The sequence below is a fragment of the Brachyhypopomus gauderio genome, chromosome 2 (genome assembly GCF_052324685.1).
Source record: "Brachyhypopomus gauderio isolate BG-103 chromosome 2, BGAUD_0.2, whole genome shotgun sequence".
In the NCBI taxonomy this organism is placed as follows: Eukaryota; Metazoa; Chordata; class Actinopteri; order Gymnotiformes; family Hypopomidae; genus Brachyhypopomus; species Brachyhypopomus gauderio.
This window is the reverse complement of record NC_135212.1, coordinates 16,034,388-16,158,167: the sequence shown is the minus strand read 5'-3', so window position 1 is coordinate 16,158,167 and position 123,780 is coordinate 16,034,388. Positions and strand designations below refer to the sequence as shown.

General features: G+C 42.9%; 2 protein-coding genes across 3 annotated transcripts; both read left to right on the top strand.

Annotated features, from left to right (window-relative positions):
- The first annotated feature begins 2,365 nt into the window (after positions 1-2,365).
- On the top strand, positions 2,366-13,878 carry zbtb38 (zinc finger and BTB domain containing 38). Its single transcript, XM_076988794.1, is given in 3 exon segments — positions 2,366-2,864; positions 9,016-12,638; positions 12,640-13,878. Coding segments are annotated over 2 exon segments (3,876 nt in total). The 5' UTR covers positions 2,366-2,864; the 3' UTR covers positions 12,893-13,878.
- A 12,256-nt stretch (positions 13,879-26,134) lies between these two features.
- LOC143489841 (sodium- and chloride-dependent GABA transporter 2-like) lies at positions 26,135-104,714 on the top strand. 2 transcript variants are annotated; one of them, XM_076988784.1, is made up of 15 exons: positions 26,135-26,374; positions 26,597-26,731; positions 32,599-32,754; positions 34,502-34,642; positions 67,757-67,841; positions 68,358-68,490; positions 69,766-69,900; positions 71,004-71,107; positions 75,675-75,799; positions 76,008-76,120; positions 76,217-76,354; positions 76,766-76,868; positions 78,301-78,401; positions 103,569-103,739; positions 104,431-104,714. In XM_076988784.1, exons 1-15 carry the CDS (start codon positions 26,236-26,238, stop codon positions 104,578-104,580), a joined length of 1,929 nt encoding a protein of 642 aa, XP_076844899.1. In that variant the 5' UTR covers positions 26,135-26,235; the 3' UTR covers positions 104,581-104,714. The 2 variants fall into 2 exon arrangements, with proteins under 2 accessions (XP_076844899.1, XP_076844900.1); XM_076988785.1 differs by lacking the exon at positions 32,599-32,754 and having other exon boundaries at positions 26,136-26,374.
- The last annotated feature ends 19,066 nt before the right edge of the window (positions 104,715-123,780 follow it).

Sequence of the window (123,780 nt, the reverse complement as noted above, 5' to 3'; positions counted from 1 at the left end):
TAGGAACAATTTATCAAAGGCATACACAAACACAGCACAATGAATTTGAATGAATACACACAGAATATACTTTCATGATATATTTTATTTTCATGGGTTTTATGTAATCTCTGTAATGTGTTGTAGTAGTAAGTTTGTAAGTAAGTTTTGTTTGGGCATAAAACAGTTAATGTTATGCAATGGTAAAATAATTCACTCATTCAGGACTTAATTTGTGTGAGATCAAGGCAGAATATACAGTGAGGGAAAAAGTATTTAGTCAATCACCAATTGTGCAAGTTCTCCCAAATAAAAAGAAGACAGACACCTGTAATTGACATCATAGGTAGACCTCAACTGTGAGAGACAAAAAAAATCAGAAAAATAAAACATCCACTGATTTTAAAATAATTTATTTGCAAATTATGGTGGAAAATAAGTATTTAGTCACCTACAAACAAGCACGATTTCTGGCTATCACAGACCTGTAACTGAAGGACACCAGAAGCAAAATTGTAGACCTGCACCAGGCTGGGAAGACTGAATCTAATATAGGCAAGCAGCTTAGTGTGAAGAAATCAACTGTGGGAGCAATAATTAGAAAATGGAAGACCTACAAAACCACTAATAATTTCCCTCGATCAGGGGCTCCATGCAAGACTCAGATCCTGTAGTGCCAGATGTGTCCCCCTGCTTAAGCCAGTGCATATCTGGGCCCGTCTGAAGTTTGCTAGAGAGCATTTGGATGTCCCAGAAGAGTATTGGAAGGATGTCATATGGTCAGATGAAACAAGTAGAACTGGTTGGTACAAACACAACTCGTCATGTTTGGAGGAGATTGAATGCTGAGTTGCATCCAAAGAACACCATACCTACTGTGAAACATGGGGGTACTTATAACAAAGTATTGAGATTACCTTTTGTTATTGAACATTTTCCACCATAATTTGCAAATGAATTCTTTAAAAATCAGACAATGTGATTTTCTGATTTTTTTTCCTCATTTTGTCTCTCATAGTTGAGGTCTACATGTGATGTCAATTACAGCCCTCTCTCATCTTTTTAAGTGGGAGAACTTGCACAATTGGTGACTGACTAAATACTTTTTTTCCCCCACTCTATGTGGATACAGCCATTTCTGCTTTTTTATTGGTTGGGCCCTGATGGTTTGTTTATCCAAAATCACATTTTTAAAGTGAGAGCAGCATCTTTTTAATACTAATGTCAGGAGAACAAACATCACACTACGTCTTCTGGAAGGACGTCACTGACTGTGAGCACGAGTGGTAGGCTACGTAAGAAATTTGAAAAGAAGGTAGCAGCAAGTTTTGAAAATGCGTAAAAAAGATCTGAATAGTAAAGGTCCAGTATAAAAAAACCCAAAGATCGTAAAAAGATTTTTAAAGCTATGACGAAGTGTAAAAGTCAGAATTTCACTAAAACAATTTTTTTATGGGATTCCAATGAATGATGATGTATCAAGCCTTAAAACTAAATAAAGCTCTCAAATTAGCTTGTTTCTATGCTGCGTCTAATCATGATAGAAGGTGTAATTTAAAGTTTTTTGCATGACCAAAAACCTGGGGCTTGGCAGGAAGCAATTGTCTTTTAATGGATTTAAAGAATATTTTAAATTAAATAGTAAAATAGAGATTGAACAATTGGTTGAACATGTCATTAATGAACTGGCACATCATTTCTCTTGGGCAGGAACAAGCAGATATATTTATATTTACATTGCTGCCCTGCCTTTTGCTATTCTGTCTGACTGGCATTTTGACATTCTGACGTTCTGTATTTACTATTTTTGCTATTCACTATGACTTCCTCTACCTTTGCAGTGCACCTTTCCCAGTCTGTATCTACCTTTCATCATTTCCTTTTCAGCAAAGTCTTTTAATTTCATTATATTCAGTCCTTTCTGTGTCTCACTCACATCCCACATCCATCTTGTACCCCTGCATTTCACATGATCTTCCTCCTCTCTCCTTGCTCTGCCACACCATTGCTATAGTACACTCCCCCTTTCCCCTTACAGCCAAGCATCAGAGGATGTACATCCATTTCACTGTTGCTCTCTCTCCCTCTTTCTCACTCTTATTGTACCTAATGCAGCACAGATGCATTAAAATATGCATGAAATGCAATTCTATTCTGTGTGTGAAACAAAACAATGCAAAAGTGAGAGATGAAGAGCATTATGGATCTGTACATGTTTTTTTTCCCCATCTTAAACCTCGCAGCAACCCATTTCACCCTATTGCTGCATTTCTGGAAATCCCAAAGCCTCTATATTCACACTCCTGCTAGCATGTATCTGCCAGTGTGCAGGAGTGTAGCTGCTCTGAATAATGGCATAATTATTCACCTCTCCTTTGGTACCTTGTTTTCACAGTTCCTCTCTTACATACGCTGTGCAGCAGTCTCCTGTTCTGCTTCTTCCATAGCTATTCGTCAGCCATGGTGTCTAAAGTTGTTGCTCTGCAGCTGTGTGCCTGTGCTAAGGAGCAGCCATGCTCACCTATTTATAAATCCCACAGTGGAGGCAAAAGCTCCAGCAGGCAACAGCATCAGAGTGGAGCTGAGCGGATGCCACCCTGCCACCACTGGACCAGGAGCCCAGTGGAAAGAGGGTACTGAGCAGAGGGCAAGAAGAGAGAGTGAGAGAGACAGAGAGAGAGTGAGAGACAGAGACTTTAATAGATCATGTGAGAGGAGAACTGAGCAGCAAGCAACGAGTCATTCTCAAAAAAAAAAAAAAAAGCTGTAACAGTTTCGTTTGCAGTTTGCAAAACCTTTTCTTTCACCCTACAGTGGAAGAGAACATGATGCTGTGTTCACGCGTCCCTCTGCCTCATCACGTTCTCTGATAAACAAAAATAAAGGTACGTTCAGCATGCTTCCTTTTCTCCAGGCTACTGTAGAAATCGCTATTAATTTAGCTGCAGGGTTCAGTTATGAGCTTCTGGTTCTTTGTATGACTAGACAGCTCATATGAGTACGCCTGCCGGGGGTTTTGCAGTGATCCAACTGAGGTAGGAAAGGGGATTTTGTTTGTATTCATATTCTGCTCTGAATAACTGTGTTGCACTTTTCTTTGCTGCTGTTATGCATTCTGTAACAAGGGTGTGACTGGATTGATAGGTCCATTGATGATGAGTAGAAATTTTGAGAATGCAAACAACCATGATCAAAAGTATTACGAAACAGCAATAAATCAATAAGTTAAACATACAACATCCTCGGCAACAGCAAACACAAAGCAATCCTAGCATTTTTTTAAAAGCGGGTTTACCAACTGAAATTAAAACCGCTGTCGCAGGAACAGATGCAGCATGCCCACACTGCAGGCAGTAAAGTAGTCCAGCAGCTTACGCTTCCACTGCAGAACACACACACACACACACACACACACACACACACACACACACACACACACACACACACATTCTTAAGCAGACATAACTGATCAGCATCTCTTGTCTATGCTGCTAAAGGCTACATGGGTCCATAAGCTTAAGGCTTTCAGCAGAGCTGCAGCAGATTCCCTGGTGGGGCGGTGCATGGTCCACCGATCAGCTCATGCACAATAAATACTGCGCCACAGCATGTTGCCGTGACAACGGAGGCCTGTAAGATGGAAAGACTAGTGGATGTTTTTGCACTGATTACAAGCTCTGCTTCTCCTATAAGTCCAGGAGCATCGCAGAGTAATCAAACAGCTCCAGCCAGGTTTACAAAATTCACTCTGTACAAAGTACACTGGCTAGAGTATATATTCATCTGCTAGTAATTTATGAAAATGTATACTAAAACAGAGGTAAAATTGCCTCCTCCTTTCAACCTGCTTTCAAATTTATGTTTGTTTCAGAAACAGTCCTGCTAGGCAGATGCTGCCATCCAAGATCATCAGTGCAGGCCAGAGAGTTGTGTGGGTGGATGGACTGTTGGCTTTTTCTGCTGTGTAATTCTGCTCTGTTGAGCTTTGTCGGTAGTTTCTACTCCCTCATTTTCGTTCTGAGCAAGATGTATTGCACATGAACCATTTGAGAACTTGCACCAAATGCATGCGAATGAAAGCAGTTAGGGCTAGAAAAGAAAATGAAATGTAATGCAACTCAATCGTTGACAGTGATATGAAATGGTGGCTAAAATACTAGTGCATTGGCAGCCATTTTACCTGTGGCAAGGCTACCTCCCATCAGGGTTTTAAAATGGCTGCTCAGCTGTAAGTGAATGGGTGCTCTAACGCTGCTACTGCGACATTACACTGGCATATAGAACAAGTGCAACGCCATTATGCTGCAGATAACCGCAGGTGGACAGGCTAATTTGTAAGATTCTGTCTGTTAGTATGGGAGAGAACCAGCTAATTGACAGACACTGAAATCTAGTGGAAGAGATTAAAAAAGAACCAAAGACACAAAAATCAACATACACTGTGCCAGAGAGAGAAATAGAGATAAATGTTTGCAGTGGTTGTACATGACACACTTTACACTTTATGGTAAAATGTGTCAGATATTTATGGTAGTTAGGTGTGTAAACACACCAACAGAAAAATCATTTGATATCATGCAGTGCTTTAGCCTGATGGAGAATGTATAATCAACACATAGCATTTAAATGGGATGTTTGATGTACACTGAAGATTCATTTAAATCATTGTTGTCTAATCTAAGCATGAAGGGTCTTATAATGGTTGCAAATTTTTTAATGATTCATCAGCCTCTATTATCTCTGTAGCAGCTATTTTATAAATAACTGAAAATTAAAAACAAATTTGCTAAAAATATTTAAAATTAAAAATATTTAAACATTTCATGTTTGTCAAACCATCTAAATTTAAACATATAAATATGAATGCATGCATGAATCACACAATAAGTCAGTAACCTCATTATCTCTTTTATTCTTCAAATCATAAAGACAGTGTAGAATTATTGATCCATTTATTTTCTCACATCCACAGGATGCGTGATCATGCAGAGCAATGGACAGTGAGAGCCTGACCTTCATTTATTTCCTTTGTTTATTTTGCTTAGAGATGAGTGAAGATATGAATGTGCTGAGTGAGCTGGTTGATGTTATCACTATGTATAAAGCCTGGGCTCCATCTTATTGACACCTTCAGGTTAGAGATGTGTTATGTAGAACGAAATTAACATTTGAAAATGCCACATCATAAAATTCCAACTGTCATCAGTTTACATGCCTCATTTCAGTTCTAATGAAGAATGTTTTCAGTTTCAGTGTAGGATTTTTTTCAGTTCCAGCAAAGAATCAGTATTGCGGCACTTTGAAAGGTCCCCTTCCTATCTATTGCTAAACCTCTAAGAACCTGAGTCTTTGTGGTTTTAACATTTAATGGACTTCATCTGACTATCTATAATAAAATAAATAGATATGTAGAATACAAAAAAAGATATCTTTAGTTACATCATGCGAATCATCAGTTAAAGTGTCACAAATCCCAAACGATAAGAGATATTTAATTGTCCAACACCTAGTATAAATTACATTTTCAGATATCAAAAGAAACTGCATGTGTGATACATTCCGTAAGTGGATCTTCTTCAAGGTTGCCAGATTGGCAGTTACTTGTATTTAATGGAGTTAAATACACATACAAACTTCAGCATAATATATATGTATATTATATTATTATATACACATCATAAAATAAAATAAAAATTTGTCTATAAAAATCTGTAAATCTGTAAATGGAAATGATATAGGAAACAAACTTAAATGTTCTTTTATCTGTAAAGGCAAGTCATCAGATACAATTGGGGCAGTTTTTCATGCAAGTTTTAAACATTAACTGGAGTGTAAATCAGTAAGGAAATCTAGCAACCCTGATCATCTTTCGGTGCTCTGTAGAAATATGAAAAATGTCATGGGTTGTTTTTAAAGATAGTTAGAAAATGTCGCAATCTTGAAAGAGCTCATCAATATGGATTTGTGGAGAACAAAAACATTGTTCAATTGAGGACTGTTCCAAACATTTTTGTAGAATTGCACATCTGCTGTCTGCGTAGATACACAATGAGCTTAAAAGCAATCTAATAGAGCTTGAAGTCATAATGATGAGCCCATAGACATTGCATTGCAGTGCCTACACTTAAAAAAAATACATGAGAGTAGAGGTGTATTCAACTAAGGATTTTCATAGTCGAATCTGATTCGTCAGATTTTCCCTTTAGTCGACTAATAGTTGAATCGGGTTTTTTAAAATCTAGAGTACATTAAACGGGATCCCGTTCTCATTCAGGACTTTTTTCCACTTCAAAGTTAAAACCTAAAACACTCAGATAAATGAATAAACATGGTAGGTTGGCTTTATTCAGCTTTTATTTATTTTTTTATGAAACGTTAGAGAACATGAACAAAAAAAAGTCACCGTCAATGCGCATATCGAACTGTCAGACAGGCACTGTGCAAAATGTCAAACATATTTTAAATAAAATATGCCTGCCTGAAAATATAAAAAATTGCCACACAACAGCAAAAAAATTTAACGAAAAGTTTAAGTAACGGGGTTTAAAAAGCAAACAACAACAAAAAATGTTGATAGGCCTACTTGCCGAGACGCGACGAGACGACTGAAACGACAAACGGCTGAACTGTTTTTTTTTTTTTTTTTTTGCCTTACACGTTTTAAATGGTATGCCATATTGGTTGTTATTGTGCGAAATGAAAGACCTTGATGACATAACTTGCACTTTACTTTGTTTGATTCATCTTTATCTTTTTCAAAATACTTCTGAAGTTTTTTTAGTAATAGCGTGTTCAGCTCCGCTCATTTGGATTGTCCAACTGCAGGGTGTGATTTATTAATGTGTAGTAAGGAAGATGCCTATTGTTAATGTGCACACATCATTTTAAAATATTTATTAACAGAAATTAGGATGATTTTGACAAAAGGCTATAGATAACGAAAACAACGACATTTCATGTAACAACTAATTCTTAGCAGCATCCTTGGGCACCCCCATGTTAGAATGGTACCTACACTAGGGGGTATAGTCGACTATAGTCGAATCAGCGACTATTGCAGGTCACACCTACATGAGAGTCTACCAGAGCAGCCGGGGCGATTTTCAGTCAGACTAAAATCGCCCAAAAGGGCTGGTACTACAGGGAATGCACCTCAATGCTGATTGGACAATGGCATTCAGAGGCAAGAGAAACTGTCCAGAACAGGCATAGCTAGTTAAATGCCATGAAATAATGTGAGAGAAAAAATACTTCCTTTTCATCCTTTCATGGTGCATCGCCCAATCGCCCTAATTAACAAACCACCCATGGTTTTGAAGATGTGTTTTCACTCGGGGAGCACATTGCAGAAACCCAATTCGGAATTGAGAACCATAATTTCATGCTCCTGTCATTTGTTGTCTCTGTATTTCACAATTTAAGGCTGCACCACATCGCAAAATTAACTACCCTGGAGATACAGAGTGCCAGCACACGCAAGAAATTGTGCAAAACAGTTATTTTTCAAGGGTTTTAGATCATCAGCCCCATATATGTGTATATAATGTGTGTGTGTGTGTGTATGTGTGTGTGTGACATAGTTTTAAATGAACAATAAAACTTTATTCATTAAAATATAAAATGAATTAATTTATACACTTATTCCTATGCCATATCATATGTCTGTCTTTGTTAAAGGGCACAGTATTTCAGCAGTATTTCAGCATGAAAGCATGTATTTAATGTGTATGTAATGTGTAACAGCATCTTGTGTCATAACTACATCTCTGCTGTTTGTAACAAACCAAACTGTGTGAATATTGGGTAAAGACAATTTTGTCTCTGGTGTCTTTGGACAGCTCTTTGGTCTTAGCCATGTTAGTAGTTGGAGTCTTACTGATTGTGTGGGGTGGACAGTTGTCTTTATGCAGCTAACGACCTCAAACAGGTGCTTCTAATTTAGAATAATAAGTGGAGTGGAGGTGGACTTTTTAAAGGTGGACTAACAGGTCTTTGAGGGCCAGATTTTTGCTGTTTGGCAGGTGTTCACATAGATATTTGCAGCAGTAATGCACAAACAATATTTAGAAATCATACATTGTGATTTCTGGATTTTTTTAAGATTATGTCTCTCACAGTGGGCATGCACCTGAGATGAAAATTTCAGACCCCTCCATGATTTCTAAGTGGCAGAACTTGCAAAGTTGCAGGTTGTTCAAATACTTATTTTGCTCACTGTATAGTAAATTAGCATTATATCTAGTTGCAAATAAATTACAGATATCTATTCAGTTCAATAAATGTTAAAACTGCTTGCCTTACTGCGATTCCCTTTCTTCCCAAACAACAAAGTATTACCTACTCAGATGTATGAAGCTTCTATTAACAGCAGGCTCTCACACTGCTTTATCTCCATGCCAGGAAAACAACTCCCACACCCTGAAGTTTTTTTCCTAAACCACAAGACTTGAGCATGCTCAGTCGGCCTCTCTCTGAGGAAACGTATCATCTTGTTTTCTGTTAGCAAAAAAACTTCACTGGTTTTGTAGTGAAAAGAAACAGTAAAGTGTAAAAGCAGTTTGTTAGTAGTACAGAATTGGATATACAGAACTTTCCATCAGTTTTGATAAAATGTTACCTGGTGCTAAATGATCTGCTGAATCAAGTCAATTGTCAGTTTTTGCTACACAAAAATCCAGGTACCCTAACACTACAATCATAACATAACATAATTCAAGGCATTTCAATGCGTTAAATATCTTTATTTAACCCATAATTCTTAAAGATGCAACATGTTTGAAAGACTCACTTCTCATATCTTGACTTTCTCTGACTGGTACTCTGCAAACAGTCAGATGATAAACATGTAGTGACATGTAAGTAGCAGCTTGAATATAGATTCCAATGTCTGAGCATTGCTGCCCCCTAGTGTTTTTTTCATAAAGGTTCATTTTGTATATCCAGATCTTTTCAAGCTAAAATGTGTAAAAAATGTAAATTGTATAATTACTGTATTACACTCTACTGTAATGATGTCTTCTGTCATCATCCCTGCAGATGATGGTGCTTCAGTCCAGCACTCATGGAATGGCAGACAACTCCTACCCTACCACGATTCTCACTCGGCTGAGTGAACAGCGCTTACACGGCCTGTTCTGCGATGTTACCATTGTTGTGGAGGACATCAAATTCCGTGCTCACCGGAACATCCTGGCTGCCACTAGTGGATTTTTCTACAATGTTTTCACAGCCTCAGACACTTGCATGTCTGGCCAAGTGCTGGAACTGCCAGACCTAAAGTCTGAGGTGTTTGCCAGCATTCTCAACTTCATGTACTCTTCCAAGGTGGAGTCAGCCAGCACAGAACACAACAAAAACTTTGTGGCTGCTGGGAAAAGGTTAGGTATACCCTTTCCAGAGAAGCTACTTGAGACACCTCATGAGTCTGATCAGTTAGAGAACTCTTCTAGTCCACTAAAACTCTCTGAAAATTGCACACTGAAGAATGAGTCACAACGGCTTGAGGAACAGGACTGCCCTAAAGGCCCACGAATAACTAATGCTTTCTCTATTACAGAAGTGACAGCAAGTAGCAACCCATTTACCCCAATGAACTTGAGTAACAATGGCCACCAATCACCAGACACAAATAACAATCCGTCTGGCTGCACAACACCAGGCATGCCCTCAGTAGAAAGTGACCCCACCTATGCTAAGACTGAACCCACACGTGCCCTGTCTGAACACTCATATGCTGTGAGCCAAGGCATTCAAACTACTGACATCAAAGAGGCATCACAATTATGTAATAAAGGCAACTTGAGACCTGTAGTGATACAATCTGAGACTCTCACCATCCAAACAATTGGGCCCCTTAAGAAGCGCCACAGACTTTGCAAAGGCACAGCATCCATATCTAAGGAAACAAAAGTATCTGTTCAGAATCCTGGTAGAAGAACTGTGGTACAAAATATTCTTCCTGACCCTTCACCTGTAGTGCAGTCTCGAGATTCAATGACTGGTATAAGTTCTTCCCCAAACTTGTTGCCTCCATGTGAGGTTACATCCTCACAAGATGCTGATCCACCCACCTTAATTCCTGAAAATATAAACCCAACTTACCAAGTTGCTTCAACTTACCACTGCCAGCAATGTCCTGAGGCCTTCAGCAACTTAGCACTTCTCACCAACCACACCCAAGTCCACAAGAGAAGATTTGTTAGTCATTTGTTTTGCAAGTATTGCCACAAAAAATTCATGCACTTTAAAAGATTGCGCAATCATGAACAGGTGTGTGTAAAAGGCCCACCAGAACTGGAGCAGAATGGCAAAGAGGATTCAATCAGTCTTGACTCAAATAATAGATCTAGGTTGGATGATTCAGTTTTCCCAGTTCCTAATCTGCAGGAACCTCCAATACTGGACCCCACACTCACCTGTCCATTGGAGACACCTCCAGATGGAATTACAAAATCAAACAGTCAACAGGCATATAAATGCAGCAAGTGCAAGCGAGCTTACGTGACTTTGTCTAGCCTAAAAAGACATGAGAATGTGCACTCATGGCAGCGAGCATATCCTTGCCATTACTGCAATAAGGTATTTGCTCTTGCAGAATATCGTACCAAACATGAGATCTGGCATACAGGTGAGCGACGCTATCAGTGCATCTTCTGTTTGGAGACATTCATGACTTATTACATCCTCAAGAACCACCAGAAGTCCTTCCATGGCATTGACCCACATCTGGCGGTAAATAATAAATCAGGCAATCGTGGTTTGAAAGGGAGTGTTTATCCTATAAAGCTATACAGACTTTTACCAATGAAGTTCAGGAAGAAAAGGTATAAGTCTTACAGTCAGACTTATTCTGAAGGCATTAGCAACCATGAGCAGTCCTTCTCCGATACTCTTGAAACCAATTCACCAGCTGCTTCATTGGAAGACACAGCTCCTACAGTGGCAGACAATTCCATTGTTGGCCAGTCATTATTCTCAATGCCTGTAACCTTCATGGCAACACCTAAAATGGTGGCTTCTGAAATGCCTCGCATAACCTTTGACCAACCATATGATCAAAATAAAGAACTGGTTATAACGTCTGATAAAATCATGTCTTGTACACAACAGAGGGGGTTGCATCCCACTAACACTCCAAGGAAAAATAGAGTACCGGTACATGCTTTTGAGGGCACTGGATCACCTGTTTTCAGCTATGGATTCCGAACCTCGGTGGCAACACAAGAAAATGCAGGGACCTCCACAGTAATGCACAAAAATAATTCATCTAATTTACAAAACAACAGTGACACAAATAGAGATGTTTTGCCATTCCTTAACATACCATCTGTCTGCTCATTTGAGGGCTTGAGTAAGCTTAGTGAATTATCAGCAGCAGCACAAACCATTGAAGCAATGGCTAACCAGCTTCTCCTACCACGGCCAGAGAAGCTGCCACAGAGCCTCAGTCCAGCTGGAAAGACAGAAACATACATTGCCAAACCAGCCTGTCCTGGTCCATCAGTCAACAGTGAAGTCTTGCCCCTCTGCCAGATAACTGTGAAAATTGGCAATGAGGCCATAATTCGACGCAAAATTAAAGGCTCAAAGCTGTTCCCAAAAACAAAAAAGAAGAGAAGCTGGAAAAAAGTAGAGGATGAAAGTATCCCAGTACAAGATGGTATAGGATGTCCAAGTCTGCGCTTACGGGCGGAGGTTACAACATCAGTCACAAAAAATGAACAATATGATGATGTGAATGATTCTGAAAATGACAAATTATGGCGTCCATATTACAGGTATAAACCTAAAAGGAAAGGCAAAAAATTAAGATCAAAACAGAAAAGAATGAAGTCAGTACAGTTCTATACAAAGCCCTTGTCACCTGAACCAGATGTTAATGACTTAACACCATTTGTCCGCAACTCAGAAGAGAGAATCTCAGAAGCGAGTTCTGAATATAGGCGGCAACTGAGGAGTCACAGCCCAAAGGAGGCATTCCCATGCCATAGCTGTAGCAGCTCTTTCTCTACTCCAACCTCTCTCAGCATGCACATTGTTAGCTGCCATCAGCTTCACTGCAAGATGTGTGGTAAACAATGTCCCCTGGAGGAGCTTCCCAATGCAGATGTACCATTCAGAGATGCAAATGGTGACTTTGTGTGCCAGAGCTGCACAGAGGATGGCTCCTGCTTCAGCTCAGATGTGGCTGCCTGCAGTCTCAGCAGTGAGAAGCGCTACCATTGCTCCTACTGCCCACAACGGTTTCTGTACCTTGCTACCAAGAAAAGTCATGAGGCAAAACATCTTGAAAAACTCAATACTGGATGGAGCTGTCACTACAGCCCTAAAGTGTGCAAGTCTACAGCACTGCTGAGCAAGCATGACAACAAGCACTTCTGCCACACCATAGGGGTAAGACAGCTAATGAACGCTGAGAATAATGTGACTGCTGAGCCATATTCCCCTGTTACTGACAGTAAGGAACACTCCCAACCTGACCCATGGGACAGTCCAGAGATCTATTCACCACTCACTCCAAAAACAGATGAGCCAGTAGATATGGAAACAGAGTGTTTTTTTCCTAAAACCACCCACATCTTCAAGAAAACTTCCTTGTCATTTTGCTATAAAGGCAACAGGCCCTTTTCTCCCCTCCTCCCAGAGATGCAAAGGAAAAAAAAAGAAAAAAAACATTCTGGAACATTCTAAATACTTCAGTCTGGAGGGGCACAAACTGACCTCTGTGGAGACTGAGACACAAAGTCAACTGGGCCAACTGCCCAACTCTGAAACAAACTACCATCTGAACACTTTCAGGCCCTTTCCAACATGCCTGAGAAGAGGGCCTGTTACCACAGGAGCTGCCCTGCATTCACCAAAGTTAGAGTGGAATTTGCACAAAGAGGAACCTCATTTTTACACCCACAACTGATTCTGCAGGAAGGTTGTGGAAATAGATTACTTGCTGATGTCACATAGTAAACTGAAATTATGTTAATGAAAATGAATTACCTTGCAATATTAAGTTGTGCTTTAGAAGCTGTACAGCATATATGAAAATGTTATTGTCATTCAGAAAATAATGCTATAAATATAGAGTATTTTTGTCTGTTCACAAAATAATGTTTGTAGTTGTTCATGGTTTTCTACAAGACAAAAAATATTTTTGTACATTTTTATTTGTCTCTCAATTAAGTGGAAGAGTAGTTGCTTATTATGCATTACCTTCAGTGGGTTAGCAGCTGCATACACTGATCAAATTTCAAACTCATGGTAAGAAAGCCGCATTGCAACTTTCTCCACTGTATCCAACTCCTGCTCAGTGTTTAATATTTACACCATTTGATGAATTTGCTGGGAAGTCTTCACATATTTACAGATGATTATATAATTTTCTCCAGACATACAGGTGAGCGATGCTATCAGTGCGTCTTTTGTTTGTAGACATTGACTTATTACATCCTCAAGAACCACCAGAAGTCCTTCCATGGAACTGACCCATGTCTGGAAGTAAATAAGAAATCAGGCAATTGTAGTTTGAAAGGGAGTGTTTATCCTATAGAGCTATACAGACTTTTACCAATGAAATTCAGAGGGAAAAGGTCTCCAGAGTCAGACTTATTCTGAAGGCATTGGCAACCATGAGCAGTCCTTCTCTGATACTCTTGAAACTAATTCACCAGCTGCTTCATTGGAAGACACAGCTCCTACAGTGGCAGACAATTCTATTGTTGGTCAGTCATTATTCTCAATAACTGTAACCTTCATGGCAACACATAAAATGGTGGCTTCTGAAATGCCTCACATTACCTTTGACCAACCATGTGATCAAAATAAAGAACTGGTTATAACGTCTGATAAAATCATGTCTTGTACACAACAGGGGGAAAAATAGACTAGGCTACATGCTTTTGAGAGCACTGGATCACCTGTTTTCAGCTATGGATTCTGAACCTCGGTGACAACACAAGAAAATTGCAGGGACCTCCACAGTAATGCACAAAAATAATTCATCTCATTTACAAAACAACAGTGACACAAATAGAGATGATTTGCCATTCCTTAACATACCATCTGTCTGCTCATTTGAGGGCTTGAGTAAGCTTAGTGAATTATCAACAGCAGCACAAACCATTGAAGCAATGGCTAACCAACTTCTCCTACCACGGCCAGAGAAGTTGGCACTAGAGGTGTATTCAACTAAGGATTTTCATAGTCAAATCTGATTTGTCAGATTTTCCCTTTAGTCGACTAATAGTCGAATTGGGTTTTTTTTTTTTTTCTAGAGCACCTTAAATGGGATCCCGTTCTCATTCAGGACTTTTTTCCACTTCAAAGTAAAAACCTAAAACACTCAGATAAATGAATAAACATGTTGAGTTGGCTTTATTCAGCTTTTATTTATTTACTTATTTATTTTTAATGAAACGTTAGAGAACATTAACCATCAGTGCGCAGTGCACATATCGAACTGTCAGACAGGCACTGTGCAAAATGTCAAAAATATTTTAAATAAAATATGCTTGCCTGAAAATATAAAAAAATTGCCACACAACAGCAAAAACATTATAAGGAAAGGTTTAAGTAACGGGGTTTAAAAAACAAACAAAAATTTTTTATAGGCCTACTTGCCGACGCACCGCCATAACACGACCGAAAGAACAAACAGCTGAACTGTTTTTTTTGCCTTATGCGTTTTAAATGGTATGCCATGTTGATTGTTGTCGTGTGAAATGAAAGATATTGATGACATAACTTGCACTTTACTTTGTTTGATTCATCTTTATCTTTTTCAAAATACTTTAGTAGCCATTATAATCTTGGCAGATACTAACTGTCCTGTAGCGTGTTCAGCTCCGCTCATTCAGATTGTGCAACTGCAGGGTGTGATTTATTAATGTGTAGTAAGGAAGATGACTATTGTTAATGCGCACACATCATTTAAAAAATATTTATTAACAGAAATTAGGATGATTTTATTTGACAAAAGGCTATATATAACAAAAACAAAGAAATTTCATGTAACAACTAATTCTTAGCAGCATTCTTGGGCACCCCCATGCAGTTAGAATGGTACATTCGACTATGACGTTCATAGTCGACTAGGGGGTATAGTCAACTATATTCGAATCAGCGACTATTGCAGGTCACCCCTAGTTGCCACTGAGCCTTAGTCCTGCTGGAAAGACAGAAACATACATTGCCAAACTAGCCTGTCCTGGTCCATCAGTCAACAGTGAAGTCTTGCACCTCTGCCAGATAATTCCCAAAAAATACATCACAGAAATGAATGCTCATGAATGCATTGTGCATTCATTGACTCAGATGAATGCACAATGTATAAGAGGTTTTATTAGCAAGCTTCTTCAGTACAGAAGAGGAGTTCAGCAGCTAAGGATGGGTACGTAATCCGATATCAATGCCATGAGCAGTCACAGTCCAGGTAGCACACCACAACACACCAGGCTAAAGTACCGGGAACAAACCAAAGGGAGAGTGAGTAGAACCGTGTCTAACCGTAAGACCATCCAGAATAATGCTCGGTATGCAGTTCATAGTAATGAGGCAATACTTTGCAAAGAGCAGAGGAGGGTAAGTGTCTTTACGTATGAGTAATGAGTGTCAGGTGCAGTTAATATTGTGGGGAAGAGGAGTGTCGCAGACATCGCCAGGAATTCTGGGGGCTGTTGTCTCTTTGACGAGACTGACACTCTTTTTTATACAGCAAATATTGCCAAATGGTCACTAACTGCAAACAAGACTACCTTCACAATTTTCTCAAAATATTTAATACAATTTTCTGAAGGATTCATGAAGTGATTTCTCTATAATAAGCTGAACTGGATGTGCATTTCCTGAAGGAAATACATAGTGTTTGAAAAGTCTGTGTGTGTGTGTGCATGTGTGTGTAGTGGGTTTGACAGAGATGTGTGTGTGAGAGATGTATGTATGTTTGTGTGTGTGTGTGTGTGGAGTGGGTATGGGAGAGAGGTGTTTGTGTGCAGTTGGTATGGGACAGAGGTGTTTGTGTGTGTGTGATTATGGGACAGAGATGTACAGGATGTGTGTGTTTGTGTGTGTGTGTGTGTGTGTGTGTGGGGAGTGGCTATGGGACAGAGATGTACAGGATGTGTGTGCGTGTGCATGCATTGTGTAGTGGGTTTGATAGACATGTGTGTGTGAGAGATGCATGTGTGTGTGTGTGGGTGGGTGGGTGGGTGGGTGGGTGTCTGTGTGGAGTGAGTATGTGAGAGGGATGTACACTCTGTCACTGCTTATTTGAGTGGAGAAGCCTTGTTTAATCTTATTTGCACCCTCCGAACAAACGGTCATAGTTCGGGACATATTTAACTTCTCGCTTAACCTGGGGTCTGCCCTAGCGGCTCCCTAGAGCTTTTTCAAAAATGTTTGAAAATGTAAAAAGATGGGGGAGAGAAATATATTTTTTGTTTTAATATAGTTTTTGTAGGAGACAAACATGACACCAACATTCTTAACGTTTTCCAATGCTGTAAGAATGTGTAGAATAAATTAAATTAAATTTCAACATTTATGTCAATGAAGATTTGCGTCATAGGTTGCGACACACGTTTCTATTAGCAGGGCGAGAAAGCTCAGCTTGGCCAAAGCCACAAATGGAGCGAAATTGAAAGCCTCCCAACACCCGAGAAACTTGTCTATGACACATGGAATGCTCTTCTTGACAATTATAGGAACATGAAGACATATGCATTTGGGGTATTATCTATCTTTGGATCAACATACCTGTGCGAACAGATATTTTCAAACATGAACTACATCAAATCAAAATATCGCACCCGCCTCACAGATGAGAGTTTGCAGTCCTGCGTCATCTTACATGCCCGATGTTGAGAAGCTGACCAGTGATGTCCGAAAACAGAAGCCACATTAAAAAGGTTGTGGTTTTATTTTTATAAACGGAGCCTGTGTTTTATTGCACTTTGTGCCCAAATAAGGGGCATGTTGTGACGCTGGCGTGTGGGAGCAAGGAGGAAACGCGACAGACGTCTTGTGGTGCACACTGAACATTTAATGAAAATACAAAAACGCAAAGGCCAGCACAGATGGTGCAAGCACGCAAATTGCGGTGGCTTGCACAGGCATGAACTTTAGACAAAGACGAGCACAAGACACCGCGGTAACGCACATTAAATAGGTGAAGTACACAGACCCACGTGACCTCGAGACAAGGCACAGGTGTAACCACGAACACGCTCACAAACAACCCACACCCACGGAAGTACAAACATGGACATAACGACACGCAGACAACATAGCGGCACGCCCACAAGGAAGGGTCCGGAGCTGTTCCGTAACAGAACCCCCCGCCAGGGGCTCGCTACTCCCGGAGTGTCCCGCGTAGCGGGAGAGCCCCGAACAAACACCAACGGGCAGGTCCGGAGCCCCCGGGATCACGAGCCTCCGAGAGCAGTCACCCCCGACGGCGGGAACCGCCGCGGACAGCTCTAGCACACCCTCCCTGGGAAGACAGGGGAGAAAACATTAAACAATGGCACAGTCACAAACACGCACACGGGAACATGAAACACAAGAGGAACGAACGGGAAAAGGAGATTAGGGAGACATAGGGGAATGGACAAACATATAGGGACAGGCAGCCATGGCACCGCTCCAGCTGCCTGCCAAAGCGCACACGGTGTTGCTATCCCTCCAGGGAAAGCAGGCTGGGCGGGCGCGGCAGGCGGAACAGGCGGCGGAGTCCCTCCGGTCTTTGGGTTCCGACTCCTCGCGCGCGTTGCGCCGCTCGCAACTCCCGCTGGCCGCGCTCCCGGTGGCTTCCTTAGGGGAGCCTCGGTTCTCCCTCTGGGCGCGGCTGGAGTCCTGGCTTTCTGCCGCGCGCCGGCTGGTGTCCGCGGCGGCTCCAAGGGCGCGTGACACATCCACCTTGGACCGCTGACCACACCAGGACCCCCCTGCGCTCCTGGAGATGCCGTCGCCTCGCCCCCCGACGTCTCCATCTCCTCCTCGCTCTCGGAGACGCTCCGACCCAGCGACATGGGTTCCTCCGGGGTCAGGCAGCGGGAGCAGTCCATGCTGCTCGCCGCTGAGGGAGACTGAGGAACCTCTTTCCCTAGGTGGACTGTGCTCTCCGAACACCCAGAGGCGCTGTCCACCCCCTCGCTCTCTTCCTCGCGCCCCAAGGGTGATGAACAGGCGGACGGAGGGCGACTGACTTCCACCCCCTCCCCATAATACACGGTAGGAGCCGAGAATAGGGAAGGGGGAGGGCTGACGTCCTCCTCCGCATCGTGGCGCTCGGTGGAGGATGTGTAGCTGGAGGGAAGAGAGCTGGTCTCCTCGTCACCCTCCCCGTAATAGACCGTCGATTCGGAGAACAACGACGACGGGGGGCTGACCTTCTCCTCCTCGGCCGTCCGGAGAGCTGCGGGAATAGAGGGCGCGCAGCTGGTTTCGCCTTCCCTCTCCTCCGAACGAACGGAGGAGCGGGGGCTCTCCTCCTCTCCGGACTCGTCGCTGCCGAACTCGACTTCGGGAGGGGTGAGGGCAAAGGTACCCGCACCCACCATGAACGGCTCACTGGTGTCCTCCTCCTCAGGGAGAACCAGGAGCGGTGCGCTTGCTTCCTCCCTCTTACTGCTGCTCACAGCCATGGGTGGAAGCTCCAGGGACGCGTGGGGGTGTCTCTCCTCCCATGCGCGTGCCGCGGATCGGCGGAAGTACTCCGCCGTCTCGGCATCCTCCGTCTCCCGAGCGGCACAGAGCAGGTACGTGCAGACAGGGTCCTGCTTCATCTGCTGCTCGGTAACGGGGACTTCTTGGCGCCGGACTGGGGAAGAGCCGTGGTGACGCCTGCTCCTTCTCTTCCCCCTCGGTGCTCGGGTGGCGTATCCTGGCATACGTCGTCTTGTTCAGCTCGTCTTTCTGTGACGCTGGCGTGTGGGAGCAAGGAGGAAACGCGACAGACGTCTTGTGGTGCACACTGAACATTTAATGAAAATACAAAAACGCAAAGCCCAGCACAGATGGTGCAAGCACGCAAATTGCGGTGGCTTGCACAGGCATGAACTTTAGACAAAGACGAGCACAAGACACCGCGTTAATGCACATTAAATAGGTGAAGTACACAGACCCACGTGACCTCGAGACAAGGCACAGGTGTAACCACGAACACGCTCACAAACAACCCACACCCACGGAAGTACAAACATGGACATAACGACACACAGACAACATAGCGGCACGCCCACAGGGAAGGGTCCGGAGCTGTTCCGTAACACATGTTATGCATGTTACATTTTGTTGTTTTTTTCGAATCGTAAAAATAAAAATGACATCAAAAATCGGATTTATTCATTGAATTTCTTTAATTTCATCAAATCAATTAAACATAATTCATTAATATTGTAATGAAGTTAAACTTGAGGCAGCGTCCTACAACAGAGCAGTCACGTGGTGCGTCATTCTCTACAGAACACACTGCAGGGAGAATAAACATTTAATCATGAATGCTCATTATGTCAGGGTTGCCAATTCTCACGCAATGAGCGTGAGACACATTCATTTGACTGTCTTCACACGCCATACACCCCCCCCCCCAAAAAAAGATCAAATCTCACTCCAAGTGATCTTCAAAAGTTGACAACCCTGTTATGTATTTGTAGCTAACTTAGTCATTTTGATAGTAGGCTAATATAAATACATACATCATGTGTTGCCTTCATTGTAAGGCTTACATAGGCTAAGGCTTATAATTTTTTGTGGCTCCAGACACATTTGTTTTTTTGCTCCAATATGGCTCTTTCAAAATTTTGTGTAACGTGGCTCGCGCCACGGAGCGAGGAGACGGACACAAACGCTGAGATGAGCAAGATTTAATGAAGGCAATACCAAACTCTGAGTCAACAAAACAGGCAGGGGTCATAACATTAAAGCAATCCAGACACGAAACATGAACTGACATCTTGAGACAAGAACAGGGAAGACTCACGGACTAGGGATCAAACAGGCTGACCAAACAACGCACGAACCGACAGAATGACAAAATTAACAAAGCACAGAGTAGACAAAATCACGGATACTGGACTGGGGAAATACTAGGACTTTATACATAGAAACTAACTAGGGACAGGTGATGGCAATCACACTGGGTCGTGGCAACAAACAAGGAATAAACGCAACAAACGAGCAGGGCGGGACAAACAGGCAGGGAACACGGACATGAGGGAACCCAGAGTGACAGCTACGAGAGGGGGCGTTGCCCTACGTGACATTTTGGGTTGCTTGTTCAGCATGGATACGCATGGATACGCAGCTGATACGCAGCCGTGTGGACGGAGATATTTTTGAAAACGGATTCAAAAACCTCCGTTTTTAATAATCTCCGGCGTTGTGTGGACGTAGATATTTTTGAAAACGCTGATCGTGTGGACGGAGATATTTTTTACAACGGAGACAAAAACCTCCGTTTTTAAAAATCTCTGGCGTCGTGTGGACGGGGCCTAAAAATAATTGATCAAATGATTAGATATCCCAGTGTGCCAGAAAGGTTCTCTCCCATTTAAAATATAATTGGAGCTTCTAGGTGAAGGTGTAGGGAGTTTATCCAGGAGATTTTTGATCATTTTTCATGACAGCACACACTCTGACTGGCAGTTGTAATTTGAAATTCTGAACATTCCGCCATTAATTTCAATGGGGGTTTTCAAAATTTTAAACATAAATTTACCAAAATCTATAAATCCTATAGACTCAAAAAAAGTCTGTACGTTAAGCGGTTCGGGCTGTATTAAATGCAGAAATATGGACAAGAAGAAGTAGAAGAATAATAAGAAGTATGAGGAATAACAATATATTGAATATATTCCTTTTCAAGCTCTATACTAATAAGAAGAAGTATGAGGGATAACAATATAGGGTTTTTCAAGCCCTATAATAACTAGATTTGCATTTCCTGAAGGAAATACTATAGGGCTTTAAAAGGTGAACCCTGTTCTGACTAAGGCTATGGCTAATACCCTTCAGTGAGGAAGTATACAGTAATGTCAATGCCTTGCCTGGAACCAAGATTTGAGTCTACTGTGTATGGTGTGTGGAAATGTATGTAGTGTGTATGAAGGTATGCAGTATCTATGGTGTGTATGAAGGTGTATGATTGTGTGTGTGTGTGTGTGTATAAAATACTGGTTAACTATCAAGAGAAGTGATGACTGCTCTCACAGTTGTAAAATGTAACAACACCAGTTTATTTCATACCCTCTGTTGAGTACTCTTGCTCTTCATGCGAGGGTCAGAGCCAGTGGTGAAACCTTATATTAATTATCAATAAGTAGTCAGCTATGCATTTACAGCTATTTTTATTTCTACAACAATTTAAACAATGAACATTGTCTCAAACAGCTCTACAGAAATGTTAAATATGGATTTTGACATTTATACTATTTTAATTAAAACTCCATTAAGTATAATCAACTGTAATTATGGATTGTGGTCTAATCTATGTCTACTGAGGAGATAATTTACTGAATTAGTTAACGCAGATAATGCAAGTCCTAATGTGGATCAGGTGGATTTATGCAGGAGGTGTTAGGTGATGATGGGAAGGATCTCCACACCTTGTTTTCTCATTTCTTAGTTTTCCCTTTTGTCTGTCACGCCCCTGTTGTATTCTACTCACCTGTTTTGTGTTATTCCTTAGTGTTGCCATGTATATATTCCCCGTCATATGCTTTGTTCCTTGTTGGTCATTGTTCTGGTTGTCCTAGGTGTTTTTGGAGTCTTCCTTAAGGTCTACACTCTCTGTGTCTTTTGCCTCTGGGTTTTCTTGTTGTTCTGTCGTTGTGTCTTCGTTATTGTTCCCTTTTCCCTGTGCTCGTTGTGTTAACATATCTTGTGTTCTAGTCATTGTTCAGTTCTTATATTCTGGTTCCCTCGCTGTCTATCGTAGCCTGCTCCCCTGTGTAGTCTCCTTGTGCTCATGTGGTGTTGGTTATCCCTTATGTTCAGTCCCCTTTCTGTGTTTAGTAGCCTACTCCCGTGCATAGTTTGTAGTGTTGGTTCACCCCTTATGTTCAGTCCCCTATCTGTGTTTAGTAGCCTGCTCCCTTGTATAGTTTCCTTCGTGTTCTGACTCCCGTATTCCCTATGTTATTCTTGTTGTAAGATTTTCCCTACCTCCATGTTCGTTCGGTTGTTGTAGGTTTGCCTTATTGTATGTGTTATTAGAAATAGTGGTCTGCTAAATGTTACGTGTTTGTGTTAGGTTTCTTATTGCGTTGTGTTCATGTTACCATTCATTTTGTCTTATGTGTTTCTCATTGTGTTATTAAAGCTTTTTAGTTACTTTCCCATATTCTAATCTTGCGTTTGTGTTACTCCTGGCTTCTCGTTCATTACAAAGTGCAGTAATCTGCCGAGAGACTCAATAGACATTCAACCTTCTGTTACAATCTCACATTAAAAATAATACTCTTTTGAAGAATCCTTTTCCAAAAATCTGTAAAATGTTCCCCAGATGTTCCAGAATTGATATGATCAATTTTGAGTAGCAAATGTTAATTTTTCCAATGCCATAGTCTGAGACAACGATTTCAACCAATGATCTACTGTTGGTGGTTCCATACTCTTCCAATTACAAGCTATATTATGTTTTGCATGAAGGAGACATATGTTGATCAATTGTTTATTTGTATTTTGAAATGATCATGCTTTCTGGAAATAAGCCTAAAATGCATAATTTGGGGTACAGGGGTATTTCAGTTGAGATGATCCGTGATATAATTTCAATTACATACCCCCAAAAAAGTTTAATATAAGTACTAGAGGTGGGACGCGATTAAAAAAATGTATCGAATTAATTTGAAGCGTTGTAATTAATTGAAATTAATCGCATTTTAATATTTAACATGAGAAATATTAATTTAAGTTTGAATGATGAATGAATCAATGAACATAAGCATAAACTTCAACATCTTGTTTATTTTTCCACCAGTCTACTACACAGACCAATAGATGAGTGCAGAAAACAGAGCACTGGAAATTCTGACCAAAAATGTTTTTTTTTTTGGGAGTTTTGCTCAGGATATTGGAAGAATAAGAAGTAAATCTTATTTACTTAAGTTATAAAAAATGTTATTAAAAATGTTTTTAATAACATTTTAGATTTTTTTAATTTCCCAGGCCTCTGCCACAGCCATAAAGTCCTCTACACAGGCATCTCCATAATGCCTAGAAGTGGTCTTCTGCATGTTCAAAGCAAATGACTGGATCCTCCATTCATCATCTATAATATGAGCTAACACACCAAGATAATTCTTGTTGCTAACAGAAGTCCAGTGATCCCCAGTCAGAGCCACATTTGTGGCGCTCTTCACAATAACCTGTTTTACTTCCCTTTCCTCATCATACAGCTGCTGGATTTTCTTCGACATTGTCTTTCTGGACGGCAGTTCGTAACTTGCATCAGCTGACGCAATTTGCAGCACTCCTACATAAACCGTAGCGCGATTCCGCAAACGGCGGAGGCATTTAAACTCGCCACGTCTTAATTAAGCCTTCGACCACAAAGAGCGGTCTACAGTCCACAGCAATCCATCTCGCCAGTGAATTGGTCAATTTGTCCGACGTGTACTTTGCCATTTTGTTTTTTAATTTGAACCCCGACATGTGGTCGAGTGTTGACTGGCAACACTGTTTGCTCGTACTAGGAATACATTTAGCAGCTAAGTTATCATTACTGACCTGCGCGTTAGCCCCAACATGTTTTGCGTTGAGGTGGTAACGAAGTGTTGAAGTGCTCCTGTGATAAGCGAACTCCTTCCTACATAAAGTGCAAACAACACTGTTTTTGTTTGTACTTCCATCTGGAAGTCTCTTATATTTAAATTTCCCATCCACCATCGTAGCCTCTTCAGTCATCTCCATCATGCTCATCTTATTGTGCGTCCATATCATTGACTGTATATATAAGTGGACTGGACGAAGCAAGTGAAAAGTGAAGCAACCGTGAATCAGCTGCCCTCTAGTGGCTGGCTGCTGTACAACTTTTAACCCCGCCCATTCCCATGTAAGTGAACGGGCCGGACGAGAAACTTTGAATTTTTATTACACGTAAAATAAGTTTTTTGAGCAATTATATGTTGTCAATTCTATAACACCCCATTGCGTTAGTATCTTTCCCAGTGTTTTTCTCTATGATTAACAGATTTTATAGAAGTTATTAAGTGTTATTTAAAGGGGTGTGGCGATAAGGTGATTCACAGTTAATAGCTGCGTTGGTTGGCACCACAGCGTCACAGAACGACGAGCCGTCTGAGACACCCCAAGTATGCCAGGCTACGCCACCCGGCCAAAGAGGGGCCAGCGCCCTAGCAAGCGACGTCATGCGCCTGCCCAACACCACACGGCTACCGTAACTCCCGAGCTATCGGAGCAGGACCCGTTATGCAGCATCATGCTGCTTCGGGCTCGGGAGGCCTCTTCCGCGGAGGTAGCGGACTACTTCTGCGACACCGCGGAGCGGATGTGGTGGGAAAGACACCCCTCTCCTTCCCGAGACCTCTCCCCGATACGGGTGGGCTCAGTGGAGCTCTACGCCACTGAGAAAACTCCGGAGGGCGAGTTCACAGACGAGGGCTCGGAAAGCGAGGAAGGGGAGGAGGAAGGCGAAGAGGAAGACCAGGCTCCCTCGGTTTGTTCCGCCCCCACCATATACTACAGTGAGGGTGGAGAGGGAGAAGAAGTCTACCCTCCGTCCGTGTGCTCCACCCCCACCATAGACTATGTTGGGGGAGAAGATGACGTAGAGGACTACCCTTCGTCGGTGTGCTCCGCCCCCTCCACTGACTACGGCGGAGAGGAGGAGGAAGTTGAGGGGTCCTACACCGAGGAGGAGGAGGAGAGCCCTTCCCCCTCGGAGGTGTCCGCCGGGACGGTAAAGGGGAGGTGGACTCCAGAGGTGTGCCCATCCTCCGATCGCTCCGAGGGAGAGGAGATGGACTACTAGCGGGGTAGCATCCCGGAGCAGCCCTGCACCAGGTGCGTCCACACGTCGCGCTGCACCAGGCGCGTCCACAAGTTGCGCTGCACCAGGCGCGTCTGCCAGCCACGCTGCACCCAGTGGAGGGTCTGCAGCGAGGGCTGAAGGAGGACCGATCCCCGCAGCGCCTGCAGCTCCCGGTCTCTCTCCCCTCCTAACTCTCCTCCTGGCGTGTAGCTTGGCACCTGTTTCGTGTTTGTCTATTCCTGTGGTCGTGAGTCTTCCCTTATGTGTGCCTAATCCATTATTCCCTTTCGTGCCTCTATGTATTAATGTACCAGTTTGTGTCCGTCCCGTTAAACGTGTCTAACGTGTTTTCCCCGGTCTTCCCAGGGAGGGTGTTCTAGGCTGTTCGTGGCGGACTCTCCACCGAGGGCGGTCATCTCCCAGACGCAGGACTGGGCGCTTCGGATCCGCCCATCGACGTGGGTTCGGGGCACTTGGTCCTGTTGGCACCCCGGGACGGGTAGTGCCCTTGGTGGGGGCGTCTGTCACGCTACGGTTCCCGAACCCTTCCTTTGGGGCGTGTGTTAACGTTGTCTGCGTCTATTCGTCTGCGTCGGTGTATCTCCGTGGGTGCGGGTGCGTCTTGTCATTATCCGTCTCACCTGTGGCTCGTCTCGTCATCACGTGGGGTTGGTGTGGTCTGTCTATTTAATGTGCGTTCGCGCAGTGTCTTGTGCTCGTCGTTGTCTATAGTCTGCACGTTGTGTGCTTTGTGTTTGTTCTATGTGCGCCATTGCGCAATATATCGTGAATAAAACGTGTCGTTTGGACCGGAGACCTGGACTCGTGTCTCGTCCTTTCTCCAGCACCACAGCGTCACACCTAGACACAAACATGTAATGGTTTAAATGTATATACCCTGGAGCAAATAGTAGATGTAGCAGCAGAATCACTGTGACTCTCACAAGAATAAACACTGAAATATCTTTGTCTAATTTAAAAGTTTAAAGTAAAGGTTCTTTCATGTCACTTTTTGATTTGGTTACATAACTTGTATGTAGACTTACTATGACCCTTGTTCTCATCTGAACAGAAGGAGGGCCACCTTTAGTCAATGAGTACGTTTATTTACTTTTTAAGCCTTACTTAATCCATTTAATTCTTAAACTGATTGAGTTTGGAATTTTCCAACATTGCATCAACCAACACCTTATAAGAACCACAAAATAACCTCTGTGGCAGGAAAGAAGCTGAGTACGCAGTTTGGCAGAAAGAAGCTAAAAGTGGAAAAGATGGATGCAGCAAACAGAAATATAGAAGCACGAGGGCACTGGGGCAGTAAAACTGAGTTCCTTCTGGCCGTGGCAGGAAATGTTGTTGGCTTGGGCAATGTATGGAGGTTCCCATACCTCTGTTACACAAATGGAGGAGGTAAGAGCACTGAAAAAGATGAACTTATACATCTAGTTCTTCAGACATAGAATTACGTATTACTTAACAAATTGACAATTGTTTGCAAAAAATAAATGCAGGCAAACAACCTTAAACAGATTAAAAAATCTTTTGATAATCAGTAATTAATGTGGACCTATAAACAGTGTGTCAGCATTAAGTTTGATGCTTGCCGTGTATGATATTAGTGGTGTGTTACAGGAGCATTCCTGATACCCTATCTGGTGTTTGTGGTGACATGTGGGGTACCCCTATTCTTGATGGAGGCAGCAATGGGACAGTATACTCAAGAGGGCGGCATAACATGCTGGCAGCGTCTTTGCCCAATAGCTGAGGGTGAGCACCATGATCACAAAACCAGCAATCAGACACAAAGACAAAGTGTTAGTTACAATATCAAATATGCTGTGAATTAAGTCACTCGTCATTATCAAGTTTACTAGACATAAATCAATTCTAATGAACAGAACATTGGCTGAATATGTAGCACAAAAAATAGAGGATCAAATTAGACATCATTTAGATATTTTGATTAATTTATTCATAAATATACCATTTTTAGTGGAGTCAGTTGAACATTTATTATTTATTTGTTCAGCATTGTGATTCAAATGGCAGGATATTTATATATAAGGCCTCCTTTTTAAATCATAATGTTGAATCATAATTTCATCAATTGAATAATACTTTTTTTTAGAGCGCAATCATGTAATGTGGGGTTTAACATTGTCGTTGTATATCAATCAGTTCTTTCAAAACTGATGTCATAAGTTATATGTGACTTATAAACCTCTCACATTTTCATTGTTTTAACAGGGCATAAATGAGTACAATAGAAGCAGAGTACAGAATTTAGTAGAAGGACAACATTTTGAGAACATATAGGAGCTAAAAATAAATTAAGGCATGAGGGCACTGGGGCCAAAAGGGTCTTGACAGAATTGTATATATTTTAACTTTTACAAAAACATTTATGGCTTTGGCAATACTATGAATTTTTCCATACTTTACTTTAGTAGATTGAAGAGATTATCTGATATTTTTCCATCTGATATCTTTCCATTGGAAGACTGACTTCACAATATTCTAGCTCTTCTTTGCAGTCACAATAATAGTATAGTATATATACCAGGGGTGTCAAACTCATTTTGGTCTGGGGGCTGCATACAACCTAATCAGATCTCAAGGGGGCCAGACCAGTAAACTCATTCCAAAATTACATGGAACTAAAAATAAGTCCACTTTTTTCTTTGTATTAATGCAAAGAAGTTTATCTTATAAAAATCTTTATATGAAATGAATTGTCCTTTTACTAAATATAATATGAACAACATTTTACTTTAACTTTTTATGAAAAGTATTTGCAATTTCAACAACACTTTTACTCAGTTTAACATTTATTTAAGTGCATTATGCATAAAAACTGATCACAGTGATATTTTCCACATCTGGGAAGCAATTCTGAAAACTTTCCTTTTTTAAAAAATAAATCCAACACACTGTCTACTTTTCTCTTTTTTGACAAAGACATTTAACTTAAGAGGGTGCCAGGCTAAAAAAAGCAGGTAAAGCGATAGAACTGCAGATTTTAATTAAAATTGAATTTATTCTTCTATAATAATGCAGGTTTAGTACGTAAGCTGGACTGAACCCCCTGGGGCCGTATGTTTGACACCCCTGATATATATATGGCAGATGCTATTTGCACCCGGGTATATGCAGCAGTATGTGTTATTTGCACCCGAGTATATGCAGCAGTGTGTGCTATTTGCACCCGGGTGTACATAGCAGTGTGTGCTATTTGCACCCGGGTATATGCAGCAGTGTGTGCTATTTGCACCCGGGTGTACATAGCAGTGTGTGCTATTTGCACCCGGGTATATGCAGCAGTGTGTGCTATTTGCACCCGGCTATACGTAGCAGTGTGTACTATTTGCACCCAACATTTTGATTTATCAAAGATTAGTACTATTCTTTTGTGTTCCATTTTACTTACAAATTATTTTACAAGAAGTGAAGATACTTTTATTTGGGGTTATGGGGTAGACCTGTTTGAATTTTGTTTTTCACTTGTGAGTCTTTTTCTTTACCATGCTTAGAATTTAAATAGCAATTTAATTATCCTAAGTCGCTTACCGCTAATGGCAGTAATCACATGGTAAATACTACATGTAATATACACTGCCAGTGATAAATAATGTTAAAACAAAATGTAACACAAGTTAATATCTGTCTGTAGCACCCTGATATGTACACCACATTGTATGTGTCACGTTATGGTCCCCGACCCCTCCCTTTGGGCGTGTGTTTACGTCGTCTGCGTCAGTGGATCTCCGTGGGTGCGGTTGCGTCCTGTGATAATTCGTTTTACCTGTGGCTCGTCTCGTCATCATGTGGGGTTTATGTAGTTTGTCTATTTAATGTGCGTTCACGCAGTGTCTTGTGCTCGTCGTTGTTTGAGTCTACGTGTCTCTATATGAGTGTTAAACGTGCGCTGTCTGCGCTATATGTGTAAAGACAAATAAAGTAACGTCTGTAGCGAACAGGATTCTGTGTCTCGTCCTTCACCCAGTCGCCAGCGTTACAGTATGATGTATACAAATATTCTTCCTGCCAGTACATTATCAGCCTCTTTAATTTTATTTAATTTCACAGAATGCAGAAGACAGATTCTATGACTAATTCATTTTTTCTGGATGGTTTGTACATTTTTTAAAGAAATAAATTGGGGTTTTTATTATTTACATCATGTTTAAATAAATTTTAATTTTGTGCATTGGATGGTAGCCCTCTTCACTCCATAATCTCAGTGCTCTCTGGAATTCCTCACAACTGTCGAAGGAGTATCCTTCACAAATGTTCTTTAGCTTTTCTTCCTTCTTGGGAGAAAACACAAATATTAGCTTATATAAAATAGTCATTACATTATAAGTCTGGCATATTGACTCTGTCATGCAAAAACCTTAATTCAAAAGGACTGTACATCTTTTGTTATACACATTCATGTCCTTTGTGTGTACTGAAACAACACAAAAATAGAGAACAAAAAGACAAAATTATATAATTTTACACAAAACTCAAAAAATAGACTGGACAAAATTGTTTTTGTAAGATAGCAATGCGACTGTCACGTAGGGCTACACCCCCCTCTCTGTCATTTCGGGTTCCTGTCCTTGTGTCTGTGTTGTTCCCTGCGTGTCTGTCTCCATGGTTTCCCCTCGTCTGACACGCCCGTGTCATCAGTGTCTTCACCTGTGTGTCTAGTTTAGTTCTGTGTATTTATAGTCCCAGTGTTTCACTTATCGGTTATTGGTTGTTTTGTTCTATTTGGTTAGTTTGTGCTCTTGTTATTCATGCTCTTTGGTCGTGTTGTGCTCTTGTTATTCATGCTCTTTGGTCGTGTTGTGCTCTTGTTATTCATGCTCTTTGGTCGTGTTGTGCTCTTGTTATTCATGCTCTTTGTTCAGTGTTCTACGCTTCCTGGTCTGTGAGTTCTACTCATTTCGTTGCTCAGTCGTCTGTGTTTTCTGTAGCCTGATTTTCTAGTTTGTATGCGTTTACCCCGTGTTTGGTTTAAAGTGTTCGTTCGGTGTCTTGGTTTAATTCTTAGTATCGTCATGCCTGTTTATTTGTCAAACCTGGATGGCTCGCCCGTTATGACCCCTGCCTGTTTGAACGACTTTGATCATGATCATTCCTCTTAATAAATCTCGCTCTCCTCAGCGTTTGTGTCTGCCTCCAAGCTCTGTAGCGCCAGTTAGTGTTGCCACCTGTCCCGGTTTTCACGTCGCTGTCCCGGTTTGTCCCGGTTTTCCTTCTTTTTAATATTCGGTCCCGGCAAAAAATAAAAATCATTTAATGTCCCGGTTTTCACTAGGTTAGTTCAAACGACTATTTAGACTGTTTCTGCACACTTGAAATCTGTCTTTTTTTTCTCGCTGTGTCCATTTTACACCCCCCACCCGGTAACACTTTACGTTCGCCACTATTATGCTCCTATTAGCTCAAAAATATATCAGTGTTCGTTGGATAATAATTCTCACACTATTTCTTAAATATATATCTTAAAATGTAAAGTTAAATTGAGTGATGGACCTTTTATACATAACTATTAACCAAATTCTGCTTACCGTTTCCTACTGTCTCCGTTTCGGTTCCTTTGAATTTGCGCCTTTTCGCTCCCGCGCATTCATTGGTAGACATGCGCAGATGGGTTCGCTTTTTTTTTTTTTTTTAATTAAGGGGTGAAAATAGCCTCGCTGTGTGGCAAATGCTACTTGTACCCGGGTGCAAATAGACACTCCGTATATATATATATACTGTGTGTCTTCCAGGAAATGTTTTGAAAAGTCTGACAAATGAAATCCACAAAACACATTATCCTCTTTGTGTGTATGAAAGAGGGCTAAGGTAAAAATAAATAAAAAATGAATGTGTGAAATGTAGATGTAAAATCTTTAAATATTTATGGACAATTATCTATAAAGTACTTTCAAAATCAAGTTTTGTAGGAATGACCAAAGAGACTTTGAATGTCTAACATGTAATCTGCTTGGTTTAATGTATAAACATCTAAGGAGGAGAAAAGCACTAAAGCAGTACATAACTGGAAGAGGATTAAAATGTTCAGTCTGAACAACAATGGTGTGTCTGATTGGTGCTAGCTCTATGGAAAAGTGATCACACTAGACACAATGCACGCACACACACACACACACACACGCACACACACACACACACACACACACACACAGCTTTATAGTACTCCTTTTATTGTTCACATAATTATTACATTATTTTAGCAAATGCTGTGTTTGCTAACAGAAATCTGGCTGTTTCTGTATCTTTGTGCATAACTATATATAGCACCCAGTGCCTGCACATCAGTAAAGGCACATGGGTTGCTATTGTATAGAACTAATGTAAATAATGTTAAAGCAATGTTGTGAAAATTTCCTGAAAATAGATGAGGACTCAGACATGGTTAAAAGAGAGTTTTATTACAAAAGTAAAAAAGTATGAGAGTCTCCTCTAGAACAAGAACTCTGAGGAGAGAAGGCAGTCCGATCTCCTTTATTCCGTTATCACATGTTTACAGTACATTTGGGCACACTGAGAAACTGAGAAAGCACAGTAGACCATTTTCGTCTCACATGTGCATTCCTCCTAATATGGATATTTCCTGTTTTTAGTGGAAAAAACTGACGTATCACTTGTACACAAGCTTTCTGTCTATGCACATTCCTCTGACGTCGGATACACACAAACAAGGACATGATTACAAAAGAATAACTGAACCAAATCACTGATCAACCTTATTCAGTTTTTCTGCTAATCAGAAGGACATGTACTAAATCATAATATTCTTATGTGATCCTAAATGACAGAAAATTTCCCTTACAGCAATAAGCATCAAACCTACCCTAGTATTCAAAATCTAAAGAAACAACATTTGTGCTTGCAAAAATACTTGTAAAATCTAGGAACAATAATATTCATATGGTTGTATAAGTCATGGCATAAGCTTTCTTCTTTTAATTTTGTAGTCACAAATCTCAGACGTACCACCTAAAAAAAATGTGATCTTTCTGATTTAGCATTGTAAGAACGGAGGCTATATCTCCACACTAGTATGTGACACATGCCTTGGAGAGTACCATCTTCATGGGTACTATGCAGTCCTTTAAATATAATGACAATTTATAACTAATACAAATAATTATAACTACAAAATTTTTATGAGTTAGTAGTTTATGTTCTCATGTGGGTGAAGCAGATTGCTCATGTGCAATTAATCAGATAATTTTACCCATACATCATAGTAAAATATAATAAAGTAACATTATGCAAAAAGTATATAATATACAGGTGCTGGCCATAAAATTGGAATATCATGAAAAAGTTGATTCATTTCAGTAAATTCATACAAAAAGGGAAACTTGTAAAAATCTAATTTAAAGAAATAAACACTTAAAATAGTAGAATGAGTATTCATTACACACATACTGATATATTTCAAGTGTTTATTTGAGTATTGGCAGACTTGGAGTCTAGGAGCAAATGGAGTCTAAAAGTACAAAGAGAGCCACTCCAGACGCGAAAATATCAGAATCTACAAAATACCTGAGGGGCAGAGAGTGATTGTACTTTTGTGATCTCCTTTGTGGAGAAACTACTGCAAGAAAACCTCGATATTCCACCAGAGGAACATCTCAACCTGGAGAGGGCTCATCGCTCCCTGGACAGGCAGCCTCCTGCTGGAGCTCAACCAAGGTCCATCCTCGTGAAATTCTTCAGTTACAGAATGAAGGAAACTATCCTCAGCCTAGCGTGGCAAAAGAAAGGCTTCATATGGAAGGGTAAACAGATTAATCTGGACAATGACTATTCTCCGCAGATACTTGAAAAACAGAAAGCATACGCAGAAGCTCAAAATGTCTTGAAAGATAAAGAAATTCGATTACATTCTGGATACACCCAGAATAAAAATCAAACCCAATTAGTAAAATGGAGGAAATGGGGATCATTGACATTTGGAGGGAACAAAATCCATTATCTAGTGCAGGGGTGCCCATTACGCCCATCGATCACAATCTACCGGTTGATCGCGAAGGAAGTGTGGGTAGATCGCATGACATTAAAAAGTAGTGGATGAATGACAGGCTATCATCCATCTGCAACGACGGTTGTATTTTGATTGACATAGGCTACATGGTAGCCAATCTGACGTCTAGGGTTTGACACACGCAACCCCCCCGTCAACGATTGACACACGCCACAAAAAAATAAATAGGTAGTTCTTTCTGACTTGGTCATCTTATAAGTAGCTCGCAAGCTGAAAACTTGTGGGCACCCCTGATCTAGGGACTATACATATTATTCTACCCCTCATGATACCTACTCTAGATTGGACTATTTTTTTTGGTTCGGTAGAGACCAGTATAGAGTACTATAAAATGCTCTATAGGATCAATGGATATCTCTGATCATCTGGACATCCCTGTCCTCTTTGCAGGAAAAATGAATTTGAAATGGAGCCATTAATCTTGATTTTGCAGATGATCCACCATACAGCACCCAGAATATATCAATTATTGTTTTATGAAAGCCAATTCATGATAGGTCTTTATGTAAAAAGCACAATCTGACTGAATCAATGGTTTTTTCAGCATCTAAACGTAATAAGGGAGCTTCTAATTTGATTAATGTTGATTAATATATGTAATTATATGTAATGTCCTTCTAATATTATCCTGTGTGTCTTTTTCTGATAAAACCCGTCTGATCTAAATTAATTCAGATATAGTTTTTCGAATCTTCATGCTAATATAAATGTAAATAATTTATAGTCAACATTTAATACACTGATTGGTCTATAATTTCCACACTCTACCCTGTCCTTTCCATCCTTTGATATAACTGAAATTATGGCAGTTTGCCAAGAGGGTGGAATTTCTTTTTTTTATGACCCAATTAAAAACCTCCAGGAACATCGGAGTTAGCTCTTCTCTAAATGAGTTGTGCCAGTCAGCTGTAAAGCCATCCATCCCTGGGGTACTTTTAATTTGATTATTGCTACGTGCAATTCCTCCTTTGTTATATCGGCTCTCAAGCTTTGGTTTTGTTCTTCTGTGACAGAGGGTAAGGATATTGAGACTAGAAAAGAATCAATCTGAGATTCATTCATCTGTTTTTGAGAATATAATTTCTCATAGTATCTTTCAAAACATTGCTGAATCTTCTCCAGTTTAACCGCTATTTTTCCTGAATCAGGGTTTCTTATATTCAGAATTGTCACGGTACAGCCCCTGACCCCTCCTCTTTGGGCGTGTGTTTATGTTGTCTACGTGTAGATGTCTGTGTCTATGGATCCTTGTGGATGTGGTTGTGTCCGAGCGTGTTCATCAGTCTCACCTGTGGCTCGTCTCGTCATTACTCTGGGATTATGTGGTCTGTCTATTTAATGTGCGTTCGCGCAGTGTCTTGTGCTCGTCTTTGTTTGAGTCCGTCCACGCTTAATGTTAAGTGTTTAACGCTTAATGTTGCAAAAAGCACTGATAAAACAATCTTCATTGACTAACAAGAATCTAATGGTTTTTTTATCAGGTATTGGCTATGCAGGTCAGTTGATTTTGCTGTACAGTTGCATGTGCTACATAATAATCCTGGCTTGGGCACTGTTCTATTTGGCGTTATCCTTTAGTTTTCATCTGCCCTGGGCAACATGTGGCAACACTTGGAATACAGGTAAGAAGCAAAAATTTATACTTTTATCCACATCACATTAATATTTTCAGTATAATTAATTTCCACACATCATTATTTAGGTTTACTATCTTATATTGAAGTTTTCATTAACTCCAATCTACAATCACATCTTTGATGATGATGGTTTACAGTTTTTCTCAGTTGATTTGGTACATTTCTCACGTCATAGTTTACATTGTGTAACAGATGCAGGTAGGCTGGGCCTTTAACCATATATTGGACAACAGCAATTTTTTTGTGCGAGGGACTGGGAGAGAAAGAAGCTCCTCACTGTGCGATTTAACAGATAGCACACATGTATGTGTGAATGTGAGACTATAATATTTTCATAATAAATGAACCACGGCGCATCAACACCAACCCATGTATGAGCTGACTCCCTGTACTGCGGCATTCCCGAATCATCGACTCCTTTCGAGTAACCAAGCTTTACAAGAGGCCCACAAACATCTGTCTCTGGATCGAGGACCAACTCAAGTCCCTGGACAAGGGACTACTCTTCTGAAGGACAATTTGCCTCGTTGATTCTGCAAACGAACCAGCTAAGTTCCCTGCTAGTTAGCTATGAAGCGTGCTCCATGCGTTAGTAACTAGCTATGAACTGTTGCTAACAAAGAATGGCTACATGCTGAGGTGACTAGATATGTGGCTGTAGCCGCATTGATGATGTCTGTGGATCTGTCACATATGTCTCCTCTGAATCTTTCTGGAACACACCTTTTATAACTAAGGTGAACTTCAAAGGTAGAGCAGTCTCTGCCACACTGGACACTGGTGCTTCCCTATCAGCTATTCGAGCCAACCTCATCCCAGAGAACAGACCAGATATGTCAATGACATGACCCTGGACAGCACCTTCCTTATAATTGGTGGATGGTGCATGCTGTGAGCCCTCTGGGATAACATGACTTTCCATAGGCTTCCAGGGCAAGTGTTTCTGCCACAGGTTTGTTGTCATTCCACACTTGTCTTCCCTGCTGATTTTAGGCATGGATTTTATGTAACGTGCCTCGGTCTGTATTCATATTCCCTCCAAGACCGTGACATTTATTGACAGCAACCTCAAGCCCCTCCCAGATTCCAATAACCTACCTGGCTCAACTGATTGCATATCAGTATAAATTCAGTATCAACCGCACGTATACAATTTGTGCAGTGTAACTTGATGACACTGTCGTGGCTTCCCCAACTTTCGACCAACTTTTTAAGGGCCTGAGTGAGGTTCTCTACAGTATAGGCTCCGGTCTGCTGGGTTGTTCCTCAAACTAAGCAAATGTCAGTTTTGCATCGTGGTAATTCTCCGTCACAACAACCGGGGTCTCTCTGTAAGAAAGTCAGGGGTGGAAAGTAACTAATTACATTTACTCACATTACTGTAACTGAGTACTTTTTATGAGTAATTTGTAATTTTCTGAGTAGTTTTTGAAATATGTAATTTTTACTTTTACTTGAGTACATTTTGACCCAAGTAGTTTTACTTCACTACATTTGAACGCCCTCACATTACTGAGTAAAAAAATATTGATGGTGAAAAATTAAATGCGGGCAGAAATTTAAACTTCTGAGTCCCATAACTAAAGGCCAATTGCATGGCCTTGCCTTGCGCACGCCCTTTCCATTGTCTCATAATCAGGTTGTAATCTGGTGCACTTTTTTTTCCAAAAGGATGAGATTGTTCTATTTTTAAATCTTCTATGTATCAGGTTCTGTGGGAACCTGTGGGCATTTTATTGTGAATAGTGGGATCCGGTGGGCACTGTTTTTTGAATAGTTGGATCTTGTGAGCACTTATTTTTAAATTGTGGGATCCTATGAGCATTTTTTTATTTTTGATGTGGGATCCTGTGGGCATTTTATTGTGAGTAGTGGAATCCTGTTGCATTTTAGTTTGATTTGTGGCATCTTGTGGGCACTTAATTTTGTGTGCATTTTGTTTTTTGAATAATTTGTAATTTAAATTTCTTTATTCTTATCATAGTGTTGTCCGTTGGATAATAGGACTGAAAATTGTTTGCACTTTATGGTACAGGTTGTGAATGTCCTTGTGCTGTGAGGAAGTATGTTCCTGAGCCCAGCTAATCTTTTTGCAAGTGTGGATGTGCACTTAAATACACTTTGAAATCGATTAAAACAACTTGTGCTGAATTTGGTTCATGATTCATCCATGCATTAAATAACTGAAAGTAACTAAGTAACTTTTACTCAAATTACATTTTAGATGAAGTAATTTTGTACTTTTACGCGAGTAAATTTTGAGATGGGTAATTTTACTTTTACTCTGAGTAGATTTTAGGCAAAGTAATGATACTTTTACTCAATTACAAATTTTCAGTACTCTTTCTACCTCTGAAGAAAGTTACGAGCTCGGAGAATGACAGTTAGTGAAAGCAACACACACACACACAGGAAGGTTACTTTACCAAAATCACTCTAGTTTATTGCTCATACCACCAGTCCTTATGTTCTGCACTCTTAGGGGAACGTGTTCTTTATCGAGCACGGGCACATGTCTCCATTCCCGCCTTCTCCCTGTGTAGTCCCCTTAACCAAAAGGGTGACCTCAAACTTCCTCGTTTGGTTGCACACTATGTTTAAAAATCAGTAGCGAACCGTGACCATTAAACCTGGGCCCGCTCTCACACACCAAAATTTGTTTCCTCTCCTAAAAAATCTGAGATGACAGTACAGCTTTAGAAATGCAATTAACAATAATATCTGTACTAGATAACTTCTTAAGCTAAATAAGGTTCCAACAAAATAAGGTTCACAGCTCCGTGTTCTTCGGAAGCGGAATATGTAAACAACGCGCCCAAGGGCATCAAAGGAATGAATTGAAACTAGCTAGCGGTGGTACGCTAATGACAGCTAGCGTCGCCACAGCGGGCGAAAATTATCATACAGTTAAGCCCGCCCACTAAGAGGGAAGATATGATTGGTCAATTTTACTGTCATTTGAAACTGGTATTGCGCTGAATTATAACTGCCAGACCCTCTGTAAATGAACAGCGGGCATCACAGTGCTGATAGGGAGAGACACAGGCTCACAGGCACAGGTAATATTGCTGGTGGGCTCATTGTAGGTATATAAGTACAGCAGAGGCCTCCTACCATGGTGCACACTCTTCCTTCTTTTGCAAGGATTATGCCCAGCGCCATCCTATTCTGTTCTGACATCAGTCGTAGTGCAGTCAACTCGGACTTGATGCTTTCTGTTGCAGCAATGGTGCTGTTCACAAATGTTGCCATTCTGTAATGTACTCTATTCAAGTCCTTGCGGATGTTACCCACTCCATACTTTGGTAACAGTATTTCTATAAATCGCTGGAACTCGTTGGTCAGTCGGTGCTCCTCAGGAACAGTCTGCAGATTTGCCCTCGGAAACCTTCTCCTTTTAGGAGGCTCATAAGTGGTTAACACCTTCAGATGTGCCTCCACTGCCACCAGTGCACATCTTCCTCTTTGCGTTCATGGCAGAAACAAATACAACTGACTTCCGCACCACCACCACAAGTGCATTTCTCAAAACTCAATGAAATACCTGCAAAAGCACATACTTCACTCAGAATTCTATTTTTGCCTCAAAACAAATATTTAGATCAGTGCCATCATATTGTCTAGTCTGTGTGTCAATGCCTATGAACAAGGTAGTCAAAATACTTAATCATGTTGTCAGTACAACTAAGTCAGTCAGTGCAGACTGTAAATACATTCTGATGGAAACGAGCTAAGCTTTTGATTTCAAGTACGCTGAACATTCTGTGGTATATCAAATGATATGATGCATGTTACACACAAAATACAAACTTACACAGGGCACAAAGTTACTTATGTGGACTGGAATCAAAATGTATACAGTAATATTCTTTTATTGCATTGTTCACACTGCAATTTGTTGACAAAACCAAATCTAAATCAAATTCAGAAAAGACAGACAACTGTGGCTGGAAAAAACAGCAAAATTACAAACTTTCTCTACACATTCAAAGACAACAACTTAAGGAATTTGTGTTTTCTGTTCTATACATCCCAATACATTGGATGGACTCGTTGCGCTAGCCATTCGTCTAGACCAGGGGTCACCAACGTGAGCTATTATAGTGAGCTATTTTTTAAACGCGGGCTTGTTTTAAAAATAGCTCACTATAGCGCCATGCACCAAAGCGCTGCATCGTTTATGTTTATGTTTTTGCTACTATTATAGATTGTCCGCGGTTGCTAGCGGTCTTCCTGCTTAGCAATTGACACTCGCACATGCACCCCCACCCCCCCGCTCAACAACTTTTGTTCGCTGAGGAGAGAGGAAGGCGCTTAAGAGAGGGTTTGTGCTTGTATTGCGGTCAAAGGGGGCATGCCATACGTACATGCCCTTTATGCACTCTGCATTACCATGCTCCTAGTGAGGAAGTCCTTGTCGCGTACGATGGTAGTGAGATCTACTGAAAGTCAGCTAGTGTCCAAGTCTTTGACCATACCTGTCGTTATTCACAGTCCCCCCCGCTATTCGAGTCCCCTTATTATCTTACAGCCCTTATAGATTCTGGTGCAGAGGGAAATTTTGTACAGGCTAGGCTGGTCAAGGAGACGGGAATCCCTACCAGACCCCTGTCACGACTCCTCAAAGTAGCTGACTTGGATGGGGATCCTGTTGGTCAGGGAGTTGTTTCGCTTTGTACGCAACCTATTAGACTCCACATTAGTAGCCTGCACTCTGAAACGGTGTCATTTCTCATGCTTGAATCATTATCTTATCCAATCATTCTTGGTTTACCCTGGCTAGAAAAACATAATCCAAATATATCGTGGACAACGCGAGATATCACCAGTTGGTCGCCTTACTGTTTTTCACACTGCCTAAGCCTTTCGTCTATATGTGCATGTTCCACTAGTATTGAAAGCCCTAGCGATTATCCTGCCATTAATATTCCAGAGGAATATCGCAATCTCTCTGCTGTGTTCAGTAAATAGAAAGCCACACAGTTACCTCCTCATCATCCTTATGACTGCGCCATCAACTTGAATGAAGGGGCAACATTTCCCAATGCACGGGTTTACCCGCTCACACAAGAGGAGGAACAAGCTATGGAGCAATATATAGAGGAGTAGCTCAAGCAAGGTTTTATTCAGCCCTCCACCTCGCCTCTGGCTTCTGGCTTCTTTTTTGTGAAAAAAAAGGATGAAGGTCTCCGTCCATGTATCGACTATAGGAATCTCAATCAGATATCTATGAAATATCCTTACCCTCTTCCATTAATCCCCTCAGAACTCGAAAAGCTTAAGGAGGCCAGGTACTTCACTAAGCTTGACCTCCGTATCGCATATAATTCAATTCACATTAAGGAAGGAGACGAATGGAAAACTGCCTTTGTCACCACTAGGGGGCATTATGAGTACAGAGTTATGCCATATGGCCTTAGTGTGGCTCCATCAGTGTTTCAGTCTTTCATTAATGATGTACTTCGAGATTTTATTGGACGCTTCATCATTGCTTACATAGATGACATTTTTATCAAACTCCTCCATCTGGCCCAGTCCGGAGTGTCCTCCACTGCCACACCAGCCACTTTCATATCCTCTACCACTGCATCCATAAACCTCCTCTTGGATCTACCTCTCCTCCTCTACTCCAAATGAGAATCTCAACATCTTCATCTCAAGACACCTCCATCTCCTTCACCTGTCTCTTTGTCAGTGCCACTGTCTCCAGTCCATACAACATAGCAGGTCTCACTACTGTCCTATAGATCTTTCCTTTCATTCTAGCAGACACCCTTCTATCACAGATCACCCCAGACACTTTATGCCATCCACCCCACCCTGCCTATACTCTCTCTTTACCTCTCTTTCACTTCCTCCATTACTCTGTACCCTCGACCCTAAGTACAGTTGTGGTCAAAAGTTTACATACACTTGTAAAAAACATAATGTTATGGCTGTCTTGAGTTTTCAATAAGTTCTACAACTCTTATTTTTCTGTGATAGAGTGATCGGAACACATACATGTTTGTCACAAAAAACAGTCATAAAATTTGGTTCTTTCATAAATTTATTATGGGTCTGCTGAAAATGTCACCAAATCTGCTGGGTCAAAAATATACATACAGCAACAAAATTTGTCAATTTTGGTGATGTAGCGAGTTGTGTCAATCAAATTAGCTTCATGTCATGGCCTCTTCACTTCTTGTAAGTGATTCTGATTGACTACAGCTGTTGACTTCTCATGAGCCCATTTAAATAGGGCTCATTTGACCCAGTGATTAGACTCAGCTACAAAAGCTACAATGGGAAAGTCAAAGGAACTCAGTGTGGATCTGAAAAAGCGAATTATTGACTTGAACAAGTCAGGGAAGTCACTTGGAGCCATTTCAAAGCAGCTACAGGTCCCAAGAGCAACTGTGCAGACAATTATACGCAAGTACAAAGTGCATGGAACAGTTGTGTCACTGCCACGATCAGGAAGAAAACGCAAGCTATCACATGCTGCCGAGAGGAGATTGGTCAGGATGGTCAAGAGTCAACCAAGAATCACCAAGAAGCAGGTCTGCAAGGATTTGGAAGCTGATGGAACACAGGTGTCAGTCTCCACAGTCAAGCGTGTTTTACATCGCCATGGACTGAGAGGCTGCCGTGCAAGAAAGAAGCCCTTGCTCCAGAAAAGGCACCTTAAGACTCGGCTGAAGTTTGCTGCTGATCACATGGACAAAGATAAAACCTTCTGGAGGAAAGTTCTCTGGTCAGACGAAACAAAAATTGAGCTGTTTGGCCACAACACCCAGCAATATGTTTGGAGGAGAAAAGGTGAGGCCTTTAATCCCAGGAACACCATGCCTACTGTCAAGCATGGTGGTGGTAGTATTATGCTCTGGGGATGTTTTGCTGCCAGTGGAACTGGTTCTTTGCAGAAAGTAAATGGGATAATGAAGAAGGAGGATTACCTCCAAATTCTGCAGGAAAACTTAAAACCATCAGCCCGAAGGTTGGGTCTTGGGCGCAGTTGGGTGTTCCAACAAGACAATGACCCAAAACACACATCAAAAGTGGTAAAGGAATGGCTAAACCAGGCTAGAATTAAGGTTTTAGAATGGCCTTCCCAAAGTCCTGACTTAAACCCCATTGAGAACATGTGGACAGTGCTAAAGAAACAGGTTCATGCAAGAAAACCATCACATTTAGCTGAACTGCACCAATTCTGTCAAGAAGAGTGGTCAAACATTCGACCTGAAGCTTGCCAGGAGCTTGTGGATGGCTACCAAAAGCGCCTAGTTGCCGTGAAAATGGCCAAGGGACATGTAACCAAATACTAATGTTGCTGTATGTATATTTTTGACCCAGCAGATTTGGTGACATTTTCAGCAGACCCATAATAAATTTATGAAAGAACCAAATTTTATGACTGTTTTTTGTGCCAAACATGTATGTGTTCCGATCACTCTATCACAGAAAAATAAGAGTTGTAGAACTTATTGAAAACTCAAGACAGCCATAACATTATGTTTTTTACAAGTGTATGTAAACTTTTGACCACAACTGTAGGTAAACTCATCAACCTTCACCAAATGAACCCCTTATAACTGGACCTGTCCACCGTCTGCCCTCTCATTCACACACATGTACTCTGTTTTACTCCTGCTCACTTTCATTCCCCTGCTCTCCAAAGCATATCTCCATCTTTCCAAGCTCACCTCCACCTGCTCCCTACTCTAACTACAGATCACAATGTCATCAGCAAACATCATAATCCAAGGGGACTCCTGCCTAACCTTGTCCATCAGTCTGTCCATGACAATTGCGAACAGGAAGGGACTCAGGGCTACTCTTGACTTCCTCATACAATACCACAGCTCCTGTCTCAAAACACTGTCATAAGCTTTCTCTAAGTCAACAAACACACAATGTAACTCCTTCTGTCCTTCCCTATACTTCTTCATTAACACTCTCAAAGCAAAGATAGCATCTGTGGTGCACTTAGCTGGCATGAAACCATACTGCTGCTCACAGATCTTTACCTCTCCTCTAAGCCTAGCTTCCACTACTGTTTCCTAGATTTTCAGGCTGTGACTGATCAACTTTTTTCCCCTGTAATTACTACAGCTCTAAACGTCGCACCTTATTCTTGAAAATCGGCACCATTGTGCTTCGTCTCCACTCCTCAGGCATCCTCTGACCGTCCTAGATTCTGTTAAATAACCCAGTCAAAAACTCCACTGCTGTCTCTACCAAACATTTCCATGCCTCCACTGGAATATCATCCGGTCCAATTGCCTTATCACACTTCATTCTCCGAATTGCAGCCCTTACTTCCTCCTTGCTCACCTGGGGCACTTCTTGATTCACAACCTCTACCTCTTCTAACCTTCTTTTCCTTTCATTCTCTTGCTTCATCAGCTCCTCAAAATACTCCTTCCACCTTCTCAAGACACTCTCCTCACCAGACAACACATTTCCACCTTTATCCCTTATCATCCTAACCTGCTGCACATCCTGCCCATTACGGTTTCTCTGTCTAGCCAATCTGTACAGATCCTTTTCCCTTCCTTAGTGTCCAACTTCTCATACAGCTTATATGCCTTCCTTCTCTTTAGCTTCTGCCACTGCTCTCTTTGCCTTACGACACAACTCTTTGTACCTCTGTCTACTTTCTTCATCTTGCTGAAAATCCCAATTCTTTTTAGCCAACCGCTTTCCTCTCAAAGTTTCCTGAACTTCCTTATTCCACCACCACGACTCCTTGTCTATCTTCCTCTGTGTTGAGCTCACACCAAGTACCTTCCTAGCCACATTCCTCACTGCATTTGAAGTCTTATCCCCTGTGTCCAGAACACCACCACCATTACACAGTACCTGCCTCACCTCATCCCTGAATTTTACACCACAGTCCTCATCCTTTAACTTCCACCACCTGATCTTAGGTTCCATTCTCACTCTCTTCCTCTTCTTCACCTCCAAAACCATCCTACATATCACCATCCTATGCTGTTTAGCTACACTCTGCCCTGGTAACACCTTGCAATCACTAATCTCTTTCAGGTTTCGTCTCCTACAGAGGATATAGTCGACCTGTGTGCATCTTCACCCACTCTTATATGTTAACCTGTGCTCTTCCTTTTTCTTAAAGTAAGTTAACTACAGCCATCTTTATCCTTTTAGCAAAATCTACCACCATTTGCCCTTCCGTTTGTGTATTCCTTACATTATCATATCTACCCAACACCTCCTCATCACCACTGTTCCTTCCACTAACATGTCCATTTAAATCTGCTCCAATAACCACTCTCTTCTTTAGAAACCTGCAAAACATCTTCATCTAACTCTCTCCAGAATTCTTCTTTCTCCTCCACATCACAACCAACCCAAGGAGCATAAGCACTGATGACATTCATCATCACCCCATCAATCTCTAACTTTACACAGATCACCGTCACTTACTCTTTACCTCCACTACACTCTTACTAAACTCATCCTTCAGGATTACCCCTACTCCATTTCTCTTCCAGTCTACACTATAAATTGAAGTTTAAGCTACTTTTTTAACACTTACAATACAAACATGAACTAACTAAAATATCCACTGATAAATAAAAAAGTTCAAAATGTCTGTCGAAGTCTGCAGCGGCATGTAAGAAAACTGTTCGCGTTGCTCTAGTGATCTGAAAAGAGCAACACGAGAGTGCATGGTAGCCGACTCGGCCAGGTATTAAAACGACAGTACACATTTTTATCCATATACCACAGATAACCTAAACATATGAATTCTAATTCTTTTGATTTTTCAATGTAATTATCATTTTAACCACAAAAATAAACATCTATGAAATTATAAATTCAAACAAAATAGTTTATCATTTTTAAACATTAATTTCTACTTAAAACACCATAAGGTCTATCTTGGCCGCTACATACACCATGATAGAAGAATTTGAAGCCACCACCAATGCTCCTGGCCTTGCTCCCCTTCCACTTGGTCTCCTGTACACACAGTATATCTATCTTCCTCCTTCTTTCCATCACATCAGCTAGCTCTCTCCCTTTACCTGTCAAAGAGCCCACATCCAACGTACCAACTCTAACTCTAACCTTCCTGCTCTCCTTCAGCTTTAGAACCCTCTTCCCCCCTCTCCTCCTTCTCCTTGTCCCAACAGTAGTCTGATTTCCGTTAATGCCCTGTTGGACAACAGCACCAGTGGCGGTCGTTGTTAACCCAGGCCTCGACCAATCCGGTATGGATTTTTTATTTTTGATCTGCGTCATTTGATTTGGTGCAGTTTTTCCACCGGATGCCCTTCCTGACGCAACCCTCCCTATTTTTCCGGGCTTGGGACCAGCACTAAAATACACTGGTGTGTGCAACCTAGTGGCTAGGTTGAAGTCTGTCCAGATATTCACTGTTTTCCTTTTGGCCACTTTGGCCTTGGTGAGGGCTACTAGCTCAGCTGCCTGAGCTGAATAGCTGACTTCCCGTCGGGAGTCCACTCAAACGTTGAAGTGCCTCTATCCTTTGGTGGGAATCAGTTCTCTGAGGTGCCCCTCGCTCTATGTGTAGGAGAGAATAAAGGTGCGACAATATGAGCTGTAGTTGTTATTTCCTATCCTGTTGATAACCACTATGGTGGCTAAGCAAAAATGTCTGACACATCCAAAAAAGATCTAAGGTCCACAGAAAGTTGTTGTCCAACTTGAGAAAATATTTATTGTAAATAATAAAAACATAATGTTTTAGAAACTCCAAACATAACTGAAACTAAGGATTACAAAGATAAACCAAAGATTATAACTGAAACAAAATAAGGGAGAGGTGCATTGTCTGTGGCAGCCTGGCCTTCAGGATGTGAGGTCAAAGACCGTGTCTTCCTGCTTTGGCCACGCCCTCCAGGTAGCAACACCTGTTCTTATCCACGTGGCCCATCCACTGCAACCAATAGGTGGAGCACACTCAAACAAAAAAGAAGAACATATGAGAAAACAAAAACATATACACATGAATAACCGTTTTGGCTCCTACATGAGCACATGCCAAGAAACAGTTGTATAGTTGTTAGTTTGCAGTTTGGGAAGCTTTGCAATGGCCTTCACTCTTTCCTCAGATAATGCATGTGACTGTGACTGTTAACAGATAACGTGTCCTAAGAAGTTTACTTTCTCTCTGCAGTATTGCAACTAGGGGTGTGCGATCTGACGATATAAAATCGTGAATGGCGAGGACGAGTGGAGAATCGCAGGCGATCTACCAAATAAGAGAAATCATATAGATCGCCTTTGCCATTCAGCGCAATGACTTTTTTAAATGCTGGTTCCCGCCGATGCAGCAGATGTAGGGCGTAGGACTGACCAATCACAGCGAACTGTGCGTCTTCCACGCCTCCATGTTGTGTTTGTAAAAATTAAGTGGACAACGATGGCTGAAAGCCAAACCGAGGAGCTGGTAAAGAAGAGGAAATCCACCTCTGTAATCTGGAATTGGTTCGGATTTTCTTCCACTGACCAAGACTAAACTTCAGCGATATGTAAGGTGAGCAAAGAACATGTGAAAACGTTCGATGCCAGTACAAGAAATTTATTCAATCACTTGAGACGTAGGCATCCAAAGGAATATGCCGAAAGTGAAACAATGCGGGCAACGGGGGCAGCCACCTCAAGCTGCGGCTTCGATGTTTTATACTTTCGCGAGTGACCATAGCGCGCGACTCCTCACACCTCACGCAAACCTCTGCAAACGGCAGAAGCGTTCATACTTGCCGCGTCACATTCTTTGCAGTGTTGTCTGATATGATATGTGATAGTATAAAGAAACACCCATCAAAAACAGGGGAAGGAACATTTACCTGATGAATTTTAATGTTGCTTTGTGTTTCAGGTTTGAAAAGTCCTGGAATATAGGCTAAATTACTCGAAAATGCTTGAAATTGTAACTACTTCATTTCACAACAAATATTTGTCTGACTGAATGATTCTCTTGTATTACGTTAACAAATACGAGCCTCTTGTAATTCCAGGACGAAAAATGAGAGAACATGAAGACGTTAAGATTGGGCGTTTTGAAAATAAACAGCCATTAAATAATGTGATAAAAAAGCGAATTATTTTGAATCATTTTGACTATATGTATAAATATTTAACTTTAACGTGCTGGGAAATATTGTATATTTAGTGCAATAGTGCACTTTATCAGTGTCACGTGTTTTTTTGTGAACAATTGTTTTATTGATTTTTTTCCTTTTCCCTCCCATCCCTCCCGCCTCCCACCCCCCCTACCGACAGACCCCACCCGAACAAATCAATAAACAGTCACATAAGAAAACATTGCTGTCATCAATCTCCAAAATCATGAGAGTTCACTTGTGCAAGAGAAGTCGTTTCACCCTATCAAAGGCGTCACGCCATCTTCCCAAAGTCCTGGTGTTAGCCCTGTGTATACGAGCTGTAGAAAGTTCCATAGATATTATGTCCAATAAGGTTTGAGTCCAAGCACTCCTGTGCAGCTTACATGCAGGGTTCCAGCGTTTGGTTAGTTTTGCTGCGGTAAGAGCTGCAAGTAGTAGATTCCTCTGCCATAGTGACAAGTTGAGGCTTGAGATGTTATTTAGAAAAAATAAGTCCGGAGTTAAAAAGAAGTCTCTCTCAATCAACTCTGATATGTCAGATGTAAACTGATTCCAGAATGCTGATAATGATGGGCAGGACCAAAAATAGTGCATAAAAGTCCCTAATTCCCCTAGGGAACAAGAATCACACAGGGGAGAGCTGGTCAGGTGCATATGATATCGTTTTAAAGGAGTTAAGTATGCTCTGTGTATAAATTTCCAAATAATAAATTAACTTGGTGATTCGGATTTTCAGAGGATTAGAGGACAACTTTGATTTGGATGCCTTGTGGCCTTCCTCTGCTAGATGATTTAGCAGTGCCACTGTGATCTGTCTGCAAAGGTCTCTGTTTGGAGCACAAACTAAGAGATCATTTGTATTTTGGGGTAAATCTGTTTCCTGTGGAAGGTTCAATGTTTCTAAACTCACATATAGTGCAGCATTGTAATTGGTGGGTATTTCACAGTAACCTTGACATAATCTAGTGAATGTGTATGTTTTTCCTTCAAAGCATAGTTTCAAGAACAGTCTCAAAACATTCCTGTTTAGATCCGCTTTTAGTTAAGAAACTCTCAATCTTATTTACTTTATTACATTATGTTGTCTATTATTTTATAATTTGTCAATTTATTTCATTATTTTATTGTTTGTTTCCTTTTTATCTTTAATTTTAATATTTTATTTTTATCTTTTTATCTTTGTTTCCTCTTTAGATCTGCTTTTAGTTAAACTTTGTCTCTCTCCTCAGCAGAAACTTATTGCAGAGATTGTGACTTCTCTCCTGGTACGTGTATACACAGGCGATGCCAGACACAGTTCATAGGGAACTGTCAGGATCAGGGGATCTAACTCGACGAGAGTCGAGAGGTTTGGCGGTCGAACTCCACGGGGGGGTATACAGGTTCCTCTGCCATAGTGACAAGTTGAGGCTTGAGATGTTATTTAGAAAAAAATAAGTCCGGAGTTAAAAAGAAGTCTCTCTCAATCAACTCTGATATGTCAGATGTAAACTGATTCCAGAATGCTGATAATGATGGGCAGGACCAAAAATAGTGCATAAAAGTCCCTAATTCCCCTAGGGAACAAGAATCACACAGGGGAGAGTTGGTCAGGTGCATATGATATCGTTTTAAAGGAGTTAAGTATGCTCTGTGTATAAATTTCCAAATAATAAATTAACTTGGTGATTCGGATTTTTAGAGGATGTAAGTGTTAGACCCCAAATATGTTCAGTCGGGATGTCTTGTAAATCTGTCTCTAGGTCTTTTTTCCATACTGGGATAATACCCAGAACAGTATAAGTAGATTTTAGTAGAATGGAGTAAATGTTAGATACTGAATTTGGGGTATGGTCACCCTGCAAAATTAGTTAACGTAAAGGGTGTATGGGTAGATTGGCGTTAGTTAGAATCCCATTTGCACGGAGTACTGACCTAATGCATAAATACTAGTGCTGTCAATTCCATGTGCCGCGATTAAAAGTCCTCACCAGGATTTTGCTCAGGCTTCCTGGATTGTGTTGATTCCACTAATTTTACCTGGATTGCTAATTAGAAAATCTAGCAAGCTTGAGCAAAATCCTAGTGAGGACTTTTAATCGCGGCACCTGGAATTGACAGCACTAGTAAATACATAAAAAAGAAGCAGCTGGTATGTTAAACTGAGACTGAAGGTCCTGAAAAGATTTTAGGCCTTCATCATTATATAATAATAATAATAATAATAATAATAATAATAATAATAATAATAATAAATTTTATTTATATAGCGCTTTCCACAATGCTCAAAGACGCTTTACAAACACATTAAAACAGAAGGCATAAAGATAATGTAAGGAACAGGCTGCAAGTGTACCCCATCCCGAAAAATACAGTCAATATATAAGATACACAAAAAGAAAAACAAATAAAATACATATATAGGGCATATATGTATATCTACGCATGCACACATGCATAAACATATACATATACATACCTACACATACACACACACACACACACACACACACACTTGCATATGTAGATTATAAATTAAAAGCCAATTTAAAAAGATGGGTTTTAAGCATTTTTTTTAATCTATATAAATATATATAAAAACCACAAATTCTTCTAATGTGCTTCTGAGACCATTGCGGGCAACATAAGGGAGCATTAGCAGAGAGAAGATTATATATGTGGAAAAGCGGGGAATGCCGATGCCATTTAACAACTGATCCAGTCATTTTCTCAACGGCTCTCCATATGGACATCGAATACGGTGTTATGGGGCCAAAGCGTAGTTTACATTGTCTAATAGATATCCCACTAAATAACAAATCCTCAAGGGTGTGTGGTGCAAGCAACGTTTCTTTGATGGATCGCCATGAGGTACAAAGATGTGAATTAAACCACACTGCCAGTGGACGTAGGACAAAAGCTTGAGCGTATAGTTTAAAATTTGGAAGAGAGAGGCCTCCCTCCAGTTTACTACGCTGAAGAGTTGGTTGTTTGATACGTGGACGTTTCCCATTCCAAATGTAATGAGACAATTTGGATTTAAGTTTATCCCAGAACCCAATTGTCGGAGGAAGAGGGATCATATATGAATAAAATTTTATGCGAGGAAGGATATTCATCTTAACTGCAGAGACACGTGCATGCAGGGAATTAGGAAAATGAGATCAATTAGAGAGATCAGCATCCATCTTAGATAAAATGCCATTAAAATTTTTTGCCGCAATGTCAATTAGAGACGGGAAAATTTCTATTCCAAGGTATTTAAAGGAGCTGACGACCAGTGTTGGGTAAGTTACTTTAAAAAAGTAATTCGTTACAGTTACAAGTTACCTTGTTTAAAATGTAATTGTAGTGTAATTTTTCTGATTACTTTTGAAAAGTAATGTAACTAATTACTTTTGGATTACTTTTTGATTACTTTAAGGTTTAAATGCGTATTGACCCATGATCAACATTTAATTTTTGAGAACTAACAGTGTGAACCTTAAAAGAGTACTAAGCTGAGAGGGAATTGCTGACAGGCAATCACAGGAGGTCCACAAGAAGAGATGCCTGCACCAGGCATGTAAGATTCTCAGACTCCTATCATTGGGCCATACTCTTTTCTGCTCCTCCCCCAGGCTCTACCATTTTCACAGTTTGCAGACTAACACAAGCAGGTTCAGAAACCACTTCTTCCCCAAAGACCATTCTTTCCTTCCCCTCTATCCATACCTTACCATCCACACAAAATCTGTGCAGTGTTCCTCTTCAATTCACATCTGTATAGTCCTATCTACAGTGGTATAGGATAATCTGTATATTATCTGTATGATTCCATCTGTATTTATCACATTTATTTATACCATATATTTTTCTTTGCCCTGTGCATTGTACTGCCATAACTACATTACACATACATGCATTTCCCTAGTTAATTTATCTATTCTGCACATATCTATTAACCATCTTTACTTACATTAGCTGTAAATAACTGCATTTTATCTCTAAATACTGCATTCTATACAATCTGCACGTGTTGCACTTGATTAGATACCAAACTGCATTTCACTAGTTCATACAAATTTAATTTAAGTGTATTGCTTGTTGAACCGTAGGTCTAAGATAGGTCCAATGATACCGGTAGGCTAGGTCGTGTCATAGACATCGACAAATGGTTTTCCAACACCAAACAGTCATAAATATTCATTTGATACCGTCTGTCATTGTATAATGTCATGTATGATTCCAACGAATACCTGTTTAGGACTTTAAACAGCTAATTTGGTTATCCTGTAAATCAAGCTAGCATACTAAAGGACAAACTAAGGCTGAATTTATACTTTCGGGAGTGAACGTTGCACCTCGCGCGAACCTCCGCAAACGGCGGAAAATTTACGTGACGAATTTTAATTGTGCATTGTGTTCCAGATTTGAAAAGTGCTGGAATTTAGGCTAAAGTACTTGAAAATGCTTGAGTATGTAACTGTTTTTCGATTCACAACAAATAGCTGACTGAACAGGAGGGTATTCCAGAAACCGAGCTTAGAGAGAACCTGAGTCAGCTGGGAAATATTGAAATGGACCTTGAAAGTGCCGTAGAAGTGCTTTAAAGCTAGGTTTAAGCCTGGTTTATACTTGACGCGTGCGAGGGTCCGCGCGGCGAAAATGACGTAATTACGGTGGCCTCGCGTGCTGTCGATTCGCGAGGTCGTGCACCTCTCGAATTTTGTAACTTCGCGCGCACACCGCGCTTCAGTGCAATGAACAAAGTCATGTTTGCAGGGTTCATACACCTTTACAAGGTGGAATATACGTCACTTTCAAGGTCCATTTCAATATTTCCCAGCACGTTAAACTTAATTAAATATTTATACATATATTCGAAATGATCCGAAATAATTCGCTTTTTTATCACATTATTTAATTATTGTTTATTTTCAAAACGCCCAATCTGTCTTCACGTTCTCTCATGTTTCGTCCTGAAATTACAAGAGGCTCGTATTTGTTAATATAATACAAGAAAACTGTTTTTAGCCTAAATTCCAGCACTTTTCAAATCTGAAACAAAAAGCAACATTAAAATTGGTCAGGTAAATGTTCCTTCCCCTGTTTTTGAGGGGTGTTTCTTTATACCAACACACATCATTTCGGAGAACACTGCACAGAATGTGACGCGGAAAGTATAAACGCCTCCGCCGTTCAAGGAAGTTTGCGTGAGGTGGGCGGAGCCACTGTGATTACGTCATTATTGTTTGTGTGGCCCTCTGACACAATTCAGTTTTCTCATGTGGCCCCTTGTAAAAATTAATTGCCCACCCCTGATCTAAGATTATCTGAGGCGTTTCGCGATTTAATGAAACCAGTTTGATCTTGCTGGACCAATTTGGTCATGTATGTCTCTAATCGGCAAGCCAGAACTTTAGCATATAATTTTATGTCAGAGCCTATTAAGGAAAGTGGACGATAGCTAGCACATAAAGTGGGGTCTTTGTCCTTCTTTAGAAGAACAGCTATGACAGCCATGTTAACTTGTTGACGAAAAAATCCTTTTTCAATGGAATATAGTATCATTTCTAATAAAAAAGGGCCCAACTCAGTCCAGAAAGTTAAATAAAATTCGTTGGGGATTCCATCTAAACCGGGCGACATGCCTTTATTCATACACTTTAGGAAAGAAAAGATAAGGTGGCGTCAGTTTTTGAGTTTACCTCAGATGTGTATAGTTCCGAGTAGAAAGACCGGAATGTTTCATTAATATCGGCTTCGTCCGACATGATCTCACCGGATGTAGATTTAATAGCCGAAATATTAGCAAATTTCTCATTACTACGCAATCTCAGAGCCAGTAAGTGGCTTGGCCTACTTCCATGAAAGTAATAGTTTTGCCTTGATCTTTGTATAAGAAATTCTGCCTTGTGTCTAAGTAACTGATTGAGTTCTTGCTTTATAACAAAAATTTCCTTTACTGTATCGTCCGAGTATAGGGTCTGATTAGAGTTCTCTAAAGATGTTAGCTGCTCTTCAAGATCAGATATCTTTTTAAGCCGTTGTTTATTATTCCATGAGGCATATGATATTGAATTTTTTCTGATAAGACCCTTTATCGCATCCCAGAGTATACGTAGATCATCCACCGAGCCCTGATTTATTGTGATAAACTCCTTTAATTCATTTTTGAACTGTGCACAGTAATCTTTATCTTGTAATAATTTGGTATTAAAGCGCCAACGTGATGCTTGTGGTGGCTTAGGCATTATAACTAATCTAAGAAAATTACTGTTATGGTCTGAAAGAGTCATAACCCAAATATCAGCCATGGGTGCTAATGGAAGAAGAGTTCTAGATATAAACATATAGTCAATTCGAGAGTATGTCCTGTGTCTAGACGACAAAAATTTATATTTCTTCAGGGACGGGTTTAGAGAGCGCCAAAAATCAACTAGTGAGGATGAAGATATACATTGTCTCAGTTTCTCTGCACAGATCTTCTGCATATGAGATAAATTTTCTCCGGACCGATCTAGGTTATGCGACATAACTGCATTCATATCTGCCCCCAGCACCACCTCACAGTCTGACAAGTTCAAAAGATAAGCAGATAACATAGAATAGAAACTTGGGTCTCCAGTAGAGGGGGCATAAACAGATAAAAACGCAATCTTTCTATTAGCGATCAAAGTCTTGACGTGAGCTATCCTACCCTCAGTATCACCGCCTTTTTCCAAAATAGAAATCTGTAATGTCCTACGTATCAATCATCGCTCCCCTAGTTTTACAGTTCGCAGCAGAGTGAGAAATCACTTCATAAAATTTATTATTGCACCTGTAAACATCATCTTCTTTTAAATGTGATTCTTGAATTAGGGCTAAATCAATCTTTTTCCGTCTCAGTAATTCTAAGCAGCTCGTAGGCTTATGAGGCTCATTCAGACCGTTAACATTCCAGCTTAGGATATTTAAGTCAGTCATAGCTATTGAATATTAATTGCACTGTAAACATAACCGCATCCCAGAAAGCACAAGTGGAATATACCACATAATTAAACTGGAGTCTGTCAGGAACCCACCCCCAAACCCACCCCAATAACAACAGAATTCCAAAGAAAGCCCTTCCCATAAAACTACTGCAACCTGGGCAAACTAATAGCCCAGGTATGCCTCCCTCCCCTTCAGCAATCCGTGGCAACCACATTGTTCTATACGCCTTAAGGACACTGACTCCAGCCCTTTTACCTTATCAACAGTTATATAAACAAGGCAGTGAAGGCATCCACTGTTACAAATTGAAAACATGAAATCCACTCCATTTTAACAAGTCACATCAACCGCGGGTAAAACATATTAGAACAGTGGGATAACAGGAATTATACGGAACACTCGAGTTTCTACCTAGCGATCCTGAACATATGGTTAACAAACCGAAAACAAACACTCAGTCACGGCTACCTCTCAAATTGCAATGTTGTGTACAGACTTAAAGGGTCTCCATATCTGAACCGGTTGGTCGGATGTGAGAGTCGAGAAGCCTGCGTGCATCCTCTGGATCACTCAGCATTTTAACTTCTCCGTTGAATAAGATCTTCAGAGTCGTCAGAAAAATGAGAAAGTTCTGAATGCCTGCCTCTCTCATCTCCCTCCGAACCGCGGTAAAGGAGCTCCGCTTCTTGGCCATAAAAGGAGAAAAGTCGGGAAAGAAGCTAAGCATGGGTCCGCCATTGAACCTTACTGGCCTGTTCTTCCTCGCTTCGCATAGGATCAGCTCTCTATCTCCGTAGCGGAGGAGCTTAAAAATGAAGACTCTCGGTTTCTGTCAGTCAGTGCTTGTCTTACTATATATGCAATGAGCCCACTCGACTTCTATTTCTGTACCCGTTAGCGATGGAAACCACTGCTGTAGCGACCGCCTGATGAAGCCTACCGGGTCGTCCTTTTCGGCTCCCTCAGGCAGCCCCACTAACCAGAGATTATTGCGCCTGCTGCGGTCCTGCAGATCCACCACCTGTTGCTCGAGAACTTCCAGTCCGCGCGCATGATTGTTAAGGGTTTTCTTCTGTGCTCTCTGTTTGCCCATTAACTGGTCGAATTTCGAACACAGCGATTGAACTGTGCTCATATGAGAGGAGAAGTCTGCCCTTAAAGCTGCTAGTTCACTTTTCAGGATACTCTCTAGTTTGGTTATGGCGTCCGCTCTCGCCATGTTAGCTTGGTCCGCGGAGCCATTTGATTTCGGTTTCTTCTTTGTTGGAGAGGACGTTGGAGTCAGGTCAAGCTGTTTTCGAGTGGAGGCCATAAAGGAGAATCAGAAATATCGTCTGAAAACAGTGCCAAAATGAATATACATAAAAATAAATCCACCAAAAAGAGCTTGGCTGCATTGGCATTAGCGCTTTTGTGTTATCATGTCGGTTGTCTTTGATTTGGCTGACTTTAATGTGTATCCCTCATGGGAGCAGGTTGACAAATGCCGTAAGGTTGACCTATTGTTGATAGCGGATTTCTATAGTGTGGAAGTATCACGCTCAGCTCCGAAACGTGAGATTAAGGTTGCTTTGGAGGCTTGGTTGGTGAAGGAGGGAGTGCTTCCACCTCAAGTTAGTTCTTCTGCGGTTGTTCCTGAGAAACCGCAGGAACCAGATCCTGCCAGCATTCCGACTACTCCTGAAGGTAAGGCAGGGTTAGATGCAAGTGGGTTCAGAGCTGTGGAACATGATCAGATGCTGGCAATTAAAGAACTGGAGTTGGAAATTTGGAGACAGGAACATGAGACCGAGCTCTTACGAGTACGTGGGATTGAACTGGAGGCAGACAAAGAGATTGCTATGGCGAGGATGAGCAGGGGTTTGGAGAAGCCTGTGTCCGTTCCTCCCGAAGCAATCTCAGAATCGCCAAAGCCTGCCTTGCGAACCAAGGCTCCAGTCAAAACCAGTCCCTCTGGTCATCTGACTAGTTCAGCCAGTTCCTTTGCTGACTCCACGACTTTTGATGCCAGTAGACACATAGGTTTGGTTCCGATATTTAGGGAGCATGAAGTAGACGCCTACTTCCCTATTTTTGAACGTATTGCTACTACTCTGAACTGGCCACCCGGTGTTTGGTCGTTATTGTTGCAGTGCAAGCTTACAGGGAAGGCACAGGAGGTATGTTCTTCCTTATCTTTGGAGCAAAGTTTGGATTACCAATGTGTGAAAGCCACAATTATGAAAGCATATGAGTTGGTACCCGAAGCATACAGGCAAAAATTCCGTAATCTGAAGAAAAAACCCAGCCAGACTTATATAGAATTTGCACGGGAGAAATTTAGTTCCTTTGATAAATGGTGTATGGCTAGTAAGGTGACTACCTTCGATCAGCTTAAAGAGTTGATATTACTAGAAGAATTTAAAAACTGTTTGCCTGAGCGTATGGCAGTCTTCTTGAATGAGAAAAAGGCAGAGGATTTGTATGCCGCTGCTACCTTGGCGGATGAATTTGTTCTAACCCACAAGACTGTTTTTAATCCGATTTCCCGAAAGGACAGGGCTGACGGTATAAAATCCCGTGAAACAGGACATGGGACCCCAGTATCAAGTGGGAACACAAGGACTCCAGATGACGCCGTAGCGGAGACGCGTGAGTGTTTTTATTGTCACAAATCAGGTCATATTGTAGCTGGTTGTCCTGCCTTGCAGCGTAAGAACGCTCGCATGAAAACTGTCATTAGGAAGGTTAATACATATCGTAAGGTAGCTCTAGACATGCCGAATGTCATCACGGATACTGTTTCAGTCGACCCTGTTTTTGATCCTTTCATACTCCATGGAACAATAGCTTTGTCTAGTGGTGGTGATCAGAAACGTTCGGTTAAAATACTGAGGGACACAGGAGTTGCCCAGTCATTTGTGTTGGATGGTATACTACCGTTTTCTGGTGATACGTATTGTGGCAGTGACGTGCTTGTGCAAGGCATTGAGTTAGGGTTTCGGAGGGTCCCTCTGCATTATGTGTATTTATGCACAGATGGGAATATGTGGTTGGTTAAAGTGGCTGTTTGCACAGCGTTGCCCGTGAAAGGGATTTCGTTTATTTTGGGTAATGACATCGCGGGAGGTTCTCTTGTTAGCCTCCCTGAAGTGGTAGACAACCCTGTGGATTCACCTGTTTTGTCTAGCCCAGGGATGGAGTCAGTATTTCCTGCATGTGTCATGACTCGTGGGCAAAGACAGAAGCTGGATGAAATCAGTTTTGAGGAGACATTTATGAATAATGACTCGTGTGCAGAATTACCTACTAAAATGCTGGAGCAAACTATCCTCATACCAGATCCTTTATCTGGTAAGGACTCGGTGAGTCGTGCTGCCTTGGTTGCTGCTCAGAAGGCCGATGCAACACTCGTGCCTTGTTTTGAGTCGATCACTGACAGTGTCTTACCGACTAGGTATCACATTGTAGATGAGGTACTCATGAGGACATGGTCTCCGACTAATGATAAGGTAGGGGCTGAGGAGATAAGCCAAATAGTTGTTCCGAAGCCCTACCGAGCACATGTATTGGCCTTGGCTCATGATCATTCATTGTCTGGTCATTTAGGAATTAAAAAAACTATGGGTCGGATATTGCAACATTTCTTTTGGCCTGCTATGCGAAATGATGTAGTTACTTATTGTCGTTCTTGCCATACATGCCAACTTGTTGGTAAACCCAACCAGGTAATTCCCCGTGCTCCGTTGCGTCCTATTCCTGTGATAGGTGAACCTTTTGAGAAATTAATCATTGATTGTGTAGGCCCTTTGCCTAAAACTTCTTCAGGCAATAGTTATTTGTTGACTCTTATGTGTTCCTCTACTAGATTCCCTGAGGCTATTCCTTTAAGGTCACTCCATGCCAAACCCATCACCAAGCCATGGTGAAGTTTTTTACTACGTTTGGCCTACCTAGAACTGTACAGTCTGACCAAGGGTCTAATTTCATGTCTAAGCTTTTTGCTCGGGTTATGTCTGAATTAGACTGAATTAAGCACCAAACATCTAGTGCGTATCACCCGGAAAGCCAAGGGTCCTTAGAACGCTTCCATCAGACTTTCAAGAACATGCTTCGCTCATATTGCTTGGACTCAGGGAAAGACTGGGATGATGGTGTCCCTCTGCTATTATTCGCTATACGTGATACTGTTCATGAATCGCTAGGATACTCTCCAAATGCTCTTGTGTTTGGTTGAACTGTACGTGGACCACTTAAGATGTTGTATGACTCTTGGTTAGCTCCAGTGTCAGCCACATCTGTGGACAAGTATGTAAGTACGCTTCGGGCGCGTTTACAGGCTGCTCGTGCAAAAGCCAAACAAAACCTTGGAACAGCCCAAGTCTCCATGAAGGTGACTTACGATCAAAAAGCAGTTGATCGTTCATTCGAGCCTGGAGATCAGGTTTTAGTGCTTTTACCTGTGGCGGGTTCTGCTTTGAGTACACGTTTCTCTGGTCCTTATGAGATCCAAAAGAAATTGTCTCCTGTGAACTATATTCTGAGTACTCCGGATCGTAGGCGAAAAACGCGTCTGTGCCACATTAACATGCTTAAGCCGTATATGGTACACCCACAACCCATGCCAGTTACAGCCATTGCCTCCCAATCCACTATTCAACCAGTGATGTCATCCTACTCCCCATAGCAAGATGATCTCAATCTAGGCAGGAACTGTGTGCCTACGGCTAGACTTCCCAACTCTGAAGCCTTACAAGGTCTGTGCACTAAACTCTCCTACTTACCCCTAGCTGCCCAGAAGGATATTAGTACATTGATAGATCGGTTTCCTTCTCTCTTTGTGGATGTACCTACTCGGACTCATGTCCTCACACATGATATTGATGTAAAAGGTCATTCTCCCATTAGACAACATCCGTACAGAGTAAGCCAACAAAACGTTTACGGCTAAGTAAGGAAATAGATTACCTGTTGGACAATGGTCTCGCCACACACAGTTCCAGTGCTTGGTGTTCACCATGTGTGTTGGTGCCTAAGCCTGATGGGACATATCGTTTGTGTACAGACTATCGCCGTGTTAACTCTGTTACGGTACCCGATTCGTTTCCTCTTCCTCGTATGGAAGACTGTGGACAAGTTAGGCTCTGCTAAATTCGTTAGCAAATTGGATCTCTTGAAGGGTTATTGGCAGGTTCCTCTCTCTGAGAGAGCTTCAGAGATTTCTGCATTTGCTACACCTGACAGTTTTTTGCAGTATACTGTGATGCCTTTTGGCCTACGAAATGCCCCAGCTACTTTCCAAAGACTAATGAATACAGTACTTAAGGGCATACCTTGTTGTGAAGCTTACCTTGATGATTTGATTATATTTTCAGATACCTGGCAGCAACATATGAAAACACTTGAAGCAGTTTTCATGAAATTGCATGATGCAGCCTTGGTGTTGAATCTTGAAAAATGTGAATTTGGCAAAAGCACAGTGAACTACCTAGGCAAGGTGGTTGGTTGCGGTCAAGTTCGACCTTTGGATGCGAATATACAGGCTATCAAGGCTTTTCCTGTTCCCAAGACTAAAAGGGACTTGAGGCGTTTTTTAGGTATGGCTGGCTACTACCGTTGCTTTTGTAAGAATTTTTCTGATGTGGTTTTACCGTTGACCAATTTGTTGCGTTCGTCCATAACCTTTAAATGGTCCCATGGGTGCCAAGAGGCATTCGATGTGGCCAAGTCACTCTTGTGTAGCTCACCGGTGTTGCGCGCCCCTGATTTTTCGAGGCCTTTTAAATTGGAAGTGGATGCTAGCGGTTCAGGAGCAGGTGCTGTGTTGTTACAGGGAGACGTTATGGGAATAGATCATCCAGTTAGTTACTTTTCTAAGAAATTCGTGAAACACCAGGTAAATTACAGTACTATAGAAAAAGAGACTTGCACTTCTTTTAGCCCTACAACACTCTGAGGTTTACCTAGACAGTTCAACTGAACCAATCACGGTTTATACTGATCACAATCCATTGGTGTTTTTAAGCCGAATGTCCAATTCAAACCAACGCCTGATGCGCTGGTCATTGATTGTACAAGGATTCCACCTAAAGATTGTGCACAAAAAGGGATCTGACAATGTGATGGCTGATGCTTTGTCTCGGTGCCGATAACTAGTGGTGTGTAGTGGATGATTGTGTGTCCCCCAGGTCTCCGTTTTTAAGGGGGAGGGTGTTACATCCTGTGCTGCCGGATCCATCTCCTGATCCTCTGGGCCGTGACTTGGCTACCACCTCGCTCTGGCTCCGCCCCTCCACTTAGGCCTTGTGGATAAAGAGGACGAAGATCCCAAGATGGAGGGGAGAGATTGAGAGGAGATAGAGAGGCTTTGTGTGTGATACTGCTGTTTGGATATTTTGTGATATTGTGTGCTAGCTCTTGTGTAGTTGTATAACTTCATGTCTTGGTGTGTGTTGTCTTTGATAAGTATTCTGTCTCGTGTGAGCCCTGTGGGAGAATATTTGTGCTTAGATACTGGTTGTAGGGAGTGGTGCTTTTTTTGTTTTGTGGGTTTGTGATTGTTTGTTGTCAGTGTGGGTAAGCATTGTACTTTTGTTTTAGGGGTAGTTATATTATTTTTCAAAGGGGGGGGGGGACTGTTTGTTACTTTGGCCTTGCCACTCCTGACGATTGCCAGTAAAACTTCTTGTTTCAGAAATCAGATAACTTTGTCCTGGATTTACATTTCTTCCATTATCCATATCAGTACAGATTATACACATACATACCGTTGCGGCCTTTACCTAGACAAGGGACGTAACAGGTCGCAGAGCGCTGTCAACGTGCGTGCGGACCCATGAGCGCGTCACGTGATCTCTCAGTGTCATGTGTGTTGTTTACATTTTTGTTTACAATGTTTGCACATGGAAAATTGCAATATCATTCATTAAAATCTGCTTAGAAAGAAAGCTTTGCAGCCCCCAATATTTTTTTGGAGGGAAGATCATGCAAAAAAATCGAAATCGTGATTTTATGAAAAAAAAAAACGTGATATTTTTTTCCCATATCGCACACCCCTAATTACAACTTTGATTTGGATGCCTTGTGGCCTTCCTCTGCTAGATGATTTAGCAGTGCCACTGTGATCTGTCTGCAAAGGTCTCTGTTTGGAGCACAAACTAAGAGATCATTTGTATTTTGGGGTAAATCTGTTCCCTGTGGAAGGTTCAATGTTTCTAAACTCACATGTAGTGCAGCATTGTAATTGGTGGGTATTTCACAGTAACCTTGACATAATCTAGTGAATGTGTATGTTTTTCCTTCAAAGCATAGTTTCAAGAACAGTCTCAAAACATTCCTGTTTAGATCCGCTTTTAGTTAAGAAACTCTCAATCTTATTTACTTTATTACATTATGTTGTCTATTATTTTATAATTTGTCAATTTATTTCATTATTTTATTGTTTGTTTCCTTTTTATCTTTAATTTTAATATTTTATCTTTATCTTCTTATCTTTGTTTCCTCTTTAGATCTGCTTTTAGTTAAACTTTGTCTCTCTCCTCAGCAGAAACTTATTGCAGAGATTGTGCCTTCTCTCCTGGTACGTGTATACACAGGCGATGCCAGACACAGTTCCAGGGTTGCCAACTTTTGACGTTCGCTTGGAGTGAGATTTTAACCTGGAGCCGGTGGCGAGTGTATTTTGTTGAGCGGGGGGGGGTGGCGAACGTAAAATTGACACAGATTCAGTGTTATATCACCGGTGGATGGCGCCAGAGCTAGCGAACTAGTAACGTATTGAATCATATATGTGGATCTGAGGTAAATAAACTGGATATTTTTTTTCGGCGTGAGATATCGGAAGTGTGGCGTGAGAGCGTGTGAAAATGGTCAAATGCGTGTGTCTCACGCTCAATGCGTGAGAGTTGGCAACCCTGCAGTTCATAGGGAACTGTCAGGATCAGGGGATCTAACTCGACGAGAGTCGAGAGGTTTGGCGGTCGAACTCCATGGGGGGGTATACAGGTGGCACCATTGGTGGTTACCAATCTATCATGCCAGCCTCTCGTAGTGATTGGAAAATGGGCCTGATGTCTTCCACAACTTCAGGTTTCAATGGGTGTTGATGTGTTGTTTGGTGTTGTTTGGGTCTATAATCAGATTTGGTAATGATGCACACTGGCTCACATCCTTTAATGAGGCCCACATTGTTCTTTCCCTTAGCCCACAGGGCTTGCAGAACTTTTTCCAATTCTATTTCTTCTGCTGGGAGGAGGGTCATACATATGGCCCTTGTGTTTTGTCATTTTGGTCAAATAATTCCAATGTGTTAGGTAGTGATGTGTGGGGCGTGGCCCATGGGACACAATAGAGATTCATTTGTCCTTCACTCAATATCACTAGGCCCGCTGTGACCTATAATGGAATGTGTTGCTTCACTGTCTACCAACAATTTAAGTTTGCGTTTTTCAACCATTATTTCTACCTGTGAGAGTGCTGCTGGGTTTTTACTAATTTGCTGGACAAAAGAATAATGTAAATTTTGTACTTTCCTTTTGCTGTCTTCTTCCCTCAGTGGTCCGTCGCTATCCTGCCTCCCCACCGCCCCATCAGTCCTGGTCTCTTTCCTCAGTGGTCAGCTGGCTATCTTTGGACTCTGGACAGTCAAATGGCAAAATGCCCTTGTTTGCCGCAATTGTAGCATGTTTTCTTTTTCTTTGTTTCTTTGTCCACCACGTCCTCCATCTTTTCCGTGATCTCACCCTCTGCCTCTTCCTCAGCTCTGTTTCTGAGTTATTTGCGAGCTGTGCCTCGTGGTGTTTGACGTGATCTTCTATCACTGACTGAGGGGCTCTGTTGTACCCAATGCAGTTGGCTCTGATGAGGTCTGGGTTTGCCCATTCCCTTGGCTGCTTTCATGATGTCATCAGCCATCCAGTGTCGGTGCACCATGACCGGTTCTGAGACTTCCATCGGGAACTGGGTGGCCACTGCATTGGGGCATGGTTTTTCATCATCTGGTGGGCCGTCTGATCACAGACGGGCACCATCTCATACCATTATCCAGTGTGAGGGCCTGGTGCTGTCATAAGGCCTCCTTCCTTCACTGCAGTTTGAAGCCTGGTGTGCTTACTGACAGGGGAGAGTACGGGGGGCCGAGTCTTCTGACAATTCACGTCGTTGTGCATTTTCTAAGGCAGCTCTCGCGTCAGCATATGGCGGTGGGTATCTGTTGTGAGGTGGGTCTGGGAGTGGTGCAGCTGCAGCGGCTCCCTCTCCCCCGGTGCTCCAGCTGGTTGTTCGTCAACGGCTGGTAGGCGACATCTCGTTGGGGCAGCGTCGAGGTCAGGATCAGCTAAGGAGACTCACTGGGGCACCTTATTAGTATTTTCTCCATGCCCTACCTGGCTAATTTTCTTTTGCATATTAGCTCTCTTTGGAGCCTCCTCTAACCAACACTAAGCCTTCTGCAACATATCTTCCTTATTGTCATCAAAATACTTGCATGCTTTCTTATTATCCTTTTTAGGTCTCTCTTGAACCCTCTGTATCAACTTTCCTAAATACACCACACTCAATGATCCACTTGGCACAAACCCACAATTTTCTATTCAGTATGAAACGTTTGCAGCAGTCAGTACCATAAAGTCCATTCATCTGTTCAAACAGGCTATTGGGATGTTGGCTGACATCAAAGTCATATTTTTGCTGTTACTCTATACACTTATTTACTGCTTAACATATACCTATTCTCTTGTTCGGTTCTTTATTACTCCCAGAGTAATATTATTCCTTTCCTATTTCTATGCAGGCAGGGATGCCTATTCCGTGGAAAACTACAAATAATTTTTTTTACTTACGTTTACGTGACATCACCACATTCTTTTTTTGTTCGTCGGATGAACACTATAATCATTACAAATAAATTAAGTAATGTGCAATTAAATTGTAGGTCAGTATTACTTAAAATATAAAGTTGGTTTGCATCAAGGGTACAATGATTGAACTTTTCTGTACTTGTTATCCTAATCGCTTTACCCATTAATTCTACTTAGTATCTTGAGTTCAAGAAATAAAATATTGATTTATATTTTATTTTCTTTTTTACTTTGATTACAAATATTTAGTGAAAAAGAAAGACAAAATATTTTGTCTTATTTCTGTTGAGTAGTATTTACTAGAGCTGTATTCAACTAAGGATTTTCATAGTCGAATCTGATTCGACAGATTTTCCCTTTAGTCGACTAATTGTAACGCGGGGGTGCGGGCGGAATGACGAGGCACAGAAACCAGCTCGCACACTCAAGCGTCACTTTATTGAGTGCAGGCTTCAGCGCACACAGCGCACATACAACACAAACGGGTGACACTCAGACAAAGACAAGCACGGGACACTGCGCGAACGCACATTAAATAGACGAACCACATAAACCCCAAGTGATGACGAGAGACGAGCCACAGGTGAGACTGATAATCACACACAGACACAACCACACCCACAAAGATACACAGATGCAGACTAGACGCAGACTACATAAACACACGCCCAGAGGGGTGGGGTCGGGAGCTGTACCGTAACAGAGCCCCCCACCAAGGGCACTACCTGTCCCGGGGTGCCAACATGACCGAACACACCGAACCCACACCGATTGGCGGATGCGGAGCCCTCCGTCCTGTGTCTGGGTGGTGAGCGCCCTTGGTGGAGAGTCCGCCTTGAACAGCCTAGAACACCTTCCCTGGGAATAAGGGGGAAAATACACCAGACAAACACAACGGCACGTTTACAAACACACACATCGGAACATGAAATACAAGCAGCACAAGAGGGAAAAGGGGGTTCGGGAAGCACACGGGGACAGACACAAACACAGGTACTGACAGACACGGGAACACATTCATCATGGCCAGGAGAGCTGTCAAGGGAGAAAACACTCCCTGGCCTGCAGGCACTGCAGTGGGCGGTACTCCCTCTGCCTTCGGCGCGGATCTCCCGCACATGGCGGATGCCCCAGCAACCCTCTTGGTGGGCATGCGACTCGTCGCCGGGGAAGCTGGTGGAGGACACAGCGCAGGCTACGCCTGCCGCCTTTCCGTCTCCTCCATTCGAACTCCCCCGAGGGGATCCTCACCTCCTCTGGGCGGTAGCTCTGCCCGCCGTGTCCGTGTGTGGGTTCCTCCACCTCCATCTCCCTCTCGGAGCCGCCCGAACTCCAACTCATCGGCTGCTCCGGCATGTCAGTCCGGGAGCAGTCCATCAGGCTGCCCTCAAGGCAGGGAAGAGGCACGACTTCTTTCGCATGCCTCTTCTCCCTCACGGTTTCTCCGGAGCAGTCTGTCGGCGTTGGGCTCTCCCTCTCCCGAGTATGATGCGCCCTCGGAGTATTCGGATGGAGGAGGGCTTACGTCATGTTCCTCCTCCTCGCTGTGGTAAGCGGTGGGGGCGGAATACTCCGACGCAGGAGGGCTGACATCGTCTTCCCCTTCACCGTAGTACATGGTAGGGATGTAACACTCCGAAACCCCTGTCTGCCAGCTGCCAGTGGAGAGGAGTCCCTCGTCGGGGAGCCAAATCCCAACCACCAAGCTCGCTGGGCAGCCTGGCAGTAAAGCTCGGCTTTCGAGTCCTCCTTTGCCTCCCGTGCGTAACGCAGCAGGGACACGCATACCGGGTCCCTCTCAAGCTCCTCCTCTGTCGCGGGAGCATCGCGGCGTCGCACAGGGGAAGAGGGGTGGTGGTGTCGGCTCGCCCTCTTCCCCTTCTTGGCACGGGACGAACGTCCTGGCTTCATTACTGTTTCGGCTCGTCTTTCTGTAACACGGGGGTGCGGGCGGAATGACGAGGCACAGAAACCAGCTCGCACACTCAAGCGTCACTTTATTGAGTGCAGGCTTCAGCGCACACAGAACACAAACACGAACGGGTGACACTCAGACAAAGACGAGCACGGGACACTGCGCGAACGCACATTAAATAGACGAACCACATAAACCCCAAGTGATAACGAGAGACGAGCCACAGGTAAGACTGATAATCACACACGGACACAACCACACCCACAAAGACACACAGATGCAGACGACTAGATGCAGACAACAAACAGACGCCCAAAGGGGTGGGGTCGGGAGCTGTACCGTAACACACTGTAACACACACTTTTCTAGAGCACCTTAAATGGGATCCCGTTCTCATTCAGGACTTTTTTCCACTTCAAAGTAAAAACCTAAAACACTCAGATAAATGAATAAACATGGTAGGTTGGCTTTATTCAGCTTTTATTTATCTACTTAGTTATTTGTAATGAAACGTTAGAGAACATTAACAAAAAAGTCACTGTCAGTGCGCAGTGCGAAAGTGCACTGTGCAAAATGTCAGAAATATTTTAAATAAAATATGCCTGCCTGAAAATATATTTAAAAAATTGCCACACAACAGCAAAAAAATGATAAGGAAAGGTTCAAGTAATGGAGTTTTAAAAGCAAACAACAACAAAAAATGTTTATAGGCCTACTTGCCAAGACGCACCGTGACGAGACAAGACGAGACGACATGACCGAAACGACAAACGGATTAACTGTTTTTTTTTTTTTTGCCTTACGCGTTTTAAATGGTATGCCATGTTGGTTGTTGTCGTGCGAAATGAAAGATGTTGATGACATAACTTGCACTTTACTTTGTTTCATCTTTATCTTTTTCAAAATACTTTTGAAGTTTTTTTAGTAGCCATAATCTCGGCAAACGCTGACTATACTGTAGCGTATTCAGCTTCACTCATTTGGATTGTGCAACTGCAGGGTGTGATTTATTAATGTGTAGTAAGGAAAATGCCTAGTGTTAATGCGCACACATCATTTAAAAATATTTATTACCAGAAATTAGGATGGTTTTATTTGACAAAAGGCTATATATAATGAAAACAAAGACATTTCATGTAACAACTAATTCTTAGCAGCATCCTTGGGCACCCCCATGCAGTTAGAATGCTACATTCGACTATGACGTTCATAGTTGACTAGGGGGTAGAGTCAACTATAGTTGAATCAGCGACTATTGCAGGTCACCCCTAGTATTTACTTAAAATTACTTATACATTACAGTAATTTACATTAACCACTACTTAGATACTGAGAAAATGACTTCTCTAAACTACTGCTGGTATACTAAAGACATTCTGACTAGTAAGTAAAAGATAACATGCTCATGAATTGCGAGCCATAATGTGGACACCACAAACAGCACACAAGAGCAAAAACAAAGACAGAAACATGTAGTTTCACACTACAAGCTGATTTTTTTAAGTCTGAAGTTTGGGTGGCAGAGCCAGGGCCGGCACCAGAACATATACAGTGAGGGGGCGTCAGAAAATTTCGGGGGAGCGAACGTAAGTTGTTGAGCGGGGGGGGTGCGTGTAATGATTGTCGAGCGGCCGAGGGGGCACCATGTAGCGATTGTTGTAAAATAAATGGGTCTTATTTTTTACATTGAGGGGGCGGGACACCTCGCCTGAGGGGGCGACGCCCCCATTCGCCCCCCCCGTGGCGCCGGCCCTGGGCAGAGCATTACTTGCTGCATGAAGCAGAAAGTGTTTTTTTGACATGTTCAGCACTTTTGCATGTAATGACTTAGGCGATAACCTAAAGCCTAATTGTTTTGGAGGATAAGACAATTCAACAGACAATCCATAGACCACATTTTGATAAACATGACATAAGCAATAGATAATGCAAAAAACAGCAGACAATTGTCCATGAATGTACAAAAGCATTTGCAAAATATGGAACACAGTGAGAAATGCTATTATGATGTGCAAAAGTTACATTGAATTTAATGTTTTTCAACAGCTTTGAGAATTTCAATTGTGATCTGAGAAATGAACCAAATTGACTGAGGAAAATGAATATAAAGTAAAATAATGTGTTACTTTTGAAAAATACTATAATGTGTCTTGCAATTTAGGTCATTGGAGAATAACAAAATTGGGAAATTGTTTTGGAGGATATTTAGTCCAAGTAAACTTGATCAAACAGGATGAATTTCTTATACTGAGGAGACAAAACCATGGGGCAACAGTGAAACTACTATATAATTTGTTCTCTTCCACAGATGATTGCAATTTTGCTGGAAGGAAATTTGCACTTAACTTGACAGGACAAACCAATTCAACAGCAGCTGCCACTGAATTCTGGGAGTAAGTGGGTTACAATAGCTAATATGGGAACCATATATATGTATTTGAGTCATTGTTGGATACACAATTTTTATACATATCTGGAAAACTACATATTAGTTTATTAATTGCTTTGGTACAATTGACCTGTCACGGAGCAGCTCCGGACCCCTCCATTTGGGCGTGTTCATGTCCTATGCGTCTGTTTATGCCCGTATGTATATGTATTTCCATGGGTGTAGATTGTAAGTGAGCATGTTCATTGGTCTCACCTGTGACTTGTCTCGTGATCACTGGGGATTGTGTAGTTTGTCTATTTTGCGCAATGTCTTGTGCTCGTCTTTGTCTGAAGCCTATGTACGTTTTTGTGTTTGATGTCAGAGTGCTGTGCGCTATCCACACTGGACTTCACAGTGTGTTGACTAAACGTGTGTATTCCACCGATACTTGCCTCGTTGTGCTTGCCTCCCTTAATGTTACATGTTAAGTACAAACTTGATTATTGTCAAGTATATCTTTCTCAATTTTGCAATGCAGACACAGGGTATTGACCCTCTCTGGTGGCATTGAAGAGGTGGGTAAAGTCAACTGGGAGATTCTCCTGTGTCTCATTGCAATGTGGATCATCTGCTATTTTTGCATATGGAAGGGAATCAGGTCCACTGGTAAGGTGTGTGCTTTGAGACTCAAACTCTATGTAACCTAAAATTATGGTTGAAGCAAATGCTACACTATATTGCTAAAATTATTCGCTCACCCATCCAAAATTATCGTAATCAGGTGTTCCAATCACTTCCATGGCCACAGGTGTATAGAATTAAGCACCTAGACATGAAGACTGTTTTTATAAACATTTGTGAAAGAATGGGTCGCTCTCAGGAGCTCAGAGAATTCCTGTGTGGAACTGTGATAGGATGCCACCTGTGCAACAAACCCAGTCATGAAATTTCCTTGCTCCTAAATATTCCACAGTCAACTGTCAGCTGTATTATAAGAAAATAGAAGTATTTGGGAACAACAACTCAACAACGAAGTGGTAGGCCACGTAAACTGACAGAGCGGGTTCAGCAGATGTTGAAGCACATAGTGCGAGGAGGTTGCCAACTTTCTGCAGAGTCAATCACTACAGACATCCAAACTTCATGTGGCCTTCAGTTTAGCTCAAGAACAGTGCGCAGAGAGCTTATTTGAAATCTGTTTCTGTGGTCCAGCACCTGCATCCAAGCCATATACCACCAAGTGCAATGCAAAGCGTCAGATGCAGTGATATACAGTATGTCGCCACTGGACTCTAGAGCACTGGAGGAGTGTTCTCTGGATTAACAAATCGCGCTTCCCCATCTGGCAATCTGATGGACGAGTCTGGTTTTGGCGGTTGCCAGGAGAACGGTACTTGTCTGACTGCATTGTGCCAAGTATACGTTTTCAGGAGCTGGGCTTGGCCCCTTAGTTCCAGTGAAAGGAACTCTGAATGCATCAGCATGCCAAGATATTTTGGACAATTCCATACTCCTAACTTTGGGGGAACAATTTGGAGCTGGCCCCTTCCTCTTCCAACATGACAGTTGTGCACAAAGCAAGGTCCATAAAGACATGGATGACAAGAGTCTGGAGTGGATGAACTTGACTGGTCTGCACAGAGTCCTGACCTTACCCCAATAGAACACCTTTGGGATGAATTAGAGCGGAGACTGAGAGCCAGGCCTTCTCATCCAACATCAGTATGTGACCTCACAAATGCGCTTCTGGAAGAATGGTCAAAAATCCCCATAAACACACCCATAAACCTTATGGTTAGTCTTCCCAGTAGATTAGGAATTGGATGTGACTGAAGCTCATATGAGTGTCAAGGAAGGTGAGCAAATACTTTTGGCAATATAGTGTATTACAACTTGCATGAAATGCATCTCAAAAAAATATTGTACTCATAAAATATCATTTTTAGGTGGTGTATTTCACAGCAACATTCCCCTATGTGATGTTGCTCGTGTTGCTGATTCGAGGCCTGACACTTCCTGGAGCCCTACAGGGCATCATGTTTTACATATACCCTGACCCTCAGCATCTCCTTGACCCACAGGTGGCATTTCTCCCCTTTGCTCTTTTCCTTGGTTTGTGTAATGATTCTGATAGTATGTTTATCTGTAGATTTTTCCTCATATATGTTGAAAAGATATGTTTTACTCAGCAGGGTCTTAAGGTTCTTAATTGTTATCTTAATTAAGGCCTTCATTTTGCAAAATGTCAACATATGGAGAAATTGCAAGGATACATATGCTTCCTTGAGCTTTATTAGGGGCAAATCTTAAGGGTACTAAATGGAATAACTAAACACAAGACTAAGCACACAAAAGAACAGGCTAAAGATAATTGTAAAGCGGCGGCTCTCAGTCGCGAATTCCACCACAAGGTTTTTGTAACGGATGGGCTGAGCAGGTGGGACACAACTGCAGATTTGAGGAGTTTTAATGAAATAACTGACATAAAAATGACAGAACTCAACAAAGAACAGAGGTGACATGAAAGGCTAACATAAAATACATAGAAAGTGCAAGAATGCAAACAACAAGAACAAAACCAGAACTTACAACTTACTGCTTACAACTCACAATAACCGACAACACTAGAGACCAAAACACAGGACTTAAATACACTCACTAAACAAGGAACCCAACAAGACACACCTGAAGGCAATAACAAGGGGCAGCGAACAAGGCAGGGGTGTGAAGACAGAGACAACTAGGAATTTCAAAATAAAAGACACTCAAACACACAGAGAACAAAACAAGACATGACTGACAGAGGGGAGGCGGGAACCATGTGACAGTTTTAAAGTGATAGGGAAACCCAAGTGCCAGACCATGCAAAACAAAGAACAAAAACCTCCACCAAAAATGAAGGCAGGAAAAGCGCTGAAATAAGTTACCGTCGTACACTGACTACAGGAAAACCAGGGAGAACTAAAGACTCACGGAAAACTCAGCAGTAGAAACAGACCAGCAAACAAGAACTGAAAACAGGAGTATAAACATACAACACACAAGGAGTATAAACACACAAGAGACAATGACAGTACTAAATAAAACATTGATAATGTTGCCGTTAAAAAGAAACACTTGGTACTTAAAAAATCTGAGTGATCATGAAAAGTCTTTTTTTTTCTTTAATTTTTTCCTTATACAGGTGTGGATGGAGGCAGGAACTCAGGTCTTCTTCTCATACAGTGTAGGTGTGGGCTCAATTACTACATTAGGAAGCTACAATCCATACACCAACAACTGCTACAGGTAAATAAAAGACCCAATAAACTACATAAAGGTCAGTGTAAAGTATGATTTAGTCTGGATTTAAAAACAGCATTTTTTTTGTTTGCATTACGGTCTGAACAATATTGCAGACTTCCAGAGTTTAGGAACCACATAAGAAACAAGCTTCCTTCATCTCAGATACAAGACATAATAGGGCCTATACCTGCTTTAGTGGAATTAGGTGGTCAAATGGGATAAGCCAGGCTGTTGAGGGCTTTGCCATCCCTGGAAAATAGCAAGTCAACATGTGTGCCTGTGTAATGAGGGAGGATGTGGCCTAAGGAGATGAACACCCTATTTCAAGGTGTGCACAATTATTAGGCAGCTTTTTTCTTTAGGCAAAATGGGCCAAAAGAGAGATTTAACTGACTCTGAAAAGTAAAAAATTACCAAAGGTCTCTCAGAGGGATGCAGCACTCTTGAAATTGCTAAGATATTGGGACGTGATCACAGAACTATCAAATGTTTTGTTGCAAATAGTCAACAGGGGAGGAAAAAAGACGGAATTAAAAGGATTTGAGATGAACTAAGCGTGAAGCTACCAGGAACCCATTATCTTCCAGTTCTGTCATATTCCAGAACTGCAATCTTCCTGGAGTACCAAGAAGTACAAGTTCAGTGCTCAGAGACATGGCCAAGGTAAGAAAGGCTAAAACCAGACCAGTGACTCTTGACGGACTAGATGGATGGGCCCGTGGCTGGATCAGTAATGGAAGCTCCATTTCAAGTCAGATGTCAACCAGGTGGAGGTGGGGTACAGGTATGGGCTGATATCATTAAAGATGAGCTGGTCGGTCCTTTTCGGATTGAAGATGGGCTCAAAATTCCAAGCCTACTGCCAGTTTTAGCACTTTCTTTAAGCAGTGGTACAGGAGGAAGTCTGCATCTTTCAAAAAGACTTTTTATTTTTATGCAGGACAATGCTCCATCACATGCATCCAAGAACATCTTTGCATGGCTAGCCAGTAAAGGCATTAAAGATGAAAAATGCATGGTGTGGCCCCCTTCCTCACCTGACCTGAACCCAATTGAGAACTTGTGGGCAATTCTTAAAGGGGAGATTTACAGTGAAGGAAAATAGCACACCACTCTGAACAGTGTCTGGGAGGCTGTGGTTGCTGCTGTACAAGAAGTTGATTGTCAAACTGATCAAGAAACTGACAGACTCCATGAATGGAATTCTTATCACTGTTATTGAGAAGAAGGGTGGCTATATTGGTGTGACGGGCAGGGAGTGTGAAATAAAGTGGAAGCGATCACGCCAAGTCTCAGGGAAAAAGGATGGTTTAATTGAAAGTGCGCAAACCAAAAACCCGTAATATAGATCCAAATTATGGATATAATGACAAGCGGTTAACTGGTACAAAGACAAGACATATATAGGCAAACAAACGACCCTCAGGTGAGACGAATCACGGGCTCCACCCACCTGAGGGACGCACACAACGCAACAAAACAACAACAACAGCCGCTGTGGACGGAGGCGACCAGTAGGGGGCCGCCTCACCATGACAGACCCCCCCCACCAAGCCGCACTCACCTCCACTGGGTGTGTGGCACACAGCAGCTGCACACAAAACATAAAGGGGCAGGAAGGCAAGGACAGGCAGGGACACACCCCCTGCAGTCCAGGAGCTGAAACACAAAACACAAAACATTGATTAGCTCACCTCCCTGGGCGGGACCCTGGACCGACTGGGCCATTAACAACACAAAACCACGCCCCGGTCGGTCACAGGGCCCTCACGCCCTAACCGGCCTTCAGCCGGAGAGCCCCACAGGTGTGAGGACGAGGAGCTACGGCTCCTTTATAGTCCCTAGTGTGTGTGCGTGCAGGCTACCTCCCCGAGGCATGGCTACTTCAACTCCTGGACCTACCTCCACCCGGAGCTGACCCCTGCCTTCTGCTAGGGGCCACCCCAGCCTCCTGGGAAGTCAGCCCCAGCCGGGGCCTCCCTTTACAAGGTGGACTCCTCCACCCAACCCAGGAGCGCCAGAGACCGAGGCCCAGAGCACCCCCCCCCCCCCCCCCCCCCCGCGGGCTGGGGAGCAGCCCCAAGGGCCTCCTGGTCACCCCGAGCAGGAGGGAGGATCTCCATCTTCAGCAGGAGCTCTTCAGACCGGAGCCCCATGGTTCCCAAACATCCGGGGGTCCCAGCCCTCTAGGGAGGGGCTCTTTATGACCGGGCTCCGGTCACCCCACAACATAAGGGGGCTCCTGCCAGGTGGAGACCCCCACAAGGTCCAGGAACATCACGATCCACCGCCAGGGAGAAGCACCTGCACAGAACACACACACACACACCCAACCACACACCAACACAAACGCGCACCATTGACGCCCTCCGTGCCATACCCCATGGCAAGGGACCACAGCTGGTCCCCCCCCCCAAACACACATTTAAGGGGAGGAGCATGCGTGGAATTACACGCAACATTTCACATGCACGCGAGGACAAAACACACACGCAAATACTAGACAAACAAAAAAAACTGTGTACAAATAAACAGACGGGACCCACCAATGCGCGCTTTACATATACACACAAATAGTGACACGCCGCTCATGTTCGCAGTCGCTCCCGACATGAAACACAAGACAAAATGGGGAGTGAGGCGACGGTGAGGAGCGGCACCAGCGTCACACATAAAACATTTAACATGAAACACAACGAGCACACACACTGAACCACACGTCCGTTAACACGTACACACATTTTAACTCTCACAAAACACGAAGAGTCTTTCCAGGGAAGATGCCCTGGTCCTCGCCGTGCCACAAACACGAAAGCCCGGCGGAACTCTTCAAAACAGACAACAAACACGAAGAGTTGTTCCCAGGGAAGACAGCCCTGGTCCTCGCCGTGCCACAAACACAAAACAAAAGCACGGCGGAACTCTTCTCAAAACACCACACAGACAAACACTTACCACGAGACATGAACACGAACAAAGGAGAAAGAAGAAGAGACTGGCGGCTTCCGAAAGTGGCTGGTCATTCTGTGACGGGCAGGGAATGTGAAATAAAAGGGAAGCAATCACACCAAGTCTCAGGGAAAAAGCATGGTTTAATTGAAAGTGCGCAAACCAAAAACCTGTGACATAGATCCAATTGAAGGATATAATGACCAGCGGTCAACTGGTACATAGACAAGACATATATAGGCAAACAAACGACCCTCAGGTGAGACGGATCACGCCCACCTGAGGGACACACAACGCAACAAAACAACAACAACAACAGCCGCTGTGGATGGAGGCGACCGGTAGGGGGCCGCCTCACCGTGACAATTGGTCACTGATCTTTTTTTATATGTCAGAAATGCTTAGTGGAAGGATTTGAGTTGATAGTTTATAATTCTCACTTGAACAGATAAAAATTAAAAAGTAACATGTTAAAATGTGTTTTTCATTTGGCTGCATAATAATTCTGCACAATAATAGTTGCCCAATAATTGTGCACATACAGATATTCTCCAAAGAAAGCCCAAACTTCATTTATACATTCTGAAACATTCATGTTTGAGGTTTATTGACATTGTGGATTAACCGAGAGCACTGTATAATTAACCAAGAGCACTGTACCTCCTTAATAATTGCACACAATGTATGATTTTTTTTAGTAAGGATATGGGCAGCCCTATTTGTAACTAGCCAAACCCTACTTAAAGAGCAGCAGTCAGCCAATCAGCAATATGTATATTATATAAGTAAAAATAAATTCCAACTGAATTACCTATTTTACTAACATAGGAGAAATTTTCATCTTAGGAGCATGTCCACTGTGAGAGACATAATCTAAAAAAAATTTTTTATATTATGGAATTCTTGGTCAGCATATATCATTTTGCTGTAGAGCTATGCAGTAGTGCACCTTGCACCTTTATTCCAGTGATGATCATATATATTTCCAGGAAAAACCAGTTGTGTCCAAAAATGTTTTGAGTTTCGTATTTGTAATCGATGTGAACACATGAAAAGGGCTCTCTACTCAATCCAGCAGTAATAGCAGGCAAAGTACATGTAATTAGATTAAGTCAAGTCAAATTTATTTATATAGCACTTTTTACAACACATGTTGTCACAAAGCAGCTTTAGAATCGTATGGGTCCAGATCCCTAATGAGCAAGCCAAAGGTGACAGTGGTAAGGAAAAACTCCCTACGATGGTGGGGATTAGGAAGAAACCTTGGGAGCACCAAGACTCAAAAGGGAACCTGTCCTCCATTGGGCGGCCTGTTAGCACAAGTCCGTATTTGTGGACAAAAGGTGGTAATGGTAGATAACTAAAAATTAATTTGCAGTATATTATATGCATTCATATAAAAGTAATTATCATTATTTCAGGTCCCATACATATTATATTTAGATTATTAAAAAATAATAATAAAACTGAGTCATATGTCATATTCAGTGTAGAACCTTGTATGATCCAAGAAAGTGACAAGAAAATAAAAGTGCCTGTGTCTGCTTCCTGTTAAGTAAAAAAATATCTACTTCACAGTATGTGCATTTCTGTGTGTGTGTGTGTGTGTGTTGTTTGTCAGAGATTCTTTTTGGCTATGTCTTTTGAACAGCTGTACAAGCTTGGTGGCAGGCTTTGCTGTATTCTCAGTTCTGGGCTTTATGGCTCATGAGCAGGGTGCTGCAGTAGAGGACGTAGCAGAGTCCGGTACCACAGCATTCACCACAAACAGCCTCCCAAACTAGGGGACCCATAGTTTAAAATGGACAGCAGTAAAGTCTGTTTAAATCTGTTTGAATATGTTTTAAACATCTTCACAGATTACAATATTTGAGATCCCCTTTAGCAAAATGATTAAATTAGAGATTGTTATTCAGATCAAATCAACACTTAAGAGCTCTTATGACTCTCTTAGGACCTGGTCTAGCTTTTATAGCTTATCCTCAGGCAGTGGCTATGATGCCTTTACCTCACCTATGGGCTGTATGCTTCTTCTTTATGATTATTCTGCTTGGCCTGGACACACAGGTATGTGCTCTCTCACTTTCTCTCTCACTCACAGACACACAGTTTATACAAAGTATTGAATATTGAGTTATGTTGTGCTTTTCTCCTTACTTTCAGTTTGTCTGTATGGAGGTGATCATTACATCTGTGACAGATATTTTCCCTACAGTGCTGCGCAGACCTGGGAGGAGAGAGGTTTTTCTCCTACTCTTCTGCCTCATCTGCTTCTTCAGCCAAATCATCATGGTTACAGAGGTCCAGTTGGGGAATGGGGTCAAAAAGTGTATAAAAAACTAGTGCTGTCAATTCCAGGTGCCGCGATTAAAAGTCCTCACCAGGATTTTGCTCAAGCTTGCTAGATTTTCTAATTAGCAATCCAGGAAAAATTAGTGGAATCAACACAATCCAGGAAGCCTGAGCAAAATCCTGGTGAGGACTTTTAATCGCGGCACCTGGAATTGACAGCACAAAAAAAACACATAAGAGAGACAGAAAAATTGGCATGTATGGCACTACTAAATCTAGAATGGCATGCTTTTCTTAAACAGGTGTAAGATAAGGTACCCTAAGGTATACATTAATGCTTTGAAATGTTTGGAAATTTGATAGATTTTCTCACAACATATTCATCAAACATTAAAATGTAACCTGTGCTCTGTCCAGTAGGGGGGAATGTATGTGTTTCAGTTACTTGACTACTATGCCTGTAATGGTGCCTGCCTCCTCTTCTTGTCTGTGTTTCAATCACTGGCTGTGGGTTGGATCTTTGGTGAGTTAGGCCGTAACAAATCTTAACCCATAACACTAATTATAGTACCCAACTCTAGCCCTTAACTCTAACATTACTAATTCTGACCCTGGACCTAAGCACAGACATCCCTCTAACACTCACACATACACACTAAGGATTTATATCTTCACCACTAAGGTAGATTCGATACACATCTTGATACACTGTCACTGAAACGATATAACTGCGATACTCTGAAACCCCTTGTCAATACGATGCGATACAAATCACTCCTGTTCACGATATGATGCGATTCATAATGATTTGATAACGATATGACTTATTATATGAGGATTCGGTTTGATAAATGATCATTCGATACAATTAGTTGAGGTTTGAGGATGTATTGGCCTAACCCATCAGTTTTCTTAACTCAATAGCACAATTCTACTTAACTCTCTAACAATTTAAGGGATGTATCCATCTGGGGTGGGTTTCCCGAAACGTTCGTAGCGCTCGTAACATCATATGAAACGTATGAGGTTAAGAAGTACTTAGCGCTAAGAACGTTTCGGGAAACTCACCCCTGGTTGTTTTCAATGGAGCAACACCAATACATAATATAAAAAATGCATAATTCAGTATATTCAGACAGAGCATTAATTTATTCAAGTGAATTATTAAGTTATTTTCTCCATCTATATTTATACAAAACGTTTAAAACACAAGATGAACAGTTTTTAAAAGTACTGTATTAACATAGTGAAAATTATGATCTGCAACACTACTGTCTGCTAGACTTACGAGGGGGTAGCGGCCGCAGAGATGTCCACACCGTGCCGTCTTTTCATTTGTGTCGCCAGGTTCGTTGTGCTAGTATTTGATAGCCCCACGGCATTGATTGCAGATTGCGTGCGTCTTGTCAAGTTGACCACCTCGCTTAAAAAACCCGAAATATTGCCACACGTTTGATTTGTGTGTCTTTTTTGGTGCATTAAATATATTTGTCGTTGCTAATGCTCTCGTTTCCCTCCGTCTTTGTTGTGTACGGTATGTTGCCTCTGTAAATACATTAGAATAAGGAATAGATACTGGAAAACAAAACAACCAATTTAACCATGGTATTTGCCGATGCAAAAAGGCTAGAGTCGATGCACCGTAAATTCGCCCGCAAATTAAACCCGATGCACGTTGAATCTACCGGTGCAGTCGAATCGCAGACATGTGCCGATTCACCGATGTGAATCGGTGAATCTTCCCATCCCTAATACACACAGTAACACCTTTATGGTCCTTTTCTCTCCACCAAACACAAATATAGTTCCACGAGAACCAAGAAATTAGACCTATTTGTCTTTTATGGTTTAACTGTATGTCCACGATACAAATGAACACATATTTAATGTCTACTTACATGTAGTGCCATCTGTCATTTGCCCCCTTTCCAAAGTCATATGTTTGTCTACCACAGGGGCAGAACGCATGTGTGATATCATTGAAGATATGTCAGGGTCGTATCCTAATTTCATCTTTAGGCTGTGCTGGAAATACCTTACCCCTCTCATTTCTGTGGTGAGTTTCTGTGTGTTTATTTGTTTGTATATTATTACAAATAAAATTAAATTTACAATTTACAAAGACTGGAAACTAAAGCAAACATTTATCTAACTTTGGTCCATGATGGTGACTCAGAAATCAGAGAGAATTGTCAGACATATTAAGAAAAGCAATAAGTATTCAAAACTTTTAAAACCGTGATCTGTAAGAGGGCATCATATAAGAATATGATAATGAGTATACATTAAGAATGTAATTATCAACACTGATGATGGGTAAACTGGTCTGATTGCTGCCTTGTCTGAAACTGAATCTCTCATCTCAAGCTGGTTTTATGAACTACGTCATAGCTGTATTTGACAATTCAGCCCGGGATATCTCAGATGTCATGTGTCAGGGTTTGCCACCCATATAAATTTGAGCGTCATAACTAGCAGAGCGCAAAATGATTGTCATGGACAAAGAATATGATTTTACTGATGTCTAAAAGGGCAGGATAATAGGGAATGTAGATTTCTAAGAAATCACTATCACTGTGAGATGTTCTAGAGCAGGGATGGCCAAACCTATACTATGGTACTGCAAAGAGCCACATTATGTGCACACATATATTTAGACATAATTGGGAAGCAGGCCTGGTTCTAGGCGGCGTTGACTGGGGGTGCATGGTGTTTTAACTGCATTGACCGAGGGGGCATCATATGTTGAAAACATATGTGGAGTGTGATGGGCTTTTTTTTTTTTTTTTAAGTTGGACAGCCGCATTCTGGCTAACCATGTTCTAGTCAAGTCAAGTCAAATTTTTATATATAGCGCTTTTTATAACACATGTTGTCACAAAGCAGCTTTACAATCGTATGGGTCCAGATCCCTAATGAGCAAACCAAAGTCGACAGTGGCAAGGAAAAACTCCCTATGATGGTGGGAATTAGGAAGAAACCTCGGGAGGAGCAAGACTCAAAAGGGAACCCATCCTCCATCGGGCGGCCTGTTACCACAAGTCCGTATTTGTGGACAAAAGGTGGTTCTACAGTTATAGTTATGGTTCTAGTTCCCCGGCCAAGTAGTCATAGTCCCTTCGGTGTAGATGGTGAGCCTCAGGTAGGAGCTAGCATCAGCACATCCTCTTGCAGCAATGGCACTTCCAACCCCGGCATCAGAACATCCACTGGCAAGCCAGACCATCTCCCAGGTGCCTGTAGGTGCTTGCATGCAATCGTCTTGGGTAGAAGCATGCAAAAAGATAGACAATACAGACTGAGTGTGTGGACATCAATTTAAGCCATCATTGATTTAAACGTACATAGCTCACGTGCCAGTGATTAGCATGTGGCTCCAGCAGGCTAATCTATAGCAGCACAACTAAAGGGAGGGGTTCAGAGGTGACCACAGTCATGAGGGCTCACTAAGACATTGCTTTCCAGTCTAGTCATTGTCATAACTAGAGTGATGCCATGACACAGCCGGATGACATCATCAACATCTCAGATTACCAAAAATCTCAATGTCTGGGGGCCCCCCAGCCCCACACCTTACAAGGGGAATATTAACTGAAGGCTTGATTAAATAAGTGAGTCTTACGTCTAGATTTAAAGACCTCTTATGCCAGGGGTGCCCACACCTTTTCAGATTGCTACTTATAAGATGACCAAGTCAAAATGATCCACCTACTATAAAAATGTAAAACAAATGGATTTCTTCTATATTATCATTATTTAAGTTATTATTAATAATTAATAATAATTCATTATATTTATAAAGTATTTTAAAGTATAGCTAATTGTAGTGAGAAACAATATCCTTCCAAAGTTGCTGGGTCAAATCCTCGGTCATGGCTTCAGAGCGCCGTGTGTGTCACGGTGAGGCGGCCCCCTACCGGTCGCCTCTGTCCACAGCGGCTGTTGTTGTTGTTGTTTTGTGACGTCGTGTGCGTCCCTCAGGTGGGCGGAGCCCGTGATCCGTCTCACCTGAGGGTCGTTTGTTTGCCTATATATGTCTTGTCTTTGTACCAGTTGACCGCTGGTCATTATATCCTTAATTTGGATCTATTGCACGGGTTTTGGTTTGCACACTTTCTATTAAACCATCCTTTTTCCCTGAGACTTGGCGTGATCGCTTCCTTTTTAGTTCGCACACCCTGCCCGTCACAGTGTGACAGTATTCCTCGATAGCTGGAGAGCTTTGATTGAAGATAATATTTCCGATTTGTTTTAAAGACTCAGAACAAGGAATTAGCGGCTTCAAGAAATGCCTCTTCTATCAACTGTCTTGGAAGGACTTCTTGTGCTTAACAATTAAGTGACTCACCCAAAATGATGCTTCAGTGGGTGCCTTCGCTTTTGTGGTCGGATGTGAGAAAAATGACTGCTGTCTGGTGAAATTCTTTCACCTTTCTCCTTCTCCTTGACAGATGAGGCAAACACACTTAGAATATCCTCCCATTCTGTATTGTATTGGTAGGTTTTAAGCTTCTTACTCGGACCAGCTACGGCACTCATTTTTATACCCTTTGTTGTATTTAGTTTAAACAAATTGGAGGCTAGCTACCCTGCAAGGTAACTGAACAAGTTAGCGCGGTTTAATGAGCATGCGTAGGTTGTCAGAAGTTCAGACATCACCTGTATGTCAATCAAAATACAACTGTCAGTGCAGATGGATGATAGCCTGTCATTCATCCCCTACTTTTTAATGTCATGCGATCTACCCACACTTCCTTCACGATCGACCAGTAGATCGCGATCGACGTATTGGGCACCCCTGTCTTATGCCAATGAGACAGTGAGTCTACAACCTATTTAGTAGAATATTAGGTAACCCTTTACAATACGGTTCCTTAATTAATGTTTAAGTACTTATTAACTAAGCAATAGGTAATGGAGAATTATCGTCAGTTTTACTTTAATTACTCTTCACTATAATAAACTACTATGTTAGGTCACATGTAAGTAATTAATAAGTAGTCTTCATCAATTTTCGTAACTACTTACTTTTGGTTCCTTAATTAATGTTTAAGTACTTATTAGCTAAGCAACAAGTAATAGAGAATTATCACCATAGTTTTCATTAATTACTCTTCACATATAAGTAATTAATAAGTTGTCTTCATCTATTTTTGTAACTACTCACTTAATCAGTCCTTCATTAATGCTTATGTACTTGTCACTCAGGCGTGTCTTTGTGTGCATGTGCGCTGGTTTGGGTACGCCCCTGTGTGTGTGTGTGTGTGTGTGTCTAGCGATGTCTAGACAATCGTATTTGTAATTTGTTTCACCCATCTCTAGTCTCATTGCACATGTTCTGTATTATTATTGAGATATGTAAGTGTGTGTCCTGTCCATGTCCTTCATCTGTCAGGGTTAGACCCAGGCACGTGCCTCCTGCCGCCACTAGGCGGAGCACGCGAGCTAGACCCAGGGGCAATCAAGCCCAATAGACTGCAGCTGTCGGCAGCCTATTTAAGACGGGTGACTTCAGCAACCCATTGCTAAAGTTGTTAGTTGTTGTTTCACTCACAGCCTAAGCCAGTTACTCTTGCCCTCGTGCAGTGACTTCATTTCTCTAGTTCTTCCGTTTCTCCCCTGAGTGTTCTCAGGTTTTTCTCTCTTTTTCCTCTCTTCTTTGTCGGTTTGTCTACCAGTGTTCTGGTCGACAGGCTGACAGGTACCAGGTAGAAGCTTTAGGTCTTGCTACCTAAGCTTCATCTCTTATTTTTTTCATTTCTTAATGTTTCCCCTTTTTGATACGTTGAGCCGTTCTCCGTGTGATTTTCGTTTTCCCTGTTTTTCTTCAGTGACGCGTTGACTTCTTTTCCGCGTGTTTTTTGTTTGTTTACTTACCTGGGTTTTATACGCACGTCGATTTCCTCCGTCGTTCTGCTGTTTTCCCTCTGGGTTTTTGTTTTCGTTTTCCCGCTTTCGGTGAGGTTTTAGTTGGCTATTTTTTGCCGTTTTGCTTATAGTGGGTAGCGTTTGGGTCCTAATCACGTTTAAACCAACGCGTCACCGCCGTGACCGGAGGCGGCGCGTAACATCATCAGTTGTTGTTCGACCTTTGTCATGAGTGTTGTTTGTTTTCGTCACTGCTTTAAACACTGCTCCCGCCTCCTCCTCCAGCTTTCCCAATTCTCTCCTTGTTACCTGCAACCACACCTCTCATTAGAACTGACAGGTACCTTGTTGTGACTGTGTATTTACATCCTAGTTTCTTTGTGGTCTGTGCTGGCCTTTGTTAAGTTTATTCACGCTATTTTCCATGACAACGCTGGGCAGGGCCATCTTGGTTGACTTTGTGTTAGAACTTCCGGTGCTACGGATACGCTGATACCAATTACAAGCAAAACGACAACAAACACAAAATGACTAGCATAATATGTTCAGTTAGAGCAGAGGTGGCCAACCCGTCAGAGACCAAGAGAGGTTGCGAGTGTAAATTATTAGCGGGGGGGATATAAAATGGACACAAATTAAGTAAAAAAACAAACACAAACTTCGATATAAACATAAGGCATGATGTGCTTCAGGACTTTGTCACGTTTGGAGCACTACGAGCTCTATTATGTACGCAACTGTTGTTTTCTAGGTGAAAAGTGGATAAACTCCGTTATCAACACTCGTTACAACGCAACTGACCTGCGCTCACCTTTAGGAAGAAGAGAACAGTGTCAGTTTTGAAGCTCCCTCAGTCATCTGCGGTGCCTTTGCTGAACCTCGTATGTGGTTTATTCCAAAACGTGTGACAGAAGAACCGCGTCTCACCAACGAGACTCAAATCACAATCTAAATATCACAAATACTTCATGCCGCTAGTCTCCCGTTTTCCACTACGCCGGTTTTAAAAGTATTAGCGGCTCGCTAGGCTTGTAAACAAACCGCGCTCCACGAAGGTGTAGCAGTGTGTCGCCCACAGAGTGATGAGGTAACCGGGCCACGACACACACCGTTAGTGCAGGTGAGAGTGGACCGGCTGGGGAGCCGCATGAAACCAGGCAAAGAGCCGCAGGTTGGCCACTCCTGAGTTAGAGGGTGTCACAATAATTGGAAGAAGAGGAAAACTTGGCTTGACCAACAGTGTTACGAACACAGCTCGAAAAGATCTGAGTGTTGCGGGGCACCTTATAACTTATATCCACCGCCTTCCAAAGAAGAGGACCTGCGTCTAAGGCTGAAGGCGCTAAATTTAAAACATCCACCCAAACGTCCATACATATGCTCTTATCATTTTGTGGAGGGGAAACCAACACCAGATCATCCTTATCCCGAGAAATGGCTCGGTTATGAAGCTCCGATTAAGCAAACGCGTCAGGTGCTTGTGAGGCTATCAGATAAGTAACTATTTTATAATCAGTGGCCACATCTTTTCCTTACATTCATTTTGTAATTTTAAGTAATTAAGTAAAGAAGTTAATAGACAAGAATGCCTATTTTATGAAAAAAATCATTAAAATGTAGTAGTGTACACTAATGCGAAAATAGCTGACCGGAAGTTCTAACACAAAGGCGGAAGAAATACACACTTGAAAGTGGGCGTGGCGAAATACGGTGAATAGCCTTGTGTGGTAGGATGTTCTTCTAATATACAAGAGTTATATTAATATAACTCTTGTATATTACAAGAACAGGCTACCACACAAGGGGGAAGGTGGAGGAGGAGGCGGAGCCAGACGTGATATCTGATTTAATCTGGGAAAAGCATGGGCCTTAACAACAAATAGCAGTAATTACGAAATAGAAGAGAGGCTACACTTTACTATTATACACTGCACACTATAACACTTCCTCATTGAAATTACAGGTCATTACAATGAGGAGTACTTAGTGCTAAGTAAACCGTACTGTTAGGTAAATACGTGATTACTTATTCTGAAGTTACTTACTGTGACGTTACAAGCAGGTAGGATACCAAGACGGGAGCAGCGTTTAAAGCAGTGATGATAACGAACAACACAACACTCATGACAAAGGTCAAACAACAACTGATGAAGGACATGGACAGGACACACACTTACATATCTCAACAATAATACATAACGTGTGCAACGAGACTAGAGATAGGTGAGACAACTTACAAAGGCGATTCTCTAGACATCGCTAGACACACACACACACACACAGGGGTGTACCCAAACCAGCACACATGTACACAAAGACACGCCGGAGTGACAAGTATATAAGCATTAATGAAGGACTGATTAAGTGAGTAGTTACAAAAATAGATGAAGACAACTTATTAATTACTTATATGTGAACTAACAGTGAAGTGAAGAGTAATTAATGAAAACTATGATGATAATTCTCTATTACTTGTTGCTTAGCTAATAAGTACTTAAACATTAATTAAGGAACCGAAAGTAAGTAGTTACGAAAATTGATGAAGACTACTTATTAATTACTTACTGTGACGCTGGAGGCGTCGGGACAGAGGCAACCGGAGACGGGGGTTGAACAGAAGGATGTTTATTGTCCATGGCAACCAAACCAGTAAAGCTCTTAGCGCACACACTGCAAGTGATGCAAGGTAAAGCTTGTAGCGCACACCAGTAAAGCTCTTAGCGCACACACTGCAAGTGATGCAAGGTAAAGCTCGTAGCGCACACTAGTAAGGCTCCTAAAGCACGCACTGCAGGTGATGCAAGGTAAAGCTCGTGGCGCACACGCAGGTAGGGAACGCAGTGACGGACACACAGAGACCAGAGACGCTCATGTAGCGGCAATGTGCAGCACTGGACCAGACGACCTGCGGGCTTAAGAAGAGCAAAGTAAATAAGAAACAGGTGTTCAGTATACTGGTGATTGGGACTGTGGGAGTGGTTGCGTGCGCGGGGGTGTGTGCTGGGATCGGCTGCTGGCCGGGATGCGCGCCCTCTGGTTGCGACCCGGCCCCCTCACCGTGACAGAGCCCTCCCCCAAGGACCCCTCCCCAGAGGTGGGGACTCAAGTCACATGACTTGGACTCGAGTCAATAATATTAAGACTTTTGACTTGACTTGAAAAAATATTCAGAGACTGAGACTTGACTTTTACACCAATAACTTGGGACTTGAATTGGACGTGAACCTGTTTACTTGCAAAGACTTGATTTTTTTTACCCCAAATCTAAATTTTAAAACGCATATTAATATTTATAAAGTGCGCCCCATTAATTTCATTTCCGTCCTTCTGACGCAGACCGGTCCTCTGCTTTTCCACACTCTGTACGTTGTGTGTGTGTGTGTGTGTGTGTGTGCATGAGCTGCAGCACAACCAATCAAATGGGGGGGTCAGCGAACGTGAATTGTTACTGGGCGGGGTGTAAAATGGACACAAATTAAGTATTATATCGCGATCGATCGATTGCCAGTGGTTGGCGCCAGAGCAAACTAGTAACTCATTGAATCATAGATGTGTGTAACGTAGCTTGCGCCACGGAGCGAGGAGACGGACACAATCGCTGAGAAGAGCGAGATTTATTCAGGGGAATACCGTATTCATCGTCGGATAGCCAGGCAGGGTCAATCACAGGAGGGCAGTCCGTAAAACAGGCAAAGACAGGCATCACAAGACAGGGGGCACGGGAAACAGGAGAAACACGAAAACGGTCAGGCACAGAGAACAGCGGTGGGATAGACACGATCACACATAAATTCAAAATACCGGACAAAGGACAAGGGAGACTCAGGGGCTTTTATACACAGAACTAAACTAGGGACAGGTGATGACAATGACACAGGGGCGTGGTAACAAACGAGGGATTCATAAAACTAACGAGCAGGGCGGGACAAACGGGCAAGAACACAGACACGAGGGAACCCAGAGTGACAGCTAGGAGAGGGGGCGTAGCCGCACGTGACAGAACCCCCCCTCAAAGCGTGCCACTCTGGGGCACGCAAGGGCAGACAGGACAGGGAACCAGACTAGGACAAGACAGGGAACCACGGAACACGGCGAGGGACAGGGACAGCAGACACGGGACGGACCGGAGGAACAGACCAGGGGAAAGCAGGGCACGGAGACCGGGGCACGGCAGGGACAGGGGGACCAGAGACGGGCCAGGAGCTGGGCTGGGGCATGGCGGTACACGGGGCACATGGAGACCGGACAGGGCAAGGAGCAGGGCCGGACAGTACAGGACCGGGGACAGACACGGGAGTGGGGCCAGGGGACAAGGCGGAGGCAAACACAGAGGCAAAGACACCATGAACAACGGAGACAGGCACAGGCACAAGGTGGGTGACAACTTGGGGAACAGACATGGGGACAGGGACAGAGACGACACCACAGGAAACAGACACGGGAACAGGAACACAGACCTTGACAGACACAACCACGGGGACAGGGACCAAAACAAAACCAGGGATGGGACCAGGGAGCAAGGGGAACACGGGCAACGGAACATAGGAGGCAAAGGGCGGAGCAGGGGGAACACCAAGTCCATGCCCAACAGGGGGCAGCACAGTCTCTGGGGCGACAGGTGCGGCCGGGCGGCAGGTAGCGGGAACAGGAGCCGGCAGACAGGCAGCGGGAACTGGAGCCGGCAGACAGGCAGCGGGGACAGGCAGGGTCCGCTGGCGGGCAGCGGGGACAGGCAGGGTCCGCTGGCGGGCAGCGGGGACAGGCAGGGTCCGCTGGCGGGCAGCGGGGACAGGCAGGGTCCGCTGGCGGGCAGCGGGAACGTGAACCGGCGTGGACGACCCCTCCAGGGTCGCGGGGACAGGAACCGGCGTGGATGAGACACCCTCGGGGGGCGGAACCACCGGGCTGACGTCCTCAGGGGGCGGAACCACCGGGCTGACGTCCTCAGGGGGCGGAACCACCGGGCTGACGTCCTCAGGGGGCGGAACCACCGGGCTGACGTCCTCAGGGGGCGGAACCACCGGGCTGACGTCCTCAGGGGGCGGAACCACCGGGCTGACGTCCTCAGGGGGCGGAACCACCGGGCTGACGTCCTCAGGGGGCGGAACCACCGGGCTGACGTCCTCGGGGGGCGGAACCACCGGGCTGACGTCCTCGGGGGGCGGAACCACCATACTGACGTCCTCGGGGGGCGTGACCGCCATACTGACGTCATCGGGGGGCGTGACCGCCATACTGACGTCATCGGGGGGCGTGACCGCCACACTGACGTCATCGGGGGGCGGGACCGCCATACTGACGTGGCTTGTACTCCCCCCCAAAAAATACTTGGGGGTGTCGCGATGAGTCGCTGGCGGGATCAGCGGCGGTGGGTCCTCCTCCTCAGGGTCCTGGGTGAGCCTGGCAGAACACACAGACACAGAAGCTCCTCGGTTGCTCTCTCTGCTGCGGCTCCGCCTCCCTTGAGGCGCCGGGAGCTCGCGGTGGTCAGAGAGAGTCAACCGAGGGTTAAGTGAATACTTGTCTGTGCGCTCAGACCGTCTGCCCGCTGCTTGCACTACAGGGGCTTTTTCCCCGTCGTGTTCGCAACACCGGGCAGACACACAGCGCTCAGATGGAGTCTCGTCGCGGAAGCCAGTAGAAAGAGACTGCGCTTTCTTTGGTCGGCGACGAGACTTCCTTGTACCCGCAGCGCCAGGGGTATTCCTGTCTCTGGTTTGTTCGCACTGAAATACCGGAGAGTCGAACCGGATTAAACCAGCCGACATCCATTCACAGTGTTTGAACTCACCAGAGTCTCGCTCTCTCGCTGTGTCCTTGATAGGTCCGGTATTATGTAACGTAGCTTGCGCCACGGAGCGAGGAGACGGACACAATCGCTGAGAAGAGCGAGATTTATTCAGGGGAATACCGTATTCATCGTCGGATAGCCAGGCAGGGTCAATCACAGGAGGGCAGTCCGTAAAACAGGCAAAGACAGGCATCACAAGACAGGGGGCACGGGAAACAGGAGAAACACGAAAACGGTCAGGCACAGAGAACAGCGGTGGGATAGACACGATCACACATAAATTCAAAATACCGGACAAAGGACAAGGGAGACTCAGGGGCTTTTATACACAGAACTAAACTAGGGACAGGTGATGACAATGACACAGGGGCGTGGTAACAAACGAGGGATTCATAAAACTAACGAGCAGGGCGGGACAAACGGGCAAGAACACAGACACGAGGGAACCCAGAGTGACAGCTAGGAGAGGGGGCGTAGCCGCACGTGACAATGTGGATCAGAGGTAAATAAACTAGATTTTTTTTCGGCGTGAGAAATCGGATGTGTGGCGTGAGAGCGTGTGAAGACGGTCAAATGCGTGTGTCTCACGCTCAATGCGTGAGAGTTGGCAACCCTGGGTTCTGTATCTGAACTCAGGGAAGAGAGCCTCTCTCTGTCACCATCATATCCAGTTCTATCTCAGCATGGATTGTGTATTTGAAGTGTACATCTACGTCGAGAAAAAAATATATTGACAAAAGTGGAGCGAGTTTTCAGCTATGGGGGCATCATTCTACGGCCTCATCGTGCACAAATGACATACAGACTTTTGGCCAGTTTGGTCTTTTGCAAATGCAATGCAGAATAGTTTACTGAAATGTCTAAAGTTGCAGATTCCTGTTAATTGTTCAGTTCTTATATTTGTTTGTCTTGTGTCACTCACACATGGACACACATGTTTTCTAAGAAACCAGATAAGAGAAGAGAGGGAAAAATGCTGTTATGGTTCTTTGTATTGTACTGTGAAAATATCAGCACTTTTTATTTGAACATGGAGTTCTACTTATAACTTTCACAGAATATTTATTTCTGGAAAATTGTAGTTTAAAGTATGAATATTTTTGCAGCTAAGTTTTAAAAATTGAACTGTGCAATAAAGAGGTGTAATTTTAATTTTTTTTATACTTCGTGTTTTCAGTTGCACATGTTTTATCAAGATTTGAGGAGAATACAGATTTAAAAAAGAACACATGTCTATTATTTACATTTAAAATATACCTGCAACATTGGTAAAAAAAAAAAAAAAAGACTCGAAAGGACTTGAAATTCCAAGTTTCAGACTTGGGACTTGACTGTTGCCTGTCTTGAATCGAGACTTGACTTGACTGTCTTTGCTTGAGACTTGACTCGGGACTTGAGGATAAAGACTTGGACTTACTTGAGACTTGCAAAACACTGACTTGGTCCCACCTCTGCCCCTCCCGTCGACTCCCACGCGGTCTTCCCCGTCGCCGTGGAGCTGGCCGGTCTGGATGTTCCCTGTGGAAGTCGGCGATAAGGGAGGGGCCTACCACCTGAGAGGCCGGTATCCAGGAGCGCTCCTCCGGTCCGTATCCGACCCAGTCCACCAGGTACTGTAAGCCACCTTTTCTGCGCCTTGAGTCCAGTAACCTCTCCACGAGGTACGCGGGTCCGTCCGATAACTGCAGCGGCGAGGGCGGCCGTGACGTCGAGGCCTCCTCCAATGCACCTGCTCTGTATGGCTTGAGAGCGGACACATGAAACGCACGCGACACACGTCTGTCTTCGGGCAGACCGATGCGGTAGGTCACTGGGTTAAGCCGCCTCAAGATGACGTACGGGCCGGCATATCTCTCCCCCAGTTTGCCTCTCCTGCCCAGGCGTCCATCTTCGGTGGAGACCCACACCTTATCCCCTACCTGATAAGATGGGGCCTCTCCCCTCCGACGGTTGGCTTTCCTTTTGAATCGCCGGATCGCCTCCCTCAGCCGCTGCTGGGTGTCCTCCCACACTCGCTCGCTCCTCTTACACCACTCCTCGACGATGGGCTGGTCTGAGGATGCGGCGTTCCAAGGATAGAGCGGCAGCTGGCGACCGAGCACGCACTCGAACGGTGTCATCCCCGTGCTGGAATGGGTGAGGGAGTTCTGTGCGTACTCGGCCAAGGGCAGAAGGGCGCACCATGTGTCCGCGTGCTCGCTGCAGTAAGCGCGCAGGAATTTTCCCACCTCCTGGTTCGCGCATTCCACCTGTCCATTAGCCTGCGGATGGTAACCAGAGGTTAGGCTCACCATGATGTTCAGCTTGGACAGGAACTCCCGCCACACACGCGAGGTGAACTGCGGTCCCCTGTCCGACACGATATCCTCAGGCAGACCGAACTGCCGGAACACGTGCCGAAACAGAAGATCCGCAGTCTCCCACACAGTGGGCAGGCCCCGCAAGGGGAGGAAGCGAACCATCTTCGAGAACCGGTCTATCACCACCATGATGACCGTGTTCTCCTCGGACGGGGGGAGGTCCGTGACAAAGTCCAGAGCGATGTGCGTCCACGGCTGCTTGGGTGCAGGGAGAGGGAGGAGCTTACCCGCAGGACGAGTGTGTGGCACCTTGCACCGTGCACACACCGCACAGGACGCCACCTGCTGCAGTACGTCCCGGTGCAGCCCCGGCCACCAGTAGCGAGCCCCCAACAACTGAGCCGTTTTTGATACCCCTGTGTGCCCCGTCCCCACTGACGTATGAGCCCAGCTGATGAGGGCACTACGGTACGCGGGGGGAACGTACTTACGGTGCGGCGGGCAACCTGGATGCGGGTTTGCTGCCTCGATCTCCCGATCGATCTGCCACTCCAAAGCTCCCACGACGCACTCAGGCGTAAGCACCGGCTCCTCGCTCGTCGACTCCGTACTGCCAGGAAAGGACCTAGATAGCGCATCCGCACGCTGGTTCTTCTCTCCTGGCCGGTATGTCAGAGGTGGGGACTCGAGTCACATGACTTGGACTAGAGTCAGACTCGAGTCATTAATATTAAGACTTTTGACTTGACTTGAAAAAATATTCAGAGACTTAGACTTGACTTGGACTTTTACACCAATAACTTGGGACTTGAATTGGACTTGAACCTGTTTACTTGCAAAGACTTGATTTTTTTTTTACCCCAAATCTAAATTTTAAAACGCATATGTAACGATTCAAGGGGCGGTTGTGACGCAAACGCAGGTATATAATAGATTTATTAAGTAGAAGGACACAAGACACTAAACACAGGAGAGCTAATAAACAAGGAAGTAAGTAAACAAGGGGGACCATACAAGCAACTAAACAGCTAATAGAACAATACGGAAGCTAACACGTAGTATACTCAAACGGAACATATATAAGCACAGTAAACACACGCTACAGACAGGAACATCTATACAACATGATATAGACTAACCAAGGGGACAAGAATTCAAAGGCTACAACCCTAAAGAAAAGTAAGCGGGAGTTAGACAGGGCAGGACAACGTTAACTAAATAAGAACATGCAATGGACACTAAAGAACTGAACCAGGAAACAGATGAAATGGGAAGCATAAGGCACAGGGCTAGTCAAGACCACTAAACAGGATAAAACAGTGAACTAACATCGAGAGCAGGGCAAGGAGTAACCACAAACACACTACTTTAAACAGGGACGGAATACACAGAGGGGGAGGTAGGACAATGAGAATACAGACACATATAAACAGAAGAGACCAGGCAAAGAACAAGAACATAGCATGAAATTAAGCAAGCAGGAAAGACCAAGGAAAACACAGCGGGATACACTTACAAACAAGGAATGACCGACACGGGAGTAAAACACTAGGGGGTTTTTATGCACAGAAACAAGATGGTGAAACGAGACTCAGGTGTATGGGACTAACGACGAGGGCGTGACAGAGGGAGGGAGGAACGAATGGGAGCGGGGAGCTAGGCGGGACCAGGGAGGAGGGAGGGGCTGGACGTGACAGCATATTAATATTTATAAAGTGCGCCCCATTAATTTCATTTCCGTCCTTCTGACGCAGACCGGCGTTACACCAGATTCTGTGACCGTCGAGTTTTGTGACCACAGGGGGCGCTATTTCACAGTTTCTGTTCAGAGGCACAAACGCTTTACGAATGCTACGTAAACTACGCTGATGCACTTTCTTTACTCGTTTTGTTGGTGTCCACGAGCCAAAATATGACAGATGTTTATATTTACATTTATCGTCTCTTAATTACATAAATGTACTTAAACAAGATTTACCATCCCCTCACCATTGCAGCCAACAAAGAAATCATGAATGGGATGTAGAGGTGAGCCTTTTTAACTGGGGTCACCAATTCTGACGGCAGCCATCAGAAATTGTGACCCCACTGAATCTCCAGGTAACAATAGTAGCCTACACCGTGACCCCACAATAACAGAAAACAATGAAAAAATAACCCTAACCTTTTATTAGTCTATATTTAAACATTTTATTCAAATGTTTAGAATAACCATTCGTAATGACAGCATCTTGCTTACGATGAAGCTTGCTATTTTCGTGTAAAATGATGTAACGAAACATTCTTGTTTAAGTACATTTATGTAATTAAGAGAAGATAAAATGTAAATGATCTGTCATCTTTTGGCTGGCGGACACCAACAAAACGAGTAAAGAAATGCATCAGCGTAGCATTCGTAAAGCGTTGGTGCCTGTAAAAAAAAAAAAGACTCGAAAGGACTTGAAATTCCAAGTTTCAGACTTGGGACTTGACTTGACGGTTGCCTGTCTTGACTCGAGACTTGACTTGAGTTGACTGTCTTTGCTTGAGACTTGACTCGGGACTTGAGGATAAAGACTTGGACTTACTTGAGACTTGCAAAACACTGACTTGGTCCCACCTCTGCGGTATGTCACCTGGAACTTGAAACGAGAGAAATACAGAGACCACCTGGCTTGACGGGCGTTCATCCGTTTCGTGGTCCTGATATATTCCAGGTTTTTGTGGTCAGTAAGCACGGTGAATGGATGCTTAGCTCCCTCCAGCCAATGTCTCCACTCACCGAACGCCTTCCGCATGGCCAACAACTCACGGTCTCCCACCCTGTAGTTGCGCTCGATGGCGGTGAGCTTCTTAGAATAGAAGGCTACGGGACGGAGGGAGCTATGCTTTTTCGGCCGCTGTGACAGCACCGCGCCTACTCCCACGTTCGACGCGTCTACCTCCACTATAAAGGGACGGTTCGGATCCAGTTGGTGCAGAACCGGCACGTCGACAAACGCTTGCTTCAGCTGGTTGAACGCTCTCGTAGATCTCTCTGTCCAGCGAAGCTTAACTCCTCCCCCTCTCAGCATGTCAGTAAGGGGCTCTGCGATCTGGCTATATGCGCGAATGAACCGCCTGTAGAAATTCGCGAAGCCCAGAAATCTCTGCAGCTCGCGCCGTGTGTGAGGCTGCGTCCATTTCACGACCGCCTCCACCTTCCTGTGCTGCATGTGCACGGAGCCTGGCCTAATGGTGTAACCTAGGAAGTTCATCTCACTGAGATGGAACTCGCACTTCTCGAGCTTGCAATACAAACGATTGCACAAGAGCGTGCCCAGAACTGCCCGTACATCACGCACATGTTGGTCGTAGGAGGGAGAATAGATCAGGATGTCATCGATGTAAGCGACAACGCATCTATTCAGATACTCCCTTAAGACCTCGTTAATGAATGCCTGGAAGAACGACGGAGCAGACGCCAAGCCATAAGGCAAGACGCGATACTCGTAGTGCCCCGTAGAGGTACTAAACGCCGTCTTCCATTCATCACCCTCGCGTATGCGAATAAGGTTGTAGGCGCTGCGCAGATCTAGTTTAGTGAAGACTTTAGCCTTCCTTAACTGCTCCAGCGCCGACGGCACTAGAGGCAGCGGGTAGGCAAAGTTCACTAAGAGGGAATTGAGCCCTCGGTAATCTATGCATCGCCTCAGCCCACCGTCTTTCTTCTTTACGAAGAAGACGCTGGCTGAGGCGGGAGAGGTGGAGGGAGTAATATAGCCCTGAGCGAGAGCCTCCTTAACATACTGAGCCATGACCCGCTCCTCTTCCTGAGAAAGTGGATAGACTCGACCATGCGGTGGCGTAGTACCTGCCTTGAGGGTGATGTGACAGTCCCAGCGTCGGTGGGGTGGTAACTGGGTGGCCTTGGCAGCGCTGAACACCTCCGCTAGATCACGGTACAGAGCAGGAATGACTGGGGTGGAGCTGATGTTAGGGCTCTCAACGCTGGTGGATTGCGCGAACACACGGGAGGGAGACCGGGTGCCTTGTAGGGGCGCTACCCACTTTAGCAGCTTACCCGTAGACCAGTCGATGACGGGGTTGTGAAGCTTAAACCAGGGGAGACCTAACGTGATGGAATAAAGTGTGGAAGGGATTACGTAAAAACTGATCTGTTCCCTTCGGCCCTGAACGTGTATGGTGACTGGTGCAGTGCGGTGAGAAATAAAACCCCCGCCCACAGGTCGCCCGTCCAGTGCGTGCATGCGTCTCGGTCTTTCCAGCTGGATCAGGGGCACCCTCAGCTGCTCGGCAACGCTCCTCCGGATCAGGTTCCCCGAGGCTCCTGAGTCCACTAGGGCAAACACAGGTAGAGACACCGCCCCGTAAGACACCGACGCTTCCCACGTTAACAGCCCACCCATCAAAGAAATACTCACCCTGGCCCGCCCCCTCCTCGGACCAGCGGTCCGAGTGAGAGGGGGGGCGGTAGTACCCAAATCCATGGGCTCGGGGAGCCTGCGGGGTGAGAGGAAGCGCCGCTCCTCCTTTTCGCTCCTGCAGCAACCTGTCGACGGTTATCGCTCGGTGCACCACCTGGTTCAGGTCTTCTCCCTCGGGCCGACAGCTCAGTTCCGCCCTTAGGTCGGGTTTCAGCCCGCTATGAAGACGTCTGTCTGGGCGGCTTCATCCCAACTGGTCGTAGCTGCGGGTACAGGGTTTCTCTGCGCTGACCTGGGCTGCTCCCCAGTCCAGTGCCTTACCCTGCAGTCGGTTCACCGTGAAGCCGACTTTCTCCGCATCCACTAGGTGAGGCATGCTGGTGAAGTATAGCTTGCACTGGACCAGGAAGCCCTCACAGCACTCCGGATCCCCGTTGTAAGGCTCGGGAGGAGGAATCGGTGTCCGCGGTCTCGGAGAGGGTGTGGACGTCTGCGCTGACAACGCCTGGATGCAGCTCGTCAGAGCGGTTACCATAGCGCGGAGCTCCTGGAGCTCCTGCTGTTGTCTGCCCAGGGCGATGCCTTGGTAGGCCAGCACCTCTATAGCGGAGGTGCCCTCGCCTCCGGCATCACAGAATGTGCAGCCTGGAGCAGCCGGAGGCATCGGGACAGAGGCAACCGGAGACGGGGGTTGAACAGAAGGATGTTTATTGTCCATGGCAACCAAACCAGTAAAGCTCTTAGCACACACACTGCAAGTGATGCAAGGTAAAGCTTGTAGCGCACACCAGTAAAGCTCTTAGCGCACACACTATAAGTGATGCAAGGTAAAGCTTGTAGCGCACACTAGTAAGGCTCCTAAAGCACGCACTGCAGGTGATGCAAGGTAAAGCTCGTGGTGCGCACGCAGGTAGGGAACGCAGTGACGGACACGCAGAGACCAGAGACGCTCATGTAGCGGCAATGTGCAGCACTGGACCAGACGACCTGCGGGCTTAAGAAGAGCAAAGTAAATAAGAAACAGGTGTTCAGTACACTGGTGATTGGGACTGTGGGAGTGGTTGCGTGCGTGGGGGTGTGTGCTGGGATCGGCTGCTGGCCGGGATGCGCGCCCTCTGGTGGCGACCCGGCCCCCTCACCGTGACACTTACATGTGACCTAACATAGTAGTTTATTATAGTGAAGAGTAATTAAGGTAAAACTATGATGATAATTCTCCATTACTAAGTTAATAATTAGTAATACCTAGTTAATAAGTACTTAAACATTAATTAAGGAACCGTATTGTGAAGTGTTACAGAATATTATGATCGATGGTGTCAAAAGCAGCACTAAGGTCTAACAGTATAAGAAAAGAAACAAGTCCTTTATTATAAGATATTAAGAGAGTTTAGTACTTTAGTCAGTGTAGTTTCAGTGCTGTGATGGGGTCTAAATCCAGACTGAAATATATCTAGGACATGTTCTGTCTGCAAGAAAGAGAGTTGCGAATAAACTACTTTCTCTAAAAGTTTGGACGACAGATTAGAGATTGGCCTATAGTTGGACAGTTCCTGGGGGTTAAGACCAGGTTTTTTAATTAGCGGCTTGATGACTGCAAGTTTAAATGCACTGGGAATGTAGCCCATGCTCAGAGAATAGTTAATTATAGTAAGCAAAGGTTCTACATTGCTATGCAGTAATTCTTTAAGTAGATAGGTTGGTACGGCATCTAGTATGCATGTGGAGGGCTTAGCAGATTCCACCAATGAAAAAAACTCCTCATGACCAATTGGGGAGAAGGACTCTAACAGGGGCGGACTGGCATACATTACTACCGGGGATTTCTCGTGGACCGCAGGTGGTTTAACTCAGCCCGTGGAGGAACGCGCGGCCGCGGACTGAGCCTGTAAACACATGAACGAGTTGAACTGGGTCAGCTGATGCGGGCTGATGGTATGCAGCGGAGATCAGAAAAAAACAACTTGTCCCAGAAAATCCGGGCCGGACTACGAAAACATACAGCAGCTGTGTCACTTATTAATACAAGTAGTCTCGAGTAGCCTTGTCCACACTAATGCCACGTTAATAATATCTCCCTGTTTGTATCCCACGAGTGACAAGAGAGAGACGCCAGTTGGACACTGACACTGCTGAGGGTCTAACTCATCATGTGATCCCTCCGCGACACGGTTGACACTACTGAAACGTGAAAAAATAAGTCTGCATTGCCGTAAAGATGGAGCAGTCTAAGCCAGAGTCTAAACAGACTACGAAATGTAAAGGTGGCGCTGAAAAGCTGAGAGAAAAAAAAGAAAAGCTTACTTTTTCTAACAGTGAGGTTACTCACCGAGTGAACAATGTAGGTTTCAGTAGCTTTCCAGTTGTTTTTCCCCTGTATTTTGTCAGGGTCAAGTTGTTAAGTTTATTAGTTATTTTGTTATGTCACTATGTGGCTTTTTAATCATATTATTGCTGGAAGTAATATTGTCAGTATGACAGTAAAAGCTGGTGGCGAACATAAATTGTTGACGGGGGGGTGGCGAACATATTTGGGCATCTGCTATCTGTTTATTGTTGCCATAGAGGCAATCCCCAGCCTCGTCTTGAGATTGCGGTACGCGATTTCAAAATAAGAGCGGATAGCGCGATTGAAAAAAAAAGATCATTAAAAAAAAACTTTTCCAAACAGCTCACGGGACAGAAATAGATGGCCCCTAAAGCGGCCCGCTATTTGAGTATGGGGGCTCTAGTGGGATTACTGAATTGATTTGTTCATGGGTCCTCGTAAGGCTGGAAACAGTTTTGAATAGGAGTCCTGAATAGTTTTATCCTGAATAGGATTTTGCTGTATGGAGGGCATGCTTATATTCAATAAGGCTGCTTTTCCACGATAGTCTATACACTTCTAACTTTGAATTTCGCCATTTACGCTCCAGGATCCGCAGGGCTCGTTTGAAACTACGCATGTGCTCGTTGTACCATGGCACTATTTTTCTCTCAGTGGCTCCCTTATATCAAGAATTGCTTGAAAATTTATGCTAAGTCACCTAGAATTGATGTTAAAATCACAAACTATAATTACCTTATAGACTGATAGCAGTACATGAGACAGGAAGTCTGAAAATTCCTGCAAGAACTCAGAGTATGATCCAGGGGGGCAGTAAATAGTAATTAACATAAACGACTGCGATGCTTTGTTGGTTGTTAAATTTGATATAGAGAGGATGAGATGTTCAAAAGAATTAAACTTAAAGCCGAATTTTTGAGAAATGCCTATATCAGAGTCATATATTGTGGCAACATCACCTCCTCGACCATTTGGACGGGGGTTATGAACATATCTATTGCCAGAGGGAGACGCTTCGTTTAGTGCCATATAGTCGTCTGGTCGGGTCGAGGTTTCCGTCAAGCAAAGCATGCAGATTATGATTGGTAATCATTTCATTAACAAGCAATGCGTTAGATGACAGGGATCTAATATTTACAGGCATGAAAATGGGTCAGGGGTTAAAAAGGTGAGAAGACCGGGGGGCGGGGCATGTGACGTCATGGGGACACGGCGACGGGGCGTTGACATGTGACGTCATGGGTATACTGCGAGGGGGGGGGGGGGGGGGGGTTGGTGGTGGCTGCTGGTGTACGGGGATACAGCGACAGGTGATGCCAAATATTACGGAGCTCGTAAGGCGACGTTAGTATCTCGTTCCCACGCGTTTATAAGTCGTGGCCACGCGTTATTTATTTATTTTTTACATGATGTCACCTTACGGGCTCCGTAAAATATAGTAAAATCCATAAAAAAAAATTTTTTTGACTGTCATGTCAATGGATTCAATGTAAACGCAATCCGTAAACGCAAGAAGCCGCTTTCGCCATTCCGGATGGCTCAGTCAAAACCATTACGTCTTAATGAACCAATACATACATCAGCGGCGAAAACTATTGTAAAAATACCAGGTTTACGTGTTTTTATTTTCTAACATGAGCTAAAACACAGGGTAGACTCAAACGACAAGAGTTTACAACTTCATCTTCAACCTTTTCAGCCCTGGTGCGAATGTGATCCTCACACGTCCCTGGATTCACCAGTTACAACTACAGACACACTAGAAAAAAATCTTGTTTCTTATTTTATGTCACCGTTAACTACACGGGGTTGACGCGAACTTAAATAGGTAGATAGATGGGCCTATTATCACAAGAGCTTGTGGTTAGATCTGACAGTGTTCAACGCTGTTGTAGCGAACGGCAGTAACTTTGTTTTACCGCAAAATATGAAAACGATTGAAACCATTAGCTAATAACCCAATTAAATCCACCCAATTAAAAATGTACGATCTGGTAAATGTAGTGGTAAATGTACGATCTGGTAAATGTAGTGGTAAATATACGATGTGGTAAATGTAGTGGTAAATGTACGATCTGGTAAATGTACGCTCTTCTGACTTGTTCGCGGTGTATGCTTCTCGTCTCGCTTAGCAGTAAATGAATAACATGAATGAAGAACGTTGGTAAGATTGAAACGCTATTTGTCCTCTATGATGGTTCTGGGCGGAAACTGCTGGCCACTGTCATTGAAATAGCCAATTTCGGAAGTGCTCTGTTTGCTAATTAAGTCAATATGATAATTAAAATATAATCTCCCGACCCCCCCCCTCCAAACAAAAAACTCATCGGATCTACACGATTCACGTAGGTCACCCTTTTCAACTTCAAAACGGCGAATTTCGCCGAAAGGTGACAGATTTTCATGCCTGTATTTAGCAGTCCTAGTTTCAGATTTAAACTATTCTCTGAGGGAGCGTAATTGAATTTAACATTGATAAAATTTTGTCTTCTAACTTTGCAAGAATTATTTTTTGGTACTCGAGGAACAGACACAGTTTCAATCTAGTGTGAAAAAAAAGTGTGACCTAGGTGACGTCTCTTTGTAGCTCGCAGACAGTGGTTTAGCCTGTGTGTCTGCTGCCTGGCCTCAGCTCTGGTTTGTCAATCCCCATTAACTACTCCTACACTACCACTATTAAGCAGAGGTGGGACCAAGTCAGTGTTTTGCTAGTCTCAAGTAAGTCCAAGTCTTTATCCTCAAGTCCCGAGTCAAGTCTCAAGCAAAGACAGTCAAGTCAAGTCAAGTCTCGAGTCAAGACAGGCAACAGTCAAGTCAAGTCCCAAGTCTGAAACTTGGAATTTCAAGTCCTTTCGAGTCTTTTTTTTTTTTTTTTTTTACCAATGTTGCAGGTATATTTTAAATGTAAATAATAGACATGTGTTCTTTTTTAAATCTGTATTCTCCTCAAATCTTGATAAAACATGTGTAACTGAAAACACGAAGTATAAAAAAAAAATTTAAATTACACCTCTTTATTGCACAGTTCAATTTGTTAAAATTAGCTGCAAAAATATTCATACTTTAAACTACAATTTTCCAGAAATAAATATTCTGTGAAAAAGTCATAAGTAGAACTCCATGTTCAAATAAAAAGTGCTGATATTTTCACAGTACAATACAAAGAACCATAACAGCATTTTTCCCTCTCTTCTCTTATCTGGTTTCTTGGAGAACATGTGTGAGTGACACAAGACAAACAAATATAAGAACTGAACAATTAACAGGAATCTGCAACTTTAGACATTTCAGTAAACTATTCTGCATTGCATTTGCAAAAGACCAAACTGGCCAAAAGTCTGTATGTTATTTGTGCACGATGAGGCCGTAGAATTATGACCCCATAGCTGAAAACTCGCTCCACTTTTGTCAATATATTTTTTTTCTCGACGTAGATGTCTTCAAATACACAATCCATGCTGAGATAGAACTGGATATGATGGTGACAGAGAGAGGCTCTCATCCCCGACTTCAGATACAGAACCGGGTTGCCAACCCTCACGCATTGAGCGTGAGACACACGCATTTTTTCACATGCTCTCACGCCACACATCCTATTTCTCACGCCGGAAAAAAAATCTAGTTTATTTACCTCTGATCCATATCTATGATTCAATGAGTTACTAGTTCGCTCTGGCACCAACCACTGGCGATCGATCGATCGCAATATAATACTTAATTTGTGTCCATTTTACACCCCGCCCGGTAACAATTTACGTTCGCCAACCCCCCATTTGATTGGTTGTGCTGCAGCTCATGCACACACACACACACAAACACGTACAGAGTGTGGAAAAGCAGAGGACCGGTCTGCGTCAGAAGGATGGAAATGAAATTAATGGGGCGCACTTTATAAATATTAATATGCGTTTTAAAATTTTGATTTGGGGTAAAAAAAAATCAAGTCTTTGCAAGTAAACAGATTCAAGTCAAATTCAAGTCCCAAGTTATTGGTGTAAAAGTCCAAGTCAAGTCTAAGTCTCTGAATATTTTTTCAAGTCAAGTCAAAAGTCTTAATATTAATGACTCGAGTCTGACTCGAGTCCAAGTCATGTGACTCGAGTCCCCACCTCTGCTATTAAGCCTAGCAGATATGCTACGGGAAATGAGAGCAGCACCCTCCCAAGAGGGGTGAATGCCGTCTCGCTTCAAAAGGCCAGGCCTGCCCTCAAAACGTGTCCAATTATCTATATACCCACTTTGTCCTTTGAGCACCATTTAGACATCCAGCGGTGTAACGCCCATAACCTGCTGTTGGTCTCGGCGCCACGCCAAACTGGAATGGGGCCAGAGCATATTACAGCTTCTGACATCATCCCCGTTAACTCACACACCTCTTTAACGTTATCCTTAGTGATCTCAGAATGTCTCAACCCCACATCATTGGTGCCGACGTGTATAACTAACTTTGAGCATTTAAGTTTAACAAGCACCTTTAGATGAGCCCTGATGTCAGGCGCTCTAGCCCCCGGGACATACTTGACTATGGTTGCTGGTGTCTCTAAAGGGGTCACTACATTCACATGTCAGAGCTGAGAGTCTCCTATAACCAGAGCTCTTTTAACAGGTCGCTCAGTCTGTGTATTACTGAGTGGGGCAAACCTGTTTGACACGGGAACCTGAGTCGAACGGTGCTCAGCCCTACGGCTATGCCACTGAGACGTCACCCATTCGCCCTGCTACGAGGGCTCTAATGCCGGAGCTGTGTCCTGGTTTGGTCAGTGATTATGTAACGCAGCGTATGCTGCGGAGTGAGGAGGTGGACACAAATGCTGAGGAGAGTAAGATTTAATAAAGGGAATTCCAAACTCAGGGTCAAATAGGAAGCGATTTTGGCATGAAAACCGCAAACCTGGCAACTCTGGTCGCAGAGAGAGCAACCGAGAGGCTTTTGTGTCTGTGTGCTCTTCCAGGCTCAACCAGGACCACATGGATGAGGACCTCCCTCCTTTGATTCCACCAGCCCCTCCTCTTTCTGTTTTGGTTAACTTTTGTTTTCATTCGGGTTGTCACATGGTTTGTATTTATAACTCCATCTCTCATTATTGTTCCCAGCTGTGTGTTTAGTTCCTCATTTCATAGTGTATTTAAACCCTGTGTTTTGTCTTCCTGTATGCTAGTCTTTGTGCTTTGAGGTTGAGCAGGGCGCATTCTATATAGGTTTGGTCAAGGCAAACAGGGTTGGTTCCAGGGACCATGCTGGAGACAGAGTCGGGAAACAAAAGGGAAGTCGGTACATAGAAATGCTTGGTAGTCCACATGAATGAGGCAATAATTTGCAAGGGTTGAATTGAACCGGCGTGCTTTATAAAGGGATAGAGGGAGGGGTGTGAGCTACTGATAGGACAGGTGAGTCTTATGAGTACTCACGGGATGGCTCTCTCCTGCAGGATAGAGCTCCACTAGTGGTCATGTTGGGGGCAGTTATTGTGCTGGACATGACATTATGTCCCTCAGTGTTGGTTACACATCTGTTTCTAATTGCCTGCCTGTTATGACCATGAACTATTTTGAAGACACTGAGTATGAATTTGCTCACAATAAATCTCACTCTTCTCCGCACTTGCCTCCGCCACCTCCAAGTCAATCATTACACTTATAAGAGCAGTTCCATATATCCTTTCTTGTATCCCAGTTTCATTATTTCTGATGTAAGTGTCAGGGCTGGCTCGGATGTCACACCTTCTACCTCCCGAGTCAGTCCTAGACTCGCTAGGCGCAATCACTGCTGATTCGTTTTTGGTAATGCCGGTACGTTGTCAGCCCTTCTCCGCTTTCTCTGGTGTTGCATTTCGTTGTAAGGTGTCTCGCTACCTTAATCTCTCTCACTTACCTATTACTTATTCGAGTGTCTACCTCCTGCGCCTCTTACTGGCCCTTCTCAAGTTTTCCCCAGCTATCTCTCTTCCTATCGGTTACTCTTTTATTTTGGGAAGGGTTTTGTTTTGTTCGCCTGCTGCCAGTCTTCCCCTGGCGTCCTTAGTTCCATTATCACGCGTTCCATTTTCTTTCCGTTGTCTTTGTTATTTTCTTTCCCGTGTGTTCACGGTTTGGTTTATTTCGCGCGTTGAGTTTATTCCGCGTCATTTTTGAGTTTCGTTTTGCTACGGTGTGTGTATGCAGAGTGACTTTCGTTTTGTTCGCGTGTGCTTATTTCGTCCTAAGCATTTATCCCAATTGGTTCCTAACGGCATTTGGGTTCAATACTCCCTTCATTTTCTTACGCGGTGTGTACCGGTCTGAACACCCCGCGTTACAGTAAGAGCCCTTTTGTTCTCATATAACATTTATGTAAACTTTTATGTATGGTTTTATATTACTATATCCACTTCTGTTCTAGTCCAAATCTTAACTAATACAACCAGATGTTATTCACACATACACAGCACCAGGAAATTCTATTTTGGAAATAATATGGATTTACTAAACATACATCTGACAATCATATCCTTCGTATACTGATCTTTCTTTTTTTTCTCCCCATCCCAAGGTATCATTTATCTTTTCGCTGGTGGAATACCAACCTCTGACATTTAACCGCTGGTACAGGTACCCAGGCTGGGCACACATACTGGGCTGGCTGCTAGCTCTCTCCTCCATTCTGTTGGTGCCTGGATGGGCGCTGGGTCACTTGTGGGCATTAAGAGGAAGCCTGAAACAGGTGAGAGGGTTAGATACAAATAGACTTTATCACTTGTGCATTTCTGGAAAATGATTTTCTTCCCAGATTTTGGGGAATTCCCATCTGATTTGAGTCCACAGTGTCCCCAAGTATTTTTGGTCTATGTATCAAGGTTCAGACCTTCCTGTAGTTTACTACAATCTAGATGCAGTTGACACTTTATAGACTGAAGCAAATACAGACTATTCCTGTCATTTAAAGCCACGTGCATTAGTAAAGCCATTTAAATATATAACATATTGATAAATATAAGTAATATTAAGCAGAGAGCTAATCAAAGTATACTGTGAAAGGAGGATCTATTAAATATTGTGTTTTTTTTGGGTGCCCAAACTTATGCACCTGCCTATTTTTGTTTAGACAATTATTGTACACTTTTTGTAAATCATATAAACTTCATTTCACCTCTCAAATATCACTGTGTTTGTCCCCTATATGATATATTTAACTGCATTTTTAAAAATCCAAACATTCAATGATTTATAAAGGTAAATCAGGAAAATTAACAAGGATGCCCAAACTTTCGCATCCCACTGTATCTAGATATAGTCTAGGGACAGCTTGCTTACTTATGCCACATGACTTTAATGCTTGTCAGAATAAAAAGAAACATTTGTTATGTAATAGAGAAAAGATGATTTAAAACTCAAACAAAAAAATCTTTCAACAGCGATGGCTTTATCTGTGCAGACCTGACAGCAACCTGCCTCTGACCCAGAAACAGAGAGCTGAAATACAGGAACCAGCTTTGTCTGCAGAGACAGAGGAATTGTTAATAATCAGAGATATCAGAGAGAAACAAAAAATTGTCCAAATTTAACAAAAACGTTGTTCTTCTACATGGAGAAAATAAAAGTATTTCTGAGAACTAATGAAATATTTGAACAGTATTTTCCATTCCTTGGGTGAAAGACATGTGATAATTTCAAAATAAAGTTATAATTTACTTTGAAATATCTTTTTCTTTGGGCCACTATCTTAACATGCCTCATTTTATTACGTTCTGAGATAATATTGAGAGAAAAAAGGCAAAATTGTCTAAATGGTGTAACCATAAAAATGCAACACGAAGTTGGTGAAAATATTTTAATGACATTCTAAACAGCCTCTGAAATACACTGGCATAATCTTAAACAAGTATTTTTAAATATCAAATAACAGAGAAACATGGCAGTTCTGAATATTTCCATTAACATGGGGAATTTTATCTGCCAAGTCAAACATCTGGTATATCTACAGGTGTAACCACCCTTTTTGGAGCCATTTTGAACCAGATCAATTAACAGAATGTGATGTCAAACAGAAGGACCTCTGAAATAAAATGGAAGTGATCACACCAAGTCTCAGGGAAAAGGGAGGTTTTAATGCATAAAGTGCGCAAACCAAAAACCCGTGACAAGATTTAAATGAAGGATACAATGACCAGCAGTCAATTGGTACAAAGACAAAACATATATAGACAAACAAACGACTGTCAGATGAGGCGGATCATAGTCCCCGCCCACCTGAGGGACAAACACAACACAACAACCACAAGACAACTGGCGCTGTATATGGGGGCGACCAGAAGGGGGCCCGCCATACCGTGACAGATCCCCCCCAAGCCGCACTCCCCTCCACCGGCTGTGCGGCACACAGCGGCAGCACACGAAATGAAAGGGAAGGAAGGCAGGGACAAAGCAGGGACATGTCCCCTGCAGTCCTGGAAATAAAACACAAAACCCAAACATTAGCTCATCTCCCTGGGTGGGACCCTGGACCGACTGGGCCGTCAATAAGACAGAAACCACGCCCCGGTCGGTCACAGGGCCCTCACGCCCTAACCAGCATTTGGCCGCTGGGCCCCACAAAAGTGTGTGTGCGCAGGTTACCTTCCTGGGGAGTGGCTATCCACCTCCCAGACCGGCCAAGGAGAACGCCCCTCACGGGGAGGTTCATAGCACGGCGGACTCCTCCACCCCACCAGAGGTTCCAGGGGGGAAGCACTCCTTCCCTACGGTGGCCGGCTACACCCCAAGACCTTTCTCCTGGTCACTCCAAGCACGAGGGGGGACCTCTATCTTCAGCAGGAGCTCTTCAGACCGGAGCCCTCTGGTCCCCACACATCTGGGGAGCCCTTACCCCTCAGGGGGGCTCTTTAAGTCCAGGGCTCCAGTCACCCCATAACATAAGGGGGCTCCTGCCTACTTAAGAGATCCCACAAAGTCCAGGAGGGCCGCTATACACCCAGGGAGAAGCGCCTGCACTTGTTGCTAGTACTACTACCTGTGTATGTGCTTGTCGTTGATCTCTTGTTTCACAACATTTTTAATCATTCAGAAGTTTTCATTGCTCCTGTACAATTTTCATTTCCTTCTTATTTATATCTACAAATATCTGTGGATATATTTACTCATAACTCTGGCTACAACAACCTCCAGAAGCCATTGAAAGACCTTTTCGACTCAAAAAACATCGAAGTTCATCTTAACCAAAGCTAAGTATCTTAGTATTTCATCATGTCTGAGTCGCTTGTTGCTTGTGCTGAGTGTGGCATGTATAGCTACTCTTCTTCTGTCAGTAGTAAGGATGCAAATGATTAATCGACTTTCGATTAATTGTCGATCAAGAGGTTACTCGATCAAAATGTATTAATCACGATTAATCGTTAGAGAGCGCTCCTGTAGTAACTTGAACAGAGCGTAAGAACGAGAGGCGAACACGTGTTGCGAAAGACCAGAGTGGAAAACAAAATGAAGTGGGCGAAAAGACGTGCGGTGTGGGACCATTTCAACATTGTTAATTTAGGCAAAGAAGTCAGATGTTCTCTGTGTAATGCGGTATTGAAGTACAACAGTTCCACTAGCTTGAACACTGTGCATGCAGCTGTCCTGCATATCACCAGTGCACCTGGTCAACCTAAAATCACAGCTACACTGGGAAGGCGAGCGTTTTCGAAGCTCGCTACGAAAAAAGAAGAATGAGCTAAAAACAAAGCTAGATACTGCTACTGCTGTAGCACTTACAACAGATTGTTGGACAGCTCTAACAACAGAAAGTTACATTACCGTGACGTGCCACTACACTGACGAGAACTGGCAGCTAAAATCTGCAGTGCTGATTACGACGAACATGTCGGATAGACACACCGCTGACAATTTAGGTGACAAGCTCAATGATGTTGTGGAGACTTGGGCACTCTCCGGTCGCGTTACAGCGTGTGTTCACTACAACGCTAGAAACATTGTCCAAGCATGGGCTCAATAATATTTTGTTTGGCTCTCTATTTAATTTCTTCTTAAAAATTTTTTTTTTTATGTCTAATGTTTCAAATGGAGCCAGTCCTTAATTTATTCCTTTTTTTAAATGAAAGAATGTGTTTTGTTATACCATAAAAATTACCTAATGCATAATTACTTGAGCAATATATCATATAATACAATATAATTATCATAATATAATATAATATATACTTTTTGAACAAAGTGTTTTAACTATTTAGCTGATATTTTTAAAGGCCCTATTGAAACACTGAAATTCAGGTGGAAAACGCCGCTTATCGATTAATCGAAAGTCGATCGATAAGATCAATCAACTAATGATTAATGAATTAATCGATAATTTGCATCCCTAGTCAGTAGTGATAATTTTATTTGTGAGAAGTGTAGATAAATTTTTAGCATGACTGAGAAGATTTTGCTTTTAGAGGAGCGCATCCGGGCTTTAGAAAGTCCTAGAGATTCAGTAGTACCTAGCGTAGCAGGCCCGGTTTGCACAGCCGTAGCTAGCGAGCCCCCAGCACCGGCATTAGAGACCTCGTAGCAGGGCGAATGGGTGACGTCTTGGCTGCATAGCCGTAGGGCTGAGCACCATTTGACTCAGGTTCCCGTGTCAAATAGGTTTGCCCCACTCAGTAATACACCGATACAGACTCTCAGCTCCAACACCCGGGGGGCTAGAGCGCCTGACATCAGGGCTAATCTAAAGGTGCTGGCTAAATGTAAATACTCAAAGATAGTTATTCATGTCGGCACCAATGATGTGGGGTAGAGACAGTCTGAGATCACTAAGGGTAACGTTAAAGAGGTGTGTGAGTTAGCGGGGACGATGTCAGACGCCGTAATATGCTCTGGTCCCATTCCAGGAATGGGAGGCTCTGGTCCCATTTCAGAGACCTACAGCAGGTTATGGGCACTACAGGGCTGGATGTTTAAATGGTGCTCAAAAAACAAAGTGGGTTTTGAGGGCAGGCCTGGCCTTTTGAAGCGAGACCGCATTCGCCCCTTTTGAGAGGGTGCTGCTCTCATTTCCTGTAGCATATCTGCTAGGCTTAATAGTGGTAGTGTAGGAATAGTTAATGGTTTTAATTTAATCAATGTTAAATTCAATTATGCTCCCTTAGAGAGTAGTCCAAATGGTTGAGGAGGTGGTGTTGCCACAATATATGACTCCGATATAGGCATTTCTCAAAAAATCTGCTTCAATTTTAATTCTTTTGAACATCTCATCCTCACTGTATCAAATGTATCAAATTTAACAACTAACAAAGCATCACAGTCGTTTATGTTAATTACTATTTACTGGCCCCTTGGTTCATACTCTGAGTTCTTGCAGGAATTTTCAGACTTCCTGTCTCATGTACTGCTATCAGTCTATAAGGTAATTATAGTTTGTGATTTTAACATCAATTCTAGGTGACTTAGCATAAATTTTCAAGCAATTCTTGATATAAGGGAGCCACTGAGAGAAAAATAGTGCCATGGGACAACGAGCACATGCGTAGTCTCAAACGAGCCCTGCGGATCCTGGAGCGTAAATGGCGAAATTCAAAGTTAGAAGTGTATAGACTATCGTGGAAAAGCAGCCTTATTGAATATAAGCATGCCCTCCATACAGCAAAATCCTATTCAGGATAAAACTATTCAGGACTCCTATTCAAAACTGTTTCCAGCCTTACGAGGACCCATGAACAAATCAATTCAGTAATGTCACGTTACGGCCCCTGACCCCTCCCTTTTGGGCGTGTGTTTACGTTATCTACATCTAGTCGTCTGCGTCTGTGGATCTCCGTGGGTGCGGTTACGTCTTGTGTTCATCCGTCTCCTGTGGCTCGTCTCGTCATCACTCTGGACTTATGTGGTTTATCTATTTAATGTGCGTTCGCACAGTGTCCCGTGCTCGTCTTTGTTTGAGTCTCGCCACACTTAATGTTGAAAGTGTTCTATGTGTGCGCTGTCTGCGCTATTTCGTGTGATAATAAAGTAACGTTGTGCAAGAAACGCTGGATCTGTGCCTCGTCCGTCGCCTTGCGCCAAACGTCACAATGTAGTGCTATCAGCCGATGATTATAGTTGGTGATATTAACATCCATTTTGAAAATCTGTGTGACTCTTTTAGCATAAATTTTCAAGCAATTCTTGATTCAGAATCAGAATCTGGCTTTATTGGCCAAGTATGCTCACACATACAAGGAATTTGTGTTTGGTTACAGTAGCTCCTAGTGTACAATGACTAACAGTAACATCACCGACGTAAAACATTTACTCACACATAAACACACACACAAAACATAAATTGTAAACCATGTTCAAAGTAGTATATCTACAATAAAGTGCTGAGTGCAGCAGTAAAAGGCACTGAGGTGCAGACTGAGTTTAATAGAGAAATTAAACTGAAATAAATAAGACATATAAATAAGAGGAAATTACTGGCAGAGACAAAAGGTACAGTGGTTCTTAGGCACCATCACCAGATTAATAAAGTGCAAGAGGTGAACAGGCTGAGAGGGACGAGCCGGATATGGATTGTGAGTAACAGTCTTGTGTGTATGTAACAGACTGTATCCTGGATGTTGTGTTGTAGTGTTCAGCTGTTCATAAGTGTGATGGCATGTGGGAAGAAGCTTCTCTTTAGTCTGGTGGTCTTAATCATCAGTTGTCTAAAACGCCGTCCTGAGGGGAGACGCTGGAACAGGTGGTGTCCAGGGTGTGAAGCATCAGACACAATGTTCTCTGCACGCTTTCTGGTTCTGGAGGTGAGTAGATCTGGCAGGGTGGGTAGTGTCACACCGATGGTCCTCTCTGCAGACCTGATGATGCGCTGCAGTTCGTGGGTGTCATGTTTGGTAGCTGAGCTGCCCCAAACTGTGATGGATGCAGTGAGGACAGACTCAATGGTGGCGGTGTAGAACTGCACCATCAGCTCCTATATATATATATATATATATATATATATATATATATATATATATATACACTGCTCAAAAAAATAAAGGGAACACTTAAACAACACAATATAACTCCAAGTCAACCACACTTCTGTGAAACCAACCTGTTCAGTTAGGAAGCAACACGGATTGTGAATCAATTTCACCTGCTGTTGTGCAAATGGAATAGACAACAGACAGAAATGAGAGGCAAGTAGCAAGACCCCCCCCTATAAAGGAGTGATTCTGCAGGTGGGGACCACAGACCACTTCTCAGTACCTATGCTTTCTGGCTGATGTTTTGGTCACTTTTGAATGTTGGTGGTCCTTTCACACTCGTGGTAGCATGAGACGGACACTACAACCCACACAAGTGGCTCAGGTAGTGTAGCTCATCCAGGATGGCACATCAATACGAGCTGTGGCAAGAAGGTTTGCTGTGTCTGTCAGTGTAGTGTCCAGAGGCTGGAGGCGCTACCAGGTGACAGGCCAGTACACCAAGAGACGTGGAGGAGGTCGTAGGAGGGCAACAACCCAGCAGCAGGACCGCTACCTCCACCTTTGTGCAAGAAGGAACAGGAGGAGCACTGCCAGAGCCCTGCAAAATGACCTCCAGCATGCCACAAATGTGCATGTGTCTGCACAAACGGTTAGAAACCGACTCCATGAGGATGGTATGAGGGCCCGACGTCCACAGAAGCGGGTTGTGCTCACAGCCCAACACTGTGCAGGACGCTTGGCATTTGCCAGAGAACACCAGGATTGGCAAATTCGCCACTGGCGCCTTGTGCTCTTCACAGATGAAAGCAGGTTCACACTGAGCACATGTGACAGACATGACAGAGTCTGGAGACGCCGTGGAGAGCGATCTGCTGCCTGCAACATCCTTCAGCATGACCGGTTTGGCAGTGGGTCAGTAATGGTGTGGGGTGGCATTTCTTTGGAGGGCCGCACAGCCCTCCATGTGCTCACCAGAGGTAGTCTGACTGCCATTAGGTACAGAGATGAGATCCTCAGACCCCTTGTGAGACCATATGCTGGTGCGGTTGGCCCTGGGTTCCTCCTAATGCAGGACAATGCTAGACCTCATGTGACTGGAGTGTGTCAGCAGTTCCTGCAAGATGAAGGCATTGAAGCTATGGACTGGCCCGCCTGTTCCCCAGACCTGAATCTGATTGAGCACATCTGGGACATCATGTCTCGCTCCATCCACCAACGTCACGTTGCACCACAGACTGTCCAGGAGTTGGCGGATGCTTTAGTCTAGGTCTGGGAGGAGATCCCTCAGGAGACCATCCGCCACCTCATCAGGAGCATGCCCAGGCGTTGTAGGGAGGTCATACAGGCACGTGGAGGCCACACACAATACTGAGCCTCATTTTGACTTGTTTTAAGGACATTACATCAAAGTTGGATCAGCCTGCAGTGTGTTTTTCCACTTTAATTTTGTGTATGAATACCGCTGGCAAATTTTGACTTAAATTTACTTTTATTTAACCAGAAATTATATTTTTGACTGGAAATGACACAGGCATCTCCCAGGAGATAATACGATGATGTACAAGAGGCATCATTGTGGGGAAAAATATTTCTCATCTTTTATTCACATTTGAACAAAAAGTGGCATGTCCAAAATTATTCATACCCTTTGAAAACTGTCACAGTATATGGGAAAATCCTAAGTTCTATACCATTCCAAGCTGTTTTAAAGCATCCTAATTACCCTGATTCATTGGGAACAGCTGTTTTAATAAACTCAACAGGAGAAAAACAGCAGCTCTCTGCAGTTGGTTTGTGGACAGCAGTGGTGGACGAAGTACACCAATTATGTACTTGAGTAAAAGTACAGTTACCTTGCATTGAATATTACTCAAGTAAAAGTATTCACCTCAATTTTTTACTTGAGTAGAAGTACAAAAGTATCTGCCTTCAAAAATACTTAAGTATTAAAAGTAAAAGTAAAAACCTTTTTTTTCTTAGCATCACATCAAAACCCCTAGGCCTACTCGATCAACAGGTGAACAGGAAACAGTGCGTTATATTTGCCTAGTGTGACGCTGGATGGAGGAGGCACGACGAGCGTCGAATAGTGCAACACAACAACGTTTAATGAGAACAAACACACGTGAGGCTACGTGCAGAGGGCAAACATACACAGTCAACACTCGCACAGGCACGAAACAAAGACGAGCACAAGACATTGTGCGAACGCACATTATATAGGTGATTAACACAGACCCTCCTGATCTCGAGACAAGGCACAGGTGCGACTACCATCATGCTCACAAACAACCCACACCCACGGAAGTACAAACATGGACATAACTGCACGCAGACGATATAACGACACGCCCACAGGGAAGGGTCCGGAGCTGTGACCGTGACACCTAGTAAACACTAAATACACAAAACTAGACTATATTATCCTCACGACATTCATTTCCAAACTTTATCCATATTAATAATTCACACTAGAAAGGTAGACAAGTAGACAAACTGTTTAAGATGAAAACATAATTTACCACCAACAGTGATGTCAGTAACGCGTTACTTAGTAACGCGTTACTCTAATCTTACCACTTTTTTCGGTAACGAGTAATATAACGCGCTACTATTTCCAGTCCAGTAATCAGATTAAAGTTACTTATCCAAATAACTGTGCGTTACTATTTATATTTTCACTAGTAAAATATATATTTTTGCTTTCTTCTTGGCTCAGTTCTACTTTTGCGTCTGACCATAGCGCTCGACTCCGCACGCGACCCTGTGAGAGCGCGAGCAGTGTCCTCCCGTAACGATATGTGGTAGTGTAAAGAAACACCCCTCAAAAACAGGGGAAGGAACATTTACCTGACCAATTTTAATGTTGCTTTGTGTTCCACGTTTGAAAAGTGCTGGAATTTTGACTAACGTCGCCTACTTTAAAATGCTTGAAATTGTAATGGTATTTCGTTTCACAAGCTGTCTGACTGAACTGGGGTGGGTTTCCCGAAACGTTCGTAGCGCTAAGTACTTCTTAACCTCGTACGTTTCATACGAGGTTACGAAGTACTTGGCGCTACGAACGTTTCGGGAAACCCACCCCAGTTCGCTTGTATTACGTTTACAAATAAATTTACAAATAATACCGCGCAGCTACAAAGACGTAATGTCAGGAGATACTGTAGCGACTCCTACTCCTCACGGCGAGTCTTGCCCTTTAAGTGACACTGGGGGGGCGGAGCCTGCGCGCGCCAGTGTTGCATTATCAATAAAGTTTCCCTCCTCGGGATTTTTGGATTAAGCAGTTTCTGCCTCGGTTACCGAACCTGCTTCAATACATTGTTACTGTTAAAAATGCACTGCCAATAAAGTGAGTATTGGAAAAATTTATTTTGCTGCTGAATGTAACTACTAAAGTAACTTGTAATCTAACGTAGTTACTTTTAAAATCAAGTAATATGTAACGTAACTAAGTTACTTTTAAAAGGAGTAATCAGTAATCGGATTACTTTCTCAAGGTAACTTAGCCATCACTGACCACCAAACAGAACAATAATTTCGAACCGGCCACTTCAGACCTAGCTTGGGGGACTTTTTCTGAGGTTCTACGTTGTCCACCACATGGCGGGACAGGGAAGCTAGAAGCTAGCTCTAGCATCTAGAACTAGAACTGTGTGTAGCCCAACCAACTGAACTCATAATATTAAACTTGGCAGAATAATTAATAATAATTAATATAATAATAATCAGGGTTGCCAACTCTCACGCAATGAGCGTGAGACACACGCATTGACTGTCTTTACCAGAGACCGTCTTCACACGCTCACACGACATACATCCGATTTCTCACACTGAAAAAAAATCTAGCTTATTTATCTCCGTTCTACATCTATGATTCAATGAGTTACTAGTTCACTCTGGCGCCAACCACTGGCGATCGATTGACTTAATTTGTGTACAACAATTTACACTCACCACCACCCCACCCCCCGCCAACATTTTACACACATGCCGCCCCACCCCTCCAACCCTGATAATAATAATTTAAATAATTGTAAGCCCCGCTACCAGCTGGGCCACATACACCTTCCTTCACGTACGTAGGATAAGCTAGAAATCAGTCACTGTTAGCCCAGATCACCCTCCTACCGCGGCCAACCACTAGCCAATCCCACCAGTTCCCACCCAGGCCTGATATATGACTACCAGAAGTGAATGGAGATAATGACTTTCAAAAGGTTTTATTACAGAGTCCAATCATATAAAAACATTTCACAGCGAATATTTATCAGGACACAATATCACTACAACCCCAGATATTAATTATCCACTTGACAGTGGTGGACAGTAACGAAGTAAATGTAATTCGTTACTGTACTTAAGTAACATTTTCATGTATCTGTACTTTACTCAAGTAATTTTATTTGGTAAGACTTTTACTTTTACTTCACTACATTTCAAAGAGAAACTTTTTACTTTTCACTTCGTTACATTTACAGAAACATCGTCCTTTTTTATTTTTAAATCAACGCTTAATAAAATACAAAGTGTACCGTGTCACAGACTATAACCAATCGGCGCTCAGTAAGAGATTAAGATTTGTATGCTAATTGGCTGAGGATCTGTCATGGCTGCAACAGATGTCTTTCCCCAACACCTCTGGCCTTATTTAGCCCAATTGTTTTAATTCCTCGAAAAGAAAAATGGTTCGTATTGCTTCAAGTGTCTCCTCTGCATTCCGAAGAACACATCACGGTCATCATTTATGAACTCGCCGTCAAACTTGAAAAAACACATCGAAGTAAGTTCGCCATTAGATGAGTACTACCAACAGGGTGGTTTATATACCCTGGTTAATTATATCACATTGAAATACACTACTTTTAACAGATGCTTTTATCCAAAGCAAAGTGCTAGTACCCAAATTGCAATCTGTGGAGATGCTAAGCACCAGTTTAACACAGGAGACTCCCACATCAAACGTTAAAGCCGGGGACACATACACGCGAATTTGGCCAAGCGAAGCGAACTTCGCAATTCTCCAGTAGCGGTATTAACACGGAAAGGCATCGGCATCTTACGTAAAGGTTACACTGGCATATGCCATTGACATCGGCATCTTACGTACAGATGTCAGTGGCATATGCCACTGTTATCGGCACAGGTGACAGTGGCACATGACACTTACATCGTCATCTTACGTTTAGGTGTAGGGGTGGGCGATACTCGGAATTTTGGTATCGATACGATACCGATACGATACTGGTCAGAATCACCGATACCGATACTTCCAAACCGTTGGGGGGGGCGATACTTTTTACTTGAAATTATAATCCATTAATATAATAATTTATATTAAATTATATATATTTTTGCTGATGCTGGTCCAGCGTGTCGCGTGCCAGTGATTATGCCTCGTGCCATAAGTTGCCGACCCCTGCTGTAGACGGTCAACCAGTTTCAGCTGTGGAAAATTCAATTAAAACAGGCGAATACACCACAATTAAGCCAACTACAGGAAAGTCTGATGTATGGAAGTCATATTCCATTGTAATTAATGGAGAGGGAAATCGGCTTGTTGTGATTGATATCAGAAAGTGTTGGTGTACGTCACCTGATGGCATGTGTTTGGACTGTGGTAAGAAATGGGACAGCGCGATCCATCGCTATATAGCTGTTTTAATAAATACATAAGAAAATTTCAAGTACTAAATCTAATTAATTCAATTCATATTAGGATTGCGGGCGGGGGGCGACAGAAATGTGTATGTGGCGGACGGGTGCGGGATTAAAACAAGCGATTTTTTGGCTGGTGCGGGCGGGAGCGGGACTAAAACAAGCAGGTGCGGGCGGGAGCGGGATTAAAACAAGCGATTTTTTGGCGGGAGCAGGATTAAAACAAGCGGGAGCGGGATTAAAAAAGCAGTCCCGCGCAGACCTCTAAACTGCATCAAAAGAATCGATATTTTCGCTGTGGTATCGATCCGATATTGATCCTCACCTTTGTATCGATACTATCGATATAAATATCGATCCGCCCACCCCTAGGTGACAGTGTGACATCGACATAACGTATGAAAACGTTCCGAAAAACTGCGGTAAAGTTGGTTTCACATTCGGAATTCTTTCGGAAGATTATTAAAAGTGCCAAAATATGTACATTTTTATTTCTGGAAACCAAAACAATCACATACAACTTTGTTTAAGTCAGAAACAGACGCATTTTAAATTGTAGACAACACGTTTTAAATGCACTACTTTCGCCGCTGCAACGCCTTGGTGGCCTCCATGCACCGTCTACAAATGACTTAACACGGACAAAAGTGGAGGTCATAAAGGCTCCAGAGCACTGCGCATTCTTTTTTGCAATAATTTCTATAGCTTTTAAACGGTCCTTCATAAGACCACCAAACAAGTTGTATTACATAAAGTGCATGATGTACGACAATCTCCAAATCTTAGCTGGGTATTTATACCTTGCACCTATTTGTGGTGGTCAGTTAATATCTTATTTCAATAGCTTAAACGGTCCATCATAAGTCCACAAACAAATTGTATTAGACTACATAAAGTGCATCTTAAACAACCTACAACTCTTTGGTGTGTATGTATGCCTTATTTATACATTTCAGTAGCTTTGAATGTTGGTTTTTTATATTGAAAATATGGTAGTGATGTTGAGCTCATCCTTATAATAAAGGGGACTACTTTCCATAGGCAAGAATGTGTGTTGGGTAATTGAATCAATGGCAATGGAAATTTTTAAACAAAAACTGCCAACCACAAATGGAGATAAAAGTTATTAATACAAATTCAAGAGGTTGTTGTTTAGGATGCCCGTAATTTAATACAACTTGTTTGGTGGTCTTATGATAGACGGTTTAAAAGCTAATGAAAAAACGCAGTGCTCTGGGGCCTTTACGACCGCCAGTTTTGTCCGTGTTAAGGTTTATGCAAAGTTAATCGCAAATATCATCTGTAGCGTCTTTAAGTGTGTGCAAACGAGGGGAGTCGTACTCTGCAGAGGAGTATGAATTCGGCACAACACCGGCATCATCTAATATGGTCCTGGGGTCTTTCCCAAGAGGAAAACAATATGGCGACTTACTTTCTACTGGCACCTATAAATGACTTTCAGTAGTTTTCAAATAACTTTTAAGCAGCGTAAACATCTGTATGCAAGCTCAAATGACAAATGACACAGGCGTAGGCACATGCCAGTGTCTGAAAACAAAATGTCGTTGTCATGTGCCACTGACATCTATACGTAAGATGCCGATGTCAATGGCATATGCTACTGATATCTGTACGTAAGATGCCGATGTCAATGGCATATGCCAGCGTAACCTTTACGTAAGATGCCGATGCCTTTCCGTGTTAATACTGCCTCTCCAGTTCATTCCTATGAGGGAGGCGAAGGCAAGCAAATATTAGCGAAGCGAAGCTAAATTATTTAAATTATTTATTTATATTATATTAATTATTATTAATTATTCAGCCAAGTTTAATATTATGAGTTCAGTTGGTTGGGTTGCACACAGTTCTAGTTCCAGGGTTGCCAACTTTTCAAGATCACTTGGAGTGAGATTTGAACCTGGAGGGGGTGGCGAACAAGTTGTTGACGGGGGGTATAAAATGGACACAAATTAAATATTATATCGCGATCAATCGATCACCAGTGGTTGGCACCAGAGCGAACTAGTAACTCATTGAATCATAGATATGGATCAGAGGTAAATAAACTAGATTATTTTTTTCGTTGTGAGAAATCGTATGTGTGGCGTGAGAGCGTGTGAAGACAGTCAAATGCGTGTGTCTCATGCTCAATGCGTGAGAGTTGGCAACCCTGTAGTTCTAGGTGCTAAGCTTCCCTGTCCCACCATGTGGTGGACAACGTATAACCTCTTCATATACTGTATCGCCTCTTCAAAACTTAAGGTAATGTTTAATCAAATGTAATGTTTATAGTGAATGATTCATCAGTTGTGAGGGTGTTTTGTTATTTGTTTTTTGACAACTGAAATGAAAAATAAAAAATTTAACTTGAATGAATGCTTTTTGTGTTGTTGCTTCAAAAGCACTTGGTCTTACTTAAATATAATATAGTTTTGAGTATTTTGTGTTTGCTAGGCAAATGTAAGGCACTGTTTCGTTGTTCACTTGTTGATCGAGTAGGCCTAGGGGTTTTGATGTGACGCTAAGAAAAAAATGTTTTTACTTTTACTTTTAATACTTAAGTATTTTTGAAGGCAGATACTTTTGTACTTTTACTCAAGTAAAAAATTGAGGTGAATACTTTTACTTTTACTTGAGTAATATTCAATGCAATGTAACTGTACTTTTACTCAAGTACATAATTGCTGTACTTCATCCACCACTGCTACTTGATTGGGTGTAATTAGATCGTCTCACCACAAAGCATACTCCATGAAGTACTCAAGCTTAAAAGGGCCCAACCAAAGTAAATAAAACACACACACACACAAAAAAAGTAAATAAAATAAATAAGTATACACTACCACCTTCACTACAAAACCAGCAAATAAATCACACGTGAACCATACCATCAAAAGGAAGGGCCCCAAAGCTGGTCACTCACTTCTCTAGGCCACGTCATAGACGAAGCACATGTCCTTCCGGGTTAAGCACTAAAATGAATTATCTTAAAACAATAGATATGCACGCTAAATTGACACTCATCTAAGACAAAAGAAATAAAACTGGTTCGTAAGATTTTAAACGGGAAGGAAAGAACAGTGAATGCTTCAACTGGTAGGGAAAACCATGCCCGCAACTAGATTTAATGCGTCCGTCATAGGAGTTCTGCCCTCTGGGCATTAACGTAGCCTCTGCCCCAAACGATAAGTGCTGCTGCTCACTGCAACAGATAACTCGGGCCTCACTGATGCATACCCGGTTCTCTTTACATAACACGCTCAGAGCCTCGCTGGAACGACCGTCCGAACCACAGCACACTGCATCGGATCTGGCTAACCCAACCTTTCACTCCTCTGTGTGCCCGGAGTTATTAAATAACGTGTGGACCTTAGTAAAAGCTCTTCGCGTGCTACCGGCGTATCTCTCAGACCATAAGCCAAACGATAGTTGGAGGCAAATCCCGCGACACTTTTAAAGTCGTGCCTACCCACGCAGCGTGTCTCCAAGCTCCACCCTCCATACCAGGTAAGTTCCAGAAAGGTGTATCCACTCGTTTAACCTGGTATTCTTAGTAGGGGGTCACATAATAATTTTAATAATTTTGCTTCACCTCGCTCATATTTGTTTGCCTTCGGCTCCCTCATAGGAATGAATTGCGAAGTTCGCTTCGCTTGGCCAAATTTGCTTGTATGTGTCCCCGGCTTTAACGTTTGATGTGGGAGTCTCCTGTGTTAAACTAGCGCTTAGCATCTCCACAGATTGCAATTTAGGTACTAGCACACTGCTTTGGATAAAAGCATCTGTTAAATGTAGTGTACTTCAATGTGATATAATTAACTGGGGTATATAAACCACCCTGTTGGTAGTACTCATCTAATGGCGATCTTACCTCAATGTGTTTTTTCAAGTTTGATGGTGAGTTCATAAATGATGACAGCGATGTGTTCTTCGGAATGCAGAGGAGGAATACGAATAATTTTTCTTTTCGAGGAATTCAAACATTTCGACTAAATAAGGCCAGGGGTCTTGGGGAAAGACATCTGTTGCAGCCATGTCAGATCCACAGCCATTTAGCGTACAAATCTTAATCTCTTACTGGGGGCTGATTGGTTATAGTCTGTGACACGGTACACTTTGACCTTTCGGTATTTTATTAAGTGTTGATTTAAAAATGAAAAAGGAACGAGATGTTTCTGTAAATGTAACGAAGTGAAAAGTAAAAAGTTTCGCTTTGAAATGTAGTGAAGTAAAAGTATAAAGTCTTACCAAATAAAAGTACTTGAGTAAAGTAGATACATGGAAATGTTACTTAAGTACAGTAACGAATAACATTTACTTAGTTACTGTCCACCACTGGAGGACAGTCATGGCTAAGACAAAGGAGCTCACTAAGGACCTGCGGCTGTGCATTGTGGCTGCTCACAAGTCAGGAAAGGGCTATAAAGCCATATCAAAATGTTTTCAAGTTCCAGTGGCTACAGTGCAAAGTATTATTAAAAAATACAAGAAGTTCTGCACTGTGGAAAATCTCAGAAGATGTAGTCAGAAGCCAAAAGTGACACATGTGCTGGCCAGGAGAATAGTGAGAGAGGTGAAGAAAAATCCAAGGATCACCACCAAGGCCATCCTGGTGAATCTGGGCTCTGCTGGTGGTGACATCTCAAGGCAGACAGTCCAACGGACACTGCACACTGCTGGGTTCCACGGACGCAGACCAAGGAGGACACCACTTCTCCAGAAAAGGCACACAAAAGCCCACTTGAACTTTGCAAATGCTGCTTCCTGCTGACGCTGCTTCCTGCTGACGCTGCTTCCTGCTGACGCTGCTTCCTGCTGACGCTGCTTCCTGCTGACGCTGCTTCCTGCTGACGCTGCTTCCTGCTGACGCTGCTGCGGAGCGAATTTTGTAATTGTTTTTTTAAAGTATAAAGTAATCTATTTACGTGCTCATCTTTACTTTTTGCCTTCCTAGACAATTTTTACAGGTAGTACTTCCACTGTTAAGATGGGCAGTTGACTATTCCAGCCACTGACCAACTTTCTGCTTCTATAAATCAACTAGCGTAAGTCCGTATAAATCGTCTAGACACGGTAAGTGTTTTGATTTAATCATGTCTGGTGTTGGGTTGTTTTCCTTTTCGGAGTGTGGCATGTTTAGCCTAGACCCTTTCGCCACCGACAGCAACAGTGATAGCATTTGTGAGAGGTGCAACCTAGTTAATTCTCTCGTGGCGAAAGTGGAAAGTTTAGAGCACCGCATCCACTCAATATTGAGGGATAGAGAGCAGGAGTCTGTAGTAGCTGTGTACGCACCAGGGAGAACTAGCGCCTCCGCGACTCCAGTGATCGAGCCCTCACAGCGGGGCGAATGGGTGACGGAGAGCGAGGGCTGCAGCTAACGCTAACGCCAGCGCTAGCCCACCAGAGCACCACTCCCCGATTCATGTGTCCAACAGGTTTGCCTGTATTATCTAGGATAGTCATATATGTAGGGGCCAACGATATACGTCTGCGGCAATCAGAAGTGACTAAGACTAATATTAAAGAGGTGATTAAATTAGCCCAGACGATGTCCGATGCGGTAATCTGCTCTGGCCCCATCCCAATACAGCAGGCTCACATCGTTAAACCGCTGGCTGTCCAAGTGGTGCTCCGAAAATCAAGTGGGCTTTATTAATAATTGGAAGGAGTTCGAGGGCAAGCCTGGTCTTTTAGGCGCCGCCTTGTTATCCTGCAGCATAGCAAATAGCCTGCTAGTTAGTCGGCAGAGTACTATTAGGAGCTGCAGACTGTCCAGAGTCACGACCAGGCCGCAGACTAACCGTCTAAACCTGTCTGTGAGCTGCTTAGAGGCGTCACCAAGTTCCCACAGAATTGAGACAGTGTCTGTGCCCCGGGTTAAATTAAATCATAAGAAAATAGTCCGCCCTAAGTTTTTAACTAATATTCAAACTTCACATTCAATTATTACCACCTATATGACCGATCTGAAAATTGGATTAATCAATATTCGATCACTCAACTCTAAAGCAGTTTTTGTGAATGAACTTATAACTGACCAGAAAATTCATATTCTATGTCTAACAGAAATGTGGATTCAATCTGGTGATTATTTAACTCTAAACGAAGCCACTCCTGTGGGATATAGTTATATACATAGACCTAGATTGTCAGGCAGAGGAGGAGGAATATGTATAATCTATTGAGATTGTTTAGAAATTCATCAGAAATACCTAGATATCTCAAATTCATTTGAGATGCTGTCTATTAATGTAATTAGTCCGTCCGTAAATAAAAGTGCATTTTCCCTGACAAATGTATACAGACCACCAGGACCTTACTCAGATTTCTTAAACGATTTCACCGATTTTTCAGCAAATTTAGCAGTATGTAGTGACAAAATAATAATGGTAGGAGACTTTAACGTACATTTTGATAATGCGGAGGATCCACTGAGAAGGGCATTTACTTCTATATTGACCTCTGTCTGCATTATACACAATGTAGTAGGACCTACACATTATCGAAATCATACGCTTGAAATTAATCTTAACGCTGAGTATCGATGTAGATAATATAAATATACTTCCGCAAACCGTAGCAATCTCTGATCACTATTTAGTTAAATTCGAGCTTCATCTTAACATAAATACCCGCTCATCTCCTTGGCAGTGTATAAAGCGCTTGATAAATTCATCAACAGCTACACAGTTTATTGAAACCCTCCCTGACTTAACTGCTTTAGCCCACTCGCCATCCAATCCAGGAGATGCATAGAGAATACCTGCAGATCAACTCTAGATATAGTAGCTCCACTCAAATATAAAAAGGCTGAATCCAAAAAGCTCGCCCCATGGTACACTGACCAAACTAGAAACTTAAAACAAATAGCACGTAACTTAGAGTGGAAATGGCGATCTACTAAGTTGGAAGTATTCCACTGTGCCTGGAAGGATAGCATTATTGACTACAAACGGGCACTCACTAAAGCACACTCAGCATACTTAGCCTCACTGGTAGAGAAAAATAAAAGCAATCCTAGATTTCTTTTTAATACTATTTCTAAACTTACAAAAAATCAAGCAGGCGCAGAACCTCAGATTCCAGTAAACCTCACTAGTAATGTATTTATAGATTTCTTTGATAATAAAATTGAGAATATTAGACAAAATATAAAACCTTTTATTAGCAATGCAACTGGTATGTCATCTGGTTTGGTTGATATTGATTTAAATTACATACTGGGAGAAAAACTTGATGCTTTTCATCCACTCCCACAATCAGAATTAGAGAAAATAATTTCTTCCTTAAATTGTACTACCTGCACACTAGACTCGGTTCCCTCAAAGTTATTAAAAGAGGTATTACCAGCTCTAACTGAACCTCTTCTAACTATAGTTAACTCATCCATTACAATAGGCCACATGCCCAAATCATGTAAATTAGCAGTTATTAAACCTCTGATCAAGAAACCAAATCTTGATCAGACCGTGCTATCTAATTATAGACCCATTTCGAACATTTATCATTTATATCCAAGATCATAGAAAAAGCTGTTGCCCAGCAATTATGCCTATATCGACATAAGAATCACATATTTCCAATCTGGTTTTAGGCCCCATCACAGTACTGAAACAGCATTAGTCAAAGTAACAAATGATCTCCTCCTTGCTTCAGATCAAGGCTATGTATCACTGTTAGTGCTTATTGATCTTTTGACACAATTGATCATAGGATCTTGCTAAAGCGGTTAGAATGCTGAGTTGGAGTCTCAGGCACAGCCCTTTCATTGTTTTACTCTTACTTAACAAATCGCTATCAGTTTGTAGAGCTCAATAATATTCCATCCAAACATAGAAAAGTTAAATATGGGGTCCCGCAAGGCTCCATTTTAGGACCACTATTATTTACATTATATATGCTACCATTGGGCACAGTTATAAACAAACATGGTGTCAATTTTCACTGCTATGCAGATGACACTCAACTTTACATATCAGCCAAACCTGATGACAAACTCAGTTTAGGAAAAATTGAGGCCTGTGTAAGAGATATTAAATGCTGGATGTCTCTAAACTTCCTCCAACTTAATGAGGACAAAACAGAAGTTCTCCTCCTGGGCCCTAAGGCCTCAAGACAGAAAATTCCAGATCTAATGCTTAATCTCGCAGACTACCCCATTACACCTGGCACAGT

Coding starts and splice junctions, on each gene's coding strand:
- LOC143489841 (XM_076988784.1), top strand. CDS start 26,236: ATGGATGCAGCAAACAGAAATATAGAAGCACGAGGGCACTGGGGCAGT. Junction 32,755..34,501: donor GAAAGGCTTCATATGGAAGG/GTAAACAGATTA, acceptor TTTTTTTATCAG/GTATTGGCTATGCAGGTCAG. Junction 71,108..75,674: donor TACACCAACAACTGCTACAG/GTAAATAAAAGA, acceptor GTTGTTTGTCAG/AGATTCTTTTTGGCTATGTC.